This window comes from Taudactylus pleione, unplaced genomic scaffold, assembly GCF_031769625.1.
Source record: "Taudactylus pleione unplaced genomic scaffold, aTauple2 ptg000040l, whole genome shotgun sequence".
In the NCBI taxonomy this organism is placed as follows: Eukaryota; Metazoa; Chordata; class Amphibia; order Anura; family Myobatrachidae; genus Taudactylus; species Taudactylus pleione.
In genome coordinates, this window is record NW_028284442.1 from 7,496,822 (window position 1) to 7,635,000 (window position 138,179).

The 138,179-nt window shown below is 45.2% G+C and overlaps 1 protein-coding gene across 3 annotated transcripts; it reads right to left on the minus strand.

Annotated features, from left to right (window-relative positions):
- Window positions 1-226: 226 nt before the first annotated feature.
- LIN7A (lin-7 cell polarity scaffold A) lies at window positions 227-111,108 on the minus strand. 3 transcript variants are annotated; one of them, XM_088454374.1, is made up of 6 exons: window positions 110,978-111,108; window positions 82,405-82,523; window positions 41,815-41,886; window positions 31,882-32,091; window positions 4,596-4,813; window positions 227-1,000 (listed from the first exon to the last, which is right to left on the minus strand). In XM_088454374.1, exons 1-6 carry the CDS (start codon window positions 111,012-111,014, stop codon window positions 973-975), a joined length of 684 nt encoding a protein of 227 aa, XP_088310500.1. In that variant the 5' UTR covers window positions 111,015-111,108; the 3' UTR covers window positions 227-972. The 3 variants fall into 3 exon arrangements, with proteins under 3 accessions (XP_088310500.1, XP_088310501.1, XP_088310502.1); XM_088454375.1 differs by having other exon boundaries at window positions 227-1,085; window positions 4,592-4,813; XM_088454376.1 differs by having other exon boundaries at window positions 4,592-4,813; window positions 110,978-111,107.
- Window positions 111,109-138,179: the final 27,071 nt, after the last annotated feature.

Here is a 138,179-nt window from a genome sequence, read left to right on the forward strand (position 1 = left end):
CAGAATGTAAGACATATATCCACCTTACCATTCACCTCTATGTTTCTGGTAGTGTAATGATGTTGGGTCCCTTTCGTGGACAGTATCAAATTTAGTCCTAGAACAGCTCTTCTCAATGCGTCCATCCTTTTTGTTGAATGTCAAACTAGTTTATTTAAAATTAATCTAGTGTAAAAATAAATACATTTACGAGGCAATTTTTATTAGAAAATATTTAATTCTGACAATAAATGATTACTATAAACACTGGGTAGACTTTAATATAACAAAGTTTATAAATAAGTAGCAATTCTTCAAACAGTAAAATATGAAATAAAACAAAAAAAAACGTATTTAACACACAAGAACAAATAATATATATGTCTCATATACAATAGGGTCATAAATGCTACATATAATAGTCATATGTAAAATACAGGTTTTCTAGTATTGCAGCAGCCTCTGTATCTAACATTGCTTAATTTTACATACAAAACACAAAGAAAAATGCTGCTGTACCTAAAAACAATACTGTATAAATGTAATAACTTACTATAGTAAGGAAAAAATATTGCATTTTATTACAAACAACAAGTTTTAAATTATACAATGTACAGTACAGAATATTATTCTTCAGTGTGTACAAGTGCTGATCTGTTATTGTACTAAACTGATGCAGTTTGGTGTCCAGTGAACAATGAGTATTTCTAGACACAATCCCAGGCACTCAGACCCGACTATAGAAATAAACTTGTCAATGACAGACTGTTTAATCCTCTCTACACAATACTAAATTAAATGATTACATTACATATATTGGAAGGTAAGTCCAAAACAAAGAGGTTTTCCCATCTACCAAAAATATCACCTTCGCAGAGAACTCTTATTAACAGCTTTGCCAAAGGATTACTCGTCCACATGTGTACTGGATATTGTGCACTAATTCTTCTCTGATCCTTGGGCTCCTGATGGAGTTGCTTAATTGCCATTGCTTTATCGGCGCTTCTTTCTTGAGAAAAACCTGCAGTGAAAGCAAAGAGCAAAACAACTGAGAGCAAAAGAAAGGGTTGCCATAGCCAGAGTTGCAGGTGGTGAGCAGGGAACCACTGAAGACACATAATATAAAAGTGAAGAGAAATATTAGTTATTAATATTTGCAAAATAAAGATTTATTTCTGACATCCTACTTGTTAACATCGGGCATTTATATGTGTTGTATTAAATGTAATAACCAGCAGCGGATTCTACCCTCGACCTGGCGGACAGCTGCCGCTGCTGCTGGTCTGACTATGGCCGGTCCCCAGTGCCTGCGCAATGAATCTGGCAGGCACCGGGACAGGTGCATGAGCGGCAGTGGCGCCGCCCATGAGCGGCAGTGGCGCCACGCATGCGCATAACACTGGCTTCTGGGGACTGCATTGGTTGCAGCCCCGAGAAGCTGTGTAGGGCTGCCCAAAAGACAGAGTAGCTGCTTCCACTGGAAGCTGATAAACAAAAAAAATCTGGTGCCCCCCCCTCCACTAGTAAACATGTATAGAAAAATTATCAGAAAGTAGTTCAGACTGCTGCCCTAAAGACCAAGGTGGGAATTATATCAACCCACCGAATATTAAGACAAGAAAGAAAAAAGTAATTCAGGGAGCTCTCATATTAATGGTATTTAATAATAAAAAAGATATAACTCTAAAATGTCACAAAAAAAACAACAAACATATATACTTTTCAATAAAGTGCATACATACTATACTAAAACACACTCCCAATAATAAGTACTGGATCCAGACACATAAAAATAAAATAAAAATACATATATTGTATCAGCATCAAAAAGAAAGAAAAAACAAATTAGAAAAATTACTTATGATTCAAAACATATTGGCCCTCATTCAGAGCCGTACGCTCTGAGCAGAGCGCACGCTCTGAATGAGGGCCGGCCTCCATTTTCATGGAGCGTCCTCCTGGACGCTCGTATAGCTGTGGGTCACCACCCACAGGCTATACGAGCGTGCATTGTGATGGTCGCGATGGTCGAGACCATCGCGACCATCGAATTTGCGAGCCGGAGCCTGCGGTTGAGGTTTTCAACCGCAAGCTCCGGAGTGATTTTGGCTCTATCAGACATTGACAGCACGCCCCCTTTGATCGGACACAACGAGCGAAGGACTTTCCTTCGCTCGTCGCGTCTGGCGCATGCGCACGACGGAGCTCCCTCCGTCGTGCGCATGCTCAGTGCATAACATCGACCCACTTGCGAGCGGACAGCCGCTCGCGAGTGGGTCTGAATCAGGCCCATTGTTTAGTAATTATATCCAGAGGAACATGATTTGTATCCACCAGCGAAGAAATTGTATCTAAAAGTATTAGCATCGCAAATGTTACTTTGCAACAGTCAACAAAAAGTTATATCCAATACAAAATCGGTGTAACTTCCTTTTAGATTTTAGAATATCTTAGTGTAGCAATTATCTATTGGATGTACTGTATATCACATAGTGAAATGTCTGCTTTCAATCGCAGAATATAGAGTGGTGTGTTCCACTAGATATAGAATGCTGCTATGTAGAAATGAGTCAGTAAGCACTTGTTTGTATGTACAATCTCATATATATTAAGTATACCAGTGCTTTAAATTCCATGCAGCATGTCTGAGACTTATATTGAATCTCAGTACGGGCAGCTTTCAGAGCACTCTGCTTGCTCTGTGCGGGCTCAATATTTGACGTGTTGTCCTATTTATGGTGAGGCTGACGGGCAGTAGATAAGCAGTTTACATACATATGTCTCTCACCGCCGCTGCACCGGACTTGCGACCCCCGCTTGTGTGCTGCCAATGGCGGTATAGCCGATAGTGTCCAGACCAGGATCCCATATCAGGAGAGCTCCGTCTCTACGCGTTTCTCTGCCTCAACAGGAATCGGCGGCTTCCTCAAGAGATACTGGAAGCTGCTCTCTGCTAATCGCAGCTCGGACTGGCAGCCCCCCCGGGGAGGACACACCTCCCCCTGGGGCTGTCTGTCCTTTCCTTGACTGGCAGGTGGTGCTTCCAATGGGAAGCTACCTCCAGTCATAGTGTAGCCAGTGCAGTCATGGACTGCAACTGGCTCACTGAAGTAGCAGATTTTCCTGGGGGGTTGGGTTGTGGGGTTATGGGGGGTAGCCCCTAGGAAAAATCTGCCACTGGTAAGAACTCAATATTACTTATGGTTTCACCAGATACTGCTCTACTCCCGATTGACCAGGCAGAAAATCCTGTGACTGCATCCTGGATTAAACAATTTTAACAGATTATTTGCTGATAGCAGCAGTAATTACTGTATATAATTTATAGTATTTATATAGAGTCCTCAAGGCACAAGTGGTCAAATCAAATTGACTGAGGTACTAAGTAAGGGCATCATTTATCAATGAGTTTTCATAAAACTTGTTACGTATGATAATGCTGCTCCAGCCAATCAGCTCCCAACTTTCATCGGTTTGAAAAATGACAGTTGGAAGCTGATTGGCTGGAGAACCATTTATCATAAGCAACAAGTTTTATCACTCATTGCAAATGATAAAACTTGTTACCTGTGTCAACCATAGAAGTACTTAAAATCTGAACTGTTGGGGCGCCTTGAGAATTGCAATTGGGAACCAGTCCTGCTCCTCAGTGCAGTTATGTGAATGAAGACCTCTCTGATGAAACAAAATGAATACATTCAGAAAACGGGAGTTATGCATGTGTAGATCATGCCCACTGACAATGCTGTGCCCGATTTAATATACATTAATTTTCTGAACTATTGCAGACACATAAAATGGATGGATGTCAGCACTATATTTACATATAAAGTAAAATATGTGAAGATGTTACAGATCATACTATCTTTTGTCCTTTTTCCTATGAAGTGTCTAATAGAATAGGATATGTCTTCTTATGTGATTAGAACAACTACAAAAGTAAGCAGCACTCTATTAGAAAAGTAGGTGAAATCAACAGAGTTCATGGACCAGGCAATGCACTTGAATAATTGATTTTGATGGCATTGTATGAATTGATGAATACAATACAGGGGAGGTAGTTGAAATCCCGTCTGTCCGGATGCCTGTGCTCAGAATCCCGGCACCAGCCAGAATCCTGGCGACGGCATCCCGACTGCGGACATCCCGACGGTAAGTAGTGGGGTTATGGAGAGGGATAGGATAAGCCACATGGGTGAGGGAGAGGGTTAGACACTAGAGGGAGAGTGTTAGGTTTAGGCACTAGGGGGTGAGGGTTAGGCTTAGGGAGGGTTAGGATACTCCTAACTAATGTATACATAATCTACATAATAACAGAAAGCACTGTCCTGGGATAATTATGCTCTTTATTGGGGGAGTCAAGGGGGGTGGGGATATTTTGCCACGCCCACTTGGTCTAACACTGGGGCTCTATGTACGTTAGTACATAGAGCCCTAAGTATCTAGTTCCACTATTCCAAGCACTATATATAAATTATCGGTGCCCCTAAATAATTTATATTTCCAATGTAAAAAGCAATTATTTAACAGGGTGTCCATTGTTTCTTTAATCTTGACAACTTTGTAGCTTACTATACTATAAATTAGAAGTGAAAGCAATGAAAACTCTCACCTACGACATATGGTTTTGTTGTGCCTGTTGTTGCTGCTGCTGTTGCTGCTGCTGCTGGATTAATAACTGCTGTTGCTGTCTGCGCCTGGCGGTCCTCAGTTTCTCAAAACGAGCCTCCATTTCATCCAACACCTTGGGTGTGTATCGCACCACAAGCTTAACACTGTCTTTTGCTGCCTTCAGCAGCTCCACCGCCTTCTCATGATGTTCCCCTTCCACACTCTGCATAGATAGAAATAAAAGACCCAACATCATTAAACCAATCCAATTAACACATATTCAAGCAACAAAGCAAGCCAGGTAAATACACTTTAGAAGAGAGAAATAGGATTGCTTAATATTTAGATTACTGTTGAAAACAAATGTATTTACTACTAGATATACTAGGAAATACTGTATATCAAGAGCTGGTTATATTATTATTTAGTTTCTGGGTTTTTATTCTCACTAAATGGCTATATAATAAAATGTTCAGGAACTGTATGTACAGAGAAAATAGGGGTAAAGAGGTTAAACTAGGCAATTCAGTTTCGGAACAATTTAGAAATCCTAGGATTGTTGGGATTCAATGCTAGGAATGTGATAAATACTTGCACTGGGGCCCGCTGTGGTGCAGGGGCCCATAGCCGCCTGCATCCAACAGCGCCGCTGCAACTACCTTCAGCAGGGCCGCCATCAGGGGAACCCTGGCTGAACGGGGGGGCCCGCCGAGGCACACACGCTCCTATTGCCACTCCCTACAGCGGTGTGGCGATGCGCGCAGTGTTCAAAACAAACTTTATTGACCATAGCGGGCCGGCCCCTATGGTCAATAAAGTGTGTTTTGGACACAGCGCGCATGACGTTATGACTTCACGCTGAGCCTTTGGAGGGAGTGGCAGTAGGAGCAGGCGGGCCCCGGCAGTGTGAAGTGGTAAAAAAAAAAAAGAGCTGGGGAGTTGGGGTGTGAAGTGGTGATAGGGGCTGGATGTAGAGGAAGGTGAAGTGGGCAGAAAAAGATGAAGGAGGCTGGGCCAGAGGAAGGTGATGGGAACTGAGGCAGAAGGTGACAGAGGCTGGAAGCAGAGGAAGGTGAAGGAGGCAGAGGACGATGAGGGAGGCAGAGGAAGGTGATGGGGCAGGAGGTGACAGGGGCTGGAAACAGAGGAAGGTGAAGGAGGCAGAAGACGATGAGGGAGGCAGAGGAAGGTGATGGGGCAGGAGGTGACGGGGGCTGGAAGCAGAGGAAGGTGATGATTCCTGGTGACGGAGGAAGGTGAAAGAGACTGGGGGCAGAGGAAGGTGATGGGGGCGGGGGCAGAAGGTGACAGGGGCTGGACGTAGAGGAAGGTGAAGTGGCAGAAGAAGATGAAGGAGGCTGGGGCAGAGGAAGGTGATGGGGGCTGGGGCAGAATGTGACAGGGGGTGGAAGCAGAGGAAGGTGATGGTGCCTGGGTATGGAGGAAGGTGAAGGGGGCAGAGGAAAATGAAGGGGGCTGGACGCAGAGGAAGGTGATGGTGCCTGGGGACGGAGGAAGGTGATGGGGGTTGGGGATGGAGGAAGGTGACAAGGGGGGCTAGGGGCAGAAGGTGATAGGGGCTGGGGAAAGGTGACGGGGAATTCGGGGCTGAGGATGGTGATGAGGGGCTGACGACTAAGGATGGCTGGCTGCTGACACCATCCCTCCTACCCCTGAGGCATCCACAGCACTGTCATCAAGAAGACCTTGCAAGAGACGGCTGACAAGAACTACAGCCTGCATCATCAGTGACAGAGAGACAGTGTGGCAAGTCATAGTGCATTTTTACTTTATTTAAAGGGGACAAAACCTATTCTTGCACCTGGGACCATCACACTCTAGTTCCGCCACTGGATAAACATACACAGATATCTACTGTACATACTACATATATTTCCCTAGGCTGCATACACTTGCTCAATGTTTCATCCTCCCTATTACAGCACCAGTGAAGTATTCATCTTACTATGCATTAGCCAAAAGTATTGTAGGCCCACACGGGACCCCCTCCTCTCTCTTAAACCGACCCTGTCTATAAGCTACAATAAAGTGTAGATCATAGTCTAAAATGGGCTAGCACCATTTAAAGATGCCATTAGCTAACAGGATCAAGCTCTAAAAAGCTTTTTGGAACCTGGTAAATGGGATATTTTCACTGTTTTCATAGAAACTTATGAGGACTGTACTTGTTATGAGAAAGACATGATCACTGCAGTATCTCTTTGATAAATACCCACAGTACTTCCACAGTAAAAGGCACACAGAAGTTTCATGTGTGCATCTGCCTCCATCCCACCGCAGTGTGCCTTTCACTCCCATCACTCCCCAAGTGTGCCTGTGACCCCCCTCCCCAAGTATGCCTCTCACTCAGATCCCTCCCTAAGGGCTCTACTTATTAACATTATTTTTACTAAAATAAAGTAAAAAAGGGTTATTATTTTTACTAAAATAAAGTAAAAATGGGTTATTATTTTAGTTTCACCTAAATTTACTAAAGGGCAATTGGAGTAGACTTTGTAAAATTCTAATTATCACATATTTTTAGTAAACTGTGCGAATTTCCCATAATTGTAATGGGAAATGCAATCTGCCTGAGATTTACTAAAAATAAAATGTGAAAAAGTACCGGGAGAAGCCTTGTGATAATAACGCCACCTGGAGGTGGCGTTATCCAGGCTTTCCCCTGGTTACCGGACTCCTGCTCTGCTCTAACAGGCTGATCACTGCAAAAAAAAAATAGTAAAAAAAACAACTTACTTGAATCCAGGGCCGGGGTTCGGTGATGTCCTCCCTCCAGTGGGCTGGTCTCCCGACTCCTGCACTGTGACCCTGGTCAGTTGCTGCATTAAACAGCTGACCGGGTCACAGTACAGGATGGGAGCCCTGGAGGGAGGACATCACCGGAGGGTTACAGCTACATCCCTTCCGTAGATTGACCCTGACGTCATAAGTTACTGTCCAACATCATTCCCTACCATCCACGTGGGCATAGAGGGGGAATATAAAGCCAAATTTTGCCCGCAAAATGTGGATAGTTTTGTGGACAAATGCAGAATAAGGCAAATGTTTGATGAAACAGTTTTGGAAATTTCACTCATCTTTATTCAACCAAAATCCATTCTTGAAAGTAGACAATAAACAAGGTACCAAGAGACCCATATGTTTGGAATACCATTCACATAAAAGCCGCTAACATTTCCCTAGAAGAGCCAAACAAGGCAAGGATGTGTTAAAAACAGGCATTGAAATATAATTTACAAAAGCACAGGCTCAGTTGATGTACTTAGGTAAAGAAGAAATCTGTATATGGGGTGCGCTAATGAAAGGGGAATTTTTTTTTTGTCGTAAACCAGTAATCTTTATTGACATACATAAATACCACGTGAAAGCAGTGCAGACATTTTTGTTGTCAATAATAGCAGTTGGAGTTTAAGCATATTCACAATTATTTCATCAGAATTGCTGGATACCTAATCCTCCATTGCTATCCTAGTATCATTATATGCCAGCCTCTTTTGGAATAAAAACATATTACTGGTGAAGGCTACTCTAGTAATGTTGTAAAGCAGTCCTACATACTGGACATTAAGCAAGAGTACATATTCATCACCCAATAGTCATGAACAGTGTTGACAGTCATCCAGTATCTCCTTCAGGAAGAACCGCTCCAGGGCGAGTAGTTTAAGGTAGCCAAGCATGCACACATAGTAGTCCTGCAGCTGGTCTCAGAATTAATTAGCCTTTCACTGACATCCTACTTAGCCCCACAATGGCCTCATATTGTTATCACTCAAATTATCCACTATTACCTTTAGTCACCTAAAGCTGGGTACACACTAACAGATATATTAGCCGATCAATTGATCGGCCAATATATCTGGTGCCCGTCGGCCAGTGTATACCAGCGATATGTCTGTGAACGACGTCGTTTACAGACATTTTGCATCGGCTGTGCTGCACAGCTGATGGCAGATATATCGGGCAGTGTGTACGGACAGTCTGCCGACCGCCCATGCACATGCAGCAGAGGCCGCAGGGAGGGTGGCGGGATACGCCCCCCCGGCAGCAGGACCCGCGGCCAGTAGCAGATGACTGTCATTCAGTGTGTATGAACAACCATCATGTGCAGATATATCTGCAGATCACTCGATCTGTAGATATATCTGTGCAGTGTGTACCCACCTTAAGACTGAGTGGTCTATTTACTAGCAAGTGTTAGGAGACAAAGTGAAATGAGATAAGGTACCAGCCAATCAGCTCCCAACTGCCATGTCACAGGCTGTGTTTGAAAAATGACAGTTGGGAGCTGATTGGTTGGTAACTTATCTTTTTTCACTTTGTCTCCTAACACTACTTAGTAAATAGACCCTTGAATCTGATATAAGCTTGTCTATGTTCTGGCATATAATGTTTCATTCCACTGCCAGAACAAATTGACAGGACCTAATTGTTGATAGCATGACCACAATGCCAGGAGTTGGTGGTGGCAAAGAGGCCCTCTACTACGTGGTACAATCTCCATTACTTTAGAACAGTGGTTCTCAAACTCGGTCCTCAGGACCCCACACAGGTCACGTTTTGCAGGTAACCCAGCAGGTGCACAGGTGTATTCATTACTCACTGACACATTTTAAAAGATCCACAAGTGGAGCTAATTATTTCATTTGATTCAATGTAGAGACATGGAAAACATGCACTGTTTGGGGTCCTGAGGACCGAGATTGAGAACCTGTGCTTTAGAACATGGTCCAGCACCACTAAATGCTAGGATGCCTCTGGCATCACAAGCCAGCTGATCTGCCCCAGAGAATAATTTTTTTCCACTTCTTTGTGAGTCACAGTAAGAAATAAGAAGAGTAAGGGCCTGATTCACTAAGGTACGCAACTGCGATTACGCGTGCAATCGGTCGATTGTTGCATTCTGCACATGCATCGCAGTGCACGTGTATGAACTAGCTATTGCGATCACAATGACTATGCAGACCCATCGCAGAGTGATTGAGAGGAAGTGCCGTTTGTGGGTGGTGACGGGGAGTTGGTCGGGCGAACGTAGGCGTGCCAGTGCATTTCAACACCGTTGCAGGGGAGTGCATAAATGACCCACTGCGATGGCCTACGCAGTCTGAGGTCTCATAGCGTGCTATGGTTGTTAGCAATTTCTGAGTAAGGTGAGAGCTTGTGCAAGTGTGCGTGAGGCTGCGATGGTACTCAATTGTGCCGATGGTTTTGCAGTCTTGCTAAACATTACGGATGTGTGTAAGGTAAAGTGGGCGTCCTTGTGTAGTGCTGCGAGAATAGCGATCGCAATGAATTAGCATAATATCGCAGTTGAACTGTGTGCGTAATCGCTATTGCATTCGCAGTTGCACACGGTAATGAATCAGGCCCTAAGAGAAGTAATAGACAGCCCTGAAAATGTGTCCTGTGCAGAACAGCAATGCAGCATTAATGGCTTCCCTTCAATGCAGCTCAGCAAACAGCACTTTCACCTGTTCAGCTCATGGCCCAGCCTCCAAGACCCTTGTCTCGATTATCCCTTGCACTACTGACATAAAAGCTAGATTGTTCATTGGTTGGTGTGATTCTGTGCTTATTCTAGGGGTGAGCGGGTTCGGATTTCTGAAATCCGAACCCCCCCGAGCCCCCCCGATCCGAGTCCGATCCGAGTCAGGCTCGACTTTTCCCGCCTGACTCGGATCTGACATCGAGGCAAAACGTCATCATCCCGCCTTCCGAGTCTCGCGGGTTTTGGATCCTATATAAGGTACCCGCGTCGGCGCCATTTTCTCACTCGGCTGTGGACAGTGAAGAGGGAGGGTGGGAGTTAGTGCTGTGTAGTGTAGTGTAGTGTAGTGCTGCTGTTGTCCACTACTTCAAAGTCCATAGGGGCTGGCTGTGTTGTGCTGTGCTGCTGTTGTTAATAGGGGCTGTGTCCACTACTTCAAAGTCCATAGGGGCTGGCTGGACTGTGTTGTGCAGTCAGTTCCAAAGTCCTGTGCAGTGTCCCAGTCCTAAAGGGGTGCTGTAGTGTTGTCCAGGGGGTGCTCTGTCCATCAGGGGTGCTCCCCCCAAGTGCTAAAAAAATAATATATTTTCTGTGTTTGTGAATTGTGTGCGCAGTAGCCGCACGTGCATCAACAAAGTAGTGCCAAGCGTGCGCCTGTGTCATAAGTAAAGGGCCGGCTGGCTTGACCGTTAAGGGTGCTGTAACCCCCGAAAGTACACTCCAGTCCAAACCAAAAAAAAAATTATTTTCTGTGTTTGTGAATTGTGTGCGCAGTAGCCGCACGTGCATCAACAAAGTAGTGCCAAGCGTGCGCCTGTGTCATAAGTAAAGGGCCGGCTGGCTTGACCGTTAAGGGTGCTGTAACCCCCGAAAGTACACTCCAGTCCAAACCTAAAAAAAAATTATTTTCTGTGTTTGTGAATTGTGTGCGCAGTAGCCGCACGTGCATCAACAAAGTAGTGCCAAGCGTGCGCCTGTGTCATAAGTAAAGGGCCGGCTGGCTTGACCGTTAAAGGGTGCTGTAACCCCCGAAAGTACACTCCAGTCCAAACCAAAAAAAAATTATTTTCTGTGTTTGTGAATTGTGTGCGCAGTAGCCGCACGTGCATCAACAAAGTAGTGCCAAGCGTGCGCCTGTGTCATAAGTAAAGGGCCGGCTGGCTTGACCGTTAAGGGTGCTGTAACCCCCGAAAGTACACTCCAGTCCAAACCTAAAAAAAAATTATTTTCTGTGTTTGTGAATTGTGTGCGCAGTAGCCGCACGTGCATCAACAAAGTAGTGCCAAGAGTGCCCCTGTGTCATAAGTAAAGGGCCGGCTGGCTTGACCGTTAAAGGGTGCTGTAACCCCCGAAAGTACACTCCAGTCCAAACCAAAAAAAAATTATTTTCTGTGTTTGTGAATTGTGTGCGCAGTAGCCGCACGTGCATCAACAAAGTAGTGCCAAGCGTGCGCCTGTGTCATAAGTAAAGGGCCGGCTGGCTTGACCGTTAAAGGGTGCTGTAACCCCTGAAAGTACACTCCAGTCCAAACCAAAAAAAAATTATTTTCTGTGTTTGTGAATTGTGTGCGCAGTAGCCGCACGTGCATCAACAAAGTAGTGTCAAGCGTTCGCCTGTGTCATAAGTAAAGGGCCGGCTGGCTTGACCGTTAAGGGTGCTGTAACCCCCGAAAGTACACTCCAGTCCAAACCAAAAAAAAAATTATTTTCTGTGTTTGTGAATTGTGTGCGCAGTAGCCGCACGTGCATCAACAAAGTAGTGCCAAGCGTGCGCCTGTGTCATAAGTAAAGGGCCGGCTGGCTTGACCGTTAAGGGTGCTGTAACCCCCGAAAGTACACTCCAGTCCAAACCAAAAAAAAAATTATTTTCTGTGTTTGTGAATTGTGTGCGCAGTAGCCGCACGTGCATCAACAAAGTAGTGCCAAGCGTGCGCCTGTGTCATAAGTAAAGGGCCGGCTGGCTTGACCGTTAAGGGTGCTGTAACTCCCGAAAGTACACTCCAGTCCAAACCAAAAAAAAAATTATTTTCTGTGTTTGTGAATTGTGTGCGCAGTAGCCGCACGTGCATCAACAAAGTAGTGCCAAGCGTGCGCCTGTGTCATAAGTAAAGGGCCGGCTGGCTTGACCGTTAAAGGGTGCTGTAACCCACAAAGTACACTCCAGTCCGAACCAAAAAAAAATTTATTTTCTGTGTTTAGCCGCACGTATATATCAAATCGATATAACATAAATGGAGGACCAAACTTTCTCCGATAAAAATAAAATAGAGAAAGATCAAGAACCACTTCCTCCTAGTGCTGAAGCTGCTGCCACTAGTCATGACATAGACGATAACATGCCATCAACGTCGTCTGCCAAGGCCGATGCCCAATGTCATAGTAGAGGGCACATACAATCCCAAATGGCAAAGTTCAGGAAAATGACCTTGAAAAAGACATTTAAATCAGCTGAAGAGAAACGTAAACTTGCCAATATGCCATTTACGACACGGAGTGGCAAGGAACGGCTAAGGTCGATCCCTAGTATGTTCATGACTAGTGGTTCAGCTTCACATGACGATGGAAGCACTCCTCCCACTAAAAAAATCAAAAGAGTTAAGCTGGCAAAAGCACAGCGAAGAACTGTGCTTTCTAAGAAGATATCACAAATCCCCAAAGAGAGTCCAAGTGTGGTGGTGGTTGCGATGCCTGACCTTCCCAGCACTGGACGGGAAGAGGTGGCTCTTTCCACCATTTGCACGCCCCCTGCAAGTGCTGAAAGGAGCACCCACAGTCCACTTGCTGATATGCAAATTGAAGATGTCACTGTTGAAGTACAACAGGATGAGGATACTGGTGTAGCTGGCGCTGAGGAGGAAGTTGGCGAGGAGGATTCTGATGGTGATGTGGTTTGTTTAAATCAGGCTCCGGGGGAGACAGTTGTTGTCCGTGGGATGAAAAAGCCCATCACGGTCATGCCTGGGCAGAAGACCAAACATTCCACCTCTTTGGTCTGGCAATATTTCTATCCAAATCCGGACAACAACTGTCTTGCCATATGTACCATATGTAAAGGTGAAATAAGTAGGGGTAGGGACGTCAACCACCTAGGAACATCCTCCCTTATACGGCACCTGCAGCGCGTTCATAAAAAGTTACTGTCAAGTTCAGAAACTTTGGCTCAGACCGTAAGCAGTCCAGGGACACCTAAATCCCGTTGTCCTGTTGTATCCAAGCGCCTGCAAACCACACCGTCAACTCCCTCCTCGTCAATTTCCTCCTTAGTCAGGATCGGAAGTAGTCCTGCAGGCCATATCACTGGCATGACTGACTCTCCTATCCGGGATTCCTCCGGAGGATCCTGCATTGCTACGCCTACTGCTGCCGCTGCTGCTGTTGCTGCTGCTGCTGGGAGTCGTTCATCATCCCAGAGAGGAAGTAGGAACACCACTACTTTTACTAAACAATTGACCCTCCAACAGTCCTTAGCGAGGAGGATGAAGTACGACAGCAGTCATCCTGAAGCAAAACGTATAACTGAGGCCTTGACTGCTATGTTGGTGTTAGACGTGCGTCCGGTATCCGCCATTAGTGCAGTGGGATTTAGACAATTGATGGAGGTAGTGTGTCCCCGGTTCCAAATCCCGTCTAGATTCCACTTCACTAGGCAGGCGATACCGAGACTGTACAGAAACGTCAGAAAAAGTGTCCTCAGTGTCCTGAAAAATGCCGTTGTACACAATGTCCACTTAACCACGGACATGTGGACAAGTGGAACAGGGCAGACTAAGGACTATATGACTGTGACAGCCCACTGGGTAGATGTATCACCTTACGCAGCAACAGCAGCAGCGTCACCAGTAGCAGCATCTCAGAAACGCCAGCTCGTTACAAGGCAGGCTACGCTGTGTATCACCGGTTTCAGTAAGAGGCACACCGCCGACAACCTCTTAGAGAAACTGAGGGAAATCATCGCCCAGTGGCTTACCCCACTTAGACTCTCCTGGGGATTTGTGATATCTGACAACGCCACCAATATTGTGCGGGCATTACATCTGGGCAAATTCCAGCACGTCCCATGTTTTGCTCACACAATAAACTTGGTGGTGCAGAATTTTCTGAAAAGCGACAGGGGCGTGCAGGAGACGCTTTGGGTGGCCCGAAAAATTTCTGGCCACTTTCGCCATTCAGCGACTGCGTGCCGAAGACTGGAGCGCCAGCAAACACTCTTGAACCTGCCCCGCCATCACCTGAAGCAAGAGGTTGTGACGCGGTGGAACTCAACCCTCTATATGCTTCAGAGGATGGAGGAGCAGCAAAAGGCCATACAAGCCTATACATCCACCTATGACATAGGCAAAGGAGGGGGTATGCACCTGACTCAAGCGCAGTGGAGAATGATTTCCGTGTTGTGCAAGGTTCTTCAGCCCTTCGAACTTGCCACACGTGAAGTCAGTTCAGACACTGCCAGCTTGAGTCAGGTCATTCCCCTCATCAGGCTTTTGCAGAAGCAGCTGGAGAAAGTGAAGGAGGAGCTAAGACGGAGCGATTCCGCTCGGCATGTGGGACTTGTGGATGAAGCCCTTCATTCGCTTTGCCAGGATTCCAGGGTGGTCAATCTGTTGAAATCAGACCACTACATTTTGGCCACCGTGCTCGATCCTAGGTTTAAAGCCTATGTGGTGTCTCTCTTTCCGGCCGACACAAGCCTGCAGAGGTGCAAAGACCTGCTGGTGAACACACTGTCAGCTGAAGCGGAACGTGACACGTCAACGGCTCCTTCTTCATTTTCTCCCGCAACTGGGGCTGCCAGGAAAAAACTTAGGTATCCTAAGCAACCCGCTGGCGGTGATGCAGGGCAGGCAGGACCAAGTTTGGACATCTGGTCCGGACTGAAGGACCTGGCAACAATTTCTGACATGTCTACTGTCACTGCATATGATACTGTCACCATTGACAGAATGGTGGAGGATTACATCGGTGACAGCATCCAAGTAGGCATGTCAGACAGTCCATACCTGTACTGGCAGGAAAAAGAGGCAATTTGGAGGCCCCTGTACAAACTGGCTCTATTTTACCTGAGTTGCCCCCCCTCCAGTGTGTACTCCGAAAGAGTGTTTAGTGCAGCCGGGAACCTTGTCAGCGAAAGGCGTAGGAGGTTGCTTCCACAGAATGTGGAGAAGATGATGTTCATCAAAATGAATTATCAGCTCTTCCAGGGAGACCAGCCTCCAGAAGGTACAGAGGGACCTGTGGTGGTGGATTCAAGTGGGGACGAGTTAATACTTTGTGAGGATGAGGATGTACACACTGAAGAGGGTGAGGAATCGGTGGATGAGGAGGATGAGGATGACATCTTGCCTCCGTAGAGCCAGTTTGTGCAGGGACACATTAATTGCCAGCTTGTTTTGTGGGGGCCCAAACGAACCAATCATTTCAGCCACAGTTGTGTGGCAGACCCTGGCGCTGAAATGATTGATTTGTTAAAGTGTGCATGTCCTGTTTATACAACATAAGGGTGGGTGGGAGGGCCCAAGGACAATTCCATCTTGCACCTCTTTTTTTCTTTGCATTATGTACAGTTTGGGGCCTAGTTTTTCTAACTGCCATCCTGCCTGCCACTGCAGTGTCACTCCTAGATGGGTCACGTGTTTGTGCCGCCCACTCGTGTCGCTTAGCATAGTCATCCAGCTACCTCGGTGCAACCTTTTGGACATAAAAACACTATTGTGAGGTGTGAGGTGTTCAGAATAGACTGGAAATGAGTGGAAATTAAGGTTATTGAGGTTAATAATAGCATAGGAGCAGAAAAACCTACAAATTCTGTGATTTTAGCTGTTTTTATGCTTTTTTTCAAAAAAATACAGATCCAAAACACAAAACCCAGAACCCAAAACACGGAAGGGTGGTTTTGGCAAAACCAATCCAGATCCAAAACACGAAGAAAGATCCAGATCCAAAACCAAAACACAAAACACGAAAAGTGGCCGGTGCACACCCCTAATATATATATATATATATATATATATATATATATAAAAAGACTAGATATATTGTATCCATATTATTATGTAGCTATATTATTTGACATTATAATGGATGTCTTACAATATTTTGATTAAACTTTTTGCATTCAATCGGTATGCCGGTCCCCCATTCAATATCTCGTATAGACATTGCGATATTAAATATATGACCAGCACCCCCTGTTAAAAGTGAAGTGGACGTGTGACAGTGAACCTGCCAGCGAAGCATGTGCACCACAGATGACAATTTGTGCCGCATCGAAGGTCTGATTCAGGAGGACAGATGCATTTGAGTTAATGATATTGCTGCATACTTGCCAACTCTCCTTGATTGTCGGGGAGACTCCCTGAAATAGAAGCAATCTCCCTGTCTCCCTAAAGAGTCTACCAATCTCCCTGATTGCACCTTACCCCCATAGTGAAGCTGTTATATTAAAAAAACAAACAGAGATATATACATTAAACTGGGATCATTAGTATAATTTCCCTGCATTGGTTATTATAAGGCATAATGATCAGAGCCGTAACTAGACTTTTTGGTGCCCTGTGCCAGAAAGAGCATTGGCGCCCCTCTCATTTTTCAAAGGGACATAATGCACCCAAAATGGGCCATGGCATGGCCTCATGGGGAAGGGCCAGGGAAGAGATAGGAGAGGCCAGGAGATGCTGGGGATGAAATAAGAGGAAGCTACAAGCAAGAATGATAATAAACTGAAATTTGACAGGCCCAAACAGCGCCCCCTGATCTGTGGTGCCCTGTGCGATGGCACCAACCGCACTACCCTAGCTACGGCCCTGATAATGATCCCTATGGCTACATGCATTTTCTGAGAAGTATCAGTGTGTTTTTCTCAACAAATAGATCTTACTAACTGCTTTGTTATGATGTAGCAGTACAAGCCCACTTTACCGCCACGCTCAAAGGTGTTACTTTCACAATCTCCCTGAAATGCTTTTTCAGAAGTAGAGGTAGGAGTGGTAGGAGATTCATAACCGACGGTGAAATTCAGCAAGGTGTCATTTTCTGGCTTCAGGCGCTTGACACTGATTTCTTCTATGCCAGGATAGATGCCTTGGTGTACCATTGGAACAATTGTTTAGACAAGTATGGAGACTATTGATTATACGTATATGTACGAGGTTAATGAATTTATGCAATGAGAGATCTTCCCTTATGTATTGAGCCACCCTTGTATGTATAGAGAGAGAGAGAGAGAGAGAGAGAGAGAGAGTTGAGTGTCTAAGAGTATAACACACCCCTGATGGATTGGTGGAGGCACTGAAGAAATTATCTATACATAAATAAATGCGGTTACAATTAATATAAAAATTTAATATACTTGCTATATCACATGTAACCACTAGGTAGCAGTAAACTACCTTATCTTTTCTAAAATGCTTTTCAGTAGATTATTATGTAGCTCTAGACCCATATGGCTTTTGCCATCATTATGGCATTATGGTATTCAGATCTTCCCTGATCCCGCTCCTCTACTAATCTAGGAACCACAGATCCCCCATAAAGAGTTGTCTCCATCTTCAGCAGTACAGTTATACGAGCATATGCTTGCACAGTTGACAGTGTGAATCATCCCCCCTCTTTTTTATACACCAGAGGGGTCAGCAGGGGGGAAAGATTCCAAATTACTATATCTCTAAATGTCATGTAAACCAGTACTTTCATTTTCTACAAATTACAGACTATAAAGCTTCATTTCAAAGTACTAAGATGTAATGAGACGCCAGCGTCAGTAATAATACCGAGCTTTATTAACACTTCCATAATTTCACACATCATGACTATTAACTAGTCTACATATGATATTAGGAGATTTGTCCCTGGAGCCTTTCGGTGTATGCTTGTGCGTCTACTTTTCTGCCTGACACATACATAGGTGCGACCCCATATCTGGTATTGAGAGGAGAGTTGCCCCCAAAGTCAGATTACAACTATTTTACTGGATCTGACTGGAAGTTTGAATAGTGAAAGGAATGGACATGTCACTTCAAAGTCTGTCCTTGTATTACTTTGTAACCTTCAGTTTTCTGAGGGGACATTGGGATTTCCATCATTACATGTGTCAGTTTTGTGTTTTGATTTATTTTTTTAAATAGACATAATTAAATGCATATATTCGCCCTCATGCAGTTGCATGTGACTCTGCGTCGCGGTACTTGTGTACGCTCAGCTCTGGAACAAGCGCACATGTTATTGCATGTTAGTACTAGTTGCTACTTTATTATCGTTATTAGATATATATAAAAACATAGGGCCTGATTCAGACCCACTCGCGAGCGGCTGTCCGCTCGCAAGTGGGTCGATGTTGTGCACTGAGCATGCGCACGATGGAGGGAGCTCCGTCGTGCGCATGCGCCAGACGCGACGAGCGAAGGAAAGTCCTTCGCTCGTTGTGTCCGATCAAAGGGGGCGTGCCGTCAGAAGCCGGCCCACTGACATCACTAGTGATGTCAGTGGGAGTGATTTTGGCTCTGATAGAGCCAAAATCACTCCGGAGCTTGCGGTTGAAAACCTCAACCGCAGGCTCCGGCTCGCAAATTCGATGGTCGCGATGGTCTCGACCATCGCGGCCATCACAAAGCACGCTCGTATAGCCTGTGGGTGGTGACCCACAGCTATACGAGCGTCCAGGAGGACGCTCCATGAAAATGGAGCCCGGCCCTCATTCAGAGCGTGCGCTCTGCTCAGAGCGTACGGCTCTGAATGAGGGCCATAGTTCCTTTAATTAAGGGGAAAAAAGTGTCTGCCTCCTTAACACAGAGTTCCTAACATAAGAGGATAAGCGTGGGAAGAAAGATTCATATGGAATTGGGGTGGAGGGATAAGGAAGTGTAGTAATTTAATGGTGAGGGTGGGTGCTATTTATTGAATTGATGGGAGATATTAATCTATTAACGGGGGTACTTTATTTGAAGGAGGGGGCCATTTAGCTAATATTGAGTTAATGGTGGTGCCTGTTAATTTTAGGTGGGGTGCAAGGGATTTTATTGCTGGGTGCTTTGGGGGGCAACGGATGTGAGTTTGGGGATGAGACGGGATATTTAATAAATGGATTACTAAGTATGTTAGGGCACTGATTGGAAATAAGTTTATTTCTATACTATGAGTACTAGCTATGTAATGTCAGAGCTATCATGTGGGTGGGAAGGGGAGGCTATTTACTAAATGTGAACCCTAGTGCTTATTAGGAGTAGTAATTATTATATATGAGTTCTATTGATTGAACTTCGAGGTTGTTTGAGAGCAAGACTATTCATTCATTGCTAGGTTGTCCATGTTTCTTGTATCATGTTTCAGGTAGGAGAGAGCAGAACACTCTGACAACTGTCCTGATTCTGGTGATCTAGAATTTGGGTGACTGACCTGCTCAGCAGGATAACAAGGACACATAGGAGTTATGTGATGCTTTACAGTTACACCATTCTGCTTGTGAAGGGGGAACTGCATGTCTTCCATGTTTGTACTCTTTGTAATGGTGGTGGCACTCCCAAAAATATTGAGGCTTGGACTGTTGAACATCTGTCACCCAAAGAGAATAACATTGCCTGCTGCTGTAATAGAGCATGTCTGAGTTCCAAGACGGAGGCTCAGGAACCCAGTGTAAGAGAAGAAGCTTCTGGGAGAGTCTCTTTCTCATGATGATGCCAACCGAGCTTGGATTTCAACGGTGTGAGCTCACCATGCTATATACCCATAAGAAGTGTGACCAATGTAAGAGAGAAGCTAGTGTGACCACACCTGTGGTAGTGACAGATAATGCCATCTCTTGTGCTCAGTATTGAAACATGTTTAATATTTCTATCAAAGTAAGGGATTGTAACTCAGTCTCTCTTGTCATTGGTTCCCATAGGTATAGTAACAAACAGTATGAAATCCCAGCTGTCGGGATGCCACTGTTCAGAATACCGACAACGGCATCCCGACACCCATAAGAACGGCTGGTAAGTATTTTCCCTACCCCTACCCTAACCCTCCCTTCACGGTGCCTAAACCTAACCCTCCCTCCCTAGTTCCTAAACCTAACCTCCCCCTCCCTGCATCCTAAGCCTAACACCCCCTCCCTGGTGCCTAAACCTAACCCCCCCCTAGTGCCTAAACCTAACCACCCCCTCCCCGCACCCGAATCCTAACACTCCCTCCCCCGTGCCTAACCCTCCCCCTAATGCCTAGCTCTAACCCCGCTACCTAACACTAACCTCCCCTAACACCCTGATACTTACCTTCGGGATAAAATTGGTCAGGATACTGGTGACGGGATCCCGACCTGTCCCGTTTTGAACAATCTAATAGAACGCGTAAAACTGATTCTGTATTATAGAAACCAGAAGAACCTGGAACCCTGAACCAATTAGAAATAATGTTGTTTTTTGAGATAATTTTTATATATCTATATAAATGGAAATACATTTCACTGATTTAAATTCAATTCTTAGTATGTTTATCTTAATTGGCTCTTCATTAACAATTTTCTTATAATGACATCAATCGACCACAAGCAACATGATCACCAGTGACAGTGGGATGACTCACCAGATACACCCTGGCTAGCAGACATACAATTGTCCTAGCATTACATCTTCAAAATGCAGTTTAGCTTCAGGTCAGATACTTTTATTAACATTTTCGTGACCGGAGGTTAGCCTGATCCCACTGTACATTACTTTTATATAAGTACCAAAGACTGTATGTATACCTTACTTATATGTTAAACTTATTTAGGTTAAAATCAGGTCACCATTGTGTGGGCTTTTAAACTCCCCCCCTCCTATTTTAACTACATATATTACCAAACAGTAATATAACTTGGTATCAGTGACTTCTAGGATTATTTTGAGTTAGGGTTACAAAGGTGATTTTCAGTGGGGGGAATTAATCTGATCTGGTAAAAAAAAACTGTAAGAGTGTTAATCGCCTAAATAAAAATCAACTGTGTTCTCTATTTCAGATGGGTATTTCCTGCACGGAATCACCTACCATCCCTTGGGATCAGCATGTAATTGCCTATTCCATTAAACTCTATAAACAAGAGTAATTGCCTGAAGCTGAGATGAGGTGATTATTTTGCAACATTGAACGGCTGAACGAGATTATCGCACTATACAGAGGTTAAATATTGCTTGTGTAGCAAAGCTTATTGGGAAGTTTAGCTACAAAATTAAAGATCGCTGTTATGATATTAATCACATTGCACAGCTGGAAACCTCCCATGCAGCGTCACTGGAAGAGGCTATACGCATGTTTTATCACCAGAGGCAGAGTGGGAAGCACTATCTAGGGATGGACATCAATGGGAGAAAACCATTGATCGGACCTGACACAGACCAGGGCGGTGCAGCATCGGACCTCCATAACCAATGTTCACCATTGGTGAACATCCATTGATATTAAAACTAGTTACCATCTGTTTCAGACCATGGATAGTTACTAACCATCAAAGGTCGATGGTTAATACTCACACAACGATTATGATGTTCGTAGGCTGCTTTTGATTGGCTGAATGCATCTGAATTCCTCCCATTTATGCTAATATCAGGAGTATTGTAGCAATGTGGCTACTGCGACCTATTTGCGATATTACAGTGATAATCGGACCACAGAAATAAAGCACAGATTAATTTGGAGACAGATTGTTTGAAGTTAGTTAAAACTTTACTGTATGTTTTGGCACCTTGTTTACAGTTAAAAATAACACTATTTATTACATCACATACAATAAAATTAAATAAAAAAATGTAGAATCATCAATTGCAGAAAAGATGATTCTGCATCATGTGCACCACTGCCACCAATACTTGGGTACGGGATCCTGGCACATAGAATACCGGCGCCGAGAATCCCGAATGGGTGACAATTCTGACACCATTTGGTAAGTACCCTAACCCTCCCCCTAACCATAACCCTCCCCTCCCTCAGCCTAAACCTAACCCTCCCCACCGCAGCCTTACCCTAACCCTCCCCACCGCAGCCTAACCCTAACCCTCCCCACCGCAGCCTAACCCTAAACCTATCCCTAATACTTACGTCGGATGTCAGTGGTCGGGATACTGATGCCGGGATTCAGACTGATTCCGCCACCAGCGTTCCAACTGCCGGAATCTTGAGTGTCGGGATGGCAACTACATCCCCTTAGTGACTCTTACATATTATAATATATTACATAATATAATTGCCACATATAGCCACATAAATGTAAATAGCAGAAAATAGAAACTTTATAGAACTAATTTTGAGGATATCTAACTCCACAATATAATATATAAAAGTCCCACAAATAAAATTTCTGTTTAACTAAATTCCAGGTATTGCTAGTTGTGGAATACAATGCAGTAACCTTCATATACAATATATAGGAACTCCAGGCTTAAGGGGGAAATTTCCTCCAATATTGAAATAATTGACCCAAGTGATTATTAGAAAGCAGGTTGCATTATTTTTCTTCCCCCAGTCAGCATTCCAAGCTGCCAACAGGCAGATCATCACATGAAAGTCTCAATCAGTGCACAGTGAATGATGAATGCCTGTCACGCCTGAGGGTTGGAGTTGGTTGACTTGAAACAGGCATGGGAGGATGAAGTGGAGCCTAGGAAGGTGTGATTGAATCTGGGGGGCTTGCACCAGGACATCCTCACTCAATGAGGGAAGACAGGAGGCAGTGGAACTGCTGGAGGTGATGATCCCGAAGGCGAGGACAGTAGGGAACAACTTTATTAGACTGGAAATTGAATTGGAACTGTAATAGTAGAATCGGATAGAAACCGATGTAGTAGAATCGATGATATGGAACTGATGAAGCAGGATCGGATTGGAAACGATGTTGTAGAATTGATTACATAGAATCGATGATATGGAATTGTTGAAGCAGGATTGGATTGGAATCGATGTTTGGAGACAATCAGGTTGGAACTGATGTTAGTGAATTGAAGAACTGGATCAATTTGAGACTAATGTTTATGAATTGAAGTACTGGATTGGTTTGAGACTGATGATTGGAGATATCGGCTGGGACCGATGATTGGAGATATCTGCTGGGACCGATGATTGGAGATATCGTCTGGGACCAATGGAGGTAGTTATGATCAAATATCTGTGGTAAAACCAGACTGTAGTACTAGATGGAATTGGAGGAGACTTGATGACCAGACTTGGAATGGAGCCGTTCAGATACAGAGTACCTGGGCGCTCAGCACAGAGCTGCAACCTTAGCAGAAGAAACTTTGTACTGGCAAAGTGGGAGAGGCAGGGGGTGGATCCCCAGGGATTGGATGCTGCACTCAGCTGGTCTGGGAGCAGCACTCTGAATGGTGGAGGAGAGTAAGGTGACTGAATCCAACATGGCTGTACACAGGGCCGGACTGGCCATCGGGCACTTCTGGCAAATGCCAGAAGGGCCGATGGCCACAAGGGCCGGTTTGACGGAGCGCAGGCGTACCCGGCAGTTCAACCTCCCGGGCAGCGCCATTATCTGAAATGTATGGCCGCGTCATTGCGTAATGACGTCATGATGCAGGCGTGTCATGCCGTTATGACGCGGCCGGCAACTAAGCCCTCTTTGTGTTTGTCCTACAGGGCTACGGAAGCCCTGAAGGTACATAACAAATAAGGCATTGGCAATCTGTGAAACGGCCGTCTTGTAGCGCAGAGGCGGCCGTATCATACTGGGAATGGCACGGGGAGGGAAGGGATGCCTGGACTCCAGCTTGCTTGTGTGCGGATGTGTGCACATCAAGCACAGGGGAGGTGCAGGGGAGGCATTTCTTAGGTGCCCCAACTGCCCGTTAATACCCTCTCCCCCCAAAAAAGTAAATCAAAGTGGTGGTATAAATGGGAGCCTTATGTTTCATAAGAGGCACCCATAATTAGTAATTTTAAAATAAATAAGTGGCCCTCCAGCTTTGGTGGGCAGCAGACCTGCTTGTGTATGTGACCACCATAATGCATGCTGTGGAAGGTGAATCCCGGCTGACCGCTGTGATCCACACTGTGGAAGGTGATTCCCGGCTGACCACTGTGATCCACGCTGTGGAAGGTGATTCCCGGCTGACCGCTGTGATCCACGCTGTGGAAGGTGAAGGTGCACGCTGTGGAAGGTGAATCCCGGCTGACCGCTGTGATGCATGCTGTGGAAGGTGAATCCCGCCTGACCGCTGTGATGCATGCTGTGGAAGGCGAATCCCGGCTGACCGCTGTGATGCATGCTGTGGATGGTGAATCCCGGCTGACCGCTGTGATGCATGCTGTGGAAGGTGAATCCCGGCTGACCGCTGTGATGCACGCTGTGGAATGTGAAGGTGCATGCTGTGGAAGGTGAATCCCAGCTGACCACTTTGATGCACGTTATGGAAGCTGAATCCCGGATGACCGCTGTGATGCACGTTGTGGAAGGTGAATCCTGGCTGCCGCTGAGTAAGAGCTGCTAGGTAGCTGATGTAGGTAAGCTAAGCACTGACACACACATAGCAGCTAGTAGAGAGTCCTCAGCCAGAGTCACTGGGAATCATTTTTGTCTACTCTGTAACTGTTTTTGTACTTTTATTTCTAAATATACAATTTCTTAAATAAAATGAATGACTGCATAGCATAATGTATAAGGGGCACTACAACTGTGTGGCATAATGTGAATGGGCTCTGGGTGGCATAACGTGAATGGACTCTACTGTGTGGTGTAATGTGAATAAGGGACACTACTGTGTGACGTAACTTGAAAAAGGGACACTTACATAATGTGAATAAGGGACACTACTGTGTGACGTAACATGAAAAAGGGACACTACTGTGTGACGTAACATGAAAAAGGGATGCTACTGTATTATGTAATGTGAATAACGGACACTACTGTGTGACGTAACATGAAAAAGGGACGCTACTGTATGATGTAATGTGAATAACGGACACTACTGTGTGAAGTAACATGAAAAAGGGACACTACTGTGTGACGTAACATGAAAAAGGGCCACTACTGTATGACGTAACGTGAATAAGGGACACTACTGTGTGACGTAACATGAAAAAGGGACACTACTGTATGACGTAACGTGAATAAGGGACACTACTGTGTGACGTAACATGAAAAAGGGACGCTACTGTATGACGTAACATGAAAAAGGGACACTACTGTGTGACGTAACATGAAAAAGGGACGCTACTGTATGACGTAACATGAAAAAGGGACACTACTGTGCAGTGTAGTGTGATGAAGGGACAATTCCATATTCCATGTGGTGTAATGTGACTAAGGGACACTACTGTGTGACATAACGTGACTATGGGGCACTGCTGTGTGACGTAACATGAATAAGGGACGCTACTGTGTGACATAACGTGAATAAGGGACACTACTGTGCAGTGTAGTGTGACGAAGGGGACACTTCCATGTGGTGTAATGTGACTAAGGGACACTACAGTCACTGTATGACATAGCATGACTATGGGGCACTACTGTGTGACGTAACGTGATTGCTGACTCCCTGCTGCTTATTTTGAGCGTTATGATCGCTAATGCAGCATATACTTGTTCTGTATTCTATTGTACTGTAAGTCACTGGTTTCTTGTTCACTTAATTGTTTATGTACTTATGACGCCACAGAAATAGAGGATAATAATAATGTGACTAAGAGGCACTACTGTGTGGCATAATTTGAATTGGGGGTACTATTATGTCGTTATGAGCTTTCCCAGCGAGACCACACCTGGTAGGCACGCGCTCTCCCTTCTTCACCTGTGGATTGCGGCACAAACACTCTTTTGTCAAAACGTGTAGTTACGGCTCTGTTTTGGTGTGCACAGATGTGACCTCTGCGTTCAGCACCCCTGCCCTAAAAAATTCCTACAGTGAACACTATCTAATCCTGTACAACTGCTAAACTAGGGATTGGTCATTTGGTAAAATGCCTTCCCTTTTCTCTGTGTGTGACCTACACCAGTAATGTCTGACTATGGCACATGTTTGAATCCCCTGCAGGATGAGCTCTGTTGTAGGTATTAAATTTTTAATACAGAGAATGATGTGTACTTGTACGTTGTTCTAATAATAATTAGTTTTGTAAGAGAATAGACTAAGTGGGAGGGTACAGGATTAGTAAGGGGAGGAGTCTATGCCAGGAGCCAAATGCTGACGAGAGGTGGGCCTGTGTTCTCTTTAAATGCCAGGGCCTATTTTTAGTCCCAGTCCGGCCCTGGCTGTACCCATACTGAATTTTGAGGGAACTCAGGTGTGCAGCCTGAGTGCTAGCATGCTGCGTAATCACACTGAAAGCACAAAGCAGGAATAGTGTGGTCAGACCTCAGAGTCAGCTGGATGCGATGTGCAGTGCAGCAGACCTCATCCTGGATTGGTGTGTGGTCACAGTGTGAGCGGACCTCAGCGCTAGCTGGAACAAATACCACAGCGGTAAAACATAGGAGAATATGGGAAAAATGAGTCAGGATCGTGACAATAACCACCCATATAAAGTTACTCTCGTTTAGCAAAAAAAGTGTTATGTTTGCACCACATGTAAAGTGCAGTGCACAGATTCATGTAATGATGCAAGACGTCTGACGAGTTTCATTCTCATCACCACATAAAAAGTTCTTGGTGATGTGAGCAAAACGCATCAACCGATTTGCATCATTACCTGAATCTGCACACTGTAATGTACCTTGCAAATATATTGAATATTAGCCAAAAGTAACTTTACATTCACACAACCCACTGGTTGCGCACTGATTAAGGCTGTGCGTGCCAGGGTAATTAGAAAAAAAAACAATTTAAATTAGGGGTGAGCGGGTTCGGATTTCTGAAATCCGAACCCCCCCGAGACCCCCCGATCCGAGTCCGATCCGAGTCAGGCTCGACTTTTCCCGCCTGACTCGGATCTGAAATCGAGGCAAAACGTCATCATCCCGCCTTCCGAGTCTCGCGGGTTTTGGATCCTATATAAGGTACCCGCGTCTGCGCCATTTTCTCACTCGGCTGTGGACAGTGAAGAGGGAGGGTGGGAGTTAGGGCTGTGTAGTGTAGTGTAGTGTAGTGCTGCTGTTGTCCACTACTTCAAAGTCCATAGGGGCTGGCTGTGTTGTGCTGTGCTGCTGTTGTTAATATGGGCTGTGTCCACTACTTCAAAGTCCATAGGGGCTGGCTGGACTGAGTTGTGCAGTCAGTTCTCCATAGTGTCCACTCCAAAGTCCTGTGCAGTGTCCCAGTCCTAAAGGGGTGCTGTAGTGTTGTCCAGGGGGTGCTCTGTCCATCAGGGGTGCTCCCCCCAAGTGCTAAAAAAATAATATATTTTCTGTGTTTGTGAATTGTGTGCGCAGTAGCCGCACGTGCATCAACAAAGTAGTGCCAAGCGTGCGCCTGTGTCATAAGTAAAGGGCCGGCTGGCTTGACCGTTAAAGGGTGCTGTAACCCCCAAAGTACACTCCAGTCCAAACCAAAAAAAAAATTATTTTCTGTGTTTAGCCGCACGTATATATCAAATCGATATAACAAAAATGGAGGACCAAACTTTCTCCGATAAAAATAAAATAGAGAAAGATCAAGAACCACTTCCTCCTAGTGCTGAAGCTGCTGCCACTAGTCATGACATAGACGATAACATGCCATCAACGTCATCTGCCAAGGCCGATGCCCAATGTCATAGTAGAGGGCACATACAATCCCAAATGGCAAAGTTCAGGAAAATGACCTTGAAAAAGACATTTAAATCAGCTGAAGAGAAACGTAAACTTGCCAATATGCCATTTACGACACGGAGTGGCAAGGAACGGCTAAGGTCGATCCCTAGTATGTTCATGACTAGTGGTTCAGCTTCACATGACGATGGAAGCCCTCCTCCCACTAAAAAAATCAAAAGAGTTAAGCTGGCAAAAGCACAGCGAAGAACTGTGCTTTCTAAGAAGATATCACAAATCCCCAAGGAGAGTCCAAGTGTGGTGGTGGTTGCGATGCCTGACCTTCCCAGCACTGGACGGGAAGAGGTGGCTCTTTCCACCATTTGCACGCCCCCTGCAAGTGCTGAAAGGAGCACCCACAGTCCACTTGCTGATATGCAAATTGAAGATGTCACTGTTGAAGTACAACAGGATGAGGATACTGGTGTAGCTGGCGCTGAGGAGGAAGTTGGCGAGGAGGATTCTGATGGTGATGTGGTTTGTTTAAATCAGGCTCCGGGGGAGACAGTTGTCCGTGGGATGAAAAAGCCCATCACGGTCATGCCTGGGCAGAAGACCAAACATTCCACCTCTTTGGTCTGGCAATATTTCTATCCAAATCCGGACAACAACTGTCTTGCCATATGTACCATATGTAAAGGTGAAATAAGTAGGGGTAGGGACGTCAATCACCTAGGAACATCCTCCCTTATACGGCACCTGCAGCGCGTTCATAAAAAGTTACTGTCAAGTTCAGAGACTTTGGCTAAGACCGTAAGCAGTCCAGGGACACCTAAATCCCGTTGTCCTGTTGTATCCAAGCGCCTGCAAACCACACCGTCAACTCCCTCCTCGTCAATTTCCTCCTTAGTCAGGATCGGAAGTAGTCCTGCAGGCCATGTCACTGGCATGACTAACTCTCCTATCCGGGATTCCTCCGGAGGATCCTGCATTGCTACACCTACTGCTGCCGCTGCTGCTGTTGCTGCTGCTGGGAGTCGTTCATCATCCCAGAGAGGAAGTAGGAACACCACTACTTTTACTAAACAATTGACCCTCCAACAGTCCTTAGCGAGGAGGATGAAGTACGACAGCAGTCATCCTGAAGCAAAACGTATAACTGAGGCCTTGACTGCTATGTTGGTGTTAGACGTGCGTCCGGTATCCGCCATTAGTGCAGTGGGATTTAGACAATTGATGGAGGTAGTGTGTCCCCGGTTCCAAATCCCGTCTAGATTCCACTTCACTAGGCAGGCGATACCGAGACTGTACAGAAACGTCAGAAAAAGTGTCCTCAGTGTCCTGAAAAATGCCACTTAACCACGGACATGTGGACAAGTGGAACATGGCAGACTAAGGACTATATGACTGTGACAGCCCACTGGGTAGATGTATCACCTTACGCAGCAACAGCAGCAGCGTCACCAGTAGCAGCATCTCAGAAACGCCAGCTCGTTACAAGGTAGGCTACGCTGTGTATCACCGGTTTCAGTAAGAGGCACACCGCCGACAACCTCTTAGAGAAACTGAGGGAAATCATCGCCCAGTGGCTTACCCCACTTAGACTCTCCTGGGGATTTGTGATATCTGACAACGCCACCAATATTGTGCGGGCATTACATCTGGGCAAATTCCAGCACTTCCCATGTTTTGCTCACACAATAAACTTGGTGGTGCAGAATTTTCTGAAAAGCGACAGGGGCGTGCAGGAGACGCTTTGGGTGGCCCGAAAAATTTCTGGCCACTTTCGCCATTCAGCGACTGCGTGCCGAAGACTGGAGCGCCAGCAAACACTCTTGAACCTGCCCCGCCATCACCTGAAGCAAGAGGTTGTGACGCGTTGGAACTCAACCCTCTATATGCTTCAGAGGATGGAGGAGCAGCAAAAGGCCATACAAGCCTATACATCCACCTATGACATAGGCAAAGGAGGGGGTATGCACCTGACTCAAGCGCAGTGGAGAATGATTTCCGTGTTGTGCAAGGTTCTCCGGCCCTTCGAACTTGCCACACGTGAAGTCAGTTCAGACACTGCCAGCTTGAGTCAGGTCATTCCCCCCATCAGGCTTTTGCAGAAGCAGCTGGAGAAAGTGAAGGAGGAGCTAAGACGGAGCGATTCCGCTCGGCATGTGGGACTTGTGGATGAAGCCCTTCATTCGCTTTGCCAGGATTCCAGGGTGGTCAATCTGTTGAAATCAGACCACTACATTTTGGCCACCGTGCTCGATCCTAGGTTTAAAGCCTATGTGGTGTCTCTCTTTCTGGCCGACACAAGCCTGCAGAGGTGCAAAGACCTGCTGGTGAACACACTGTCAGCTGAAGCGGGACGTGACACGTCAACGGCTCCTTCTTCATTTTCTCCCGCAACTGGGGCTGCCAGGAAAAAACTTAGGTATCCTAAGCAACCCGCTGGCAGTGATGCAGGGCAGGCAGGACCAAGTTTGGACATCTGGTCCGGACTGAAGGACCTGGCAACAATTTCTGACATGTCTACTGTCATTGCATATGATACTGTCACCATTGACAGAATGGTGGAGGATTACATCGGTGACAGCATCCAAGTAGGCTTGTCAGACAGTCAATACCTGTACTGGCAGGAAAAAGAGGCAATTTGGAGGCCCCTGTACAAACTGGCTCTATTTTACCTGAGTTGCCCCCCCTCCAGTGTGTACTCCGAAAGAGTGTTTAGTGCAGCCGGGAACCTTGTCAGCAAAAGGCGTAGGAGGTTGCTTCCACAGAATGTGGAGAAGATGATGTTCATCAAAATTAATTATCAGCTCTTCCAGGGAGACCAGCCTCCAGAAGGTACAGAGGGACCTGTGGTGGTGGATTCAAGTGGGGACGAGTTAATACTTTGTGAGGATGAGGATGTACACACTGAAGAGGGTGAGGAATCGGTGGATGAGGAGGATGAGGATGACATCTTGCCTCCGTAGAGCCAGTTTGTGCAGGGACACATTAATTGCCAGCTTGTTTTGTGGGGGCCCAAACGAACCAATCATTTCAGCCACAGTTGTGTGGCAGACCCTGGCGCTGAAATGATTGATTTGTTAAAGTGTGCATGTCCTGTTTATACAACATAAGGGTGGGTGGGAGGGCCCAAGGACAATTCCATCTTGCACCTCTTTTTTTTCTTTGCATTATGTACAGTTTGGGGCCTAGTTTTTCTAACTGCCATCCTGTCTGCCACTGCAGTGTCACTCCTAGATGGGTCACGTGTTTGTGCCGCCCACTCGTGTCACTTAGCATAGTCATCCAGCTACCTCGGTGCAACCTTTTGGACATAAAAACACTATTGTGAGGTGTGAGGTGTTCAGAATAGACTGGAAATGAGTGGAAATTAAGGTTATTGAGGTTAATAATAGCATAGGAGCAGAAAAACCTACAAATTCTGTGATTTTAGCTGTTTTTATGCTTTTTTTAAAAAAAAATACAGATCCAAAACACAAAACCCAGAACCCAAAACACGGAAGAGTGGTTTTGGCAAAACCAATCCAGATCCAAAACACGAAGAAAGATCCAGATCCAAAACCAAAACACAAAACACGAAAAGTGGCCGGTGCACACCCCTAGCTTATTCTTGACCTAAATGCAATGTTTTAACTTTAAGTAAACCTTAGTGTGTAGGATTTCCTCATGCCCACAGACACCTTTACAGCAGCTTATCAACAGCAGAATAGATAATCATGAATACTGGGGTTATAGTCTCCCAAGGTGTGGACCATAACTGATGTAACAGTGTTGGGAATTGAAAAAAGAAGTGAATTTAAGGTCTAAAACCATTTTAATAGATCATTGTATGATTGCTCATGCTCCATCATTTTAAAGAAAAACAGCAAACTTTGCCATGGATATCACTAGTTGGATGAATACATGTTTATGCACCTTAGCACTAACAGATACAAATGGAAAGGGGTTTTCCATTTGTATATGTTAATGCTACGGTGCATAAACATGTATTCATCATACAACTAGTGATATCCATGGCAAAGTTTGCTGTTTTTCTTTTCTTCCATCGGGGTGATGGAAGCTCTGGTTTCCGATTGATACATTTATGACATATTTATTTATATTAATTGATCGCTTAAGTTAACAGAGAATATACTATAACTGAACAGAATGTTAGCCATACCACTCCATTGACTGAGAGTAGCTGGTCCCCCCGTTTCAGTCCTCCGTGTCGCTCGGCCACTCCTCCTGGAATGATACGACTGATGTAAATTGGAGAATTTTGCTCCTTCCCTCCCATGACATTAAAGCCAAGTCCTTCATCGGTTTTTGGCAGCTCCACCACACGAGGGTGAGAATGGCCCTCACTAGCAGCAAACGCAGCGACTGTTGCCTGTAAGAAGATAATTGTATGTAAAGTTACGTAGTAGTAAAATATGCCAGGGCTTATTCAGTAACTTAATAAAAGCAAATTTTACTCGCCATATAAACAAGATTATATGATAATAAACACCTGATACAATGGTGATGCTATTAGCACAGAGGAGGAAGATAGAACTATAATAGCATTAATAGCAATTATCAGCGATGACATTTGTTTTATCAGAGCTGGAAAATCAAATGAACAAAAGGAATACAATTTACATGTACTTCCTAGATTAAGACAACATATAGTCACGTCTGTGCAAGATATGCATTCTGCTTTATCCACTGCTCTGTATAAAACAGAATATTATTAGAACAACAAAGAAAACTGGCCTAACTAGATAGAAAGTTGTTCTTTTCAAACTAGATATCTTGTTAGAGCAGAATTATCTGTAGCTTTTTAAACTGATAAGGCTGACTGAGGCTGTGCTGGTGTCCCTGCAGGGGGCATTGCAGACTGTCTTAGAGAATAGAAAAAGTACAGCTTGAAATCACAAAACAGTACTTGGGCACATTATATTTCATAGGATCAGCAAAAATTATTCTTAAGATCAAAAATAGAAAATTATTCATATAATTCAGCCGTAATAAATGCCTGGTTTCCAGGAAAATAAACAGTTGACATTAACCAGAAATTAGAAAAACTGCCCACATTGGCACAAGGCTGTTAAGAGCTCTGAGGGGTTCTGGTACTGGGAGATGCATGGCCACACCCCCTCCCCAAAATACTGTGTTTAAAACAGTATGTACGGTCAGGGTGGGCTCCATGGGGAGGGGAATTCTAGGGGCCTATCTCTAACAATTCTCCTCTCTGGTCATTACTGAAACGTCTATATAGTCATGAGTTTGTTTCCCACTACAGTCCTAACTGTGTGGAGTTTGTACTGTATATTCTCCCTGTGCTTGCGTGGGTTTTTTCTGGTAATAAATAAAATAATATAGCAGCACACATTGGGCAGTGAGAGAGAGGATACTGCTTCTGCACCAGCAGTCGCCTCTCTATCATTGCCAAAGTGACACTGTTAAACAGATGCAGCCGCAATGGGAGCGGGTAGAGAGAATTTTTCTGGTGGGGGCGATCGCTGACCCGGACCCCCGCCGGACCCCTCCAGCCTCTTGACGCCCCTGCATTAGTATCCTATAATAACCACTCTCTCTCATATTAAGTGGATCTAGCAAATCATCTATGGCATCAAGTAAGGAATTAATGTACAGGTGTGTCCTCATACACTATTGCTGTAGTCATGTCAAACAGCCCGCCTGTATGCGTCAGGTCCCGTGTGACTCGGCTTGTGCCGAGCATTTCTTTGCATCTTGTTTTGCCTGAAAATACATTTTCATTGTAATGTGATGTGACTCAGTTGCACCTGGAGATTGCACGGATTAATTTCATATGCAACACATGTATATCTGCTACCATACAGCGGCCATGCCTTTTTCCATGCCAAGTTCCGCTGTGTTTCATTAACAGACTCAATCGCACACAGATATACAAATGTCGCATATCAAATCAGGGTGAAAAAGACACTCGGCGCAAGCCGCATCGTACGGGACCTGGCGGCTCATCGACGTATTGAGGTTAGTTGTACGGTGACACATATGTATATCAGATTAAATATTGTAGATGCACATAACGTATAGTTCTTTAGTCAGTCTGTTGTTTAGTGCCCCAATATAATTTATATGCAAATCTGCATGTATACAATGAAACACATATGTCCTCACTTCCATGGATTTTTTAAGTTTCATGACACATTAAACATCCTAAACAGATACAGGCAGCCCCTATTTATTAGTTCTTTGGGTCCTATTTATCATGAAATATTTGCAGCATATTCCCCAAAAACACTGAAGATGGTGTTAGCCAATTATAGCCTATAGGCTACACTTCGCAAAAATTACCGGATGAGGGAAAGCAGACTGGGCACGTACAGGAGTCCCGATAGAGGAGTAAGGAGAGCACTATCTGCGGTAACTTCACTACTAGCACATCGCAGGGCTGGGCTCCTTTCGGACCCCCCGTCACTGCATGTGCTATTTAATACACTCCAGCTGTATAGTCACATACTAAAATGTGATTTTGGGCACTAATATCGTGTCAAGATTGCACCGAGTATAAACTAGTTGAGATACTCAACCTTGCCCGGGGTGAAGACTGGACCCTGAAGTACACCTGCAGATTTCATTGTCTATAACCCCATTTCATTGATCCTGAAAAGGACCCCACTGTTTGCTAATATGCTTGCCAACAGTGGTGTAACTACAATGGGTGCAAGGGGTGCGGCTGCTATGGTGCCAGAGCTGCCTCTGTGGCCCGCCGATCCCCCTGCAACTAGTCACACACACAAGGCGTCCAGTCAGGGCCGCCGAGGGGGGCCTGGGTGGCAGCAGTGTTGATCTGGTGCCGGCCCGCCAATTGATTACAGCTGGCGCAAGGTCAGGCAGTCATGGAGAGACAGCACCGCCGGTTGCGAGGCAATCAGAGCTCACGGACCGGCAGCTAATCAGCAGTGGCTGCTCCTGATTGGCTACCGGCCTGTGAGCTCCGATTGGCTCACAGCCAGCTCCAGACTCAAATAGCATCAGCACTATCTGTCCATGTCTTCCGCTGCCTGCTGGTGCACCAGCTGTAATTAGCTGGTGGCCTGGCCCCAAATCCACACCAGCTGGCTGCTAATCGTACACAGGGGGAGACAAAAAGGCTGCTGGAGGGAGACAGGGAGGTGAATTGCTGGGGGGGGGTTTACTGTGTGTCATAATGTCTAAGGGGCATTACTGTGTGGCATAATGTGCAAGGGGTACTACTATTGTGTGGAATAATATGTTATATGGGGCACTACTACTATGTGGCATAATCTGTAAAGGGCATTACTGTGTGGTATAATGTGTAAGGGGTATTGCTGTGCAGTGAAAGGGGCATTACTGTGTGGCATAATGTATAAGGGGCACTACTAGTGCGTGACATAATGTGTATAAGGGTTAGCACTGTGTGACATAACCAGAATGGGCCCTGTGTGGCATAACATGAATGAGCTCTGTGTGACAAATATATATGGATGGTCACTTTAAAAAGGACTAACTCTGGATTTAATATGACCTTGCTCGTGTCATAATGTTTGACACTTGGTCAGACTGAGGTGAAAAGGATACTTTGGTAGCTTTCACACAGGATTTTGCCAAACTGCCAAATTCCACTTGAGCCAGCCCTGTAATTTAAGAGTGTCCCCATTTTTAGGGATTGTGTGACAGTGTATGGCTCTTACGAAGTTCAAACCTAGGCAAAAACCTAATCCTGGTCAAACTACAAATTTGGTGGAGCTAGGTAGAAAACTCTGGCCGTGCATCAAGGACAGACAGACAGAGACACGCTTTCTTGCTTATTATACAGTCGTGCCCTTATATGAGATAGCAAAACATTGCTTGGATATTTATTTCAGCACATTTATGTTCTCATATACTCATTTTGCAAGAATGTTTGCAAGACCCATCTTTAATTTAAGATTGCTTAGTTGTACTTCAAATCATTTGTTGTAAAAATGAGACTATTTCGATAAGATACCATGTGGTTACTGTATAGACGAATAACAAAGAAATGAGATGCATTTAAATGTAAGATAACAGTGCCTAGTGCAACAAAAGCAGTATAGTACCTGTTCCTTAGCAATTTAGTGAAGTATTCAGTGAAAGGAAATCTAGACTCTTTCATTGAAGAGCATTTGAAAAGTTACGAAAATAAAAGAACATGAATGGGGTTGTTAAAATATGCATTCAGTACTACTGAGAGAGACATTATTAAACAGCACTGAGCCTAATCTTATCTCCATTTTATTAAAGGCAGCTGCAAATGTATCACTTATAGATTGGCAATTATAGACTTCAGCGTGGAAGTTATAGCCAAGATTCTGCCTTCACTAGCTTCATCCTGAAACCTCTGAAAACTCCATAATGATGCATCTGAATTACATATAAAGCACCCTTCACAGTTTTGTAATTAGAGCCTCAAGGATCACTGAAAGCATTGATGTGACTAATCTGAACAAAGGAAGGGTTGCTTTCTTCATATGGAATTATCCTTACACATACTGAATGAATACGTGTGGAATTATGTACAGGCATTGGATCTGTCGTCCCAAAACGCATTAGCCAAAAATTGATATGAACCAGAAAAGTAAACAATTATTGTTGTTCTGCAATGAGTGATTCCGCACATATGGACAAGAATCCGGAAGTAACTACCATAGGTGCAAGGGGTGCAGCTGCTATGAGGCCCAGAGCTGAGAGGGGCCCATCTGCCTTGTCAAAGTTATATACATTTTCACCATTGGGTGGTACATAGGGGCCCTTACAAACTATTGCTATGGGGCCTTCAAATACTTCGTTACGCCCCTGACGACTACTGATATCGGCTTTGAATTACATCTTTCAATAAGGTCCTCAACAGCAACATCTACAGAAAAAGAATCTTAATAAAATCTTTAGGTAAGGACTATATAACAAATGTTGGCCTGTCACCCTTACCCATTCAGACACCTCCCTCCATTCTATCTGCAGCTCTTCATTTAGAAACATTGAATAAAGCAAATTATTCATCTGATATGAGGCTGCATGACTGAAGATGGGTACACACATTTCCAATCTTCCAAGGATCCAACTCCAGACCAGACTACCTAGAGATAGCCATCGTCCATCGATGTTTTCAGAATAGTGGCCAACCAATGTTAACTAACTTTGCCATCAGCCGCCGCTAAGCCGCACCCCCATTTTTGATCAGCCCACTGCCTGCCGTGCCCCCAGCTTTGGTAGCCACCGAGGGGGTGAAAAACATTGATGGTTCACCACAGATGGTTTTTGTGCCATCGATGGTAATCACTGATTGGCCATTCGATGGTAACCATTGATAAACACCCCACCGATGGCCATCCCTAAACCAGACTATTGACACAATCCTACTGGAGACCTAGACCCAAATTCAGCACCCAATATACAGTATGGCTCCACACCTGTCCAATTTTGCAGCATATCTCAGATCCGCACAGGGGCGCCAAGAGGGGAAAGGGGATCGGGTACTAATTACTCGGGCTTGCTGGAGGGGCCCAGCGGGGGCCTGGTCTGCCGTCGCCCCCCCCACCTCCCCCCTCCCTCTTATGTATTAGCTGAGCAGCCCAGCACATGCTGCTGTGTGCTGAGCTGCAAAGGGAAACTGCTTGCTGCAGCAGCAGTCTCCTCTGCCTGTGGGGGGGGAGCAATCATCCTCATCGCGCCCTCCCCTGGATTTTCTGGCACTGCATAAGAGGCACAACTATAGGGGGTATTGCACAATAAGCACAACTACAGGGGCACTGTATAGGTAGACCTATGGGGGCCCCGAGGAAATTTTGCTATGGGGCACCCATACCTCTGGTTACTCCCCTGCCACCCTCCATTTTATCTCCAGAACTGTCTAAATTTGCAGCAGATCTTAGACCTGTATTTGCTAAAACAATCTACTAAAAGGATTGTGTCACCGGTTACACTCTTCCAATCTTTGGCAAACCAGCTGCCACTTACAGCCCTATATAAAGGATGCACAGTAACTGATAGCCATTTTGTGGTGACATTTTGTCCTACACTGATACTCCGACTAGTTCCTGCTTTATTTAAGAGACTTGGATAACAAGTAATGGTATAGACTCTGGATTCCATCTTCCAATAAGGTCCAGAACATCAACATCTTAAAAAAAAGAATTTGAATAACATCTTCATGTAAGGACTATATAACGAATTTTGGCTTGTCATGCTTACCCTTACAGACACCTCCCTACATTTTGTCTCCAACACCTGTCTAATTTTGTAGCAGATCTCAGATCTGCATCTGCGAAAACAATCTATTAAAAGGATTGTGTCACTTTATACACTCTTCCAATCTTTGGCAAACCAGCTGCCACTCGCAGAGAAGGGCGTAGCTACAGGTGCAGAGAATAGGGCTGCTACAGTGCCCAGGCCACCTCTGGGGCTTGGTCCTGTCCATGCACTGAGTTACACTGAGGTCACCAGAGTGTTGCTGCATGGCATCTGTGGCCAGAGCTGATCTAAGCTACAGCCATCTCTAGCTGCTGGCTGCAGGCATTGTGATGTCACAATGCAGGTCACAGCCCTATATAAAGGATGCCCAGCTACTGGCAGCCATTTTGTAGTGACATTTTGTCCTATATTGATGCTCTCTGAGTATATCCTGCTTTATTTAAGCGACTTTGAATAACAACCACTGATATGGAGTTTGGATTACATCTTCGAATAAGATCCTAAACAGCAACATCTTTAGAAAAATAATCTGAAAAACATCTTTAGGTAAGGACTATATAACAAATGTTGGCCTGCCACCCTTACCCTTTCAGACACCTCCCTCCTTTCTATCTGTAGTTTTTAATTTAGAAACAACGGATAAAGCAAATTATTCATTTGATATAAGGCTGCATGACTAAAGATGGGCACACACTTGTCCAATCTTCCGTCGATCCAATGACCAGACTGTTGATACAATCCTACTGGAGACCTGGACGCAGATTCAACACCTAATTTATGCCTCCACACCTGTCCATTTTTGCAGCAGATCTCAGATCTGCCTCTGCTAAAACAATCTGCTAAAAGGATTGTGTCACCATACATCCTGTACCAATCTTTGGCAGACCAGCTGCCACTCACAGGGAAGGGAGTAGCTACAGTAGGTGCAGAGAATGGGCGAGCTACGGGGCCCAGGCCGCCTCTGGGGCCCGGCCCTCTCCCTGCACCAAGTTACACTGCTATCTCCTGAGGTCTAGTGTTTCTAATCTCACCAGAGTGATGCTGCATGGCATCTGTGCCAGAGCTGATCTAAGCTACAGCCATCTCTAGCTGCTGGCTGCATGCAATGTGATGTCACAATGCAGGTCACAGCCCTATATAAAGGATGCCTAGCTACTGGCAGCCATTTTGTGGTGAAATTTTGTCCTACAAAGGATACTCTCTGAGTAGTCCCTGCTTTATTTAAGCAAATTTGGATAACGACTAATGATATGGACATTGTATTCCATCTTCCAATAAGATCCTGAACATTTTCAGGAAAAGAAAATGAACAACATTCTTTAGGTAAGGACCTGTCACCCTTACCCTTTCAGATACCTCCCTCCATTTTATCTCCAGACCTGTCTAAATTTGCAGCAGATAAGCTGCCACTTATAGTCAAGGTTGTAGCTACAGTAAGGGCAGAGAATAGGACTGCTACGGGTCCAAGGCTGCCTCTGGAGCCCATCCCTCTATCTGCACTGAGTTACACTGCCATCTCCTGAGCCCCAGCATTTCTATTCTCAACAGAGTGATGCTGCAGGCATGGGAGTAACTACCATAGGTGCAAGGGGTGCAGCTGCTGGGTTCCTGGACTATAGATAGACAGTAAAAAGGTCGACAATGTCTAGATAGACACCAGATGTTAGACAGTCAATAGTTCAACTGGGACAAAAGGTCGACAGGGACAAAAGATCAACACACTAAAGGTAGGCATATATGAAGGTCGACAGGTAGACATGTATGAAGGTCGACAGGTACAGAAGGTTGCCACGTGAATTATTTTTTGTATGTTAGGGTTAGGTTTAGGCACTTACCCCGACGGTTAGGTTTAGGCACTTACCCCGACGGTTAGGGTTAGGCACCAAGGGGATGGTTAAGGTGAAGATTAGGGCTAAAAAACAAAACAAAAAATCATGTGTCAACCATTTTTGTGCCGACCATTTTCATGTTGACCTTTTGACCCAGTCGACCATTTGTACCTGTCGACTTTCTTATATGTCTTATGTCTACCTTTAGTGTGTCAACCTTTTGTCCCAGTCGACCTATTGACTGTCTAACATCTGGTGTCTATCTAGACACGATCGTCCTTTTTACGGTCTCTGTTAATCCACACACGCAGCTGATATGGGGCCCAGAGCTTAGGAGGACCCATCTTCCTTGTCAAAGTTACATGTGGTATATACATTTTTCACCATTGGGTGGTGCATAGGGGCCCTTACAAACATTTGCTATGGGGCCTTCAAATACCTAGTTAAGTTCCTGAATAAGGAGCATGTCTCTTTCTAAAGTTACTAGAAGGAGCACTGCTAAAATAATGTAAAATAAGGGCACTGGTGGGGTAAAGGTATTTTAGTTTGTTTAAGGCATGGCAATAGGAAAAAACATTTATATACAGTATCAGATAACAGTTCCCATACTGGCAATGCAATGTTTTAATTACAATTTACATACTAAAATATTAATCCTAGCTGACCAAATTATGCCCGATTATTCATACATAAAAGTATTTTGCAATCTGTTGCTGATATCGTCAGTAGTAGCTTTGTTTCATCTATTGCTTCAGCCATTCCTCTACATCTAGTGAGCTTGTTCTAAGGGTATCCACTACCCGACAGTGAAAGACTGAACGATAACGATATAGTTATCGTTCACTACACTGCAGGGTGCCCACACTGAACGATATGTCGTTTAGTGCATATACTGTATTCCACAAATGTCTTGTTTTGCACTGAAGTCCTCACATTCCTCTGCCTTCCTAATTATGATGTTACGACGTTATGTACTGTTTGGTGTTTGTACAGAAAATGGTGTTTTCTGGTAACTTTATTTTATAAACTGTACTTCAGGCCCTATTTATCAAAATTTGCAATGCGGTTATCAAGTGATAATAACGTTTATTATCACATTGCGAAAACCTAACTTATCATACGGATGTATCAACATCCGCACGCCGGGACATAGCTTCCGATAAAGCTTTGTCGTGTCGAATCCCCTCCACACTGTATTTTTCGGAAAAAATACAGTAATAAGTGTCTGCGCATCTGCTGCCCCCCATCCCCCCACAGCTGCCCTCCCCCCTGCGCCATCACTGCCTGCTGATCACACTGACCTGCTGCAGGGCTGAGCTGTGGTCTCCTCTGACCAGCGGATTTGTTGATGCTGCAGTCAGCTGAGATTCAAGAAAGTGCAGGCCGACACCTTACTGCTTCTCAGCTGACAGCAGTCATCAGCTGATCGGCAGTCAGAGGAGGTCCCAGGTAAAGCTGGGTATATACTGACAGATATATTGGCCGATCAATTGATCGGCCAATATATCTGGTGCCCGTCGGCCAGTGTGTACCAGCGACATGTCTGTGAACGACGTCGTTCACAAACCACATGCTATCCCATGGGACAGCTAAAGTATACTATTTACTTCAATCAAAAACATGTAAATGTGGATTAATAGTTTATAGCACTTTTCTTATTAAAGCTACACAGGTGGTGGTTACAATCTTATCGTGGCAATTATCTCTTGTATATTCTACATTCTCATCACTTTGGGCCCAATCCTATATGGCGCAATTACGGTACCGCCGAATTTGTGGATTTTTGGGCTGCGCACAAAAATGCACGAATCTGGGACATGATAGGGCACCGAGGGGGGCAAAATATGATGCTGTTGCTGGCATTTACATGTCTTTGCAACGGCAACTTGGCCCCTTCGCATGCAGCGGTGAGTAAATTGGATTGAGCGCAATTAGTTCACAGCCTTGATGTGAGCAGGCTTTGGGTGAAACTGGGCATGGAGTGGGCAGATCTGGGTGGGTAATGCATGATTTGCGTCCTGATTTTGCTGTTTGCAATATTAGAAGGTATGCAAGTAGGGAACAAGATATAGACACCTCACCTTTGCAGTAGCACGAGCACGAAACTCTGGACAGCCGTTTACAGGAATGGTTTCATGCATATACTGATAAACCTGAAAAAGTGAACAGGATACATAAATTAATAGTAACACTTGACTATTAGTATGCATTTGATATGCACTACTGCATGGCAATATACAGGAATCCTATTTATTGATTTATACCAGAATCCTTTGTTGATGTTTTTTATTCTTTTTAAATAAAATATGCATACAATATATATTGATTATATTGATATATTTATTATTTAGATTATGTTAGTAAGTTTTCTACATTAGAAAATGTTTGTTAAATATATATTATTTAAAAATGCTGCCTCACAGCAGGTTCAACTCCAACCAGGGCACATATCTGTGTAGAGTTTGTATGCTTTCTGCTTATATTTGTTTTAGTTTCCACCATGTGCTATGGTTTAAAATCCACAGTGTAAAAACAATGGTAGGTTAACTGGATTTTTACAAAAATAGACCCTAGTGTATGTACTGCATGTGTGGTAGTGAATTTATGGCCTGATTCACTACGGAACACAACTGCGAATGCAATAGCGATTACGCACGCAGTTCAACTGCGATAGTATACTAATCCATTGAGATCGCAATGCAATCTCAGCACAACATAAGGACACCCACTTTACCTTACACACATCCGTAATGTTTAGCAAGACTGCAAAACCATTGGTACAATCGAGTACCATCGCAGCCTCACGCACCCTTGCACAAGCTCTGACCTTAACTCAAAAATTACTAACATCCACGCACGCTATCAAGCCTCAGGCTGCGTAGGGCATCGCAGTCGATCATTTATGCACGCTCATACAACATCGTTCAATCGCACTGGCACGCCTGCGTTCGGACGACCACCCCCCGTCACCACCCACAAACTGCACTTCCTGTCAATCACTCTGCGATGGGTCTGAGTAGCCACTGCGATCGCAGTCCCAATCGCAATGGCTAGTTCGCGCACGCGCACTGCGATACATACGAATGCGCAGTACACAACAATCAGCCGATTGCGTGTGTATTAGTAACTGCGTTCCTTGCTGAATCAGGCCCTTAATCTGTAAGCTTAAGGGCCTGATTAATGGGACAGCGGTTGAGGTGAATGATTACTTAGAAGAACAGCAACTGGGCATGTCCAAGATGGCTACCTCACCCTCTGCAATAATGTAAAGTGCCTCAAGTCTTATTGGGCTAAAGGTGCAATATAAAATATATTCTTATTACATATTATTATTGATAATGATTTTTAATGTCCTTATGATTGATAGTGGAGGGCAGTGTTCCTTGTAAGCATTGGACCAATGCAGAGTTAAACATATGCCCGTTTCACAGTGTAGCTTATGTATTTATGCATTGTGCATGCTCGGCAACCAAGAGTACTAGCGATGCAGAGTCATATGCATCCCAGTGTGACTGGGCTATACTGAGGCGTTCTCACGAGGCAGTGTTCAGTGCGGCCAAGTCAATGGAACTGCTGGCTATACAGAGCTGGACCTATTCCAGGTGCATAGTTTGCACCTACCGTAGGGTTTGTGCTCGTGTGCTTTGATAATGATGATGGGTATGCTTGTGTATACGTTTATGAAGCCGGCGGACAGAATGCCGACCACCGACTTCCAGACTACTTAATCCTGGCGAGGGTTAATGTGGGCTATGTTGGGGACATAGAAAAAAGAAAAAAAAAACTTTTGCATCCTGCCTGCCATCATTGGGAGAGAACCATTCCACCACCATCGATGGCAAAACCGTTGACATTAGGTGGCTGATGGCCTGCCCTACTTGACTCACTGGACACGTAAGGCCAACTCCTAAGCCCCTTTCCTCTACAATAATGCTCCCACCTTTTATAGATAATGCTTATACTAATTTAGCCCATGGCTTAAGCCTAGTATAAAGCTCTAGTTTAAATTACTGACAGTAACTCTACTGATGAGGCCTGTAACACACAGAGAATTCCCGATGATGTCACGGTGACATCACTAGGTTAATCAACATTGCCCAGCTGCTGAATGCATTAGTGCAGTGGTTCCCAAACTTCTTTGAATCACGGTGCCCTAGAGTATCAGCATTATTTTCAAGGCAACCCTAGGCCAAAAGTTTGTTAATGAGAAATTCTGAAAAAAAAATTATTAACTAAATTGTGCTTACCTGTCATCCTTAGGTTCAGTTATGTGGTGGTGGACAGGTTTGCGCTTCTGTTTGTCCACATATTTACATTGACCATAAATAATTTGATTTGGTACTGGACCACCAACCTGAGGCACCCCTGCAAGTGTCCTGAGGCACCCCAGGGTGACACGGCGCACAGTTTTGGAACCACTGCATTAGTGTTTCACATTCAAGACACAGCATTCAAACTGCACTACAGGACTGATTCAGATGTGAACGTAAATGCATTGCAGCTGCGATCTCTAACATACCGCAATTGTGAAAATATGCTAATGTCTCACTCGCCGTTCAGTGCTTAGAGACTCCCACTGACAGCATTTTACATCTGCCGCTCAGGTACAAAACTGAAAACATCGGGCCTAATTCATCACGGATCGCAACTGCAACAGAGTACGCAGAACGGTCGATGGTGCTCACTGCGCATGCTTCGAAGTGCGCATGCATTAGTTAGCATTGCTATTCGGATTACTGGAGAACTGAACCGCACATCCCTGGATTAAACGGTCCAGCGCGCCTGTGTTTATCCAACACCCCCCACCCTATTACCTCCCCCAAACACTTACTACCTGTCACTCATTTCACTAGCGCACGCAGTACCCAGAAACCCCCCCCCAGACAGTACCCAGAAAACCCCCCCTGACAGACTGGAGAGCAGGCACCATCTTCTTAAGCTCCACCCCCTCACGGCAAAATGCAGAGATTTGCAGGTCAATCGGAGGAGGCGGAGCCTATATGGTGTGATTCTATTAGAATCTCAGAATTTGGCTCTGCCCCCTCCCGACTGGCCCGCGAATCACGGCATTTTGTCGTTAGGGGGAGGGGCCTAATGACATGGTGCCAGCCTACCAGGTCCCATCCTTGTTGGATCTACAACCCACAGCTGCTGCAAGGTAAGTGTGCGCACAATGTATGTGTGACACATAGTAGGTGTGTGTGTGACATACTGTATGTGTGTGTGTTTATATATATATATGTATATATAATATATATATATATATATATATATATACACACACACATACACACAGTATATATATATATATATATATATATGTGTGTGTGTGCGTGTGTGTAAACCCTCCTGTAAACATCCTGCGTTTGCCCCTGTACTTTGCAAGTGAATCCTCTGTGTGAGCTTAATTGCAAATCAATCGCTGCGTAATGCGGCTTACACACATGCGCAATGGCAAACAATCTCTTAGTCTGTGTAACATAGGCCTTGCATCCACAGCAGAATCAGGCGTAGTGCTAACAATAGAAGATGCAGGGATTTATTTATGGGCTTCTGTCACTTCAAAGTACCATTTGGCTGTTGCTGACAAGCTCATGTCCAATCACTACTGGAAAATATAAAATAAATTTACATTAAGGTAGGCTACAAACTGTATTTCTAACCTAAAGTTACTGTGGTTGGTTATGAGCTGGTTTATAGGTCAAAAGTATTAATATCAGGATTCTTTAACCTTGAATGCATGCAAATATATTAGATCCGAGCAGCGACGTGCACAATGGACATTTACACAGACACAGCAGCCAGAGGGGTTGGGTGAATTATAGCCTCTGAAAACAAGTGACAAGTTCATTGAGGTGAACATAATTAATCTCTAGGCAATGTAACACCATTGCCTGTTAAACACATAACAATGCTCATTCATATACTAAACTAAAACATTCACACACTACTTCCTAGGCATTGTACATGTATCCCTATACACTGCATACACTCTCTCTACATTCTGTGCTAGATTTGTCTACCCTAAAAGTTCTCTTAGCTCTTCCCAGTGTACTCTTCTCTCGGCATTCCCTTGTCAGCTATCACCACATTTAGGTCTTCCAGTTCCAGCCACAGCTTTTGCCAGAACTTGCCTATTCTGCCTAGCTCCCTTAATTGGTTTTCAGCTATTTTTATATATTATGGTATACAGTAGGGGGTAAATTGACTAAAAATCGTGTTGGTCAGAGAGTGCATTCACGGGTGTGTTTTGCCATTTTTTCAAACTCGGAAATTTACAAAAGGCAAACGGGTGTGTTATTATTATTCTTTCTGCAAAACACAGGTGAACTCACAAAAAGAAATAAATAAATAAATACACCATCAGCCAAACTCGCAAGTACTTTCAATAGGGCCTGATTCAGACCCACTCGCAAGCGGCTGTCCGCTCGCAAGTGGGTCGATGTTGTGCACTCCGCATGCGCACGACGGCGGGAGCTCCGTCGTGCGCATGCGCCAGACGCGACAAGCGAAGGACTTTCCTTCACTCGTTGTGTCTGATCAAAGGGGGCGTGCTGTCGATGTTGATTGACAGCACGCCCCCTTTGGTGGGCGTGCCGGGGGCGTACCTCCCTGACGGGGGCGTTCCCAAGGGAACGCCTACCGTCAGAAGCCGGCCCACTGACATCACTAGTGATGTCAGTGGGAGTGATTTTGGCTCTGATCAGAGCGCACGCTCTGAATGAGGGCCGCCCTCCATAATTATGGAGCGTCCTCCTGGACGCTCGTATAGCTGTGGGTCACCACCCACAGCCTATACGAGCGTGCAGTTTGATGGCCGCGATGGTCTTGACCATCGCGACCATCGCCACTGCGAGCCGGAGCCTGCGGTTGAGTTTTTCTCTCTATCAGAGCCAAAATCACTCCCACTGACATCACTAGTGATGTCAGTGGGCCGGCTTCTGACGGTAGGCATTCCCTTGGGAACGCCCCAGTCAGGGAGGCACGCCCCCGGCACGCCCACCAAAGGGGGCGTGCTGTCAATCAACATCGACAGCACGCCCCCTTTGATCAGACACAACGAGCGAAGGAAAGTCCTTCGCTCGTCGCGTCTGGCGCATGCGCACGACGGAGCTCCCGCCGTCGTGCGCATGCGCAGTGCACAACATCAACCCACTTGCGAGCGGACAGCCGCTTGCGAGTGGGTCTGAATCAGGCCCAAAATCACTCTGGGCCTTGCGGTTGAAAACCTCAACCGCAGGCTCCGGCTCGCAGTGGCGATGGTCGCGATGGTCAAGACCATCGCGGCCCTCAAACTGCACGCTCGTATAGGCTGTGGGTGGTGACCCACAGCTATACGAGCGTCCAGGAGGACGCTCCATAATTATGGAGGCCGGCCCTCATTCAGAGCATGCGCTCTGCTCAGAGCGTACGGCTCTGAATGAGGGCCAATAGACAAGAATACAACACAGGAATTTACCAAGCAGCACGATTATAATCACAAGTGTAAATTAAGCAAACTCGGTCCAAAAATAGAACTTTTAAATAGAATCCCTCCCAGGGCGTCTTAAGAGAGGAGGAGGCCCGTGCGCACTCCCCCTGCGGGGCCCCCTCCTCTCTCCCCGGTGGCCGGCAGCCGACTGACACGGCTGGCCAGCCACCGGAGCCTTAGTAGACTCCGGACGCTAGTGTGTGCCTGGAGTCTACTGCGCATGCGCAGAACACTGGAAAAATGGCCGCGGCTGCCATTTTCCAGTGTTCTGAGCAACGCTGACACCCGACGCGGGACCACCAGTTTAAAATAATATGGATGCAGGGTGTGCGGTGCGGGTCCCCCTGGACCCGGGGGCCAATGTGCCCTGCACACACTGCACCCATTATAGATGCACCACTGACCCCTCCTGAGCAGTGTGTTTATCAGAAATATGTACAGATCCATGTATGTTTCGGCCTGTAATTAAGCGAAAAAACGGCTAAATTGAAGGGGGAAAAAAAAACAGCGTGGGGTCCCCCCTCCTGAGCGTAACCATCCCCAGGCTCTGTGAGCCCGTTCTGGTTAAAAAAGTACAGGGGGAAAATGTGTAGGGGTCCCCCGTATTTAATGAACCAGAACTGGGCTGTGAGCCGGTCTAACCGAGGCTTAATGCCACAGCCAGTGGACTATTTCACTAGGTAACCCGACCAAAGCATTAACACCCCAAGCTAGTCAGCTCAGCCCGGGGATCCCAAGGGAGGTGGGTGCCCCCTAATAAGGAGGTTGCCCCTCTACTGAGCACCCCAGGTCTGGGCCTCCTCTTCCCTGTGGGTGCAGGGGTAATAGTGATAATAATCATAGTGTAATATTGTTTTTTTACAGTGGGGCTACAGGTCCCAGCATACCTGCCCTTTGGTATTTGTAGAACTAAAAGTGCCAGCAGACGGCCAGCACTGGTACCCCCACTGTAAAAAAAAAAAAATACTAAAATAACCACAGTATACACACACACACCATAGAAAGTAAAAGCTTATTACATACACTCACACTATACTCACCTTGTCCCCAGTGTCCGATCCTCTTCTCCATTAGAATCCCAGTGTTTGGATTTAAAAAAATACTCACCTACCCCTTGGCGCAGGTTGGTCCTCTTCTCCAGTAACATCCCGGGCATTAAAAACAGGAAAACACAATGTCCCAAGCAATTTCGGACTGAAGAGCTGTATGTGTTTACACATACAGCTCTTCTCCGGCAAGTGACGGGACCCACATAGTGTATGTGTGATGTGGTTATTTTTATTTTTAGTTTTTTACAGTGGGGGTATTGACTTCAATGGTGGGAACTGCTAGGTAAGCATTAGCAACCTAGCGGTTCCCACCATTGAAGTCAATGGTGGGACCCGCTCATTGGCCGAGAGAGGCGGAGGCTCTCCTCTCTCAGCCAATCAATGCTCAGCCCATGCATTTCTATGTGAATTGAAGTGGCTGAGCCCTCATTCACAAGGTGCTGTCCTTAGAGAATGGTACCTGTCCATGGGCTCCAGGGTTTTCTTTTATTTTGTTTTCCGAAGACGTGGATGCATACATGGACTGGAATCAATGGGTAGGCGAGTATGGATTTTTATTTATTTTTTTTACAGGTGTTGTGGATGCTACTGGACAAGTGGACATGAATGGCTACAGGGATTATAGGTGAGTATGCGTGAGGGTGAGTGTGCATGTATGTTTTAATAAAATTATACTTCACAGTGTGCGAGTCTTGTCTTTAGTTTAATATTTCTTATGCAGGTGAACTAGAGGCACCAGTGGGCTCTTAATGCCCTGCATGCTGGTACTTGGTTCTCCAAGTACCAGCATGAGGGGGAGGCTTGCTAGGGCCTCTAGTTCTCCAGTAAAAGACAATATTATCATTCTATTTTTTTTTAAAACAATCAACCCAGCACCCACCACCCAGGGGTGTCGGGGATAGCCCCAGGCTGTCAGCCCAGGCTTGGGGTGCCCTGGAGAGGGAGAGCCCATTTATTAAGGCCTGAGCTGACTGGCGGTCAGCTCAGGCCTCAATGCTATGAATGCTATGGCCGGGGGACCCGGTGAAAGGGTACCCCGGCTTTGGCATTACACCCCCACTACAAAGAGTACAGTGCTGGTTATGAAAAATACAGGGACCCCTACTCATTTTGTCCCCTATATTTCCAGAACCAGTGCTGGTTCACTAAGCCAAGTGCTGGTTGATGAAAATACAGGGGAACCCTACATTTTTTTTCCCCCTGTATTTTCACAAGCAGGACCTGCTCAGAAAAGCCCGGTGCTGGTTGTGCTTTTAGGAGGGAACCACACGTAATTCTTTTTTTTTTTTCATTATTACAATTTACTATTTTTTTAAACATATAAGCATTCACAAATCTCATGGATCTCTGCATGTTTCTGTGTAACTCTGACCTGGTCAGGTTAGACTCGCTATCTTGAAGCAGGTCTGGTTTTTTTAGAGTTCTAGGTCAGTAATAGGGTGTGAGTTAAACACTCGCACTCTATGACATTGCCCGAGTTGCATCCTCACAATGGCAAAACATCTGGATGAGAGTTTTGCCACTGAGAGTTGCGGGAGTATGAGAAACATGCTGTTGGATTACAATATTCACCATTGAGCAAATTATGCAATCCCTATTCGCACTGCATTCTAGATGTAAGATTCTGTAAGACCCCAACAGAATCCTTCTGCGGTTAAGGACCATATAAGAATCTGTATCATACCAGAGTGAATTTATTACACTGGTTGTGAGGTCATTTCTTAGAAATATTATATGATAAATGATCTAAGAATACTTTACTTGGATACGGACTATAATTTTTGTGTGTAATCATTCTCTGCCTGGGACATGAGAGCTGCACAATTATCTTATAGGATAAGGGGCCCATAAGGCTTTAGATTATTATTTGGGGCTACATTCACTATTATTTAATCCCACCGTCAACCGCAGGTTTGTTGTTACCTATCAGGGGAAAATGCTTTCTCCTTAGCACTGAACGTACTTGATTGCTATGTAAATGCTAGCTGCTCTTTTAACATGTATAGTAGTTAAGCCTTGTACTGGAATCTGACAGTGGAGAAAAACAAGTTACAGTTGTAATGGCAGACTGGCTTATTGATAACCTACATGCAGCAGAAAAAGGAAACTGCAAGTAATGACTGCTGCAAGTGATGCACAAATATAGCATCACTGACTTCTATACGAGCAGGCAATTGGTCTAATCTCTATCAAGGGAGCAAACATATAATTGAACTCCCCGTGTATAATCATTGGGGAAGCTGGTTTCTCTTCTATGTTTAGAAGACTGTCTTGTAATATTAACAGCCAGTGACTGGAGCTAGGTCTGCTATGAGATTAGACATTAAAGCTACTTTATATATATGTATTCCAATCCTTATTCTTAGTTCACTTACATTCTCAGTCCAACCCAGGCTCAAAGTCAGGTAGGTCCCGTTATATGGTCAACTGAGAACTGATTACCTCAAGTTCAGGACATGTCACAGCCTACAAATGGTACCTACAGAGAATAAAGTGTTCCAAATAATGTGCAGGCTCATATGCAGAACCACGAAGTCTGAAACCTTCTACTGTGATGTGGACCCAGTAATCCAGCTGCAGTTTACACCAATGTTTGGCCTCTCAGGTATCAAGCTTCCATTGTGGTGTCCCCAATATATTCTTCAACTAAAGTGATAGATGTGGCTGTCCCTTCAGCAGGTCACTTGAGTATCATATTGGATTCCAAATTGGATAGAACATACTTCACAGGAAGGTTCCTCTAAGCCCTTATGTTAAGCCAAAATCTTATTTCGCAACTCAAGTCATTTGACTTGTAGGATTACTGTAGATCTAAATATGGGCTAGCAAAAGGCTATAGATATCATTCTATGAAATATACAAAAAATTCTCTAACCCTTTGCGCTGCACTCCAAAGGCAGCCAAGAAAACCATACAATAAGTCATCTACTTATACATACAAGAATACAAAAACAAGAATGGTCTTACAATTTTGTACTATGGGTTATTCCAGCAATTTCAAAATGTTTTCCATAGTGTAGTCCATACATGAAAAAGAAGCATCAAAGGAGGAACAACGGTATGATATTGTTTTAACACACAAAAAGTTTACACCCCTCGTGTTGGTTAACATAGAATAGGGTGAATGAGTCCAATTCGAAGGAATTATTAGTCTCTATTGTGATCCCTTCCCCGTTTTTTTTATTGGATTTTGGGCTACATGCATATCGGTTTAAGGATCCCCACTGGATACACATCAAATGAGGACATAAAGAAACCGCTGTATGCCTATACCACACTTATGCAAGTAAGCATACATGTAAGCGCATTGTATTGAGCGATGTACAATCCACTATCGGGGTGCTTCTGATGGGAGTTGGACATCTTAAAGATCTCCTTGGAATTGGACTCATTCACCCTATTCTATGTTAACCAACAGGAGGGGTGTAAACTTTTTGTGTGTTTAAACAATATCATTCCATTGTTCCTCCTTTGATGCTTCTTTTTCATGTATGGACTACACTATGGAAAACATTTTGACATTCTGACATTTTGAAATAGCTGGAGCAACCAATAGCGCAAAATTGTAAGACCATTCTTGTTTTGTATAGATATTATTCTGGCCATCATAAACTTTACACCCATAATGATTTCAATGGCGTCAGTGCTTCACTTACTAAAATTCTGTAGCATGCATGGATCATTTCCATTTCATGTTCACTTGGCTACTAAACATCGCAGAGTATGTCTCATAGACAACAACCTGGTAGGCCATTAATACCATTATTAGAGGCAAGCTAATTATTTCTAATGCTGTGCAGTGCAGGCAGTATAATGGAAGAAGAGACAATTTCTAGCCACTTTGGTAAAACAAAGTCAACCTAAATGAAAAAGTCTATTTTATAATGATTTATTTTAGTGGACAATTGACTACTTATCTTTCTGGAAAAAAAAATGTCAAAACTCTTAAGTGGCTCCAGCAATGATTCTATTAGCAGCTGGTGTGACATTTTAAATTGACATACAGATGTACCCACATACATCTATCCTCCATGCGCTACAAGTTGCGCCACACATAACGTGGGAGCTCAGTGTGACTTGGTAGTGCCGAGCATCTTTTTGTGCATCTTTTTACCTTCAAATGCGTCTTATTCGCACAATTATGCGACTAGATAGCACACGCAGCTTCTGCGGATTAAAATGATATGCAGCATGCCTATGTACTGTGTGTGACTGCGGGTGTATCTTGATATCTAGAGATACCGTAAATTTGCCTTCCTCTAGGCCCGCAATCATCGACTGAAGGGACTCTATCTTGAACTTGAAAACCCTTAGGTAGGGATTGAAATCCTTCAAATTCAGAATAGGTCTGACAGAAACATCTGGCTTCGGAACAACAAAGAGACTGGAGTAAAAATCTTGTCCGTTCTGATGTCCGGGAACATGGACCACTACTCTGGCAGACAGAAGCTTGTCTACAGATTGCTGTAAAACGACACTCCCTTCGTTGGAAACTGGCAAACCTGTGGTAAAAAAATCAAGGAGGTTGAAACTGAAAGTCGAGCTTGTATCCCCGAGTGATAAGATTTCGGACCCAGGCGTCCGTACAAGATTACATCCATACTTCTCTGAAGTCCCAAAGACACACTCCAACTCTGGGGTCCCCCAGGTGAGAGGGAAGCCTATTATGCACTAGGCTTGGTAGTGGACTTATCCTCCTGTTGAGTAGAGGTTGTTGCGGCTCTGCCCAAGCTGACATCAGAAGAGAATCTAGCTCTTCTGAGACTGGAAATGCAATAGCATGTCTGTTTCTTTAGAAAGAAAGTCTGTCGAGCAGTACCTGTGTCCTCCTCATGTATCTGCAATACCTGGCGGATTGCAGAAATGTCCAGCTCAGACTCCTCCTGGAGTTCTTTAGGCGAATCTTGAGCATATTCACTTTCTTCTATAACTGGCATATCCTCCTCCTCCTCCGATTGGAGGACTGAGGGCAACAGTCTCTTTTTTGAGACCCTAGGGAGGATCCCGCAGTGGTACGTGAAATACAGAATTATGGTACGGTTGATAATTATTTTTCTTCGAGGTCCCTGGGGTCCACACGAATTACCTTGGGATATATAGATGTACGACGTCCATTGCACCAAACAGCAAAGCTTTGGAGCTCCCAGCATGCACTGGTCCTCCTCTCTATATCCCTCCCCACAGCCATTCAGTTCGTGACTAAGCCTCGCAGCAAGGAGAAAGAGAATGGAGAAAGAAGAAGCATTTCACCAGAAACACACTACATACGAAGAGGGAATCTTATGATATATAGTCTTAAGCATAGGGTCCCTCTGAGGCCAGGTGCATCAGGGAGGGTGCCCTGTGGACCCTATGGACCTCGAAGAAAAAGAATTATCAACAGGTATGTTCATACCATAATTCTGTATTTCTTCTTCGGGTTCCATAGGGTTCACAGGAATTACCTTGGGAAGTCCTAACGCAGTCCTTGGGAGAATCCGCCGCCCAAAGGAAGCATCCTTTGGAGGCGTACTTATCAAAAGGGTAGAACTTTATAAACGTACTCACAGAAAACCAGGTGGCTGCCTTGCACAGTTGTTCAGCAGAGGCGCCCTGTCTTACCGCCCATGACGGTCCTACAAACCGAGTTGAATGGGCTGTCACCCTGTTAGCTACAGGCAAACCAGTCTGCGTATAGACCTGTGAGATGGTCATACAAAGCCAGCGAGACGTCTGCTTGTTGGCTGGTCAGCCTCTCTTATGGAACCCTTATAACACAAACAATGAGTCTGTTCTCCTGATAGCCTTCGTTCGGTCCACATAGATCTTGATAGCTCAGACCACATCAAATAAAGCTTTGCCTGTAGACAGGCCTGAAGTCTGGAAGACCGGAACCACAATTTCCTCATTAATATGGAATTGGGAAACTACCTTTGGGAGATAACCCGCCTTGGTCCGGAGGACAGCTCTATTCGAATGAAATACCAAGTACGGAGAGCAACATGACAAAGCTGCCAGATTAGACACCCTATGAGCTGACGAGATGGCCAGGAGAAACTGTGTTTTCGCCGTCAGCCAACTCAACTCCACTTTATCCAAAGGGATGTGTCTGAAGCACCCTGAGAACTAGAACCAAATCCCACGTTGCTACCAGTGGGAGAAAAGGAGGTTGCAGTCGTAGTACCCCCTACATGAATGTTCTCTCATCCGTCAGAGAAGCAATTTTGCACTGAAACCACACCGTCAAAGCTGACACCTGAACTCTCAAGGTGGCAAGACGGAGATCCAAGTCCAATCCGGCCTGGAGAAAAACCCAGCACTCTAGCCACCTTAAATAATTTAGGGTCGTATTTCCTGTTATGACACCACAGGAAAAATTACCGCCAAACCCTGTGATATATGCTTGCAGAGGCCAGCTTCCGTGTACTGAGCATTGTCTCCATCACCGACGAAAAAACCCCCCGGGGCTTTTAACACGGAAGACTCAAGAGCTAAGCCATCAAAGCCAATTCATAGTAAATCCTGGTAACGACATGGACCCTGGATTAGCAGGTCTGGTCACAGAGGCAGTGGAAATGGACTGTCTACTGATAAGACGCTTCAGGTCTGCAAACCAATGCCTCCTGGGCCAGGCAGGAGCTATTAGCACCACCCTGCTGCCTTCCTGTTTGAACTTCCTGACCACCCTTGCGAGGAGGGAGAGCAGAGCAAACAGGTATGCCAGTTTAAAGTCCCATCTTACTGACAGAGCATCCACGAAGGCTGCTGGGGGGTCTCTTATCCTGGGCCCGTACCTGTGGACCTTGTAATAGTGACGTGACGCCATCAGGTCTACTTCTGGTAGACCCCATTTGTCCACCAGGGTTTGAAACACCTCCGGATGAAGAGCCCATTCTCCGGCGTGTACATCCTGGTGACTTAGGAAGTCTGACTCCCAATTGAGCCCACCGCAGAATCCCTGCCATCTCTCTCATAGCCGCTGGGCTTCGTGTGCTTCTCTGATGTTTTATATAGGCCACAGTCATCGCGGTGTCGGACTGAATTTGGACGTGTCTGCCCCGAAGAAGGTCCTGCGCCTGAAGAAGTGCAGTGTGCACTGCCTTGAGCTCTAAACACATTTATTGGCAGACGACTTTCCATTGCTGTCCACTTTCCCTGGAAAGTGTGCTGACCTATGACTGCTACCCACCCTCGGAGACTTGCATCTGTGGTGAGGAGTACCCATTCCGTGATCCACAACGGACGACCCCTGTTTAGATGAGTCACCAACAGCCACCAGGCTAAGTAGAGACGAACCTCTGGCACGATCAGAATCATCTGTTGTTTTATCTGATGATGCTGACCATCCCACTGCACCAAGATCCACCGTTGTAGGACTCTGGAGTAGAACTGCGCATAAGCCACCATGTTGAATGTGGCTGCTATAGAGACCAGCAACTGCATGGCCAGGTAGACAGACACTACCTGGTTGCTCAATAGATTGAGTACTCGTGCCTGTAGCGTCCCAATTTTGTCCTCCTGCAGAAAGATCCTTTGTTGCTGAGAGTCTAGTAACGCCGCCAGGTGTATCATTCGCTGGGTTGGTCATAGAGAGGATTTTTTCCAGTTGATCACCCACCTATGCTCCTGTAGGCAAGCTATCGTCATCCGTAGTAAACACAGTAATGTCTCCTGCGACTGAGCAAGTATGAGAAGGTCAACCAGGTATGGCAGGATTCTGATCCCCTGATGCCTGAGACAGGCCGTCATGACCGCCATTACTTTCGTAAACACCCTTGCAGCTGTGGCCAGCCCGAAAGGAAGAGCCTGGATCTGAAAATGTCGTTGGTTTACTGCAAACCTGAGACATCTCTGGTGGGGTTTTTTGTGATTGGTACATGCAAGTATGCATCCTGAATATCGAGTGAAACCATGAAGTCCCCTGGTTCCATTGCCAACATGATTGACCGTAAAGTCTCCATGCGAAATTTTGGTGTCCTGACAAACTTGTTCAAAGTTTTCAAATGTAGAATAGGTCTGAATGACCGATTGGGCTTTTGGATTAAAAATAAGGTTGAGTAGTAACCATTCCCCGTTCCATCACAGGGACTGAGCTGACCACCCCTGCTTTCAGAAGGGACTCTACTGAATCCTGGTAGGGCTACAATCGTTTCAGCCAAAGATTTGGTCCAATCTTCCATTGCTTTAGCCACCCAGGCTATCGCCGTGGCTGGTCTGGTAACTGCCCCTGACAAGGAAGAATTTGTCTTCAGATAATTATCCAACCTCCTATCCACACCGTACTTTAGAGAAGATGCCGTAGGGATAGGCAATGTAGCGCTCCTAACCACTCTAGTAATATGAGTGTCTATTGTGGGGGAAACCTCCCATTTGCTACATACTCCCGGCACAAGTGGGTACCTAGCAGCCTCAGAAAAAAGATTTATTAACTGCCCTGAGTGTGGAAAATAATCTTTTCAACCAACCTGATGTCTAAAGACCAGCTCTTTAGATGCCGGTAGGACCTCCTCCTCCTGTATATTGAGGACAGACCTCACTGCCCTCACCAAGGTAGGGACATCCACCAGGGATTGATAATTATCATTCAACGAGCCTGACTCAGAAACCTGAGACTACTCTTCTGATTTTCTGATGAATCAACTGGGTCTGACTCTGGAGGAGACATATTACGAGTCTTATGACCTCTTTTGCTATGCCCCTGAAGAGAGGACCTAACCCCTTGACTGGGGCCGCCCACCCCAGGCCAACCAACATTCATAGGTGGTATCCCAATAGGGAGAACCTACTGTGGGAATCCCATAGCCTGAGGTAACTCCATCGCTGTAGCCTCAGCGACCTTGTTTATTAGGAACAACAGTACCTCTGGAGTGACAGCCACCCAAGAAGGTTCCGTAGCCGATACAGGATTTGCAGCAGTGCCCTCCAGGCACCCGTTTACTGCAACTTTTACAGAACCCTTCCAGATTTACATCCTGTTCTGATAAGCTTGTAGCACAGGACTTACAAAACACCAGTACTGAAGACCTTTGTTCTTTATCAACTGACATAATTGACAGAACAATGCAATACAAAGTACTATAATAATACAATGTGACTTTTTACTATCAGTGACACACCCTACCTTCAAAAGGACAAGGGGAAACACAGGAATAGTAATACCTGACAGTTTGTGAAATACAGGCAGTGTACATACAGCAGATGGCACACAGTCACATTCAATGTATAGAGACGCGCAACTCTGTCTGCAATGTGTACTCAAAAAACTAAACTAACCCCCGGTGGGGAAAGGTAGGATATAGAGTGTGCTATATACCAAACCCAAGGGCGAGGTATACAGAGAGACAGACCCAAACATCTGAAAACTCCGCTCCAGCCGCCGGGCAAACGCTAAACTGCGCGCTTCCCATGCACGAGGAGGTCACTTATACCAGACGCCGGAATCCTTTAGCCGGAAGTTAGCGTCTGGGGGGAGAAGCGACCGGGGGAGCGCCAATCTCCCCTAAGCTGCGTCTATTAACGGCCGGGTACGCTGCACTACAAAGTGGCAAGACGCCGACCAGTGCATACTAGTGCTTCCTACCACCCATCCCCGGCAACAGACAATAAGGCCCCGACCACCGTAGTGAGGAATCGTCTGTGTTACGAGTACAACTCTCACACACAGCGGGCTCTGATGTGTCTCAACACCCGAGGCTGGGGACTGCTTGTGCATGATTCCGTGAAGGGAATCCTTACCTGACATCTCCGTTTCCCCAAACGCAGTCCCGGACCTCAGCATCTTCTGGCCACCAGCTAGGCCAGAGGCCGGCCGAAAACACTCAGGGCAATACAGCAATCTGGTGTATCAGCCATCGGCGGAGGTCTGACGCCGGTAACGCTAAACTCATGAAGTTTCATAACTTAAGGTAAGAAAACATAAAACAAAGCTTAGGACTGCCTTGCAGTCCCACTGTATAACAGGTGCGTATTGCCACGCACCAAACAAAAAAACTGAATGCCTGTGGCTGGGGGAGGGGGATATAGGGAGGAGGACCAGTGCATGCTGGGAGTTCCAAAGCTTTGCTGTTTGGTGCAATGGACGTCGTTCAACTATATATCCCAAGGTAATTCCTGTGGACCCTATGGAACCCGAAGACGAAAGTCATGGCATTTGAAATCCCTCCATGGATATTGCTAAGGACCTCGCCCATGCTGGGTCCTCTAGAGCCGCTGATCTGGAAGCCTCTCTTTCTTTTCAAGAAGCCTCCAGCTCAGCAGAGAGTGAGGACATAACGGATGTAACCTGTGCCATCCAAGGCAGTGGTTCTGACATCCCTGCAGATTGTTGCTCAGAATTGCAATTGTCATACAATCGGGAGGTAGATGACTGCCCCTGTGTAAACTTATCTTCACACTTTGGCAGCTATTTACCTGCAAAGTCATGCTACATACAGACTCCACACAAACAACATAAAAGTGTAGTGAAAAAGGTCAAAAAGGAGGAAACTGAGATATAGTCAGGAGAGAGCCACACTTGCTCTAGCAGTGCTCCTAGCAGTGCCAGAAAACGCTAGGCATAGAAGGAAATAACCACCGATAATAATTACGTAGTTACTAATCTGCCTTAAATGCTCTCCTGACCAGCCCAAACCCCACTATTACTTACAGTCCAGGTAGGCTACCAGTTTCATGCAGCAGCGTGTGTAGATAAGCAGCAGACGCTGTCCCTTTGGGTAATGGCTGCCAGCACACCACACTTCCAGAGAAGCGCTGGGGCCGCTGGGACGAAGGAAGAGGATTCCGGAGCTAAACTATGAGCACGCTATACACTGGTCTTCCCCACTAATCGGAGCAGCCTGGCTGCGTAAAATACCGCCCAATGAAGTGTTAACCTGGCTACCCCGCTAGTCGGGAAGCCAGGTAGTACTCACGGAGCTGCCTGCTGCCAGTAGCGGTATTGACTGATGGCGGTCCGCTATGCGCGCTGCAAGTGTAGACGTAGGTCTCTGTAGTCGGGGACCCCAGGCGAAGTGCGTGCACTTGCGAGCGGGTCCCCACCAGCAGCTCCATCAACACAGACAGGCAGTGCAGCTACTGTCTGTCTGTCCTCTTGAATCTTCTGTACTTCAGTGCAGCAGCGCTTCTAACTAATTACAAAACCCTGAGGAGTGTGAAACACAACCAGCTCCCCTCGGGCACAAATTAAGACTGGGCTTGTAGGGGGGTATAGAGGAGGAGGAGCTAGTCACACTGTCTTGAAGCCTCCAGTGTCCCTTAAATGGATGAAGGAGAAATGCTAATAAACTGGCCAGCTTAGATCGCCTCCAAATGGAAGAGAAGACCCATTACACTCCTGAACGCTCTACTCCAGCATTTCCCAAAGTGTGCGCCACAGCTCCCAGGGGTGCCACGGTGCTTATGCAGGGGTGTCGTGGCCGCAGGTGGATGATCCGACATCAAGTCAGCTGGTAGGGCAGCCTGTGGCTGTTCACACAGAACAGCCGGCCCCATGCTGTGCTGCTGACAGTGACAGACTGTAGTAGTGCAATTACCAAGAGGTTAATAGTAGGCGCTGGGATGTGCTGGTTTTCAAGCAGCTACAAATATAAAGGAATAGTCACACCCTTACAAATGCATAGAAACAAAGAAATAATGCTATGATGGATGATAGCATACAATAATCAAAATGGATGAATTTAATAAAAAACAACAGCAACAACAACATAGAATAATCAGCAATTGCATAAAAACAATATCAGCAAACATGCGCCTCTCCCTCATGATACTCAAATACTGAAGCCTGTTCCTATGTATACTTCCAAGTGTACAATGCACATAAGTCACGATGCAGAGAACACCACTCTCATTCAGGAGAAAGGGACTTTCTAATGGGTGTGTATAATTGCCAAGTCCTGTTTACCGATAGAAGAATGTTCCCATTGGCATAGTAACCATATGCAGCACTCGGAATCCTCAGATGACATGGTGCACAAATCCAGTTCAGGAGCAAGGAAAAATAAGTCCCAAGATGATGGAATCCTAATGGTGAATCCAGTAAATTGGTCCAGGCTTGTAATAGGAAAGTCCCAAAGTCACTTGAGGGCAAAGGCTGGGTCAACCGACGTGTTTCGCTGTCTACAAGTGGCAGATTTTTCAAAGGTGGTAGTAGAGTGTCCTTAAGGGTCTTTAAATACCCTACTAATTAGTGTTGCTCATTAACACATGGAGACAATCATACATCATATTCACTTATATTTTAATAAAAACATTTTAAAAATATTTAGGAGGCAGACCTATATGTATAACGAAGTATATCCATTTGTCAGGAAAGCATTTTAAATGTTAGAATCATATTTACCATATCTTTCTGTGGCTCCATTCCCGGTCACGTGACTCACTATGTGCATCACGTGACTCCGGGATAGGATGTGATTCAGACTGCATATATTCCCGTTGTCAGGGAAATGGCAATGTCCTGTGTTCAGTGGTCTACGCGATCACATGTTCTGGAACACGTGATCCCGTTCACCCTCGTGAGCCCATGTGACCAAGTACTTCAGATCACGTGATTGCAGTTCATATCATTCACTTTTGTATATCAGTAGCCAAGGGAACGTTTCCTGGAGTTCTGATCACGTGGGGTCACCTTGCCAGTTACTGATTGGCTCAATATTGGAAATATGTTTTAAGGGAAATGTAGTTCACATTTTAAAGGTTTAAGCATCTAGAAGGTTTTAGCATTATATATAGAGACAATAATATAGTTGAATCCCAAAAAATTTGGTAATTTGGTATATATTCACACATTTATATATTGGTGCACACGATGAGTCATCTGACTCCGAAATGGGGTGCGATTCAATCTGCACATATCCCCTTTGTTAGGGGATGGCGATATCCTGTATTTGTTGATCTACATAATCACATATTTAAAAACGTGAATATGTTTAACTTCATAAGCCCACTTCAAATTACATGATCGTAACTCGCACCATCCGTTTTTATATATGTTGATTACTAGGAGAACGTTTCTTAGAGTCCTGAACATTTGGAGTCATTGGGCTTGTTACTGATTGGCTGTAGTACTGTTTTTATATATGTGTTGCACTGAAGTGTAACATCTGAAATGTGAACTACATTTCCCATGAACCATAATCTCAGTATTGAGCCAATCAGTAAAAAGCCCAATTACTCCACATGATCAGCCCTGTGCCTTCACCACCATCCACCTGTATGTCTCTGCATGCATTTTTTAAATCAATTTATGTATGTTATTCTATGTAACGGCTAAGTTGTTCAGATATAAAGTTAGGTATTTTCTTTTAGCATAGGGGTGCCGTGAAAAAACTGGTGAGACCATCAGAGTGCCTTGAAATGAAAAAGTTTGTCTGAAATACATGCAGGTGACGTGTACAATGACGCTACTTTGCTAATTATGCACGCCCTTTAAACTGCGTTTTGTCTACCTGACACGCCTGCGTCCACAACACCACTCCCCCGTTTACAAGCACCTTCCCCTGTTACCACCCACAAACGGCAAAACGGCAGTCTGTGTACTACGAGCGCATGATTCCCCATCGCTGAGATTGGCTTGCGCACGCGCTCTGTAAATTATACGCTTGCGCACTGAGCAACAATCTCCCGGGAGCGAGCGATCACGCCTTAGTGAACGGCTCTGAATCATGTCCTGAGTTCACCCCCACTTGGAATTCAAGGTCAGCACATTTCAAGTCACATTAACCACACTGAGTACAGTAGTTGTTTTTATTCTACTACTTCTAAGCAATAATATTTCACGCTGTTTCACCACCACCAAGCCCTCTGGCTCCAAGATCACCCTACCCTCTATGCCGGAGTCCTTCCTCCTTTCCTTGTTTCCTATTTTTATATTGTTATTGATGTAAAATCTCTGAGTCCACTATTTATATTTTCCTGCTGTGATTATCTGTTTTGTATGTTCAAATCTCCACTTCCACATGTTTTCAGTTATGCTGTGAACCAGTGTTTATCACTGATCAAAAGGTCTCCACAAAAACTTTAAAATGTAAGCAATAAAAAAAAAAAGCCTCAGAAAGGCTGTTACTGTACTATAAATACAGTTGTCATCTCTACATAGGTTTACTATGCTGTATACGAGTGTTTGGCATAATAAAATACCTGAACCAGAAGTTACAATGGGCACCATGCCAGATGTTTTTTGAAAAGTTCTGCTCATAAAGCGATTAATTCCATGCTCCATGATGACTTGCTGAAAGCACCCATAATATTCTACAGATTTGCTTCAAAGAAATGTTGACAATAAAGACCGTTTTACAAGGGCAGTGCTTTGTACCCTATTCACAAGAAGGTGCTCAGCTTTGTACAGTGTCTACAATAGTAGGCTAAGCTTTGTATACTATTTTCTACCAGCAATGACCGTTTTATATTCCTCTAGTTATATTCTACCCACCTGAATTGTTTCAGCTTTCTATACTTGCCAACAGAATAAGCACCATAATCTATTTATATAAAAACAAATGTCCTGACTCACTCACTGACTCATCAACGCCCAGCCCAAATCCCTGGACCTTGAAACATTTAATTCGGGTTGTATGCCTTCCATGATGTAAGCACCCTCTAAGCAGGGATTTTTAGAAATTCGACCACTTAAAGGGGTAAAAACTGATAAATTGTTTCCTCTCAACTGAGGTGATTGGGTGACAAAGCAACATGTCCCACGTGCTGTTGGACTGTAAGCTTATTGTCTGGGACGAGTGCTTACTCCAGAGGTGGGGCTGCAGCGCAGTACAATATTCAAATAGGGGAGCCACATCATCTGGCAGTGATGTTTGGCAGCAGTTGAGGTGGCAGTTGGTGTGGCTTCCCTATTAGGATATTGTACTGTGCTGCAGCCCCACCTCTGGAGTCTCCACTGTTAAGGACTGACTAGGTATTTTCCACTTGGATACTTCACTTACTTTGTATTTTTAAATTTTTTGAACAATTGAGTTCTTGAATGTTAAAGTGGAATTTGTGCCTCACACCATTGTCCCCATCACAGGAGACTGAGCCTGCCTGTTCCTGTCCCTTTATGTGAGCTGGTAGCAGCTGAGCAACTGTTCGAGTTCGTCTACAGGGTTTACCGCAATGGTGAGTGAGCTCTAAGAGTTTTGGTGGTGAACATCGCCACATGAGAAGGCTACACTTTACAAGGATCTCTCTAGGGGCCATTGCGATGCGTACCTGGCACGTGAACCTCAAAAAGTGTGCACCACGCCACCCCTCCTCCAGCCCGACTCACACCTCTCACCTCTTTCTGTCCCCAAGAAGGCTCCTGCCAAACGTACCAGATACACCCACGCTAACAAGGAGGAAGCAATTTTAGAACGCAGCAAGGAAATATGAGCAGATTCATCCTATGGTGCACTATGCTGCGGTGGCTAAGTGCCAACAAAATTACCCAGAGGGTAACAGAGCAGCGGTGACCAGGTACCAACAAGATCACCCCAGGGTGCACAGAGCAGCACAATCTCAAAATAAACAAAACAATTCTGGAAGACGAGTAGAAAGGGAAGCACTTTACGATTTGGGAGTAATTTCACCAATGTTTTTGTATTATGTTTGTTTTACTTTAATGTAAAGTTTACTTATCTGTATTAAACTTGATAACATGCCTTTGTACAAATGTGTTTGTTACCTTTGCTCTTAATGCCAATAAAAAATGTTTGCAAAAACAAATAACGTAATTCACTTAATCTTGATACTAGCATGCTCCTTTACACCAGAGGCATAAAATAAACTAAGCATATAACTTAAATTAAGATGATATGAAGGAAATTAAAATATCTAAGGTCTACTCGGGTGAAAACGGGTACATCAGCTAGAATTATATATATTAATGTTCAATTATTGGGTACAAAACTTAAGGTGGGTACTGTAGCGGGTAAGTTCAGACGACCAATGGGAGACTGAGGTGTTGCAAACAAGTAAGCTTTTTATTCCAGAATTTAAAAGGCATAGCCAGTGGCCACTGGCTTCTTACATAAGGAAAACAGTTTAGGAACAATAAATCTGCTTACATGAGATAGCAGTTCAAATGAGCAGAGTATTCACAGCAGTCATGATTCAGATTACCCAGCATAGAGAGAGCTGCTGAAGGTGCAACCTCTCCCTTACATTTTCCACTGACTAACTCAACTTGCCAGGTTTTTATTCCTTAGCTGGTCTTCATTAAGGTAAGGGTGTGGTTCCTCCCTGGCTACAGGAGGTTAACACTTTCCACAGAATGTGGGAGAACCCACTCGGTCACATAACTCCCCCGTTAAAGGGCGAACCTAAATTGCCGGCGGCAGAAGCCCAACTCTCCAGCCCAGTTCAGGACAAAATATCTGCTTTCATATGTAGATGTCCCAGTCTTTGCTGGACTTCAAAAGAAAGGCTGGAGAGCCAGGTACCACCTTGTCAGTCTTGCGTTATACTTTTTCATGGACTGTTACCATTTTAATGATGCATGATCAGTAACCACAGTAAACCTGGCCCCACAAAAATAATATCTCAATGACTCTAGCCCATTTTATAGTGAGGCATTCTTTTTCTATTACTGAATACCTAGTCTCTCATGGGCACAACTTTCTACTAAGAAATAGAATGGGGTATTCAATGCCATCAAATTCATGACACAAAGCTGCCCCCAAGCCTACATCTGAGACGTGTGTTTGTACGACAAAAGGCTTGGTAAAATCTGGAGACTTTAAAACCGGGCCTTTACACAAAAGAGGTTTAATTTTGGTGAATGCAGACTGACAGTCCCTAGACCACTCACGTTTATTTGAGGCAGAATTTTTCAAACGATCTATTAATGGAACCGCTAAAGGTAGAAAATAGAGGCAAAAACCTCCTGTAATAGGTTGCTAAACCCAAGGACCTTAACTCTTTCTTGGTAGTTGGAACTAGGGCACTGGCTAATGGCTGTACCTTACTCACAAGGAGCTTCAGACTCCCACTGCCCACCACATACCCTAAGTACTTGGTTTAATTTTTACCTAGAACACATTTCTTCAAGTTAGCAGTTAAACCTGCCTCTCTCAAAGACTGAAGAACAACCCTTAGCCTATTAACATAGGCATTCCAATGCTGACTATATATGACAATATCGCCTAAATATGCTGCAACATAATTCTGATGAGGATGAAGCACCCGGTCCATTACCCTCTGAAAAGAGGCTGGGGCACCATGCAAGCCAAAAGGCATTGTTTTCCACTGAAAGAGGCCCCAGAGTAGAAAAATCAGTTTTCTTGCTAGCTTCCTCTGTCAGCTCAATTTGCAAATATCCCTTCGTAAGATCAAGGGTAGAAATATAACTGTCCGAACCTAACCTGTCAAGCAGGTCATCGACCCTTGGCATTGGGTAGGTATCAAATTTGGAAACTGCATTAACTTTGCGGAAGTCCATGCAGAATCTTGTAGAACCATCTGGTTTTGAGACCAAGACAATGGGGCTACACCAGTCGCTAGACGACCCCTCAATTACCCCTAACTTCAAAAAATCTTGTATTTCCTTAAATACCTGCGCTTATTTTTCCCTTGGAAGCCTATGGGGTCTTTGTCGAACTACTACGCCAGGTGGGGTTATAATGTCATGTAAGATTAAATTGGTTCTGCCTGGTTTATCAGAAAAAACATCTCAGAATTCATTAAGAAGGTTCCCTAAGGGAGGCTTCAGCTTGTCTGAACTGAAAGGTTCAAGGGGTGGAGAGACCCCATCGGACTGTGGAATCTGTGGACCAAGGTCACTATGGCCATTACCAGGGTCTACAAAAAACAACTCTTGATCCTTCCATGCTTTCAACAGGTTAACATGGAAAATCTGCCTACCTCTACGGGAGTCAGGTTGAGAGAGACTTCATAATTTACTTCACCAACCTTTCTAATTACTTTAAACGGCCCAAGCCACTTTGCTAGTAATTTACTTCCCTGAGTAGGTAACAACAAAAGGACTTTGGGCCTCATTCAGAGGCAGTCGGAGGATGCAAGCGGTCGCTCAGAAACTGGGCGGCCACTTGCATCCTGACCGCCCGCCTCTGTTGCGGTCGATAGAGCTGAGGGTGTTAACCCACAGCCTAACGACCGCTCGGGTGATGGACCATCGGGGCTTACGACGAGACCCTAGGGTTGGGTCTCACTTGTCGTAAGCCCCGGAGAGCTTCTGGCTCTGTCAGAGCCGGAAGCTCTCCACTGACATCACTAGTGATGTCAGTGGGGCCTCCCCCAAACAGCAGGCGTTCCCATAGGAACGCCTCCGTTTGGGCTGCCACCCCCCCCGGCCCGCCTTCCAAACGGGGCGAGCTGTCAATCAACATCGACAGCTCGCCCCCTTTGGAAAGAGACCCGCTATGACCAGCGCTGTCGGTCGTAGCAGGTCTCACGCATGCGCACGAGGGAGCCAGCTCCCTCGTGCGCATGCGCACTGGCAAAACATCGAGGCGGCCGTGCGGTCGCAGACTGTACGGCCGCCTCTGAATAAGGTCCTTTATCCCCAGGTGAAAAAAACTCAAGTTACGCATTACAGTTATAGAGAAGTTTTTTAACCTCCTGTGCATTTACCAAATTTTCCTGGGCAAATTGACCTAGTAGGTCTATGTGGTTACGCATCTGGACCACATATTGAAGGATGCTTTCACCCTCTATTGGGTGTTCTTCCCATGTTTCCCGCAGAAAGTCGAGAACACCCTGTGGCTTCCTCCCATAAAGAAACTTAAAAGGGGCAAAGCCAGTAGAAGCCTGGGACACTTCTCTGATTGCAAATAACAAATAGGGTAGAAGCTCAGCCCACTGTCGAAGCCGGATAATTGGCTGAGACAGGATCGGTTTAAAATTAAATCTGCACAACGCCATTTTGCGATTGGCCGCCCAGTGCCATTTTAGTGAATCTCGCCCATTATAAGTACATACGGTGATGCTTTTATTTAACGTCGTGCGATTGCCACGCAATAGAAAGATGTTAAAAGACCTCATCATATAAATACAGACAGTCACTAAAACATATAAGATGATCAACCCTGCAAAACACGTACTATGGTGTACTCCACAAACACGTAGTCGCACAACGCTACCTAGCATCTTTTCTCAATACCCCAATACTTACACACTGCACACTTACATAAAAGGTTCCCTAGCATTAAAGTGTAATATTCAAGGTTTATTCAGTATTAGTAATGTTGTGAAATAAATGTTATTTGATATCTGTTTAGCACATGGTAATCAGACCGTGTTTGGTGTTGTACTGATCCACTGTGTCTTTGCAGATTTCCGGTATCATCAGTGAGAAGATCGCAACATGTGTCTAACTCTCTATGGTCCATAGTTTGCAAACATTAAAATGTACTCTGAAATGTAACCAGCTTAGATTTATTATGCAGCGGTAAAAAGTACACAAAGGGCTGTTGGAGGCTGGATTGTGTCCATACGAACTGACCTATGAACTATACTGTAACAGAAGAACCAGAAAGAAGAACCAATGGAATCATGCCAAACTGTTCTATTGTATTGCCTATCCCTGTAAGAGTATATATGTGGGCTCTCTGAAACTAGATGCCCAGTCTGCTTGCTTTGCTGTTGACGGAGGTTTCTACTTTGATGCCGGGACCTGGGTCCAGACCGTGTGCGTATGTAACGACTGTACCTTGGGTCTGTATGATTTATTTGCGCTAATTGTATTTAGATCACAGCGTGTAACTATCTATTTTTTATATTGAATAATAACCTTTTGTGCTTTGGAACCACAATCAAAGTCTGAAAGCAATTATTTCTTCTGCGACTCATAACGCTAAACAGCGACAATTATATTAAAGTGTATAGGTAGGTAGGAATCAATACCATCTTTTTTCTGTCTCTATAAAAACTTCTTTAACATAGACTTTAGTGTTACGGTTGAAGCTTTCGACTAACTGACAGATTTAATTTTTAACAACTTTAACATGCCCTGCATTAACTTAGACATAATGTTTGTCCCTTGGTCAGTAAGAATTTCTTTAGGTAATCCAACCCTGGAAAACAGCTCTAATAACTTAGTCGCTACCTGTTTGTCTGTAGCAACTCTTAAAGGAAATGCCTCCGGATAATAGGTGGCATAGTCAACCAGAACTAAAATGAATTTATAGCCTTTAGATGGTGGTTCAATTGGACCCACCCTACAATTGGGAGAGGGACCAGCGAGGCAGGAGATGGTTGGTTTACTGCTGTCTTTTGACACTCATTACAAGCAGAACAGAACCGTGAGACCTCAGCATAAACACATGGTCAGTAGAACTGGGAGGTTATTCTCTCCACCGTCTTATCCCGTCCCAAATGACCACCCCAAGGAACTGCATGGGCTAAAACTAGAACCTGCTTTCTGAAAGGGCCCAGGACCACCAATTGTCGTATCATCTCCCCTGTTTGTTTGTGCTTGTCTAGTCTATATAAAACCTCTGTAAGCAATACAAAATTGGGATATTTTACTTCTGGACACCATCCACTGAAAGAACATGTAAAAAGGCCCTTTTTAAAGCAGGATCTTCCCTTTGGGCCCTTCTTAAATCAGGTTGAGGTGAATGGGGAAGTTTTAAGACCTCTTCATTAATACTACTTAATTGAACCTCAGCATTATTCACTGAGCTACGAGGATTAGACGGGCTGCTAGACACATCAGTGGCCTGATTCTGACCCGCTCGTGAGCGCTGTTCGCTTGCAAGCGGGTCGATGGTGCCGAAGTGCGCATGCGCATGACGGAGGGAGCTCCGTCGTGCGCATGCGCGAGACCCGGCGAGCGACGAGGAAGTCATCGCTCCGGGTCTCGCACCAAAGGGGGCGTGCTGTCGATGGTGAGTGACAGCACGCCCCCTTTGGTGGGCGTGCCGGGGGCGTGGCTGCCAGACGGAGGGAACGCCTACCGTCTGGGTCCGGCCCCACTGACATCACTAATGATGTCAGTGGGAGTGATTTTGGCTCTGATAGAGCCAAAATCACTCCAGGGCTTGCGGTCACCGAGACCCTACCGCAGGGTCTCATCGCAAGCCCGATGGTCGCGATGGTCTTGACCATCGCGACCATCATCATGGACGCTCGCTACAGCTGTGGGTGGTAACCCACAGCTATGCGAGCGTCCATGAGGCCGCTCCAAAATGAGGTAGGAGGGCCCTGATTCAGAGCGAGCGCTCTGGTCAGAGCGTCCGGCTCTGAATCAGGCCCAGTGTTCCTAGACCTATGGACATCAGCATGCATAGGCACATTAGTAAAGACAGGTTCATCAGAATTATCAGATACATTGACATGAAAGTCAGCATTTACAGGCACTTTTTGAGCAGTAGCATTATGGGAAGAGACATTTTTTCCCAACAAAACATCACGAGAAAGCAAGTGTCTGTGATCCCTTCTCCATTGTTTTTTAGATTTAGGAGCCTTTACCCGAGACAGAAGCAAATCAGAGGAGAAGGGAAATGTCTCTCCAAGGGCTGCTGCAGGCACCTGTTCCTCAGGCAGAACAAGAGCCCAGAAGTGAGGCCAGTCATGACTGATTAGCATAGGGGCTGGTAACCAAGGACACATACCCACACATAGTTTGGCAGTCTTTCCCCTTATTATCAAAGGGACCATGCACACAACAGATGCGGACTAGTTCGTGGGGCAACAACAACTCTGGGGACAACAAATTAATTTGCATCAGCGTAGTAGCATAGCCAGAGTCCACCAAGCCTTCAAACAGTCTAATACCAACTTGCACAAGTACTTGTATTCTAGGCAGGAGAGGCCAGGTCTCTTTAGCTGTAAAGACACTGAAAAAAAAAATCCATCTGAGGACACGCCCATTCTTGATGCCCACCTTGGCCACATGAGGAACACACTTGAGCTGGAGTTATTGGGAAAGTCCTCCACTCTGGACCTACAAATTCTGGGAAACGGGCGGCCATCAACTTCTCCAACAACTTCTGGGCCAAAAACCCTCTTTAATTGAAGAGAAGGGCAAAGCTGTGGGCCTCAATTTCCCTGAAGCCATCGCCTGCGGGGGATACTAGTGCTTATCTGAATCTATACATGGGGGCACCTTATCCTGGCGTAATTAAAGAAAGGTTATCCTGTATTTACGGTACACTTGAAGGTGTGAGAGACCATTTCTCGTGGGCTAGCACTTCTCCTACTTGCCCCAGGTGATTTTAATTAGTATGGGTCCTGTGCATTGCAGTACACACATGTAATGGGCACTATTATAGGTAAGTCCTAGATAAATTTATATAATGTGTCAGTATTAGGGATGTTAGGGACCCACCTGATGAGGTCACCGTGATCTCGTAGGTGGGCAAACATCTTTGGCCAAACATGTACTAAGAACCTCAATAGAAAACCATGTTAATTGATAGTTTATTATATATATTATGATATTTAGTATTCTTAGTGCTTAGAGTGTGCATCTGCATTTCCCCCTCCCCTTTTTTCTGCACCTCTTATTATGTTTAAATTAGGATGTGCAGCCCACACCTGCCAAAACATTTGTTGTGAACCACGGAGTATATTTTGAATTACACAATACATTTGTAATATGTGAAGAAATCAAATTCTAATTTAAAATAGCAACAGCTTGACCTTAGAAAGTGTAACTAACAAAGATGCATGTTGACAAAAAGATTAGTCAACAAATAGCAACACATGCAAAGAGCACTAATCAATCCAGTGATTAGGTACTGTATACACCAGTCAGTTTTCATAACAAGGGAAAAGCATGGTCATTTTATTTTTCTTAGTTCAGTGTTTGTCTATATCAGCTATCAAATGTGTCTTTGCCAAATTTTACTAGAGACACAGGGGCCTATTCACCAACCGATAAATGGCCCAGTAACCATGCGGAAAAACGCTAGTTTCCGCATATTTAGGTTACCAGGTTATTCATCAAATATCCGATAGGACCCCCTGATATTCAGCAAACTATGAAAAATGAAAGTTTTCACAGTTTGCTTCTGAAAACAAGCACCATCTTCAGACGGCGCTTGCTCTCATAGCCCCACTCCTTCCTATGGGAAGGAGTTCCGGGGATGCGAAAAGGGATCAGAGCGGATCCCTCCGCCGCCTCCACACTACCTCCCTGGGGCTTTGCGCATGTATGACCTGGGGTCACGCATGCGTAGCTGTGACGACGGATAGGAGGTAAGTAAAGCAGCTACATCTGTAGCTGCAATACTAACTGAGGGGACAGCTGCTTTTCAGAGCAGCTGTCCCCGCACCGGAGCAATGATGAATTGCTCCAGTGTCAAGTTTCCCCCCTCTGCGAGTTGGATACTTAAGTATCTCTCACAGCGAGTTCAATGCTTCATCATCGGAGGCCACAGTCTGGTCCCATGCTGAAACATGGCAGTTGTCATACAGCTGAATTTGGCAAGGAGTGTGCATATATATAACCTACTTTTGTTATGGTGCATACACACGGTCAGATCTGTCACATGAACGATGGAACGATTTGACCAACGATTTGAATGACTGAACGATTTCAGACAGTATTAAAATGAATGGAATCATCAAAATCTGACTGGAAACACAGACGATGTCAGATATCGTTATTTGACATGCGGGAACGAGCATCGTTCATCGTTGCAGGCCCACATGTGAGATTTTCTTTCAGATATGAACGATTTTTAAAATAGTTATCGTTTAGATCTGAAGAAATAAAAAAAAAAAGTTTGTTTCAACTTCTTCAACTGGAGGAGTGCTGTAGCAATTGTTGGATGAGTAATGTTTGGCAGCATCCAGGACCATGCTTGAGCAAGGGACTGCTTTTCTAATACCCCTTTCAGACATACCGAGATTCCCGGGAATTTGGCCTGCCTCGGCCAAACTCCCAGGATGTCTCGTACGTCTGAAAGGTACCTACCCGAGAACACGTTCCTCAGTAGCCAACCCTCCAATCGACCAGGGAATTTCCCAGGACATAAGTCCCGGGAAATGACCTTGCTTATGTCTGAATGGTGCTACCCGGGAATTTACACCTGGGCTTCACTAAAGAGCTTGTGATTTGCCGGACATGGCTGCCTGTTGATGACCTCATCAGCGGCAGCCGGAGAAGGGAGGACAGACGCCACACATGGTTGGTAGAAATCAGCACTACAAGGCTGATTTTGGTGCCGGCAGCAGACAGAAGAATAGCTGCAGAGAAGGGCAGCTGCCATACATGCTGCAGAGAGACCCACGCTGCAAGGGTGAATTTGGTGCGGACAGTGGACAGAGGGCCTGATTCAGAGCCGGACGCTATTTGCGCTCGCTCGTTCAGAAAAAGGGGCCGGCTATTTAAATTGAGCGCTCGCTCTTTGCGGTCTGTTGACGCCTCTATGTCTGAGCGAGCAAACGAAACATGCGCTCGCTATTTTGTAAAGACGCCCCCTGGCCGCTCGCATCCTACGTCATCTCCGCTATTTATTTGATTAATCGAGTACATCGAAAGGCGTCTGAACTGCTCGCAGTGCTTGTGGGTGGATTTTCCTACCGCAATCATGCGAACAGTTCAGGCTAAGAAACAACCAAGTGACGTGGTCGATGACGCTGCTTTGTTAATTATGCATACCCTTAAAACGCCCATTTTGACCGTTTGGCACGCCTGCGTTCGGATCACCGCACCCAGTTTTCAAGCACCTTCCCCTGTTACCACCCACAAACGCCTCATCCTGTCACTCAAATTAGCAAGCACTCGCTATTTTGCGAGCGCTCGATTTCCGATCGCACTGACTGGCTGGCGCATGCGCATTACGACTAGGGGTGAGCGGGTTCGGATTTCTGAAATCCGAACCCCCCCGAGCCCCCCTGATCCGAGGCCGATCCGAGTCAGGCTCGACTTTTCCCGCCTGACTCGGATCTGAAATCGAGGCAAAACGTCATCATCCCGCCTTCCGGGTCTCGCGGGTTTTGGATCCTATATAAGGTACCCCCGTTACTGCCATTTTCTCACTCGGCTGTGGACAGTGAAGAGGGAGGGTGGGAGTTAGGGCTGGCTGGGCTGTGTAGTGTAGTGTAGTGTTGTGCTGTGCTGCGCTGTGCTGCTGTTGTCCATAGGGGCTGTGTCCACTCCTCCAAAGTCCATAGGGGCTGGCTGGACTGTGTTGTGCAGTCAGTTGTCCATAGGGGCTGTGTCCACTCCAAAGTCCTGTCCAGTGCCAGTCCTAAAGGGGTGCTGTAGTGTTGTCCAGGGGGTGCTCTGTCCATCAGGGGTGCTCTCCCCAAGTGCAAAAAAAATATATATTTTTTCTGTGTTTGTGAATTGTGTGCACAGTAGCCGCACGTGCATCAACAAAGTAGTGCCAAGCGTGCACCTATGTCATAAGTAAAGGGCCAGCTGGCTTGACCGTTAAAGGGTGCTGTAACCCCCAAAGTGCACTCCAAACAAAATAAAAAATATTTTCTGTGCTTGTGAATTGTGTGCACTGTGGCTGCACGTGCATCAACAAAGGAGCAGCGCCAAGCGTGCGCCTGTGTCCCATTAGTAAAGGGCCGGCTGGCTTGTCCAGTAAAGGGTGCTGTAACCCCCAAAGTACACTCCAAACGAAATAAAAAAATATTTTCTGTGTTTGTGAATTGTGTGCACTGTGGCTGCACGTGCATCAACAAAGGAGCAGCGCAAAGGGTGCGCCTGTGTCCCATAAGTAAAGAGCCAGCTGGCTCATTTCTTAAAGGGTGGTGTAACCCACAAAGTGTACTACTCTCCAGCAAAAATAAAAAAATATTTTCTGTGTTTGTGTGCACCTTAGCCGCACGTATATATCAAATCAATATAACATAAATGGAGGACCAAACTTTCTCCGATAAAAATAAAATAGGGAAAGATCAAGAACCACTTCCTCCTAGTGCTGAAGCTGCTGCCACTAGTCATGACATAGACGATAACATGCCATCAACGTCGTCTGCCAAGGCTAATGCCCAATGTCATAGTAGAGGGCACATACAATCCCAAATGACAAAGTTCAGGAAAATTACCTTAAAAAAAACATTTAAATCATCTGAAGAGAAACGTAAACTTGCCAATATGCCATTTATGACACAGAGTGGAAAGGAACGGCTAAGGTCTTTCCCTATGTTCATGACTAGTGGTTCAGCTTCACATGACGATGGAAGCCCTCCTCCCACTAAAAAAATCAAACGAGTTAAGCTGGCAAAAGCACAGCGAAGAACTGTGCGTTCTAAGAAGATATCACAAATCCCCAAGGAGAGTCCAAGTGTGGTGGCGGTTGCGATGCCTGACCTTCCCAGCACTGGACGGGAAGAGGTGGCTCTTTCCACCATTTGCACGCCCCCTGCAAGTGCTGAAAGGAGCACCCACAGTCCACTTGCTGATATGCAAATTAAAGATGTACAACAGGATGAGGATACTGGTGTAGCTGGCGCTGAGGAGGAAGTTGGCGAGGAGGATTCTGATGGTGATGTGGTTTGTTTAAATCAGGCTCGGGGGGAGACAGTTGTTGTCCGTGGGATGAAAAAGCCCATCACGGTCATGCCTGGGCAGAAGACCAAACATTCCACCTCTTTGGTCTGGCAATATTTCTATCCAAATCCAGACAACAACTGTCTTGCCATATGTACTACATGTAAAGGTGAAATAAGTAGGGGTAGGGATATTAACCACCAAGGAACATCCTCCCTTATACGGCACCTGCAGCGCATTCATAAAAAGTTACTGTCAAGTTCAGAAACTTTGGCTAAGACCGTAAGCAGTCCAGGGACACCTAAATCCTGTTGTCCTGTTGTATCCAAGCGCCTGCAAACCACACCGTCAACTCCCTCCTCGTCAATTTCCTCCTTAGTCAGGATCGGAAGTAGTCCTGCAGGCCATGTCTCTGGCATGACTGACTCTCCTATCCGGGATTCCTCCGGAGGATCCTGCATTGCTACGCCTACTGCTGCCGCTGCCGCTGCTGCTGTTGCTGCTGCTGGGAGTCGTTCATCATCCCAGAGAGGAAGTAGGAACACCACTACTTTTACTAAACAATTGACCCTCCAACAGTCCTTAGCGAGGAGGATGAAGTAAGACAGCAGTCATCCTGAAGCAAAACGTATAACTGAGGCCTTGACTGCTATGTTGGTGTTAGACGTGCGTCCGGTATCCGCCATTAGTGCAGTGGGATTTAGACAACTGATGGAGGTAGTGTGTCCCTGGTTCCAAATCCCATCTAGATTCCACTTCACTAGGCAGGCGATACCGAGACTATACAGAAACATCAGAAAAAGTGTCCTCAGTGTCCTGAAAAATGCGGTTGTACCCAATGTCCACTTAACCACGGACATGTGGACAAGTGGAACAGGGCAGACTAAGGACTATATGACTGACAGCCCACTGGGTAGATGTATCACCTTACGCAGCAACAACAGCAGCGTCACCAGTAGCAGCATCTCAGAAACGCCAGCTCGTTCCAAGGCAGGCTACGCTGTGCATCACCGGTTTCAGTAAGAGGCACACCGCCGACAACCTCTTAGAGAAACTGAGGGAAGTCATCGCCCAGTGGCTTACCCCACTTAGACTCTCCTGGGGATTTGTGATATCTGACAACGCCACCAATATTGTGCGGGCATTACATCTGGGCAAATTCCAGCACGTCCCATGTTTTGCTCACACAATAAACTTGGTGGTGCAGAGTTTTCTGAAAAGCAACAGGGGCGTGCAGGAGACGCTTTGGGTGGGCCGAAAAATTTCTGCCCACTTTCGCCATTCAGCGACTGCGTGCCGAAGACTGGAGCACCAGCAAACACTCTTGAACCTGCCCCGCCATCACCTGAAGCAAGAGGTTGTGACGCGGTGGAACTCAACCCTCTATATGCTTCAGAGGATGGAGGAGCAGCAAAAGGCCATTCAAGCCTATACATCCACCTATGACATAGGCAAAGGAGGGGGTATGCACCTGACTCAAGCGCAGTGGAGAATGATTTCCGTGTTGTGCAAGGTTCTCCAACCCTTCGAACTTGCCACACGTGAAGTCAGTTCAGACACTGCCAGCTTGAGTCAGGTCATTCCCCTCATCAGGCTTTTGCAGAAGCAGCTGGAGAAAGTGAAGGAGGAGCTAAGACGGAGCGATTCCGCTTGGCATGTGGGACTTGTGGATGAAGCCCTTCATTCGCTTTGCCAGGATTCCAGGGTGGTCAATCTGTTGAAATCAGACCACTACATTTTGGCCACCGTGCTTGATCCTAGGCTTAAAGCCTATGTGGTGTCTCTCTTTCCGGCCGACACAAGTCTGCAGAGGTGCAAAGACCTGCTGGTGAAAACACTGTCAGCTGAAGCGGAACGTGACACGTCAACAGCTCCTTCTTCATTTTCTCCCGCAACTGGGGCTGCCAGGGTATCCTAAGCAACCCACTGGCGGTGATGCAGGGCAGGCAGGACCAAGTTTGGACATCTGGTCCGGACTGAAGGACCTGGCAACAATTTCTGACATGTCTACTGTCACTGCATATAATACTGTCACCATTGACAGAATGGTAGAGGATTACATCGGTGACAGCATCCAAGTAGGCATGTCAGACAGTCCGTACCTGTACTGGCAGGAAAAAGAGGCAATTTGGAGGCCCCTATACAAACTGGCTCTATTTTACCTGAGTTGCCCCCCCTCCAGTGTGTACTCTGAAAGAGTGTTTAGTGCAGCCGGGAACCTTGTCAGCGAAAGGCGTAGGAGGCTGCTTCCACAAAATGTGGAGAAGATGATGTTCATAAAAATGAATTACCAACTCTTTCAGGGAGACCAGCCTCCAGAACGTACAGAGGGACCTGTGGTGGTGGATTCCAGCGGGGACGAGTTAATAGTCTGTGAGGATGAGGATGTACACAACACTGAAGAGGGTGAGGAATCGGTCGATGAGGAGGATGAGGATGACATCTTGCCTCCGTAGAGCCAGTTTGTGCAGGGACAGATTAATTGCCAGCTTGTTTTGTGGGGGCCCAAACGAACCAATCATTTCAGCCACAGTCGTGTGGCAGACCCTGGCGCTGAAATGATTGGTTTGTTAAAGTGTGCATGTCCTGTTTATACAACATAAGGGTGGGTGGGAGGGCCCAAGGACAATTCCATCTTGCACCTCTTTTTTTTCTTTGCATTATGTACTGTTTGGGGCCTAGTTTTTCAAACTGCCATCCTGTCTGCCACTGCAGTGCCACTCCTAGATGGGCAACGTGTTTGTGCCGCCCACTCGTGTCGCTTAGCATAGCCTTTTGGACATAAAAACACTATTGTGAGGTGTGAGGTGTTCAGAATAGACTGGAAATGAGTGGAAATTAAGGTTATTGAGGTTAATAATAGCATAGGAGCAGAAAAACCAACACATTCTGTGATTTTAGCTGTTTTTATTCTTTTTTTTTTTTAAAATACAGATCCAAAACACAAAGGGGGTCATTCAGACCCGCTCGCGAGCGGCAGTACGCTCGCAAGCGGGTCGATGCTCCCCACTGCACATGCGCACGACGGAGGGAGCTCCGTCGTACGCATGCGCAAGACCCGGGGAGCGACGGGCTTTCCATCGCTCCGGGTCTCGCACCAAAGGGGGGTGCTGTCGATGTTGATTGACAGCACGCCCCCTTTGGTGGGCGTGCCGGGGGCGTGCCTGCCAGACGGCCCCACTGACATCACTAGTGATGTCAGTGGGAGTGATTTTGGCTCTGAGAGCCAAAATCACTCCAGGGCTTGTGGCAGGGAGACCCTACCGCAGGGTCTCCGTCGCAAGTCCGATGGTTAAGGCTATCGCGACCATCTTTTTGGCCGCTCGCATATGCTGTGGGTGGTCACCCACAGCCATACGAGCGGCCAGGAGGCCACTCCATTTTCATGGAGGAGGGCCCTGATTCAGAGTGAGCGCTCTGGTCAGAGCGTTCAGCTCTGAATCAGGCCCAAAACCCAGAACCCAAAACACGAAAGGGTGGTTTTGGCAAAACCAATCCAGATCCAAAACACGAAGAAAGATCCAGATCCAAAACCAAAACACAAAACACGAAAAGTGGCCGGTGCACACCCCTAGTGTGTATGCACCATTACACTTGTAGGAAAATGTATGTATTGTGGGGAAAGAGTTTATATTGATTTTATGCAGACTACATGTTGTTTTTAGAGGGCACCTTCTGTACTTTGCTTAAAAAACAAAATCTTTGTTTTGTTGACAGTGATGGATTTTTGCAAGTACAGGCTTTGGGCCTGATTCAGACCCACTCGCGAGCGGCTGTCCGCTCGCAAGTGGGTCGATGTTATGCACTGAGCATGCACACGACGGAGGGAGCTCCGTCGTGCGCATGCGTCAGACGTGACGAGCGAAGGAAAGTCCTTCGCTCGTTGTGTCCGATCAAAGGGGGCGTGCTGTCAATGTTGATTGACAGCACGCCCCCTTTGGTGGGCGTGCCTCCCTGACGGGGGCGTTCCCACGGGAACGCCTCCCGTCAGAAGCCGGCCCACTGACATCACTAGTGATGTCAGTGGGAGTGATTTTGGCTCTGATAGAGCCAAAATCACTCCGGAGCTTGCGGTTGAAAACCTCAACCGCAGGCTCCGGCTCGCAATTTCGATGGTCGCGATGGTCTCGACCATCGCGGCCATCACAAAGCACGCTCGTATAGCCTGTGGGTGGTGACCCACAGCTATACGAGCGTCCAGGAGGACGCTCCATGAAAATGGAGCCCGGCCCTCATTCAGAGCGTGCGCTCTGCTCAGAGCGTACGGCTCTGAATGAGGGCCTTTGTCAGCTAAGGACAGCAGAATTTATAATAAATGCTTAAATAAATCATGGAAATAATATCTGTAAACAAATGTGTAGCATGTATCTCACATTGGCATATGTAACCATTATAAATAGTTATAATAAAATTATTAGACTAACTAACTAGACAATTTTTAGGGTTTTAACAATTGATATGCATATACTATTTTCATTAGGAGGTGTTATATTGGACATCCAGTCTATTTCTACTTTCTAGATATATGGGTGCTGTTGTTAAGCACATAAATGAAAACAGGCAGCACAGGTGTACTGATTAGCATTACTGCCTCACAGCACTGAGGTCATGGGTTCGATTCCCACTACGGCCCTAACTGTGCAGAGTTTGTATATTCTCCCTGTGCTTGCGTGGGTTTCCTCCTGGTGCTCCGGTTTCCTCCCACACTCCAAAAATATACTGGTAGGTTGATTGGCTCCCCACAAAAAATTGACCATAGTGTGTATGTTTGTGAGCATGTGGTAGGGAATATAGATTGTAAGCTCCACTGGGGCAGGGACAGATGTGAATTGTAAGTTATTCTCTGTAAAGCACTGCGGAATATGTGTGCGCTATATAAATAACTGGTAATAAATAATAAATAAATAAATCTGTATCATTTATGGTTTATAGTGCCTTCACTATGCTGTGAAGTCACTGCATTAGGAAGCAATCAGTGTTGTACTGTGATTGATGAGAAGTAAACTGCTATTGAGCACTAAAATAGATATGTTCAACAAAACGTGTCCTTGCTCCTGGTGTATATATTATTTGCAGTGTTCAGTAAGCAGCATAACTAAAACACCTCCAGTCTGGGTTTAAAAGTGTCAACATGCACCTTAAATGTAGCTTACTGCAAGGCATTTATGTACATCTTTATCTCTCTCTAAGGCTTAGAGAGAGATAAAGTACCAACCAATCACCTCCTGTCCTAAATGACAGTTAGGAGCTGATTGGTTGGTACTTTATCTCTCTCCAAGGCTTAGTACATAGACTCCAGTATTCCTAGGGACAGCAGCAGTTATCATTCAGGTTCCCTGATGGACACTTATAGTTACTGCACTGCAATATGGTGGACACAAATTCCACAGGGCCCCTACAGCATGATTTAAGACCTTGGAAATTATTTATTTGCCCTTCATTATCACAGAATCATTAAATAAATATATATATATATTGTAGATTATTGCATATTTACAGCAAAAAAATATATATATTGGAAAAAAAGGGACGGTACTCAGAGGATTTTGTAGAAAAAGCACTTGATTAAATCTTCATATCAATCATCAACATTTCGGTGAGCACAGCACCGTCGTCAGGATGAGCAAAACAGTACAATCAATATAACACCTACATTATATTGATTGTACTCTTTTATTGAGTACTGAACTTCATACACACACCGATCAGCCATAACCTGAAACCAGCTGCCTAATATTGTCGGCCCCTCTTGTGCCGCCAAAACAAGTATGACCATTTAGGCATGGACTCCAAAAGACCTCTGAAGGTGTCCTGTGGCACAGAATCACTAGCAGCAGATCCTTTAAGTCCTGTTTGTTGCAAGGTGGGGCCTCCTTTTCCAGAACTTCCCAGAGATGCTCGAGCAGAGAAAAATCTGTGGTATTTCAAGTCAACACCTTGAGCTCTTTGTCATGTTCCTCAAACCATTCTTGAACAATTTTAGTAGTGCGGCAGGCACATTATCCTGCTGAAAGGGAATTGGTATGAAATTTCGATTCCCGTCAGCAGCAGGCTGACATCAACAGAGTTCTGAGCAGCGGAAGCCCGACAGCGCTGGAAATCCCGATCGTGGCTAGGTAAGTATTCTCTAACCTAACCTAACCCCCCTAACCCTAACCCTCCTTAGGGGTGCCTAACCCTAACTTCCCCCCCAAGTGCCTAACCCTAATCCCCCCTCTAAGTGCCTAACCCTAACCACCCCCTTCCCCGCTGCCTAAACCTAAGTCCCCCGGGGGGGGTGCCTAACCCTAAGTCCCCCCCGGGGGTGCCTAACCCTAACCCTCCCTCCCCCTAGCCTAACCCTCCCGGGGGGGTGCCTGACCCTAAGTCCCCCCCGGGAGCCCTAAACCTAACCCTCCCCCCCGCAGCTGTCCGCTCGCGGCGCCCGGCATCACTACGATCGGGATGCCGGGCGCCGGTCTCCCGGCGTCGGGGAAATGCGGGCGTCTGCATCTAGACGCCCGCAATTTCACCCTTGCCGGGATATGACAGTCGGGAAGCCGGCTGCCGGTATTTAGGCAGTCGGCTTCCCAATTGCATACCGCTGAAAGAGACCACTGCCATCAAGAAATACCATTGCCATGAAGGAGTGTACTTGTCCTGCAACAATGTTTAGATATGTTGTACGTATCAAAAGTAACATCCACATGAATGCCAGCAGAAAATTGCCCAGAGCATCACACTGCCTCCACTGGCTTGTCTTCTTCCAATAATGCATCCTGGTGCCAAAATTCCCCAGATAAACAATGCACACACACCCGGCCATCCAAACGTGATTACACAGACCAGGCCACCTCCTTCTATTGCTCCATGGGCCAGTTCTGATGCACATTGCTCATTGTAGGTGCTTTCGGCTGTGGACAGGGGTCAGCATGGGCACTCTGACCGGCCTGAGGCTATGAAGCCCCATATGCAGTAAGCTGTGATACACTGTGTTTTTGCATCATTCCATCTTAGCCAGCATTAACTTTTTTAGCAATTTGTGCTACCATAGCTCTTCTATGGGGTAAGACCAGACGAGCTAGCCTTCGCCACCCTACGCGCATAAATGAGCCTTGGGCATCCATGGCCCTGTTGCCGGTTTACTGATTGTCCTTCCTTGGACCATTTTTGGTAGGTATTAACCACTACATACCAAGAACACCCCACAATACCTTCTATTTTGAGATGCTCTGATCCATCTAGCCATCACAATTTGTCCCTTGTCAAAGTTGCTCAGATCTTACGTTTGTCCATTTTTCCTGATTCCAACACATCAACTTCAAGAATTGAGTGTTCACTTTCTGCCTAATATATCCCACCCTTGACAGGTGTCATTGTAATGAGATAATCAATGTTATTCACTTCACCTATCAGTGATTTTAATGTTATGGGTGATCGTTGTATATACAGCCCCATCCAAGAATCCAGCCGCACTCACTTGCCAAAAACTTAATTTGAGATGCATGATCATAAAATATAATAGTTCCACAATGTCCGAGCTTTAAGGCCAGTAAAGACCAGCACACAGGTATTCATGCAAAGTGCTTTAAAAAAAAATTATATAATATATTTAGCCCTATACTGCTGCTGTAGTTTTTTACTTTTTAATAGAGAGAATAAGCCAAAAGAGATTATCACAATTCACAACGTTATGGGAAATACTTGCCACTTATAATAATAGTACATTTTATGAGAATATATCTTAAAGGAATAAGTTAGCACTCATCACAGGATCAGTTATGAAATAGGTCTCTTATCATACTTCTCTTATGGCGGTACAAAATTCGCTCTGCAGTACTTTCTTCAGGGACTGTAATTTGTGTACTGGCACTTCTCCTGATGTCTCCAATTTCTCCAGCAGTTCTATAGCTCGAGTAACATCTAAATGAATAAAACAAAGAAACAATTATTATGCACAGGCAAGCAAATATAAAACCGTTCACAACATATTGGCTTAGACTTAGAGGGAAAGACGATTACAACTTGCAATAATTATTCAAGGATTAGAGCAAGGAGTTTAAGGCATTGTCATTTTATATAGGTAAATGTATGTTAAAGTAACCTACCACTTTATTATTATTAACATTAACATTTACTAACATTGCAGCAGCATATTCCATTGAGGATTACAATTAGGAACAAAACAGTAATAAAACAAGAATGGGTAATAACAGACAGGTAAAGACTTAAGAGGCCTCTGCTCACAAGTTTACAATCTATAGCTTTATGGTGTTTAGAGAAGAGCCGTAAATAGGGCAGTGCGACCGGAACAGTTGTCCAGGGCTCGCCTTTACCCTGGTGGCATCGGTCTTGGCTGCCTGAAGGGCCATCCCTACGCCCAAAGCAATACAGCTGCCTGCGCTCACTGCCAGCACCCAGTGGCACCCAATGAGTCAGGCAATATTGCACATGTGATGTTGCCTAGGAGGTCTATAGTGTCAGCGTGCATGGACTGGAGAGTAGAACCGCAGCTGAGCAATGCCGCTGGAGTGTGTGAGGAGGAGCAGAGGCATCTGCCCTAGGAACAGGACAAGCAGAGGCCAGATAAGTTACTGGGGAAGGCAAATTACATTCTATTTTATGGGGAGGGGGGGTGTCATTACATTCTATACCAGGGGTGCTGAATATGTGGCCCCCCGTTTTTTGTGGAACTATACATCTCTGCATGCCCTGTCACAGTTTTGCTATTAGGGAATCTGTGGCAGTGCATCAGGGGCGTTTCAAGTGTGCAGTCTCTTTGTCCGGTGGCCCCCTCCTTTCTCTCCAGCGGCTTGCTGCACACTGAGCGCAGCACTGCACTGATAACTGGACACTAGAGTGTGCCCAGAGTCTACGGCGCAGGTCACCGGGAAAATGTCACTCCGGTGTTTTTCCTACTGTGCTGACGCCATTTTACCAGCGATTTTGACAGCGCTGATACCGGCACTGACGTGGGACTCCGGTGGTAAGTATTAACAATATGGGTGCAGGGTGTGCGGTGTGGGTCCTCCCTGGACCCAGGGGCCCGTGTGCCCTGCACACTCTGCACCCATTATAGAAATGCCCCTGCAGCGCATGCTGCGATGTGTAGTTCCACAACAGCTGGTGCGCCGCACATTGAGAACCCCTGATCTAAACTATGGGGAGGGGGCTCATTAATTTATATACTATGGGGAAAGGTGAACTCATTACCTTCTATACTACGGGGAGGTGTATTATATTCTACACTATGGGAAAGGGGAGGCCTCATTCTATACTATGGGGAAGGGTGGGCTCAATACATTCTATACTATGGGGAAGGGGAAAGGCTCATTACATTCTATACTATTAGGAGGGGAGGGGCTCATTACATTCTATACTATGGGGAAGGGGAAAAGCTCATTACATTCTATACTATTAAGAGGAGGGGGGCGCATTACATTCTATACTATGGGAAGGGGGAGGCATATTATATTCAATACTATGGGAAGGGGGTCGTGCTTACATTCTATACCATGGGGAAGGGGGAGGCTCATTAAATTCTATACTATGGGGTGGGAAAAGGCTTAATAAATTCTATACCAGTGGATCTCAAACTCGGTCCTCAGGACCCCACACAGTTCACATTTTGCCACTAATCAGCAGCAGCAGTCTCCTCTGACTGTGCAGGAGGGAGCGATCACCAATACATTTGCACCTGACTGAGGGGCACACGGCACCCCCCTCCCCCCTTTTCTATATATATATATATATATTTTTTTTATTATTTTTTTTAAAGGAGTCTTGGCCGCGCCTCCATACACTAGACCACACCCCTCAAAAGTACCAGGGAATGGCACAGCTCTCTACAGCTCTGGATGAGGGAGGCTTATTACATTTTATATACCTCAAAAAACCTTATAGAGAAGGTACAGTAAATTAAAGGTGTAGTCCAAATACATAACCTTCTCTATAAGATGTTTTGAGATAGATATATAGAGTCTTTTCTTAGGTGTATGCTTATTAGAATGCAATAAAATCATAAAAAGGAAAAAGTACTTATAAAATTGAGCCTGGCCCTTATTAATGACTAAGCATAAGACATAAAATTCTACACTGTGGGCCTGATTCAGACCCGGTCGTTAAGCTGTGCTCGCTAGGCGCGATTATCGCGCATCTGTGCATGCGTATGCATCAAAGTACGCATGTGCGAACCAGTCACTGCGGCCGGGAATCGCGCACTCGTAGTACACAGACTGTACGCTACTTTGAGTGACAGATAGCGCCGTTTGTGGGTGGTGACAGGAGAAGGTGCTTGTGAACGTGGGAGTGGATGTGCGTACGCAGGCGTGTTTTAGCATCAAAACAGAGTTTAATGGGTGTGCATAATTAGCAAAGTAGCGTCATTGTACACGTCACTTGGTTGTATTTGAGCTTGAACTGATCGCAGTGCTTGCGGTGGGGGTAGGGGCTACCTCAAGGGCTGCGAGCAGCTCCGATGGCTCTCGATGTTACCGGTTATTCAGACACTTCCTGGAGATGACGTGTGCTACGAGAGAAAGGTGGGCGGCTTTATACACCTGCGCAAGCCTACTGCCGTCACTCTCTAAGACATAGAGGGCGTTCTTACGCCACATAGTGTGATTGCGGAATTTGCATACCCTGCCCCTTTTGGCAGTGAGCGATCGCGGCTTAGCGAGCAGGTCTTAATCAGGGCCTGCGTCTTATGGGATAAGTATTGGCTAATTTAGCCTATCTTAAGTACAGTAGGTTAGGCCAGCAGGGGAGATAAATATAAATTATATATTTTTATTTTTATTTTTTTTCAGAAGAGAAGCATGTGGGCCAATACAGTTGGGAACAATAAGGGAAGCTTTTAGCTCAGGTGAAAATACTACATTGTTTTCCGCTTATAGTGCCAGATGTTTCATTCAATGAAGTGGAAAGTTTTGTGCCCATCTTTGAGCATAGCTGATACCCAGCAAATATTATTGTCTAAAACATTAAAGAACTGCAGTGAGATATTGTGAAATGACATGCTCCAGTATGTACAGATAGCCAATGCTTGGTAATGTAAGGTTAATGCTGGTTCTTTAAATTTATGGCTTCTAGTGTATGCTGGAACATAACTTCAATATAACAAAAAATCTTCTCTTTTCTGTTGTACATTGGAATGCAACATTATTCTGCCTTTGTCAGAAATGTCAATGCAACGACTCCTTTTGAATGACCACTCCCATGACTTGAATGGACAAGGACTTCCCTAGCCAATGACAAGTGGGCAGTGTGGGGAAAATGCCTGTTATTAACTGAGTAATTATTGTGACTCCCAGGCAATATTTATTCAGCAGTTGCTCACAGAGAGCAGTTGCTGCAGAAGCAGTGGCGTATCTATAATGGGTGCAGTGTGTATGGGGCACACAGGCCCCCGGGTCCAGGGGGGCCCGCACCGCACACACTGCACCCATATTTTTTTTAAACTTACCTGTCCGAGGTCCCGCGTCAGGTGTCACTGCTGCTCAGAACACCAGAAAAATGGCCACCGCGGCCATTTTCCGGTGTTCTGTGCATGCGCAGTAGACTCCGGGCACACTCTAGTGCCCGGAGTCTACTAATGCTCCGGTGGCTGGCCAGCCGTGTCACGTCAGTCGGCTGCCAGCCACCAAGGAGAGAGGAGGGGCCCCGCACGAGGAGTGCACACGGGCCCCCTCCTCTCTTAAAACACCCCTGTGCAGAAGGGATGTGGTCAATATCCCAGCTGTCGGCATCCCAGCACTTTGAATGCTGGTGCCGGAATCCCAACACCAGTCAGAGACCCAGGGCCGGTATCCGGACGGTAAGTAGTGGGGTTAGGGTTAGGCACTAGGGAGGGGTGGTTAGGTTTAGGCATTAGGGGGAGGGTTAGGTTTATGCTGTGGGGAGGGAGGGTTAGGATACCTGCCGTCAGGTGTCGGTATCCTAACCCTGTCAGTATGCCGGCGTAGGGATCAGCTGCAGATATTATGATTTTCTTACATTGGATTGCAAAGAGAGAAACATTTATATTAGTCCCCCGACTCGAAAAGGTACGAACAGAGGAGACCCTGAGAAGGAAGTACGAGAACCAAATCCCCTGGAGCTGAAGGAGGAACAAAGGGTGAAAGAAACCAAATCACACCTTGAAGAGAAGGTTGTACCTCCGGTATCAAGGTCAGCTTCTTCTGGAAGAAAACAAACAGTTAGAGCTGAAATTTTAACCCTCAGAGAAACCAACCGCAGACCATCTGAGAAAACTGCTTGCAGAAATCTGTCTAGGTTGAATTCTGTAGGAGGAGCTCCTCTACATACTCCAAATATGGTGGTATAGATTTGAAGAAATTGCCTTCCGATCTCAACGCATATTAGGGATTACCATGGAAAGGATCCTTTATCGACTCAAGATAGACCTTTGAACAGCTGCGGCATTAACGAAGCCGCTTTAAGTCTGGATAGACCCAAGGACCCTGAAGTAAGAGAATTTCTGTGAGAGGCAGAGGCCACAGATTGTCAAAAAGCAGAAGTGGAAGGCAGGGATATCCAGCTCTGCGAGACCAAGCCTTATATACAAACAGGACCTTGGCCTTCTCCCTTTAGATAGAATCAGAGGAAGAAAAAGAAACGGAGAACAGGTAGACAAATCGGAACAGCTATGGCATTGACAGTGCATTCACTGTCACTATATCTCGTCCAAGAGCAGAAAGAGAGGCAGGTGATGATGTTGTGTTGATGCCATGAGGTCGACCTGTGGAAGACCCCACCATAGAAGAAAAACCTGTGGGTGTAGCAGACATACCCTGAATGTATGACCTGGCCGCTGAGGTAGTCTGCCTAATTGTCTACACCTGGAATAAAGTTTGCTGTCGCGAACCTTTCCGCCTTGGAAATGGCGTTCCAGAATTACATCCTCCTATCCTCTCAGACTCACGTCTGTGGTGAGAAGAGTCTAAATCCACACTCTGAATCTCCAACCCCTCAGTAGGAGTATCCAACCACCAGAGAAGGGATATCCGAGTACTGGGACTTAACTTTACCCGTTGGTAAAGGAAAAGATGGGATCCTGTCCACTGAGAGAGGAGGTCTAGCTGAAATGTCCTGGAGAGAAAAAGTCCAAAAGGAATGGCCTTGAATGCCGGAACCATCTTCCCCAGGAGCGAAAGCAAGCATGCACTGATCCCAGACGATGTCGACGGACCATCCTAACGACCTCCTGAATGGAGATTGCTTTTTCCTATTGAAGGAACACTTTCTGACATAAGGCATCCCATGTGCCAATTGCAGATGAGACCTGGGAAAATTCCGAAAACCACTCAATGACGAATGAAACGGAAGTGACTGAGACATTCTGCAGTAATAAGTCCCAGGAATGTGCCTTTAGCAGAAGATTGCCCAGGTAAGGGATAATAGTGATCCCCAGTTTTAGCCTGGGGACTGATGAGAAGCAAAGAGTAAGCTCTGAGTCCAGAATTGAGAGTTCAAAAATATGAATCTCAGAACACCAGGTGAGGTGGCCTGAAAGGCATGTAAAGAAAGTCGACCTTGATATCCAGAGATATCAAGAGTCACCGTCCTCTAGATCCGCAATCCCAGACTGAAGGGATTCTATTTGAAACTTGAAAATCTTTAGGAAAAGATTGAGATTCTACAAGTTCGGAGTAGGTCTGACCGAGCCGAAGGGCTACGGAACCATGAAAAGACTGAAGTAAAAACTTTGTCCGGTCTGATGTCTGGGAACGTGGACTACCACTGTAGTGGATAGAAGCTAGTATATAGTTTGCTGTGAAGTTATACTCCTGTTGTTGGACATTGACCAAGGCAAAGGAGGAGACTAAAATGTCAAGCTTGTATCCCCGAGTGATGAGATCCCGGACCGAAGCATCAGTACAAGACTTCGTCCATGCTTCTCTGAAATCCTGAAGACTCCCTCCAACTGTGGGGTCCCCCAGGTGAGAGGAAAGCCCGTAATGCACTAGGCTTAGTAGAGGACTGTGCTCTGGAGATCCCATCCTTCAATGCAGCCATGCTCATGCTGTATTCTAAGAACCTCTGACCTGGAGACCCCTCACTTCTTTACAAGAAGCCTCCAGCTCAGCAGAAAGATGGGACATAAATTACATTTACTCCAGGTACTGCTTGAATACACAAACATCACACAATTAGCTATGGTAAATTGAACCAATGTGCTGTAGGGCAGTAATGCTAAGCAGCACACCAGCCATATTAACCTAGAGATGCCAGGGTCTGAACCCAGGGGCCCGATCGGATAACATTGCAACCTGCGCCGTGAAGACGGTGGATCTGACGACCCTGACATTGATATTCAGGATTGTCAAAGTATAGGGAGTGAGATGACTGCCCTTGTAAATTTAGACATTTAGCAGGTAAGAAACTATTGGGACGCCTTAGTTCCCCTATTAGTGATAATACATACAGACCCCATACAAACAACAGTAAAGTGTAGTGAAACAAGGCCAAAAGAAAAAACTGTCATACAGGAGAGATCCATACTCTGCAAACAGCGCTCCTAGCAGTGTGTAAGAATGTTGCTCTCCTGACCAGCCTAAACCCCACTGTCTACTCACAGTATCAGGTCAGGCTGTCAGTTTCATGCAGCAGTGCTGTAGAAAGGAAAACCTCTCTCCTGACACCGGCTCAGGTGTGTAGAAGACTGCTCTCTTAATGGCCACCAGCCCCCTTGATGGAAGCGCTGATTGCTGGCAGAGGAAAAAGCAGGGCTCTGGAGCTAAGCTCCACCCCCACCCCCACCCCACTATGGCGCCCAAACAGTGTTCTGTGTGCCGATACACTAGCTGCTGCTAGTGAATACTTTTGGCTGCCCCGTTATCGGAGCAGCACTGCTGCTGTTATGTCGGTCTGTATAGTAACCTGGTACGGGGAGACGGGGAGCCAAGTCGTGTTTATGTGGAAGTGCGGCTGCTACTGGAGGTCCGCTATGCGCTCTGCAAACAGCGGCATGCGGGACCTTCTATACGGAGACCATTGTCCCAGTTATTGAGCTTACTACTTCACTAGCAACTGCTAGTGAGATTCCTTTGGCTGCCCTGCTGATCGGAGAAGTCTGCATTGACACAGTGCAGCTACATGAGCTCATCATTACACACACTGCATACATACAGCTGTCATGTGTCAGAGACATGGGTGTAAATGCCGCTGTTATTGTAACCTGGCTACCCCACTAGACAGGGAGTCAGGGTATACTCACATGGCTGCTGTGCTGCCGGTGCACGGCTAACTAGTGGAGGCCCGCTATGTACACTGCAAGCAGCGGCATGCGAGACCTCCTATATAGAGACTGATGTCTACTTGTAGTCAGGGACCCCAGGCAAACTGCATGCAGTTGCGAGTGGGTCCCCCCGGCAGCAACAACGGTGCAGACAGGCAGTGCAGCTGCTGCCTGTCTGTTCCTATAAATGTAATTCTTTTCGTCAGCACAACAGTGCTTTCTTTATAATAAACCCCTGAGGAGTATGTGAAACAGACACCAGCTCCCATCAAGGCACAGATTCAGGCTGAGGCTTGGAGGGGGGTATAGAGGGGAGGAGCTAGTCACACTTCTTTAATATGTAAAGTGCCAAGCTCCCACTCAGCACCGTCTATACCCCACTGTCAATGCACTGCAGTGTCCCCTAATGGATGAAGGAGAAACACATCATCTTTGTTTGTCCCAGCTACTGGGATGCTCTTCAGAGATCTCCGAGGGATGTCCCACACATATGTTAAGGGGAGGATTGGGTCAGAAAACCATCCCGGGAAATTTATGGAAGCAGCCCTAATGGGGGCGGGGTCTGTCAAAGGAGGAGGTCCTGATTCTGAATTGGACGCAGTTGTAGCTTTCCTTGCATCTTTTGCTTAATCTGTGTCTGCGACTTTATGCGAACGCCACTACGCAGTCCTTCCCTGGTGTACATCTGAATATACAAGGACTGAGGGCCTACAAGTAGTGTGTACAGATGCTGCAATGCAAGCGTCGACAAAAAATACATTGCACAAGAATAAAATAAAACACATTGTCCCTCCAGGGAAAAAAAAAAACTCACATTGGCCCCCACAGAAAAAAACAAACATACATATTGGCCACACTAGGTAAATATAAAACACAATAGCCCACAGAGGCAAAGAATAAAATGCATTGCCATCCACAGAAAAAAAAATAAAACCTGGGACAGGGGTAGGTTGGGCAGTGTATGTTCCTGGGGCTGGGGAATGTGTGATATGGTGAATAGTGTTTGCCCCTGGGATGTTAAGTACTGTGTCTAGGTAGCAAAGGGGTAGAGTGAGGAGTGTATGTCCCTAGGGCCGTGGGGGAGTTTGGGTCTATGGGGCCTATAGATTTAGCGGAATGTGAGAGATTAAGCAGAGGAGGATAGTGTGTAACAGAGGGTGATGTAGCAGAGAGGATAGTGTGTAACAGAGTGATAGATGTAACAGAGGAGGATAGTGTGTAGCAGAGGGTGATGTAGCAGAGAGGATATTGTGTAACAGAGTGATAGATGTAGCAGAGAGGATGTTGTGTAACAGAGGGTGATAGATGTAGCAGAGGAGGATAGTGTGTAACAGAGAGTGATAGATATAGCAGAGAAGGATAGTGTGTAACAGAGTGATAGATGTAGCAGAGGAGGATAGTGTGTAGCAGAGGGTGATGTAGCAGAGAGGATAGTGTATAACAGAGGGTGATAGATGTAGCAGAGGAGAATAGTGTGTAACAGAGAGTGATAGATGTAGAAGAGCAGGACAGAGCTGTGTTAACTGTGTTATAATCACATTTACTACAGTGGTCCAGAGCAGAAGGCTTACATAAAAAGGGCTGTGCAGATCAGATTGTCTCCTGTGTGTAGTGAGATCGGCAGCTCTCCTCGGTGATCCTTGACACTTCCTATTAAAACATGTTCTAGCTATAGCAAGTTGTCGGGTCCCACAGCATGCTGGGAAATGGAGTTTCCCAAACCACAGACTAGCACTCTATGGATTGGAAAGAAGTTAGAACACTAAAACTCCCATGAGGCCACCGTTCATATGCAGAGCAAGGTATTCAGCAGCGTGCTCTACACACACACACACGAATCAGTACAGCTGATAATGGTAATGAGGACATCCCTGCAACTCTACCCCGCTGCTCTGCTCCCAGAGAGTAGATGACTGTTAAAGCTTCCGGTTTGCGTTACACAGCAGAACGCAAATCCAGGAAGCTCTGCAGCTGGCCCGGCCGATCTATGAATGAATGCAGGCAGGGTGAGCCGGCCCTGAAGAGGGGAGAATGGGACCGGCCCAACGGGAACTCTCCAGCTTTCCCGGCGGCCCAATCCGCCCATGCATTTGTTGCACTTTACTTCTGTAGAAAGAAGGCACTCTCTAGATTGTTTGAAGTATTTGAAATTTTGTATGTACAATTCCATATGTACTTTATAACAAATTAATTGCGAAAGAAAAAAAAGTACTACAGACACTATGATCTCTTGCCACATTGAAACATGATTGTATGAAAAAGGAATAATTATATACAAGTAAATTGCTCTCTTTCAATTAAGAATGTCATAGAAATAAAACCATAAAAATCTAATGAGCCATTACAGTGTCAACATTACAACAAACAATGTCAGTATGTCCTCATTATCTCCATAACAAAGTGACAGTGCTTCTGAATGTTACTTAATAAATCTTAAAGTAATCTATGCTGAGCAGACATGGATTTTATAATTGAGTTTGCTATGCACATATAAATGGAGTGTCCCATAACAGTATTGTTCCCATCAAAGATAAAAAATGTTTTGAAGATAATTGATTTCAAATTGTTAAAACAGTTAATTTATTGTGGCTTAGTACGTGTGCTTGATAGATATCTCCCAACTGCTCCAATCACCCAACGAGATAGGCAATATTGTTACTAGCTGTGCCTGGGCTGCCAATAGGGGTTTTACACGGATTGCAGAACTCTCCCCTGTAGATCACAGTCTACCTATGAGAGTGGAAGATGGTGATAAGGGGTCCATTTAACCTTCTGCACACGCACAGTATGTCTTCACCAGGAATGGACATTTTAGCATAGATGGTTAACAACTATCTATAGTAGATGCTTTTGCCATCGATGGCAGAGATCCAATGGTTCTCCACCATCGATGGCACAGAGCCCATTGTTTTCTTTCTCCTTGGCGCTTTAGAGTACAAAGCCTAGCTCTGCCCCCAACGTGACACGCAAAGCACCTCCCAACCTCTGATTGGCCCAGTGAGTAATAGAACAGAGATGACTATCAGTGGGCGAAACCAGTCCATGATTTCATACCAACAAGATTAACCACCAATGGTACCATCAGTGGCTAACCACCAATGGTACAACCGATGGCCATCCCTAGCCTGGCTTTCCTCCTTCTACATCTCCTTCATGCCATGCACCTCAGAGACTCAGGCAGATTGGCTCTGAGTGACTCCTGACTCCAGTAAAAGAGACTTAGATTAGTAACACTCCTATTTTAGAGTGCTAACAGATGCTTAAAGTAGTGCAGGCACTGCCGGGTCCCCGTGTCATGTGCAGACGGACCATCGTGTATGCGCATTACACGAGCCTGCTGGCAGCGTTAGGCTGCCAGCAGCCCAGCGGAGGACCTTGACGAGGACTTTGCGTGACCTCGTCGGAGGGGTAAATATTTGTAAATACCAGTGGATTTTACATTAGTATCACAGTGATACTAAACAACAAATTCTGGCGGTATTTGCCTTCGTTGTTAAATAGGGGCCATAAATCCTTCTGCAAATGTTTCTCAACCACCACCAAAGGGCAAAGATGTTACAGGAACAATGCTAGAGACCCACAAATCAATGGAAAGGCCAACGGAGATCCCACAACCATCTCCCCGACCAGAACCAGAACCAGTGCTGGGTGCAAGAACAACAAGAACCAAATCTACATAGTTGGAGATAGAGTCAATGCATTTACGAAGTGGTGAATTTGTTCCTGTGTACGCGCATATATGCAAGTGTGATGATTGTCTTTATTAACATTTATGTTGTGTTTTTTCACTTGTAAAATCATATACAGTAATTGGAAGATAGGAAATTATGTGATTATTATGTCGGAATGATCTAAAATGATTTAGGGGCCAATGTATTAGTAATCGCAGCAGTGCCGCAATTATTAAAATTCCGTACCGCGCTGACTTTTTTTTCAAAACAAATGTATCCTCTCTATTTACCAAAGGTAACTTGTAGGACAGCAGTAGCAATAAACACTACCCCTATGACTTACATCCCCAGCACATTGGAGGAGTCTTTCAAATTGTTGTAATTCTCCTCCTGTGACTCTGACACTGCACATAGCTATTAGTAGATAGTGGGGTGTCGAAGCCAGATGATTGGTTGAGACCAGATTTTAAATTAATATCTGAAGATGCCATGTTTGCGTTGTCTGCACGACGCCATCTGGCGTAGTCAGTATAATATCATTGTATACGGCGCTATTTAGCGTTGTGTACATCTGCCGTGTTACTGCACACTGTTAAAGTCTATACATAATAAATGCGCACGGATACACATATCTATTTAAAAGACTTTATATATATATTTAAAAATGCAAGGTTTGGCCAGTGCTGGGAGACAAGCCCTGTGGACATGTCTGTGACTAGTAATTGAAAAACACACACATATTGTGAGGTGCAGACGAATGTTTTGAATGAAATATTGTCTTTAAGTCTGACTATCATTGTATGCCTAAAGGAACTAGCATTTACACTCTAAATAGGCTAGAAAGGCCTTTGATTACATTGTGATTCTATCAAGTATCTGCTGGCCATCTCTGATAAGAACATCTCCATTGTCTGTCATCTTTGAACTTAGGGCCTGATTCAGAGCCGGACGCTCTGACAAGAGCGCTCGCTCTGAATCAGGGCCCTCCTACCTAATATTGGAGCGGCCTCCTGGCCGCTCGCATAGCTGTGGGTGACCACCCACAGCTTATGCGAGCGGCCAAAAAGATGGTCGCGATGGTCAAGACCATCGCGAACATCGGGCTTGCGACGAGACCCTGTGGTAGGGTCTCGCTGCCGCAAACCCAGGAGTGCTTTTAGCTCTATCAGAGCTAAAAGCACTCCCACTGACATCACTAGTGATGTCAGTGGGGCCGGCCCCAGACGGTAGGCGTTCCTTCGGGAACGCCTCCGTCTGGGCAGCCATGCCCCCGGCACGCCCACCAAAGGGGGCGTGCTGTCACTCACCATCGACAGCACGCCCCCTTTGGTGCGAGACCCATAGCAACGGCTTGGCCGTCGCTCTTCGGGTCTCGCGCATGCGCACAACGGAGCTCCATCCATCGTGCGCATGCGCACTAGGGCACCATCGACCCGCGAGCGGGTCTGAATCAGGCCCTTAGTTCAGACAGAAGTAAGCGTAATATTACCAGTTACTGAATAAAGCTAGAATATATATATATATATATTTTTTTTTTTTTAAATATGAATAGGACACTGATGCACATTTGCACACACTAGTTTATATATATATATATATATATATATACACGCAGACATACACTTAAACAATCGCAGGTGTATCCACAATCCGTGCACACATATACACAGTTGCTATTGTAAATATAAACACACACACAGTGCATGTTTGCGCTGTACACAACCCCTGCACACAGCGCACCTTTTACGCTGCATGTAGACGCACAAAACATACTTACATATAATCATAAATATACACTCACTCATAAAAGGTTCCTTTACATTAAACGTAATATTAGAGGTTTTAGTAGCATATAATTATGTTGTGAAATGTATGTATATGATATTTAAGGTATACAACATGGTAGACATGGCATGTATGGTACTATACTGACACCCTGATTATTTCCAGATATTCGAGTCTATCAGCGAGAGAGTTGCATCTTGCGTTTGCTGGTTATGGATCATACGAAATTATTGGTTAGAATGTATACTCTGTATGTAGTGTCTTAAACCAATTAAAGAAAGACAATGTAATCTCAAGAGACTGTGGAGAATTGGGACATACCCCTAGTGAACTGTCCTATGAACTACAGAGTACTACAAAGACCAAGAACCAATGGAATTATGTTTGTCTGTCTACATTGTTGTTATCATGATTTGTTAGGGTATAAAGCCTGTGTCCCAGTCCCAGTCAGTAGCCATTCTCTTTGGATGACCACAGGCTTCTGGACTGATGACTGTATGCTGGGACCTGTGCACATGCATATGTATTGGGCTGTATCGTATATTCTGTATTTAATGGTCTTTGCGCTAATTATGCTAGATCAAAGCGTGTACCTTTCTTTTTTATTGCGATTATTTCTCTCTAGCAATTAAGGGGTATTCATAGTGGATACATAAAATTATGCAGAAAATACATAATTTTACATAAAAAAGCTTGATAAATAATCCCCTAAATATTGACACAGGTGGCTGTTATTTGCATTTACTATTATAAAAATAAAATAAAACGGATTTGTTAATTTTATACATTACATATATTTTTATATTACATAAGCACGGCTATCAACACAAGCATGAAATGCAAATTAACTAGACAGACGTTTTAAAAAGAAATACAATCCAAAGTAATAGTCTTTATACTTTACTTAAATTCACTACTCACCATTCATAATACTGTTAATATATCTCCTGCACCCCGTTAATAATGAGATTACCTAGAGTCTCAGCATGCCTATATTCTGTGAGCGACTGCAGGTGTATCTGCATGCGAAATGCTATGTTACAGAGTCAGCACAAAAAAAGGAAGATACCGGTAGGTACTTAACAGGCGCTGAAATAAGTGGTTCAACCAAGCAGCTTCTATATACAGGGATAGTCACTCCCTAACAAGGAAGCAACTGGAACACTGAAGCCGGCAACCGCAGCTCAAGAGAGAGAAGAGAGGGGGACCAGAGCGGTGAGGGAAGCAACAGAAGAGGGAGCCAGTTAGTATCATCTTGTTTTGGACTTTACCACATAAGGACAACAGTATAACTTGAGGACCCAACATTCTGGAATATTGATTAACATCATAAAGGGACATTGCTCTAGGATATCTATCCAGTGGACAGTCCTAATTTACATCTCTTGGCACTCCCAGTGTCCATCCCAAAAGGTGCTGTGAACATGCAGACATTGGACTCTAGGGTTGTGGGTAAGATCAATTGTTTTTATATTATGTCAAAGTATTGTGAATATTTTAACAGTATTGTGGAATTTTTATGACTAAACATTCTGAATGTATTCAAATGCTATTTATGCATATTGTTATTAGTATATACAGATCACGTATTATTCAGCGCTACTACCCCCCCCCATGTTACAGTGTTAGCGACTGTAAAACTGTAACGGACACATGCCTACCCTCCTGGAATTCGTGGGATGCTCCCGATTTTTCAGGTAACCCCCCGCACCCCCGGGAGGGTAGGCATTTCTCCCGCATTTGGGGAGCATTTCCACGGCGATCACAGGTCTCCGTGTAGGGGGCGGGGCTTAATGATGTGATTCTTCATGAATTGCGTCATTTGGACCCACCCCCTATTTAAATTCAAGCCAATCGCGGCAATTTACCATGAGGAGGCGATCTTAATTATGCGAATAGTCATGCCCCACCCCCCGTCGCCACCCTCCTGCTTCTCTTACCCGAGCTTTTCCCGGGAAGAGAAAACAAAAAGTAGGCAAGTATGCTGTAATGTAGCGTTTTGCATGCAGATACACCGGCAGTCACACACAGAACATAGGCATGCTGCATATCATTTTTATCAGCAGAAGCTGCTTGTGCTACCTATTCACATCACTGTGCAAATAAAACGCATTTAAAAATAAAAGTTTCACGAAAAGACACTCTGCACTACCGAGTCACAAAAAGCTCCCGTGTTATGTGTAGCGTGACTTGTAGTGCACGGAGAATAGATGTATGTGGACACATCTGTACATATACATTTGTAGTCACAGGTCTACTTTCATTGCTCACCAGCACCTTGTTTACTACAACTGAATTTGGTTTAAGGGGGAAGGGTAGCATTTACAATTTTTTGCACTAGTCTATTACAGGTCCAGTCTATGGGGTAAATTTACTAAAGTGCAGGTTGTTGCCCATAGCAACCAATCAGATTTTAGCTATTATCTTCTAGAACAGGGGTGGGGAACCTTTTTTCTGCCAAGGTTCATTATATATATATATATATATATATATATATATAACATTATTCGCGATCCCGATGCAGGCCACGCCCCCTCTGTGTGACATCACATGGGGAAGATACCACAATCGCTGGTGATTACAGCAATGCCCGGAGCAGCCAGAGGATGCTCCGGCGAGCTGTGAGGGCAGCAGTGTGACCGTCTGAAGCGCCCTAAGGACACTCCAGGCGGCACTGCTGCATAGATTCTGGCAGCAGGGTGCCATTCTAGGCACACTGCTAGCCAGATGAGACTAGCAGAAAAAAAGCACAGAGGGCCAGACCAAATGATTCCAGGGGCCTTATCTGGCCCCCGGGCAGGAGGTTCCCCATCCCTGTTCTAGAAGGTGCTAAATAAATAAGTTGAACCTGATATGGGCAACAACTCTACTTCTAAAAATCTGCACTTTAGTAAATATACCCCTATAAGTCTATTTGTCTATAAAAATGTTAAACAATTATGAAAGGCCTATATATTATTTCTAATTCACTCATTGAAATTACTTAAATTCTGATATGAACAGACTGTATTTATGTTTTACTGTTAGCTTAGCATAATTAAGATTCACACTTTTGTAATCTACTAGCAGATGTACAACTGTTCTTAAAAATCATTATTTTAGGTGACAAATTTTACTTTCAAAATAAGTCATTCATAGAATAAAAAAGTATGCAGCATCTAAACAAAATAAATACAATAATGAATTTTCAAGAATGTACAGTATATTTTGCATCCATCAGTGTATAAGAGAGAGACACCCAGTAACTGTATTTTATTTTGTGTTGTGAAATGCTCCCAATCCCCTAAAATGTGTGAAACACGCTACTATGGGTTCTGTGAAAAGTTTAGGAATGTATTTAAAAAATATATATTTTGTTTCCATGTGTTCATATAAAAAGGTTAATTTACCAAAATTAATATTTATGGGATTGAAAATTGAGAGATCTTATGCTACTTACATACACAAAACATTAACTCTCTCCACAAGTCATATGAGGATTTCTTGTTCTATCAAAACACACAGGGATAAATTTACTAAAGTGAGAGTTTTTAGAAATGGAGATGTTGCCCATAACAACCAATCAGATTCTAGCTATTATCTTCTAGAAGGTGCAAGATAAATGTTAAGTAGAATCTTATTGGTTGCTATGGGCAACATCTCTAAAAACTCTCACTTTAGTAAATATACCAAACAAAGTGCCAGGCTTATGTAGAAGAGGGGACCATCCCTAAGAATTTGGACGCCCTATCCATATTATGTTTCATAGCAAATGTTATATTTATATGAGGCTGCCATGGTGTTATGCATTGTGTTCAGTCGATGGGAATTAAACATGGAATGTGTGTGAGGAAGGGGCACCAAGAAAGAATCACAAGCAAATTGTATAATACAGTCAGGTGCATAAATATTGGGACATTGACAGAATTTTCATATTTTGGCCTCTATTCACCACCACAATGGCTTTGAAATGAAACAAACAAGATGTGCTTTAACTGCAGACTTTCACATTTAATTTGAGGGTAATTACATCCAAATCAGGTGAATGGTGTAGGAATTACAATGGTTTCTATATGTGCCTCCCACTTTTTAAGGGGCCAAAAGTAATGGGACTATCAACTCAAAAGCTATTTCATTGACAGGTGTGGGCTATTACCTCGTTATTTCATTATCAATTAAGCAGGTAAAAGGTCTGGAGTTGATTCTAGGTGTGACATTTGCATTTGGAATCAGTTAATGTCGACTCTCAATATGAGATCCAAAGAGCTGTCACTATCAGTGAAGCAAGCCATCATTAGGCTGAAAAATCAAAACAAATCCATCAGAGAGATAGCAAAAACATTAGGTGTGGCCAAATCAACTGTTTGGAACATTCTTAAAAAGAAAGAATGCACCGGAGAGCTCAGCAACACCAAAAGACCCGGAAGACCACGGAAAACAACTGTGGTGGATGACCGAAGAATTATTTCCCTGGTGAAGAAAAACCCCTTCACAACAGTTGGCCAAATCAAGAACACTCTCCAGGAGGTAGGTGTATATGTGTCAAAGTCAACAATCAAGAGAAGACTTCACAAGAGTGAATATAGAGGGTTCACCACAAGATGTAAACCATTGGTGAGCCTCAAAAACAGGAAGACCAGATTAGAGTTTGCCAAACAACATCTAAAAAAGCCATTACAGCTCTGGAACAACATCCTATGGACAGATGAGACAAAGATCAACTTGTACCAGAGTGATGGGAAGAGAAGAGTATGGAGAAGGAAAGTAACTGCTTATGATCCAAAACATACCACCTCATCAGTGAAGCATGGTGGTGGTAGTATCATGGCGTGGGCATGTATGGCTGCCAATGGAACTGGTTCCCTTGTATTTATTGATGATGTGACTGCTGACAAAAGCAGCAGAATGAATTCTGAAGTGTTTCGGGCAATATTATATGCTCATATTCAGTCAAATGCTTCAGAACTCATTGGACGGTGCTTCACAGTGCAGATGGACAATGACCCGAAACATACTGCAAAAGCAACCAAAGAGATTTTTAAGGCTAAAAAGTGGAATGTTATGCAATGGCCAAGTCAATCCCCTGACCTGAATCTGATTGAGCATGCATTTCACTTTATGAAGACAAAACTGAAGGGAAAATGCCCCAAGAACAAGCAGGAACTGAAGACATTTGCAGTAGAGGCCTGGCAGAGCATCACCAGGGATGAAACCCAGCGTCTGGTGATGTCTATGCGTTCCAGACTTCAGGCTGTAATTGCCTGCAAAGCAGTGGCAAACGCAGGATTTTGAAAGGGGGGTTTCCAATTCTTGCTTACTAAACCAATGACAAAAAAAATCTAACCACATACAGGCAGCACTCCTCGGGTACTCGATAATCCAATCTTGTTAATCCATTACTGTGCAACGTTCCAGATGCATTTATTACATCTTCATCAATGCATCTGAAACGTTGCACAGTAATGGATTAACAAGATTGTATTATTGAGTACCCAAAGAGCGCTGCCTGTATCTGATTGTGTTTTCTTGAATGTTCAAGACTGAGCGGTCTGCTTAGTTCTTATGTATACTGTATATAGACTGTTGTATAGTCTGGCACTCAGGTTGAATTGAATAAAGTTCAGGGGTGCCCGCCCGTAGTTTAATTATATGGAAAATACTATGTGTAGCTGTTCATCCCCTTCAATAACTAAAAAGGCGCCCGAGTCCTCCATTACAAACATACACAATGACACAGACACGCACACTGACAAAGCCTACACACATACAATGACACACACACTGACAAAGCATACACACTGACAAAACATACACACATACAATGACACAGACTCACACACTGACAAAGCCTAAACACACAGATGCACACCGAATGCAGCCAGTTAAATAAAGTGCTGGCATCAGTTATTAAAGATCCCCCTCACCGACAAACCCCGCCCCCCGCCGGCACCCCCCACATGTGAACATTACACAGACCTGCGCGGTGCGGCTCTGGGAGAGAGTGCCGGGATTATGGGCACTTTCTTTCACTCAGCAGCAGCTCTCAGCCTCCCTACAATGCTGGTGCTCCCATGGGAACTGCCAGGGAGGAGCTGCGCGCTACCGCTGCAGCTCCCCCTACAGCCAGCCCAGCCAGGAACAGCCTGAGCTCTGGCTCATTTCTTTACAAAATATATATATATATATATATATATATATATATATATATTTATTTATTTATTAGGGATGTGCAGGCTCGGATAGGTTCGAGTTTGCACGTAGAGTTCGGATTTTTCCCTCCAAAAAAACGGAACTCAGAAAGAGGCTAAACGTCATCTTACATGGACGAACATCATCATTTTATGTTGTTTAGGCACGCTGCGCGGCAATGGAGCGGCGGCCAGGGGGGTTACTAGGTTCTCGGAAACCCCCTGCGTGCGCGTATGCATAGGATTTGTAACAAAGTATTAAAAAGTGAAAGTTAGATTTAGGATTGTTTAGTTTGTCCCATTACTTTTGGTCCCTTAAAAAGTGGGAGGCGCATATAGAAACCGTTGTAATTCCTACACCGTTCACCTCATTTGGATGTAATTACCCTCAAATTAAATGTGAAAGTCTGCAGTTAAAGCACATCTTGTTTGTTTAATTTCAAAGCCATTGTGGTGGTGAATAGAGGCCAAAATATGAAAATTCTGTCAATGTCCCAATATTTATGCACCTGACTGTGTATGTAAATATACTGTAGGTTAAATGTTCTTAATAGGTGTTCATATACTATACAGAATCAAAAATCTGCAGTGGGAAATGTCCCACATTATAGATTTTTTTTTAACATTTATGTTATAGGAAGTTATTTTAAAAGCCTTATATCCTCATTTTTTGCTTTGTTTGTTTTCTTTTCAACGCGCAGAAGGACGCCAGAGGGGCTTCTGGGTCATAGACACGGAAGTCACCTTCATCGCAAAGGGCCTCTCTTACCGAGAGAATGGTTCTTTGTGGTGTTCGTCATGCATAACGGCATTGTTAACACCGGCATGCATGCAAAGCAAGGCGGGATGCTCCGCATCCCGAATGCGATGAGTCATGAATCCCGCCACTAATCTTCATTCCAGGGCAGCAGGAGCAGGTGGATCATAATATGATGCACTCCATTCTCCTCTTCCAACTGTGGGTCTGATATTGAGTCAGATGCTACATCGTCCGTTTGTGCGCCTTTGATCTGTATTGCTGCTACGACTTTATGCAAATGCGGCTACAGGTCCTTCCCTGGTGTACAGCCGTGCATTCAAATGTGCAAGGACTGAGACACCCAAACTGAGCTTCTTCAGATGCTGAAATAAGTCTTGATGCGTCTTTAGATGCAACCACCAGTCGCACCATCGAAACTTGGACCTGTTCTATGGCAGGTGCAGATCCCAAGTTTGAATATGGCCTCCTGTGAATGATTCAGCGTCTGTTACGGAACCACTATCAGCGACAAAACCGCAAAAAATAACATGCTCATAAGATGGACCATCTCCATGCATCCACTTAGCCACCTCCCTGTCATTGCCCAGGAAAGGACAATACATTTTCTGAACATTTCCAAGACCGCACATCTCCTGTGCGCCTCAATCACAACTCCGACTCTGTGCATACAATCTGTACGCAAGTCCAGTGCGACTTAGGCCCGTATTCAATTAGAGGCAAAAAGTCAGAAGTTTCGCCTGTCCGACTTTCTGCCTCCTTCGCCTGTTTCAGAGGCGAAAACTTTTCGTGCGTGTTCCCGCTTTTCGTCCCATTCAATTCCTAAACACGCGAAAAAGGAAAGCGGCAAATGCGGAAGAGGCGGAAAGTGCTGTCAGAAGTGGGGAAATCAATCTGTACCCCAAAAATAGATGCACTAACATAGGGAATCAATGTAGATGTGTACTAATAGCTCTAATAAAAGTGTTTGGGTTACTTAAGAAGTTTAAATTGCTTCTTACTAGCGTCTTTGCACAAGTGGTGAAGAATGGCATAAAGCAGTATTTTGGGGGGAAAATAAGTAGTTCAGTCAAATTTGGGGTACTTGAAAATGGGTGCAAGCGTATCTTAATGTTTCTAAAGTGAACTTTTTAAAAATGTCAAAAAGAAGTCTTTTTTATGCTTGTTCCCCCACTTTTTTCTTTTTCGCCCCAAAAATTAAACTACTTTTTTGAGGTGTTCTTAGTTGTTGTTTTTTTATTGTTGTCCTTTGGGGGGCTGTCCCAAGGGTTCTGGGTCGAATCCCCATGTTTGCACCCCAAAATGAAGATTTTGCACTTCTTTTCACCTGCTATTCATTGGAGAAACTTTTTCGCCTATTACATTGCATTGACTTTCCGTTTAGGAATTGAATTTGGAGATAAGTTCCGAACAGGCGAAAAGCAGCAGGAGGCGAAACTTTTTCGCCGATTACGGATTTTCGCCGCTAATTGAATACAGCCCTTAGATGCATACACAGAATCAGAATCAGGCCCTGTATGTGCAGAATGCACAGATACGTGGCGTGGAAGCTGCTCTGACCCTGGGGCAGATGTGTTAAACTGTGGAAAGTGATAAAGTGCAAAGTGATAAATGACCAACCACTCAGCTCCCAACTGTCACGTTACAGGCTGTGTTTGAAAAATGACATTTGGGAGCTGTGGCTGGTCGTTTATCACTCTCCACTTCATCACTTCCAAGAGCTTCGTACATCTGCCCCCCTATGACTTATTTAGAAAACAGAGAACAAGTCAGAGCGGAAAACTAAGTTAGGATCCCCAGGTGAGGTCTCACCTGACCGCCTGTTGCCCACCACTGACAAAAATTGTATCACTTCAAAAGGACTAATGGTGCATACACACGTTTAGATCAGACAACGATAAAGATATTGTTGTCTGATCGTCCTGCATGTGCTGGATGATCGATATCGAACATCCAGCACAGCACCAACCCCCAAACGACTATAACAACCTGGTCGATATCGACCAAGTTGACCAGCATGCACGGGCGATGGTCGTTATCGTTATTGACCATTTGTGCCCACGCATCGATGGTCGTATGGACGTTGGAAGGGGACAAAAACTGGAAGATTTGTACGAGTACAATATAGTTATCATTCAAATCGTCAAGTTTAATCGTACTGTGTGTATGGACCTTAAAACTAGAATTGTCATCTAATTTTATTCCTAATTTACATGATGCAACACAGACCAAAATACTCCCACATCTATTGTGGTTGCATAAAAAATGGACTCTGGAATACCATTTACCCTGTTCCACTGCTCTTTAAGGGTGTATGGTGCCATATTACATATATTGAATTGTATAGCAGCTGCAAGGGTAGTGAACAAGCAGTATGACATAGCCCACCTAGGAGCCTATGTATCAAAGCTTGATGAGAGAGAAAATTGTGAGATATAAATCACCAACCAATCAGCTTCTAACTTACATTTTTATAGGCTGTGTTTGAAAATGACAGGAGCTGATTGGTTAATATTTTTTCTCTCACAATTTTATCTCTCATCAAGCTTTGATACATAGGCCCCCTAGTGTGATCAGCCCTAAATAGAAGTTCTGACACTGCTACGCTTGTCTCCTTGCCCTTGTCACAAGCCTAGTTTTATTACAGTAGGGCTGGGAGAAACAAGTGGTAATATATAGAGATGAGCTTCATTTTAGATTACTAATTACATAGCTACTTTAATGTTGAAGGTAAATGGATCTTTGGTACCATGGATATCAAAGCTTAAAGGCAAGGTGATTGAGGGATCATAGAAAAAAATCTATGTATAAAATATGTTTCTGTTATCTTATTTGCTAGAGAAAACAATCTGTGTCAGCCTGCAAACACGCTGTGTTGTGTGCACACCCAGGGGCGTAAATAGAAAACAAGATGCAATATGTCCTTACCCACATGTGGACAGTACAAAATTACAGTATACGGACAATTTTCTTTTTGACCATGTTGTCTTGAGAATAACCATTGCGGATTATTCATCTTTAGTTTTGATCAAAACAAAATTGCAAAATAGAATATTCTGGCTTACTTCTTGATGCCTACAGTTGAGATAATGTTGTGATGGCATATTAATACCCTGATTTGAAAGGAATCGCCAGATGGTTTTTAAGTGCTTGTACAAATCATAAATGACTTTATATATTAAAACTATGGATAAAATATGATCAAATCAAAATCAAACAGAAAGACGAGCAGATCCAGCCTAAATCATCTAAATTCTAGGATTAGGATTACAGATCTTTTATGTTTTTATATGCTATTATTATAATAACATTATAGCATACTATAGTAACTATAGCTTATTACCCAGTGGCGTATTAAGTGAGGAGGTTGCCCATGCACAGTCCCCGTTCAGGTCCCATCCTCTCTGGAGGCACAAGCGAGTAGACTCTGGGGCTGTGCCAGAGTCTGCTGCTCATGTGCAGGTCTCCAGGAATATGTCCGCTATGATATTTTCCTGGAGATTTTTCTGCTGTGCATGTGCAGATCACTGGGAAAATGGCAGCCATAGCATTTTCCCAGTGATTTGTGCAGTGCTGCCGCCATGGGATTTTGGAGGGGTAAATTTTAACATGGGTGCAGGGTGGATGGTGTGGGCCCCCCTGGACCAAGAGGGGTCCACACACCCTGCACCCATTGTAGATACACCACTGTTATTACCCATTTCAGTCACAGGCTTTTGCAATGTGACTATTTCACTGGGAATAATTATTTTAAATTACATTTTACATTATCCATGGTTAATGGACAAAGTTAAGAGCAAAAAAGAACAGGAATAATTTACATAGGGGGAGATGTATCAAACCTTCTAAAGAGTACAGGTGGAGAAGTTGCCTATAGCAACAAATCTGTTTTTGTTTTTAAAGAAATATTTATTGAAACACCATGAAAACAAATCCTACAAAGTACATTTGCAAATAGAGTAACATAATACATATAAACAAATACATTCAATTCCAATAATAAAAAGGACTCAAAGCACAGATGTGGATAGTTATACAATCAGCTTAGACAAACTAGTAATAATCTTTGTAAAAGAATCATAAAGTTCTTGTCTTGATACAAAAGATAAAAGTGTAAAACGACTCTCTGTTGTGCGACCTCTTAGGAAAAAAAATTGACTAATCTACAGTCTACATCAAAGGGACCTTATATATAAATAATTAAGAAGCGCGGCCGCGGGAACAAGAAACCAAGATGGGAGGGGGGTGAGAAAAGGAAGTGATCCCCTTAAGAATCCAACCAAATCGGAGGATCCTCTCATATCATCCAAAGACATTACCATTGGGTTAATTTCAGTGACTCGTGAATTCTACGCCTCTGATCTAAGGTCAAGGTCCCACTATAGCTTTCCCAAGTTTAAAAACATTTTGAAACACAAGTTTCTTTCTCTAGTATAGTTTCAATCCAGTCCATAAATACATCAGAGATTTTCCCTAAAAAGTCGCAGTATTGGGGATGTGGCATCGATGCATGTCTGAAGTACAGCTTTACAGGCAACAGCACTGATAATAAGTAGAAGTCTTTTGCAACCCATCACCACTCGCTGACCTTCCGGAAGTATACCAAATAGTCATTTAGCCCCGCCCCTTCATCACGGATACGCGAATCACAGGCTTTTCTGTAAAGGGGGTGAGGTCTAATGACAGCTATAGTCTGGCTCCGCCCCCAAAGCTGAGAGCAGCAGTTCCTCTCCGGCTGTTCCCGGAAAGGATTCCTGAAAAGTCGATAACAGGGACGGTTTTACATATACACTGGATACGCAGCCGAGTAGGGCGCCACCTAGAGGAGGGCACCCTGTCCCGGCCACGGAGGGTGACATGCGAAGCGTCCTCACGGCAGACTGTCACTGTCGGTGCCAGACCAGTCCCCCGCCGCTAGTCCTCTGCTGCCGCTGTTAAGGACAGCCTGGAGCCAGCAGGTAAGTCTGAGTGGGAGGCTGTAATGGATGGGGCTGCGATGAGGAGCTGTGATGGGGGGACTGTGATGAGGGGCTATGATGGAGGGGCTGTGAAGAGAGAATATGAGGTGATGTGATGGAGGGTCTTTGATGAGGGGATATGAGGGCTTTGATGAGGGGGATATGAGGGGCTATGATGAGGGGGCTATGAAGGGCTGTGATGAGGGAGATATGAGAGGGATATGAGGGTCTGTAATGAGAGGTATATGAGGGGCTGTGATGAGGGGGATATGAGGGGCTGTGATGAGGGGGACTGTGAGGGGCTGTGATGAGAGGTATTGTGATGGCGAATGCTGTGAGGGGCTATGGTGAGGGGTGCTATGATGAGAGGTGCTGTGATGGGGAGTGCAGTGAGGGGCTGTGGTGAAAGGGGCGGTGATGAAAGGGGCGGTGATGAAAGGGGCGGTGATGAAAGGGGCTGCGATGAGAGGGGCTGCGATGAGAGGGGATGAGATGAAAGTCCACTGAGGGGCGCCAAAATCTATATCCGTTTACCAAAAATACTTGGCTCAGGCCGGCTCTGGTCGGTAAGTATGCTGTAACATGACAGTTTGGAGCTGAGTGGCTGGTAGTTTATCACTCTCCAATTTATCACTTCAAAAGCTTAGTACATCTCCGGCTATAGCGTATGAGGACAGTATAGGAAATATGGTCAATGTGAGGTTTAGGAAAAAAGAGTCACCAAGTCCAATTTTTGTTCCATCGCTGTTTTTGTTCAACATTTACATAAAACCTAGTCCCCATACCTTCCAACTTTCCAGATTTCCTCCAGATAGTCTCAATTTGAGTGGATTTTTTTTTGGAGGGAAGGATAGTTGGGGCAGCCTAGTACTTCAGAAGTGCTAAACATGCACACTGGGGTGTGACCAGTGCTACTGTGGTGTAACCAAGCTCTGCAGTGTACCAGGGTCACACCTCTTTGTTCTGATTCATACTTTCCTAGTGATGGTACATTACAGGTACAATGGAACACAACAAAGAAACAAACAACAAGATGTACTAAGCCTTTGAGAGTGATAAAGTGGAGACATAAAGTAACAACAAATCAGCTCCTGACATTTTTCAAACACAGCCTGTAAAGTGATAGGAGCTGATTGGTTGGTACTTTATCACTTTCCAAGGCTTAGTACATCTCCACCAAAGTAATGGTGGAAAAACCCTTTTGAACCCCATGGAAAATATTCTTCGATCTTGCATTTTGTACTATATGCTCTGTACATATCGAATATGAGCAATTTGGGCATATTTGCAAAGGTTACTTATTAAGTTTATCATGCTGTGTTTATTCACAGCTAATCTTATCCCTCATGGTAAAATATGTATTCAATTGCCATGGTCGGCAACCAAATTACCGTAAGGTTACATGGTAATTTGGTCATTTATCGTGGTACTTTTTTTTGTAACAGACATGAGCCTTGAACTGAAACAGCAGAATCATTTATCTAAAAATAGACAATTTATATATTTATTTATATCTATTTAATATGCTGACAAATGTAGGTGGCCACATTATCCTGTAACCAGTGTTGCGGAAAATATAAATAAAGCATGAAAAATATATTTGAGCAACCAATGTACCGGACTGCTATTATGGCAAATGAACAAGTTACCATGAAATTCCATAGTAATTTGCCCCTTTATCATGGCATTTTTTTCACAAGGGAAAGAACCCCATATGCATAGTACAAGCACTATGCTGCAAATACCTTGCATGGCAATTACTTTGTATTAGGAAGGAAAAAGGATTTTACATATGGTGACATTTCCAGATAAGTGTTGTATGCTAATTCTGTACATACAGGAACCAATCAACATGACTGCTCTTTGATGTAATGCCAAAAAATTAATTGTGCCATGCTTTTCTGGATGACAATTGTCAGCCAATTCTTTATAGAAATTTTGGTCAATGTTTAATTATTGCTGTACAGCTGAAACGCAACAGAAACTACTATTGATATTACACAGGTGTAAACAGCAACCAGCGATGTTCAAATGCTTAAATTCAACACATTAAAATGTACATTTTTACATAGTTAGATATATACAAATAAGACATTAGGGACTTTTTAATATAGCTTCTGGATTGTTATGCAATTCTACTTTGATGAATTAACCAAGATTTCCTGTCTCATGTTTCAGACACTTTACAACAATATGACGGCTTATATTAACCTAGTTCCTACTAATTCTCACTGGATTATAAAAAGATAGAAATGTCAGCTTGTTTCTTCTGCATCACATCGTAAATAGTATTTGCATAGTTAATAATTAATATTATAAAATAGTATGCGAGTTTTCAGTTGAATGGTCTTACAGCAAAATGTCTGGAACAAGTTATATAACACTGGAATGGCAGCATGTTTCTATACTTTGCTGTGCAAATAGGGCGGCTGGACTGGCAGAGCTTTTTATGTGTTCAGGTGGACAAAAATGTCTCTTGAGGGACCCCAGCATTGCATGTTTTTAGGATCTCATTTAAGTAAATTAGTCAGTGACCCCACAGTAAATGGTCACCTTTTCCCTTGAGTGAGTTCAGAAAAGATGCTCTGGTCCTCTAAATACCTGGCCGTACTTTCAGTCCTTTAAGATATTGGGGGTAGATGTACTAATCCTTGGAGAGAGATTAAGTGGAGTGAGATAAAGTACCAGCCAATCAGCTCCTGTCATTTTTCAGACAGCCTGTACAGTGATAGTTAGGAGCTGATTGGTTTGTACTTTATCTCTCTCCACGGCTTAGTACATCTCCCCCTATTTTTATTATCATTCGCTTAGAATTAAAACAATGTTAATCTTAAATTGCATTTAAGTAGATTCTAAATGATGATTGAGGAGTTAGTGAATAAAGGTAGGTTTCATCTTTTCATGTAAAGAATTTATAGGAGTTATATTTTAATGGAAAATATTTTTAAACATATAATTTTATTATTAGGCATTACTAGAACTAAATTCCTGTAAGAAAAGATTGTGTTAGGCTCTGTTTACTGTAGATCAGACTCTCAGACTCTTTATTAGCTTTACACTTCACTGGGACTTTGAACATAACTCTCCCCAACTTGTTTACATTGCTTTTAATTAAGTGCTTTCAGCTCCAGTTTCCTTTAACATCTGATTAACACAATTGCGCTTCCTCCCCTTCCTCTCTCTCATCATACAGTCTCGTTGTTGTCTGCTTGCTGCTCGGTCCTTGCTCTCCCTACTACATTATCTAGTGCAGGTGTCTTCTCCTTACCACTGACTCTCTCTCTGCATCCATTCCTGCCCTTCACCAGTGCAATCTCCCCTTATACACATCACACCGACCGTCTGCACAGGGAAACTTCTGGCTGCATGTGACTGATGATGATGGTCCTAGACATCTTGCACAAAACACACATCTACACACTATTCCCCTATACACTCTTATTCCGGGCACATCATCCTGCTTGGTGATCAGCAGCAAGGTATAAGTCAATGAACCTATACAAAATGCAGGGTGAGGGAGCACTGCCCTCACAGGTAACAATTTGCTGCCTGATTTAATCTGATGTGCATTTAATGAACCTTTACCAATGCAATCTCTCCAGGCCAGCATGGAGTCCCTGTGACTATTCCAGCTACACACTCTACTCTAATCTCTACATTAGATGTGGAAGCAGATTGTTTCACACAGTATTCTGCCTGGATCCATTTTATGCCAGAAATACAATGGTAGCAATTCCAGTATAGCTATAGCATTGCACAGCACACACACAGCATCAGCAGCAAGTACTCATCGTGTCCTACCTCTGTCCAATGTGAGGGGCAGGACCACTGTCGCCATGTCTGTGGTCGGATGCAGAGTGACGCTCAACAGAGCCAGAGCAGCAGTGCTGGAGAAGAAGGGGGAGGGAGAGAGAGAGCAGCGCTCTCAGAGGCAGCAGCTCACTAGCTCTTATTAACTTTATCTTCCTAATAAGACACGATCACAGTAATAATTGTCTTCCACTGAAATGAAGATACCAGATTGAAAGACCCTCCAACAAAATGAAATAATCGCCTTTCATGGTCCTAGTCATTTAAAAAAAACTGGTTAAAATGCTGCTGTGTACTTCAGAGGTTAAAGCAATTGATTGATTCATTTTTTTCAGCAAAGTGTATTTTTAAATCTTGTAATGTTCCCCTGGTAACGCAGAAGACTTTATTTTGCGTAATATATTAGTTCACCTGACATTGTTATCTTGTCTCATTAGACGACTACGCTGACAGTTGTTATATAAAGAAATAGAAAAATAACAAGCTGCACATTTTATATGTTTAATCAATAAAATTGCTAACACTGACAAGTGTACTTAATCAGATTAATGTAGTAAGTGGCTATAGAATGTTTAAAATATATGTAGTGTGAAAACACTTTAATGCTATACATACTATTCTTGCAACTGTGCCTTTATTGCAACAATTGAAGTCTCTTATTCAAAGGTCTCATTTTATGTCCTCTAATTATGTCACATGACTAAATACATTTAAAGGCAACATATTACATACCATCACTAATGATAATGTGTACACCTGCATGCATGCAAATAGATTCTCTTCTAATATGTACAGTATATGAGATTATCATTTTATTAGGTATATGTGGAATGAAGACACTTAAAGGTTGGTACACACTATACGATGTATCATTCCAATGCGGATCAGTACGATATAACGTACACATCATATAGTGTGTACACCTGATCCGTCATTCATGACGTTCGTTCATCGCATCGTTCTGTTCTGAAAATCAGATAGGACAATACAATGAACAACGCAGTACTATTAAATGCAGCATGTAACGATATATCGCGCCATCGTACACCAGATTGTGCAGTGTGCACGGCGAGGGCAATGTATCGTTACATCACATTGTTGCATCATTGGGTTGCACTGTCGTATAGTGTGTACACAGCTTCAGGGGCATATTTATCTCAATCCGCATTTATTTTGTGAATGTGATAAATATGTTTTGTGTAATTCAGCTGTTTTGGGGAATATCTGGCAAATATTATTTGATAATTAGGCCCCTAATGCTGCCATGTTACACAACATAATGGAGACATTGTGCCATGTTGATCCACTCATCTTGGCATGCAAGTGGTGCACCTGAGTGGACTCAGTCATGCTGTTTGTTTGAAATTAATTTGATCCATCTTTCAAGTTAATATTCACCTAATTGTATGTTGCTTCCCCATTTGCCCTCAGAACAGCATGTCTGCATATGGTTTCTGGCATAGAACAGCTCCTCTGTGTCTCATAGTTATTGCTAATAAACTAGTGGAGGGTTCTACATATGATATTTTAATTTAATTTCACTACTGGGGGTAAATTTACTTAAGTGACAGTTTTAGAAGAGATGTTGCCCATAGCAACCAATCAGATTCTACTTAACATTTAACTAGCACCTTCTAGAAGATAATAGCTAGAATCTGATTAGTTGCTATGGGCAACATCTCTTCTAAAACTCACTTCTAAAAACTCTCACTTTAGAAAATTGACCCCCTGGTCTCTAGGATTTGTGGTGACTGGGTAGGACAATGCATTAAGCATAATTCACTTCACTGAAGGTGCTTTTTTAAAACTGATGATTATCAATTTAAAAGGGCAATAGTAATACATGAAAAGCATAGCTTACTATTGTCCTTTTAAATCCAGCCCTCAAAGCCCTTGAGATTGGGGGCTTAAAAAATATATTATTAGTAAATATACCCTCAATATTTCATTAGTCAAGGAGCATTATATTGCATATAGTCGATGCAAAGTACAGCCGCCACAAATGGATGCACTGGCGTTACAAGGGGGGTGCAGGTCACACCTGGATGTCACCCACCGATGGGTGACATCAAAGTGCGACTCCTCCGTGACAGGAGCTGGGTCCTGCACTGTAGCATTACGTGCAGCACTCAGTTCCTGACACAGTAAGGGAGCTGGCACTGCACACAGGCTGGTCACCAGGGGCAGTCTGCATCTCCGGACCCCAGGAGTGACTAAAACAAGGGTTTGGGCAGCAGGCCACGCCCCTACCCACTAGACAACACCCCCTATATATGCCATGCTTTACTATGCACTTCGGGGCCCGCACCGGGTGTCACCAGGGTGAGTGACGCCACTGGATGGATGCACCTGTGAAAGTCAAATGTTGCTATATAACAAAATACCCAAAGTGCCACAAAAAAACTCTACACTACATATAACATTGCATCTCTTGCTTCGTATGGTTGTGCAGGACTGGTGACCCATGGTTCTAGGACTGGGCATAGCTATAGAGAATACAGGGAGTGCCATTGCTACGGGGCCCAAAGGCTTATATATAAGGTCATATCAGTGGCGTAACTGGGGCAGGGCAAGCGGGGCACGTGCCCTGGGCACCGTGGGACCGGCGGTGCGCCGCCGGCAACAGTACCGTCCCGTCCTAGTTACCCAGTGAGTGCGGTCAGTGCTACACATTTACACAGGACCGGTGCTAGGCTTCCCAGCGCCGGTCCTGTGTTGCACAGCCTAGCCCCTTCCCTCCCCTTTGGGGGGGGGCACCTCTACTGGAGGCAGTAATTGGAGGGACTACTACTGGAGGCAGTAATCGGGGGGACTACTACTGGGGGCAGTAATTAGGGGCACCACTGGGGGGAACCTCTATTGGGGGCACTAATTGGGGGGACTACTACTGGAGGCACCACTGGGGGGACCACTACTGGGGGCACTAATCAGGGGGACTACTACTGGGGCACTCCATCAGGGACCACTACTAGGGAGACTACTACTGGGGGCACTATATAAAGGGCACTGCATGGGGGGACTACTACTGGGGGCACTATATAAAGGGCACTGCATGGGGGACTACTACTGGGGGCACTATATAAAGGGCACTGCATAAGGGGGGACTACTACTGGGGGCACTATATAAAGGGCACTGCATAGGGGGACCACAACTGGGGGCACTGCATGGGGGGACTGCTACTGGAGGCACTATATAAGGGGCACTGCATAAGAGGGGTCTACTACTGGGGGCACTATATAAGGGGCTTACTACTGGAGGCACAAGGGACACTGCACTGGGGGCACTAAATAGGGAGGACCACTACAAGGGACACTGAATAGTGGGGACCACTACTGGGGGGCTGCATAAAGGGGATTACTACTGGGGGCACTGTATAAGGGGTACAACTGGGGGCCTGCATAAAGGAGACCACTACTGGGGGCACTGTATAAGGGGAACTAATGGGGAGCTGCACAAGGGGAACCAGTACTGGGGGTACTGTACAAGGGGCACTACTGAGGGCCTGCATAAGAGCCACCACTACTGGGGACATTGGATACTGGGGGTACTGTACAAGGGGCACTACTGTGGGCCTGCATAAGAGGGACCACTACTGTGGGCCTGCATAGGGCAGACTGTATAAGGAGCACTGCAGGGGTTATGGTGCATATGGAAAGGAATGCTAAGAGTGACAAGAAAGGGGTATATGTGTACTGTTGACACGCCCCATTATTAAGTGACCCCGTCTCTTGTGACCACGCCCATTTTTTGCCGCGCGCATACGGGGGGGGGCTCCATTTTAAAATTTGCCCTGGGCTCCAAATATCCTAGATACGCCACTGGGTCATATAGTTGTCTACCAAGTTTCTGGATTACACGTTAAGCAATTGTGTGAAAAGGGGATCTCATCTTGCTCATAGCAGTGATGTGCGGTCAGGTGAGGCATTCCTGTCATACTTCAGTATACTCCAGAGTTTTGACTATAAAAATGATAGGAAAAGATTAAAGAAAATATTATAAACATCTTCTTTGTATTATTCTAATCACTTTTATAGTCAAAACTCCAGTGTCTTAAGGCCTCCATACATCAGCAATTGATTGTGTATAAAAATCTGCAATGTATGGGCTCCACAGATCACAGATTGCAACCAAAAAGTTATTGGAATTGTTAAATCAGATTGTCCAACATGTTGGATTTCACAGATGGATTGGAGCTATAGATTGCTAGTGTATGCTCATGATCAGCAGATTTGCAGACCGTTAGTAGTAAAATGATGGGCCTTTCAAGATTGGCAGATCTGTGTTTGCTGCAATCGATCTGCAAATCACTGAAAAAGATCTGTAATGTATGGGCACAGATTGCTAGATTGGGAAATCCTAAAATCGGACAATAAATCTTCAGATTGTTCAATTGTGGTTTTCAGATTGCTGATGTATAGGGGCCTTAAGTTACGGTGGCCATTCTAATGACCATAGACTCACTCAAGGAATCGATATTTGAGGGCAGAGGTGCGGCCTTGCGAGCCGAGGTGCAGCCTCGAGGGCCAAGGTGCGACTAGTGCAGCAAGTTGCAGCCTAGAGGGCCGAGTTGCGACCTATGAGGCAGTGGTGCATACCAGGTTTTACAGGACGCTAGGCCACAAACATGCTGTAGTGTAGATGGAGGCGGCGTGAGCAACAAATGCAGACAGTAGCAGGCTGAGTCGGAGATGGCCGCTCCGAAGTGAATGCTGCAGGTGCGGTGAAGCAGCAGGCTAAGGGGGTCATTCAGACCCGCTCGCGAGCGCAGGACGCTCGCAAGCGGGTCGATGTTCCCCCACTGCGCATGCGCACGACGAGGGAGCCCTTTGGTGGGTGTGCCTGCCAGACGGACGCGTTCCCATGGGAACGCCTACCGTCTGAAGCCGGCCCCACTGACATCACTAGTGATGTCAGTGGGAGTGATTTGGGCTCTGATAGAGCCAAAATCACTCCAGAGCTTGCGGCAGCGAGACCCTACCGCAGGGTCTCCGTCGCAAGCCCGATGGTCGCGATGGTCAAGACCATCGCGACCATCATCATGGACGCTCGCATATGCTGTGGGTGGTCACCCACAGCTATGCGAGCGGCCAGGAGGCCGCTCCATTTTCATGGAGGAGGGCACTGATTCAGAGCGAGCGCTCTGGTCAGAGCGTTCGGCTCTGAATCAGGCCCTAAGACGGATCTCAGGATAGCAGAGAACAGCTGGGTAAACAGGCAAGGCAGAGTTGCAAGAACTGACAGGATACCGGAAAACAGAGCCCGGGATTTACTAACGGGGAGAATGTGGTTTAACTGCATTTCCCAAATGTACTAAGCTTTGTCCCGATGGGTAATGCCACCATGAGGTGGCGTTACCTAATAGATCCCTCCCATCACCCCCGCAGCCCACGGCCTTCTGCGCATGCGCAGAAGGATTTCAGAGTGACATCTGGCTGTTAAACCGGGTATGCGAAGAGGGATCCGAGCGGATCCCTCTGCTGCCTTCTCGCTACAACCGGCTTTCTTCGCATCGGATAATTAAATATCCCTCGCAGCGAGATGATTACTTAATCATCGGGGGCCATATGGCCTCTGATGATGAATAGGCCCCTCAGTCGGCAACTTTAATCAATATCTTTAGATATGCCGGCCTATGATGCTAATTACCAACTGACAGATTTTAAAAGATGTGCTGCATTCATTCCTGACACAGTGCTAGTACTTAGGGCCTGATTCAGAGCCGCTCGCTAGATACGATCACTCGCACGATGTGTATGCAAATTGCGTAGGCAATGCTACCGCACAGAAGTGCATTAGCACGCCCAGTACTTCTTATAGTGTATGCAGACCCCCACCAGCCTGTTTTAAGATGCCCACTTGTGCACGTCATGTCTAGGAAGTGTATGCAACCATCGGTACATCGGATGCTATCGCAGCGTTTCAGGTTGACCATACCCTGCCGCAAGCACTGCGACCACTTCAGTGTAAAAACAAGCCAGGTGACGTGTACTATGATGCTGTCTTATAATTATACACACCTCTAAAACACAGTTGAGATTCTCAGGTACGCCTGCGTTTGCACCTCCACTCCCTCATTTTTAATGGCCAGCCTCTGTTACCACCTACAAACAGCTTCCCCTGTCACTCACTCTACTGGGCTGTCTATGTGCAGCGAGCGAGTGTATTGTGAACTTTCGCTAAGGTATGCGCATACGCACTGTGATGCATACGCACAATGCATACACACTGCACACCATCGACAGCAGCGAGAATATGCGTCTTAGCGAGCGGGTCTGAATCAGGTCCTTAGAGCAGGGATTCCCAACCGCGGTCCTCAAGGCACACCAACAGTCCAGGTTTTAAGGATAGCCATACTTGAGCACAAGTGTCTTAATCAGTACTGCAGTTATTTTGATTTGAACATCTGTGTTCAAGCATGGATACACTGGCGTCAGGGGGTGCGGGACGCACTGGGTGACACCATCCGAGGGGGTGACACCAAAATAGCAGAGCTGCTCTTCTATTTTGGTGTCACCCCATGGAATGGTGTCACCGTGACATGGAGAGAGGCAGGGAGAGATGTGGGCTGCCCCAGCAGCTGCAGGAGCGCTGGGGAAGCCCACTGTGTGCCGAGAATGGGAGGCGGTAACGACCCCAAGATCAGCACACATAAGGGGGCGCGGCTTCACGAGATGAGGCCACTACTGCGCGCAATACAGCTACTCCTGCCGCACCAGGTGCCATGGAGGTAAGTGACCTCTGCATGGATATCACTAAAACCTGGACTGTTAGTGTGCATTGAGGACCAAGGTTGGGAAACACTGCCTTAGAGCATAAATAGACATTTGTGGGCCCCATAGCAAATATTGTAAAGGCCCCAAGTACTGATGCAATTTCTTACCTCCTCCAACTAACTGAAACTAACTGAAGCTCTCTCTACTGACCAGTCTTTGGCTACCGTTATAGGACCAATAGCAAGCAGCCCACAATGTTAACCAATCACTGGTTTCCTTTTGGTTACTGTGACAGCAGACCCAGCCTGAGCACTAGTGTTAAGGTGCATATCCACTACACGAGTCGCTCTATGAGCGATATCGTGTAGTGTGTCCCCGGTAGTGGTGTGCTCAATGTCATTAACGACATTGAGCACCCACACTGAACAATATCATTCAGTGACGTCACCCTCCCTCATCCCCGTACTTGCAGAGCCTGACAATATCGTCAGGTTGCCCTGTAAGTACGGGCGATGAGCGACGTCATCAACGACTAGCGGAAGCTCGCATCACTGGTCGTTGACGGCATATTCACTGGCCGATATAATGAACGATAATGATATCGTTATCGTTCATTTTATCGGCTAGTGGATACGCGGCTTTATGCTGGCTACACACTGGCCAATATATCGGCCGTTCAATTGAAAGGTCGATATATCGTGGGCGTGTTGGCAGGTGTGTACCAGAGATATGACTGTGACCGACCTTGTTCACAGACATCTCACATCGGCCGTGCCGCACAGCCGAGAGCCGATATATCCGCAGATATATCGGCACATCGTGCTGTGAGTACGGCCGGTCAGCCAATCGCCCGTACACTTGCTGCAGAGGCTGCTGGTGACTAACACTGGGCGGGAATTACATCATGCACAACACATCGGGCTAACGATTGGTAAGTTTATATGCATTTACCAATCGTCAGATAGGACGGCAGATGGGCTGAATGACCGATCCGTCGTCCTAATGTGTACCCAGCTTTATAAAGATAGAGGAGGTAAGAAATTGTCTACAGTCCTTCTGCTGCTGCATGGTGCTTTATTAGGAGTAGCAAGCCTCCCAGCTCTGTTCTATAGTAGCAGCATGCCCCCCTTCTATAAGGTTAGCTCTGTCCTTGTTTGTACTGTGAGCACTAGTACTAAAGGAAAGGAAAAACTGATCACTTGAGACTGAGGGACTGATTCAGCAAGGAAGGCACGGATGCAGACGCACGCAATCGGTTGATGGTTTTGCTCTGCCCATGCGTATGCATCGCAGTGCGCGTGCGCTAACCGGCCAGTGCGATGAAGTATGCGTACACAGTGAGTCCGCAGCCCCAGGGACAAGTGATTGACAGGAAGTGCCGTTTGTGGGTGGTGACGGGGGAGTGGTCGGGCAAACACAGGCGTGCCTGTGTGATTGGACAGCGTGTCGGGGGCATGCATAATTAAGCCCTTGCGGCGGCGGCGGAGGGCTAGTTGCACACAGGAAGTCTCGCTATGTCTGCGGTAGAATCAGGTCAACCACTATTGTGCGTATAGGTTCGATGGTTCTCGATGTTACTGATGTTTCTGCTGTCTTGCCAGGTATAGAGGATGCAAGTAAAGAGAAGTGGGTGGTATTATGTAGTGCTGGGCGTCTGCTTACTCTACTGCGATTGCCGTACGTATGCATTCATTAGCATATTATCGCAGTGGCCGGATGCGTGCGTCTGCATCCGTGCGTTCCTTGCTGAATCAGGCCCTGAGTCAGACCAGATAAATCACTCAATCTGCAGTTGTGCTTCTCTCAAGTAGGGTCCCCTATTGACATGCCTACCAAACACAGGAGTTCTCGGCAGTGGTAGGGGCTAACATGGCCGCCGTAGTCTGGGGTGGCCACGGCCCAGTGGCTGTTTTCAAAGAAAATCCAGTTTCTTATAAAGATTGAAAATCGATATTCTGCATTGATGCAGGATTGGCCCCAGCACATCAGTGACATCCGATTATTGAAGAAGCATTAATGGTTTGTAATATCAATGCAACATGCAGGAGAACGCATTACAGAAGGCAGGAGAAGATTTCAGTAGAGTAATACGCCACCATCTCCTCCCACTGAGCAAGCTTCACTTTCTCTCAGAGGTTTATTTATCAAGCAGTGAAAAACTTAGTGAAGCGGACCAGTGGAGAAGGCAGGCACGCTTTAGCCTGTAGAGCTGTCAGGACAGGAGCATCCTTAGGATGCTGCAGGCAGTGCTCTACTTCCCACTGTTGGTCACTGATGCTCTGTTATGGCGTTGGTTAGAAATACATTAATAAAATAAAAGTACTGAGCTGACTCTATATTAAACATTTCCTGGATAGAACAAATTAATACATACAACCATTTTTAATAAAACCTGACTGCTTTTCTAAAAATATTAATGTTATTCCACTTTAAAATTGTCTGAAACAAATTATAGAGAATAGCAAGAAAATGTAAATCCAATCTCATGCTCAGATTCATTTCCACAGCATGAATGGTTTCTCAAAAAATGCAGAGCTGGCACCTGAGCCAGATTAACAGGGCACACACTGGGGCCCCCACATATAGCTCCTTCACCAGCGTGGGGGACACTGTGGTATATGTGAACTATGATTTCTGTGTGGCATAATGTGAACTGGGGGTGCTACAGTGTGTTTAATACATTTGTGGTGCTAGGAGTATTCACACAGCGATGTAGTTTGCATACTGATGATCAGGATGCCTGCGGTCAGAATCCCAACTGTGAGCATTAGGTTTAGGGTTAGCTGTAGGGGTTATGGGTTAACCTTAGACACTAGTGGGAGCGTTAAGCTGTGTGGGGGGGGGTGTTTAAGGATAGGCTGCAGGAGGGGAGGCTTAGGCTGCGGCCGGGGGGGGGGTATTTAGGGATAGGCTGCGGGAGGGGAAGGTTAGGGTTAGGCTGTGGGGTGTGTTTATGGATAGGCTGCGGGAGGGAAGGGTTAGGCTGCAGGGGGGGTGTTTAGGGATAGGCTGTGGTAGGGGAGGGTCAGGCTGCGGGGGGGTGTTTAGGGATAGGCTGCGGGAGGGGAGGGTTAGGCTGCAGGGGGGGTGTTTAGGGATAGGCTGCGGGAGGGGAGGGTTAGGGTTAGGCTGCGAGGGGGGTGTTTAGGGATAGGCTGTGGTAGGGGAGGGTTAGGCTGCAGGGGGGTGTTTAGGGATAGGCTGCGGGAGGGGAGGGTTAGGCTGCAGGGGGGTGTTTAGGGATAGGCTGTGGTAGGGGAGGGTTAGGCTGCAGGGGGAGTGTTTAGGGATAGGCTGCGGGAGAGGAGGGTTGGGCTGCAGGGGGGGGTGTTTAGGGATCGGCTGCGGGAGGGGAGGGTTAGGGTTAGGCTGCGAGGGGGGTGTTTAGGGATAGGCTGTGGTTAGGGAGGGTTAGGCTGCAGGGGGGGTGTTTAGGGATAGGCTGCAGGAGGGGAGGGTTAGGGTTAGGCTGCGGGGGGGTTGTTTAGGGATAGGCTGCAGGAGCGGAGGGTTAGGGTTAGGCTGCGGGGGAGGTTTAGGGATAGGCTGCGGGGGAGGGTTAGGCTGCGGGGGAGGTGTTTTGTGATAGGCTGTGGGAGGGGAGGGTTGGGGTTAGGCTGTAGGGGATGTTTAGGGATAGGCTGCGGGAGGGGAGAGTTAGGCTGTGGGGGGGTGTTTAGGGATAGGCTGCGGGAGGGGAGAGTTAGGCTGTGGGGGGGTGTTTAGGGATAGGCTGCGGGAGGGGAGAGTTAGGCTGTGGGGGGGTGTTTAGGGATAGGCTGCGGGAGGGGAGGGTTAGGGTGCGGGGGGGTGTTTAGAGAAAGGCTGTGGGAGGAGAAGGTTAGAGTTAGGCTGCAGGGGGGGTTAGGGATAGGCTGTGGAAGGGAAGGCTACAGGAAAGGTGGTTTATGGTTAGGGTAAGGGTTAAGGTTACTTACCAAATTCTGTCGGGATTCTGACTGTCGGGATGCCACTGTTGGTATTCAGACTGTCGGCATCCTGACCGTCGGGATCCCCTACCCAACCCTTTACACATTATACTTTTTAATAACATTGCCTGTATATCTTATTGACAATTTTATTGGTATCGGTCCCCACAAGTTAGTTGCCCGGGGGACTAACAAACCTTAATCTGGCCCTTGCTGGCACACACTTCTTCATGTAAGAGGAGTAAGATATGTGTGGCCATATGAACGCTGATTTATTACTTTAGCCCAGGTAACTGCAATATAAATTGAAGTTTGGGAGTAGGGTATTGCGTATTGTGTGTGTGGGTTATGTCAGAATGTTTATGGGGGTCTGTAATAAAGATAATAGATAAAAATTAAACCCTTATGTTAGGCTAATTTCACACAGTGCTACAAAACACCAGGGTATTGTAGCTAAAGAAAGAGGTTGTTCAATAGTTGCATTTGTCTTCCATTATAAGATACGTAGAGTGTTTTACAATTGCACATAAAGGAAAAGGAATGTCAGAAATAATATTTTTTATAAAACGTTAACATTTTGTAGCACTGCGTGACCCTCGCTTTAGGTAGTGATTAATGATTTCTGTGCCATTTAATTGGTTGAATTGTGAGGTAGGATTATATCTTTGGATCATTGCACTTTCTCTTTTTAGAGGAAATACACTGTAATCTGCTTTTGAAAATTGTTGTTGCTTTTATTTAAAATAAAAAATGACAATAACAGACTCTAAAATAGCGCTAGGCACACCCCTGAGGCACGGCCACACCTCCATAAGGAAGTGACCACACCTCCATCATGACATGATCATGCTCCTTTCCAAATTGTCGATGCTCCACATTTGGGAGTTATGAATGTGCACAAGATTACTGTAAAATAAGAGGCTTAGGCCCTGTTTCAGAGCCGGACGCTCTGACAGAGCGCTCGCTCTGAATCAGGGCCATCCCTTTTACTTTTTGGAGTGGCCTCCTGGCCGCTCGCATAGCTTTGGGTGACCACCCACAGCTATAGCGAGCGGCCAAAATGATGGTTGCGATGGTCAAGACCGTCGCGACCATCGGGCTTGCGACGAGACCCTTGCGGTAGGGTCTCGCTGCCGCAAGCCCTGGAGTGCTTTTGGAGTGCTTTTTGGAGTGCTCTATCAGAGCCAAAAGCACTTCCACTGATATCAGTAGTGATGTCAGTGAGGCCGGCCCCAGACGGTAGGCGTTCCCATGGGAACGCCTACCGCCTGGGCAGCCACGCCCCCGGCAGCCACGCATCCTGGCCGCTCGCATAGCTGTGGGTGACCACCCACAGCTATAGCGAGCGGCCAAAATGATGGTTGCGATGGTCAAGACCATCGCAACCATTGGGCTTGCGACGGGACCCTTGCGGTAGGGTCTCGCTGCCGCAAGCCCAGGAGTGCTTTTGGAGTGCTCTATCAGAGTGCTTTTTGGAGTGCTTTTTGGAGTGCTCTATCAGAGCCAAAAGCACTCCGGGCCGGCCCCAGACGGTAGGCGTTCCCATGGGAACGCCTCCGTCTGGGCAGCCACGCCCCCGGCACACCCACCAAAGGGGGCGTGCTGTCAATCACCATAGACAGCACGCCCCCTTTGGTGCGAGACCCATAACGACGGCTTGGCCATCGTTATTCGGGTCTCACGCATGCGCACGACAGAGCAAAAATGAGACTACAGTATCTTATTCTTTGTTACCATGTTTTGAATTTACTGATTACAATGTACAGTATTTTATGGTGATAGATATTAAGAAAAGGTTATAGGTGGACATACACTGTCATATAAAAGTCAACATCAGACAGACAGACCTGAGGGGGTCATTCAGACCCGGTCGTTAGCGCCGATGCGCTCGGACCGGGTCGATGGCCCCCCACAGAGCATGCGCAGGACGGCGTCGCCGCCGTCGTGCGCATGCGTGAGACCCGCTACGACCGACAGCGCCAGTCGTAGCGGGTCTCGATCCAAAGGGGGCGAGCTGTCGATGTTGATTGACAGCTCGCCCCGTTTGGAAGGCGGGCCGTGGGGGTGGCAGCCCAAACGGAGGCGAACGCCTGCCGTTTGGGGGCGGCCCCACTGGCATCACTAGTGATGTCAATGGAGAGCTTCCGGCTCAGACAGAGCTGAAAGCTCTCCGGGGCTTACGACAAGGGAGACCCTACCCTAGGGTCTCGTCGTAAGCCCCGATGGTCGCGATGGTCTTGACCATCGCGACCATCACCTTAGGCGGTCGTAAGCCTGTGCGTGTTAACCCACAGCTTTACCACCGCAAAGGAGGACGTCTTGAAAATTCAAGACGTCCTCCCCTCATTCAGACCGACCGCACGCTCTGTGCGACCGGCTCTGAATGAGGTCCTGAATATCATCAATTCTGTCCAAGTTAGTCAAATATCAAAATTGCACCTGAAATATGACTCACATGGAGCTGTGGTGCCACGGGGTCCCGGTGTGAGGTCCCCAGGGGTTTCCCGCTGTGCGCACACTGGGACCTCATAACACCACAGCACCATGCGAGTCATATTTCAGGTGCCCTGTATTTCTTTTCACTTTGTTGGATCTCTTATGTTACTTCTTTACTTACTGCTTCCTATAATCAGTGTGCACATATCCATGACACCGATTCATTTTTTCCTACAAATGTGTATTTTGATATTGGACTAACTTGAACACAATTGATGATATTCAGGTAGGATATCATATTGTACAAGTTTAGCAAATATCATCACTTAACTGTTATTTGTATTAACAATGGCAACAGTAGAGTTAACATTCTAATGGAACACCTGTTAAATATATACCAGATTTACACATGATGTTTTCTGGTATTCCAGATACTTTTACTAAATGTTGCAACACGTGCTATTGAAATGTCTTTATAATACACTATTTAATATGTTGCAAGTTTAATCTTATTTTTATATTTCAAATACTGTTACTACATGTGCTATTGAAATGCTCTTAGGACTTAAGCTGGGTACACATTAGACGACCCGTGTACCCAGCCAATGGCAGATGCAACAGACAACATATTGTGCAGTCCTTACATACACACTGCACAATGGACCAAATGTAATAGGATGTCTGTTTTGGTAAATTGCGAGTTTTGTGCTAAACTCGCAATTTTTCACACCTCTCCAATGTAATAGGGTGTCAGTTCACTAAAACTCGCATTTTTCAGAGTTACTAAAAATCCCCATTTTCAAACTCACATCCAGATGTTTTCACATTGAAAACAATCAACTCGCCCAATGTAATAGAGTGTCTGTTTTAGACTCGCAAAAAATAGATAACCTAAAGTCCCAAAATAATAGACCTGCTTCAGGCTAGCGAGTATATCCTCAGCAGGTCAGATTAACACAGAAACATGCACATATCCATGAGATACGTGCATGTTTCTGTGTGTACTTATGTAAAAGTTGGGGGTTTTTTATTAAAAAAATACGTGCAGCCCCCTCCCAATACCTTACCAGCCCCGGGCTTTTTATGATGGGAACATTGTATCAATGATGTAACCACAAGGTTAATCTCAATTAACCATGTGGTTACGATGTAGCGGTTCCCATCATAGACTTCAATGGAGAATTCTCCCCATTGAAGTCTTTGGGGAAGACAGGCTGACCGCATTCAGCCAGTCAGCGAGCTGCTCCGACGGAGATGCCCGCTGATTGGCTGGCGGCTCCTTCAATGACGGGGCTCACGTGTGCCCCGGTCATTTATGCGGAGCAAAGGTATGTGTACACACACATACCTTTACTCAGTCCGGCATGGTGCAGTTTTTTCCAGGTTGTTATTTTAACCATTTGGATGCCTACTTGGACAAGAGGACGCAATCTACGCATAGGGGAGGTGAGTATGGATTTTTTTTTACATGTACCCCTATGGATTACTTTGGATCCTAGGTGAGTATGTGTGAGTGTGAGTATGCAAGTATGTTTTATTAAAGTTTTACTATTACAGTGTGTGTTTGTGTTTTTTTACGTATTTCTTTAGTTGTGGAACTACAAGTGCCAGCGGGCCCATAATGCCCCGCATGCTGGTATTTGTGTATCTGGGCTGACTAGCGGTCAGGGGTAATGCTTTAGCGGTGAAAGATTTTCCCTGGCTGTGGCATTACCAACCTCCCCCCCCACCCACACGAGAAAGAGCTCGGTGCTGGTTTTGGAATTTTCAGGGGATTCCTACTCGTTTTGTTCCCTGATTTACCAAAACCAGGGCCGGCTCAGGAAAGCCCTGTGCTTGTTCTTAATATACAGGGGACCCCTACGCATTTTGTCCCCTCTATTTTTAGAACCAGGACAGGCTGCACGTCTTTTTTAGTAAAAATACAGACAGAAGCCATCATGGATCTCACTGATCTGTGATGGCTTCTCTAAAACTCGCACCTTTTAATGCAACTCGCATTAAAAGGTGTCAGTTTACATAGTCCTCAACTCACCTAAACTCGCATATGTAGTAGCCTCGAGCTGAAAAGTTCACAGGCTACATTTGCGAGTTGCAGTACAAACTCGTACTTTTTAAAAGTGCGAGAAAGTGCGAGTTTGTACTGTTACCAAAACTGACTACCTATTACATTTGGCCCAATATATTGTTCCCCTGCTGTATCCACATGCATGGCATCGTCAGTCACATCTTCAGATTGAGCACATGTAGGGCCGACCTGAAGATGCAACAGAAGACGCCGTGGGAGTGCGCATAGTGTATATACACTTGACAATTTGAACAATTTGTCGTTCCGATCCGTAAGAATCAGGCAAATCATTCATAATATCGTCTAATGAGTACCCAACTTTACCATTTATGTTATTTTGTAAATTGTTTACATTACTGAATGTTTTAAAAAATAACTAAAGGGGTCTATCCATTTAACGACATGAAGTGCTGAACGTCCAGCGTTCAGACTTTCATGTCGCTGAGGTGAGGGCACCGCACTGAAAGACGTTCACTGAACGTCTTCAGTGCAGGAGCCCGAACCTCCCTATCTATTAACATGCCGAACCTGACGACCGTCGTCAGGTTGACGGGCATGTTCTATAGATAGTCGGGATCGGCAAGGACCCAGCGTGCACGCGCATCGCTGGTTCTTGTCGGCTATCCACTTGCAGACTTTCTGCACGTTCCGACCAAAACCTCCTGGTTTTGGTCGCATCGTGCAGAAAGTCAGCAAATGGATAGGCCCCTTAACCTTCTTTTCATTGTCTGACTGATATCTGCATAAACAACAGAAATACTAGGACTGAACTGTGATATATATATATTTTAGCTGAACAACTGATCATTCTAACATGCATAGAGATATCATATTATGATGTTATCTGAGGCTGCTGGTATTGTTAATACTGCTACAAGATGGGACATTAAATATCCTCATTATTAATGTTAATATATTGTGAATATAGCTCTATATTGTGTGGATATTGTTGTCCAGTACTTGTGTGATACATTGCTAATACATTTCTATATTGTGAATTATTCACTTACCGTCATACCTACTGTACTGTACCTTATTCAGGTCTGCTGTACATGAGTCTTTAGCTCTCTCATCCTCTGTCCAATGACAAACAGTGAAAAGAAGTGAAGAAATATCTCCATACGAACTCTATCTATCCCCACTGTCCTTTCATCCACCATTATCTGTAATTGGCAAATGGTGGAAAGCAGTCATTTGATGGATGCATCAGAAGCTGTCCAATGCTGAGGACCATTTCCACTGTAATGATGTCACAATTGTTAGACTGCCGGAACGGGAGTAATGCATGCGGCCATTGACTAAAAAAATAAATAAATAAATGTTGCTAATAGCAGAGATATTTTTACAGAACACTTGCTGTGGAGAGGGCCCACCATATTCCCACTCAGGCTCTCTCTCCCAGGATCTATCCCGGTACCTTCATAGCAAAGTTACTCCATACAGGTATAGGGGCACTATACTGCAACTTGCCTGCATGGAGGGTCTTCTTGATTTGCATAACTAATGGACTTCTGTATTTCCAGATTCTACAGAAATGTGCTGAAGAGTCAAGAATTTTTCCCAAGTAAAAAGACGTCTGTGAGACCACCAACTTGCTTTTGCCATGATATTTCCTTCAAGTTAGGGGTGGTACCTGATCACCTGTCATCACCCAGCCAGGTGGTTAGTCAAGTTAGAAGGTCCAGTGGATACTCCTGCTACGATATAGCTGTGTTTTTGCACCTTGGGCGGTACCCGCCTACAATGTATGTGTCACGCTGATGGATTTTTGTAAATTCGGACTGGGTTCAGTGAAGGATATAGGAGAAGATACAGTACGCTAGAAACTTGCTGGTTTGATGAAGTTCCTTTGCATGTGTGAGAGATGCGCAAGAGAATAGGAGATGAATTGCTGGAGGAGATCGTGAGGGTTAGCTAAGTAACCGGGGTCTGAACAAAAGTACGAGTCTTGAAGCCCCTAACTATTTTGGGCAGTTTGAGCTGTATTCGACTCAGGTAAGACTTGGACTGGACAGAACTGGATCCGGACTTGGATTGAACCAGGCTGGTCCCGGACTTGGACTAAACTGGACTGGATCCAGACCCGGACTGAACCGCACTGAATCTGGACTTGAACTGAACCGGGCTGATCCCGGACTTGGACTGGTCCCGGACGTGGACTAAATCGGACTGGATCTGGACTGAACCGGACTGGATCCCTACTTGGACTGAACCAGGCTAGATCTGGACTAGGACTGAACCGGACTGGATCTGGACTTGGACTGAACCGGACTGGATCCAGATTTGGACTGAACCGAACTGGTGTTTTGGTGGGTCAAACTGGAACCAGGACTGAAAGCACTTTCCGCAGAAGAGAACTCAGGAACAAGCCTCTGAGGAACACAGATAGTCTGGACACAGGCAGAGCTGTGGAAGACGTTGCACTGGCAACTAGTCAGTGTGGCAGGAAGTTCTTTTATAGTACAGCCTGTGCACTGATTGGACCAGGAACCAGGAAATGGAAGGGGCTGGGCTGCACATCCTAATATTAAACATGATAATAGGTGCTACCATGCTGAGACCAGTAGTTCTACAGCAAAAAAGAGAGGGGGGGGGAAGGAGCACACTATAAGCACTAAGAATACAAATGATCAAAATATCTATAGTAGACTGCAATAATTAGCTTAGTTTTAAATGTAAGGTTTCTTAGTACATGTTTGGCCAAAGATGTTTGCCCACCTACCACGTCACGGTGAATCTTATACAGGTGGGTCCCTAACATCTCTAATACTGACACACTAATTAATTTATCTAGGTCTTACCTATCATAGAGCCCATTAGATGTGTGTACTGCAATGCAAGGACCCATACCAGTTAAAATCACCTGGGGCAGGCAGGAAGAGTGCTAGCCCAAAGAAGGGGTCTCACCTTCAGAATGTACCTTAAATACACACACACACAGGAAATGGGAGGGGCTGGGCTGCACATCCTAATATTAAACATGACAATAGGTGCTACCATGCGGAGACCAGTAGTTCTACAGCAAAAAGGAGAGGGGGGGGGGGGGGGAAGGAGCAGGTGCACACTATAAGTACTAAGAATACAAATGATCAAAATATCTATAATAGACTGCAATAATTAACATGGTTTTAAATGTAAGGTTTCTTAGTACATGTTTGGCCAAAGATGTTTGCCCACCTACCACGTCACGGTGAACCTTATACAGGTGGGTCCCTAACATCTCTAATACTGACACACTAATTAATTTATCAAGGACTTACCTATCATAGGGCCTGATTCAGAGCCGAACGCTCTGACCAGAGCGCTCGCTCTGAATCAGTGCCCTCCTCCATGAAAATGGAGCGGCCTCCTGGACGCTCGCATAGCTGTGGGTGACCACCGACAGCATATGCGAGCGTCCATGATGATGGTCGCGATGGTCTTGACCATCGCGACCATCGGGCTTGCGACGGAGACCCTGCGGTAGGGTCTCGCTGCCGCAAGCCCTGGAGTGATTTTGGCTCTATCAGAGCCAAAATCACTCCCACTGACATCACTAGTGATGTCAGTGGGGCCGGCTTCAGACGTCTGGCAGGCACGCCCCCGGCACGCCCACCAAAGGGGGCGTGCTGTCAATCAACATCGACAGCACACCCCCCTTTGGTGCGAGACCCGGAGCGATGGAGAGCCCGTCGCTCGCCGGGTCTCGCGCATGCGCACGATGGAGCTCCCTCCGTTGTGCGCATGCGCAGTGGGGGAACATCGACCCGCTTGCGAGCGTCCTGCACTCGCGAGCGGGTCTGAATGACCCCCATAGAGCCCATTAAATGTGTGTACTGCAATGCAAGGACCCATACCAGTTAAAATCACCTGGGGCAGGCAGGAAGAGTGCTAGCCCAAAGAAGGGGTCTCACCTTCAGAATGTACCTTAAATACACACACACAGGAAATGGGAGGGGCTGGGCTGCACATCCTAATATTAAACATGATAATAGGTGCTCGGACCCGGGCCCCCGCCAGGCCCTTCAGGAAGCCCGGGCTCGGGTAATCTGTTCCCCCTCCCCCCCCCTCTCGGCGCCCCTGCCCATACTCTGGTGGGCAAGGTACTCCACATTTGGGACACTGGGACAGCCAGCACTTGGAGACAGGAGGCACCGGCGGAGTTCAAAGAGACCAGACACCAGTCGACCAGACACCCCATCAACAGCCGGAGCTGAAGGGGAGACATGGCACGAGACAGTAGACGTGACCGTGAGCAACAGCGGGTCTGGCAGCCTGTCAGCACCCGTAAAGGTAAGTGCTGTGGTTTTGATATGGGGACTCTGGAAGCAGTCATGACAATATGTTGTTGGTTGTAATTGTACATTGTGAATTGTGCTGATTCTGGCTGTCCTTTCTTTGCCACCATTCTTTTCCCTAAAATTCATATTTAAATTAATATATAGCTAACAATCTTTTTCTGACAAATGTCTTTTATTATTGTTTTATTTGTTAAGTGATTTGCACATGATACACCTCATCCAATAGAAGGTTTAGATTCTAATTCTGAGTTGGGAGAAAGAGCAAGTAAAGGCTTATACACACTAATGATATGCTTCATGAGTGATATCGTCAGTGTTTGCCCTTGAACTACCGGCCAAACGACATACGTGCATACACACTAAACGATATCGCTAATGATAGCGTTCAGTGACGTCATGCTTTCACATCACCGAACAGGCAGTTCCTGACGATATTGTCAGATTGACCTGCATGTTCGGACGACAGCAGACATTGGCCCTGATTCAGAGCCGGACGCTCTGACCAGAGCGCTCGCTCTGAATCAGGGCCCACCTCCATAATTATGGAGCGTCCTCCTGGACGCTCATATAGCTGTGGGTCACCACCCACAGCCTATACGAGCGTGCAGGTTGATGGTCGCGATGGTCTTGACCATCGCGACCATCGCCACTGCGAGCCGGAGCCTGCGGTTGAGTTTCTCAACTGCAAGGCCCGGAGTGATTTTGGCTCTATCAGAGCCAAAATCACTCCCACTGACATCACTAGTGATGTCAGTGGGCCGGCTTCTGACGGTAGGCGTTCCCTTGGGAACGCCCCCGTCTGGGAGGCACGCCCCCGGCACGCCCACCAAAGGGGGCGTGCTGTCAATCAACATCGACAGCACGCCCCCTTTGATCAGACACAACGAGCGAAGGAAAGTCCTTCGCTCGTCGCGTCTCGCGCATGCGCACGACGGAGCTCCCTCCGTCGTGCACATGCTCAGTGCACACCATCGACCCACTTGCGAGCGGACAGCCGCTCGCGAGTGGGTCTGAATCAGGCCCTTTGTTATTGTCCCGCGGGGGCACGCATCGTTGGTCGTTCGGACCATACACACTAGACGATATGAACGAAATATCATTGAACGGTATCGTTATCGTCCATATCGTTCACTTTTATCGTCTAGTGTGTACGCAACATAACTTTGCACAGCTGTAAAACCATGTTCCACTGCAGGTGTAAAATGTACTGAGAGATTTAGATTTGAGTGAAGCGTGTCCCAAACTGAAATCTAACTTGCAGTGTTAAAAAATAAAGCTGCCTAGCAATTGTGGGTTATATGTAAAAGTAGCCAGTAATTACCCTGCATGCAAAACAAAAATAAATGTATTTGCACCCCTTGCATTGCAACATGGTTTGTCCCAGACACAAAGTTACTTGCTTTTTATTTTTATTTTTGCTTTTCTCACAACTCAGAATTAGGCCTTAAATCTCTTTACACTAATTTATACTGTTGTTACACTGGGTCCTCATTGTGTTAAGCATGTAGGCCTAGTGTTATTTTGTTATCTTCTACTGATTTGAGTTTATGTATAATTTTTGTAGTTGACTGGACCTGTTTGAATATCTGGGGTTTATGGTTCTGGGTAATCGTAACCTTTTTTTCTGGTTCTACTTATCACATCAGTGCTGTTTGTCTCCCCTGATAATCTGCTGAACATTACTGTATAGGTTATTTGATGTTTACTTTGAGGCACTATACTGCTGCAGCCAACTTTGCTTTCAGGTCATCTACAAAGTAGCTCCCACTAGCTGTGCACTGCTTTCAACTGTGTCTATTCCACTTTGTGATAGTATGTTGGGAATAGAAGGAGGGTTTCTATAGGTAGCAGCATGAGACTGGTTGTTGTTAGGGTCAGGCCACAAATAAGGGTGAGGGGGCCGTGCAACTGCCTAGGATGCAGGGCTTAGAGGTGGCACCTTCACTACCCCGTTGTACTTGCATTTGGCTTGCAGTCCTAAGCAGGCACGTACCAGGGGAATACTCGGTGGGCCACACTGCTTCATAGCATGCTCTCTATGTGAGGGCGTGGCCTAGTGCAGGTCACCGATGGCTAGTTTTAGTGTGTTGCAGCTGCTTACCGGGCATTGACTGACCCAGCAGCAGGTGCGTGCAGTGGGCAACGGAGGCACCACTGATTCTTCCATTTTCTGGAATCAGTGGTGCCGATGACATCACACGCCGTCAGCAGGGGAGGAGTCTAGAGCCCAGGGTGATGCAGAGGGGAGGTGGCTGGAGTCCAGGCTGCTGCAGAGGGGAGGAGGCTGGAGCCCAGGCTGCTGTAGGGGGAGGAGTCTGGAGCCCAGGCTGCTGCAGGTACACAATTCCAACTTCCAAGAAGACGTACCTTTTAGGTATCTCGGAATTGTTTTGACTGCTGTCCAGTGTTGTCTCCCAGGTATAGTAGCAAATTGGCTTACTCTGCTTAAAGCATTCGTAATGTACATTAAATGCCCAAAAGCGTTTTGATAACGAATTTGCTTTCTGCTTTTTGTTCGCTCATTGATGACATGGCTTTAGTTTTAGGTCTTTGTCAATGGGAGTGCTTATTGGATTAGCATCTGACATTCCATACTTTATAAGTATATTTCCAATGTAGGTATGCTGATCTATGGATATGGTCCCTTTCTCTAGATCTTGGTTGATTATCAGGCCTAGCAAGTAGTGTGCAGGATCTAAGATCTTCATCTTGGATGTTTGTCCCAACAGCAGGTTGACATCTGTAATATGCTGTTCTTGGCCTCCTAGTAACAGATCATCCACATACACAAGAAAAATGATGAGTTTCTCTTCTATGTGTTAGTGGTAGAGACAATGATCAGTCTTTGAATGAACAAAGTCAATTTCTTGTAGTACAGCATCTATTTTGATGTACCAGAAAGGATCACTTTATTGTAGACCATATAGAGCTTTCTTGAAAAGACAGACTTCTCCCTCTTGGAACATGTTTTTGCAGTAATGTTCTGGAGGTTCCTTGTATATCTCTTCTGTTAGATCTCCATTCAATAAAGTGAAGTCAAAGTCTAATTAGTATAGGAGCATGTTGTACAAGGCAGATATAACAATAACCAACCATAGTGTTCTGTATCTTGCTAGTGTAGAGTAAATTTCACCATAGTCAACACCTGATTTCTGCGTATAGACTTCTGCAACAAGATGAGCTTTGCAGAAAACCCACTTCAAATAGTTTTGCAGTGACTTGGTCTCTCAACCACAATCCATGTGTTGTTGTTAATGAGGGATGAAAACAGACAAATCTCAGGTGCACAACTCCAAATTATTAATAATATATAAATGCAATACAATTTTGCAATCAGTAGAGGTTTTTAGCATAATCTTGGCCAAGGTTATGGGCCTACCCACCATATCCAGGTAACCTCTGTAGGGTAGGTCCCTAACATACTACAATTCAAATCCAGAGCACAGGAAACCCCCAAACTAGCCCAGCTAAGCCACCCCAGGGCACCGCCATAGTAAGAAAAGTGCAGTGTGAAAGAGATAGTTAGGAGCAGCTACTGCTGCATATAAAGAATGAAAATAAAAAGTGAGGTACATATATAATAAACAAACAGTGAAGGGTTAAAATGTGTTATAAAAGAAAAATGTGTTATAATGCGGTGCCCTGAAACAGATCAACAAAGGCAATCCAGGGGGACCCACGCCCCAAAATTAACCAAAGTTGCACTACAGTATATAAAACTTGTAGGACTTACCTAGAATTGTGCCTATTACTTGTGTGCATATTCATTACAAGACTCCATGCTTTTAAACCAATAAGGTAGGGGTGCTAATCTAGACTGAGGGTGTCTCCTTTCCCTCAGGTGTGCAATAAAGCACATTAAATAGAGTATATGGGAAAGATTTCTGGACTGCACACCCTGAATACATATATAATGGGAGGTGCTACCTGATGAGACAAATTGCAGGCACAAAAACAGACAAATCTCAGGTGCACAACTCCAAATTATTAATAATATATAAATGCAATACAATTTTGCAATCAGTAGAGGTTTTTAGCATAATCTTGGCCAAGGTTATGGGCCTACCCACCATATCCAGGTAACCTCTGTAGGGTAGATCCCTAACATACTACAATTCAAATCCAGAGCACAGGAAACCCCCAAACTAGCCCAGCTAAGCCACCCCAGGGCACCGCCATAGTAAGAAAAGTGCAGTGTGAAAGAGATAGTTAGGAGCAGCTACTGCTGCATATAAAGAATGAAAATAAAAAGTGAGGTACATATATAATAAACAAACAGTGAAGGGTTAAAATGTGTTATAAAAGAAAAATGTGTTATAATGCGGTGCCCTGAAACAGATCAACAAAGGCAATCCAGGGGGACCCACGCCCCAAAAATGAACCAAAGTTGCACTACAGTATATAAAACTTGTAGGACTTACCTAGAATTGTGCCTATTACTTGTGTGCATATTCATTACAAGACTCCATGCTTTTAAACCAATAAGGTAGGGGTGCTAATCTAGACTGAGGGTGTCTCCTTTCCCTCAGGTGTGCAATAAAGCACATTAAATAGAGTATATGGGAAAGATTTCTGGACTGCACACCCTGAATACATATATAATGGGAGGTGCTACCTGATGAGACAAATTGCAGGCACAAAAACAGACAAATCTCAGGTGCACAACTCCAAATTATTAATAATATATAAATGCAATACAATTTTGCAATCAGTAGAGGTTTTTAGCATAATCTTGGCCAAGGTTATGGGCCTACCCACCATATCCAGCTAACCTCTGTAGGGTAGGTCCCTAACATACTACAATTCAAATCCAGAGCACAGGAAACCCCCAAACTAGCCCAGCTAAGCCACCCCAGGGCACCGCCATAGTAAGAAAAGTGCAGTGTGAAAGAGATAGTTAGGAGCAGCTACTGCTGCATATAAAGAATGAAAATAAAAAGTGAGGTACATATATAATAAACAAACAGTGAAGGGTTAAAATGTGTTATAAAAGAAAAATGTGTTATAATGCGGTGCCCTGAAACAGATCAACAAAGGCAATCCAGGGGGACCCACGCCCCAAAATTAACCAAAGTTGCACTACAGTATATAAAACTTGTAGGACTTACCTAGAATTGTGCCTATTACTTGTGTGCATATTCATTACAAGACTCCATGCTTTTAAACCAATAAGGTAGGGGTGCTAATCTAGACTGAGGGTGTCTCCTTTCCCTCAGGTGTGCAATAAAGCACATTAAATAGAGTATATGGGAAAGATTTCTGGACTGCACACCCTGAATACATATATAATGGGAGGTGCTACCTGATGAGACAAATTGCAGGCACAAAAACAGACAAATCTCAGGTGCACAACTCCAAATTATTAATAATATATAAATGCAATACAATTTTGCAATCAGTAGAGGTTTTTAGCATAATCTTGGCCAAGGTTATGGGCCTACCCACCATATCCAGGTAACCTCTGTAGGGTAGATCCCTAACATACTACAATTCAAATCCAGAGCACAGGAAACCCCCAAACTAGCCCAGCTAAGCCACCCCAGGGCACCGCCATAGTAAGAAAAGTGCAGTGTGAAAGAGATAGTTAGGAGCAGCTACTGCTGCATATAAAGAATGAAAATAAAAAGTGAGGTACATATATAATAAACAAACAGTGAAGGGTTAAAATGTGTTATAAAAGAAAAATGTGTTATAATGCGGTGCCCTGAAACAGATCAACAAAGGCAATCCAGGGGGACCCACGCCCCAAAAATTAACCAAAGTTGCACTACAGTATATAAAACTTGTAGGACTTACCTAGAATTGTGCCTATTACTTGTGTGCATATTCATTACAAGACTCCATGCTTTTAAACCAATAAGGTAGGGGTGCTAATCTAGACTGAGGGTGTCTCCTTTCCCTCAGGTGTGCAATAAAGCACATTAAATAGAGTATATGGGAAAGATTTCTGGACTGCACACCCTGAATACATATATAATGGGAGGTGCTACCTGATGAGACAAATTGCAGGCACAAAAACAGACAAATCTCAGGTGCACAACTCCAAATTATTAATAATATATAAATGCAATACAATTTTGCAATCAGTAGAGGTTTTTAGCATAATCTTGGCCAAGGTTATGGGCCTACCCACCATATCCAGGTAACATAAAAACCTCTACTGATTGCAAAATTGTATTGCATTTATATATTATTAATAATTTGGAGTTGTGCACCTGAGATTTGTCTGTTTTTGTGCCTGCAATTTGTCTCATCAGGTAGCACCTCCCATTATATATGTATTCAGGGTGTGCAGTCCAGAAATCTTTCCCATATACTCTAGTTAATGAGGGATGTCATCTCCTTCTCTTTTACTGATTTCCACTCACACCAGTCATTGCTTGACTATGGCTAATTGATATTTTGGGGTTCACAGAATGTGATATTTGCAAACTCATCATAATATATATTGGGTGGCTTTTAACTATTTGATCTTACAGAAGTTATTTTCTGTGGTTGGATGTCCACGCTGTTAGTTTCTTTTTCAAGCATGTCTAATATTTGTTCTGCAACTCCAATTCCAGCTTTGGCTGCTGGCATTTCTAATGACACATATTTGTTCTGCAATTCCAATTCCAGCTTTCTTTTAAGTGGTATGGAATATAACATCTCTTGACTTTATAAGTTTTCTCTTTTTGGAGTCCCAAAGTCTGTATCCTTTGCTCTCTTGGCAGTATCCAAGCATAATGCATTTCAGCTTATGTTGCTTCTCCTTGGAAATGTGTACATATGCAATACATCCAAGGAGTCTGAAAAGTTTGATACTTGGTTTTCCACGAGACCATGTTGTCATTGGTGTTTTGTCTTTTAGCGCAACTGTGAGAGAACAATTCTTTAGACACTGCTACGGCCCAAAAAAGATTTGCACAGGCCTACATCCTTCAGCATAGATTGTGCCTTCTACACTATGGCGTGATTTGCATGCTCCCTTACACCATTCTGCATGTAAGCAATAAGGTCCAGCCCAAGCTTCTTTGTTTTTGTAAGCAGAAAAAGATTTGGGTGCCCCTTAGTGGAATAAACACTCATATTTATTAGAGATGTGCACAGACCCCTATGTTTTGGTTCTAATTCATCATCGTGTTTTGGTTTTGGCAAAACCACCCTAGTATGTTGTTTTGGATTTGGTTTGGTTTTGGATTCTCTTAAAATCGATTAAAATCAATTAAAAAAAAAACAATAAAAACAGTTAAAATCATGTAATTTGGACCTGTTTACATGCACTCCAAAACCCATGTTCTGTTTTTAAATCCGAGTTCCGAAATGACAGCAGACCCAGGCAAGACGCAGTCCTACTCGGAACCCCAAAGTGATTCCGAACTGGGACTTGATTAGACTCAGAACCCCTAAGTTCAGGTGTGTTCATATTTCAGGAAAAACGAACCGCACATCTCTAATATTTATACGTTCTTATCATAAATCATTTTAAAATTTGGGCCTGGAACTGATCTCTTGGCATGCATAACCAATATAAGTAGTTGTACTTGTGTAGTATTAATAATCTAGTTCTAGGTGTAATAAATGAAATTTGGGTTCCCTTTTCAAAAGTGTTCCAATATGCATCAGACCATACAGACTCTTTAGTAATAAAACACATTGGACCCGATAGGAAAAACAAACAAACAAACACAATAGCCCTCACAGGACTTAAATGAAACATATAGGGCCAAATGCAATTGGGTGAGAGTTTAGAAAATGTTAGAGTTTAGCAGTAAACTCTCACACTA

Coding starts and splice junctions, on each gene's coding strand:
- LIN7A (XM_088454374.1), bottom strand. CDS start 111,014: ATGGCGACAGTGGTCCTGCCCCTCACATTGGACAGAG. Junction 82,524..110,977: donor GCCCCTCACATTGGACAGAG/GTAGGACACGAT, acceptor TTATTCATTTAG/ATGTTACTCGAGCTATAGAA. Junction 32,092..41,814: donor GTGCTCGTGCTACTGCAAAG/GTGAGGTGTCTA, acceptor ATCTTCTTACAG/GCAACAGTCGCTGCGTTTGC.